The 144,179-nt window shown below is 32.0% G+C and overlaps 10 protein-coding genes across 20 annotated transcripts in view; 5 read left to right on the top strand and 5 right to left on the bottom strand.

Moving 5' to 3' along the window:
- Nucleotides 1-5,497, top strand: part of LOC148300600 (fatty acid hydroxylase domain-containing protein 2-like) — a 22,217-nt gene extending 16,720 nt beyond the window's left edge. The window contains exons 6-7 of the mRNA XM_088274558.1: nucleotides 2,155-2,427; nucleotides 3,851-5,497. Of these exons, the coding sequence (XP_088130684.1) occupies nucleotides 2,155-2,427; nucleotides 3,851-4,001 (424 nt within the window). The 3' untranslated portion in view covers nucleotides 4,002-5,497. The remainder of the gene's footprint in view (nucleotides 1-2,154; nucleotides 2,428-3,850) is intronic.
- Nucleotides 5,498-24,450: 18,953 nt separating this feature from the next.
- On the top strand, nucleotides 24,451-51,121 carry LOC148300599 (putative phosphorylase b kinase regulatory subunit alpha). Of its 4 annotated transcripts, none has more exons than XM_088274556.1 (18): nucleotides 24,451-24,904; nucleotides 25,192-26,177; nucleotides 26,317-26,530; nucleotides 27,436-27,545; nucleotides 30,175-30,322; nucleotides 31,832-31,996; nucleotides 32,786-32,953; nucleotides 34,249-34,387; nucleotides 35,467-35,582; nucleotides 37,505-37,708; nucleotides 42,708-42,964; nucleotides 44,339-44,467; nucleotides 44,557-44,695; nucleotides 45,984-46,031; nucleotides 47,647-47,760; nucleotides 48,809-48,927; nucleotides 49,623-49,880; nucleotides 50,425-51,121. In XM_088274556.1, exons 1-18 carry the CDS (start codon nucleotides 24,646-24,648, stop codon nucleotides 50,650-50,652), a joined length of 3,801 nt encoding a protein of 1,266 aa, XP_088130682.1. In that variant the 5' UTR covers nucleotides 24,451-24,645; the 3' UTR covers nucleotides 50,653-51,121. The 4 variants fall into 4 exon arrangements, with proteins under 4 accessions (XP_088130682.1, XP_088130680.1, XP_088130683.1 ...); XM_088274554.1 differs by having other exon boundaries at nucleotides 37,505-37,771; XM_088274557.1 differs by lacking the exon at nucleotides 45,984-46,031.
- Nucleotides 51,122-55,075: 3,954 nt separating this feature from the next.
- On the bottom strand, nucleotides 55,076-57,768 carry LOC148300598 (large ribosomal subunit protein bL28m-like). 2 transcript variants are annotated; one of them, XM_088274573.1, is made up of 6 exons: nucleotides 57,741-57,768; nucleotides 57,627-57,655; nucleotides 57,268-57,535; nucleotides 56,382-56,701; nucleotides 55,369-55,544; nucleotides 55,076-55,210 (listed from the first exon to the last, which is right to left on the bottom strand). In XM_088274573.1, exons 2-6 carry the CDS (start codon nucleotides 57,645-57,647, stop codon nucleotides 55,156-55,158), a joined length of 840 nt encoding a protein of 279 aa, XP_088130699.1. In that variant the 5' UTR covers nucleotides 57,648-57,655; nucleotides 57,741-57,768; the 3' UTR covers nucleotides 55,076-55,155. The 2 variants fall into 2 exon arrangements, with proteins under 2 accessions (XP_088130699.1, XP_088130697.1); XM_088274571.1 differs by having other exon boundaries at nucleotides 57,627-57,744.
- A 629-nt stretch (nucleotides 57,769-58,397) lies between these two features.
- LOC148300597 (dolichyl-diphosphooligosaccharide--protein glycosyltransferase subunit TUSC3-like) lies at nucleotides 58,398-63,648 on the top strand. 2 transcript variants are annotated; one of them, XM_088274568.1, is made up of 6 exons: nucleotides 58,398-58,590; nucleotides 58,694-58,984; nucleotides 60,446-60,586; nucleotides 61,377-61,668; nucleotides 62,563-62,767; nucleotides 63,493-63,648. In XM_088274568.1, the coding sequence occupies exons 1-6, from the start codon at nucleotides 58,507-58,509 to the stop codon at nucleotides 63,506-63,508; spliced, it is 1,029 nt and encodes a 342-aa protein (XP_088130694.1). In that variant the 5' UTR covers nucleotides 58,398-58,506; the 3' UTR covers nucleotides 63,509-63,648. The 2 variants fall into 2 exon arrangements, with proteins under 2 accessions (XP_088130694.1, XP_088130695.1); XM_088274569.1 differs by lacking the exon at nucleotides 63,493-63,648 and having other exon boundaries at nucleotides 62,563-62,771.
- Nucleotides 63,649-63,993: 345 nt separating this feature from the next.
- LOC148300596 (polyprenal reductase-like) lies at nucleotides 63,994-72,053 on the bottom strand. Its single transcript, XM_088274570.1, has 4 exons — nucleotides 71,344-72,053; nucleotides 69,222-69,419; nucleotides 67,659-67,963; nucleotides 63,994-64,817 (listed from the first exon to the last, which is right to left on the bottom strand). The coding sequence occupies exons 1-4, from the start codon at nucleotides 71,657-71,659 to the stop codon at nucleotides 64,725-64,727; spliced, it is 912 nt and encodes a 303-aa protein (XP_088130696.1). The 5' UTR covers nucleotides 71,660-72,053; the 3' UTR covers nucleotides 63,994-64,724.
- Nucleotides 72,054-73,073: 1,020 nt separating this feature from the next.
- On the top strand, nucleotides 73,074-88,000 carry LOC148300595 (exocyst complex component 7-like). Its single transcript, XM_088274561.1, has 16 exons — nucleotides 73,074-73,242; nucleotides 74,311-74,476; nucleotides 77,123-77,241; nucleotides 77,704-77,778; nucleotides 77,993-78,110; nucleotides 79,481-79,713; nucleotides 80,303-80,367; nucleotides 80,869-80,969; nucleotides 82,070-82,257; nucleotides 83,168-83,347; nucleotides 83,438-83,576; nucleotides 85,083-85,199; nucleotides 85,282-85,391; nucleotides 85,802-85,908; nucleotides 86,573-86,672; nucleotides 87,617-88,000. The coding sequence occupies exons 1-16, from the start codon at nucleotides 73,204-73,206 to the stop codon at nucleotides 87,851-87,853; spliced, it is 2,094 nt and encodes a 697-aa protein (XP_088130687.1). The 5' UTR covers nucleotides 73,074-73,203; the 3' UTR covers nucleotides 87,854-88,000.
- Nucleotides 87,905-99,571, bottom strand: LOC148300594 (uncharacterized). 2 transcript variants are annotated; one of them, XM_088274559.1, is made up of 14 exons: nucleotides 99,382-99,571; nucleotides 98,786-98,975; nucleotides 96,889-97,059; nucleotides 96,022-96,279; nucleotides 95,490-95,601; nucleotides 94,971-95,126; nucleotides 93,022-93,184; nucleotides 92,479-92,636; nucleotides 91,864-92,064; nucleotides 91,573-91,694; nucleotides 89,446-89,590; nucleotides 88,815-89,040; nucleotides 88,331-88,509; nucleotides 87,905-88,071 (listed from the first exon to the last, which is right to left on the bottom strand). In XM_088274559.1, exons 1-14 carry the CDS (start codon nucleotides 99,405-99,407, stop codon nucleotides 87,998-88,000), a joined length of 2,181 nt encoding a protein of 726 aa, XP_088130685.1. In that variant the 5' UTR covers nucleotides 99,408-99,571; the 3' UTR covers nucleotides 87,905-87,997. The 2 variants fall into 2 exon arrangements, with proteins under 2 accessions (XP_088130685.1, XP_088130686.1); XM_088274560.1 differs by lacking the exons at nucleotides 87,905-88,071; nucleotides 88,331-88,509 and adding an exon at nucleotides 89,274-89,334 and having other exon boundaries at nucleotides 88,901-89,040.
- Nucleotides 99,572-100,289: 718 nt separating this feature from the next.
- On the top strand, nucleotides 100,290-108,340 carry LOC148300593 (programmed cell death protein 6-like). Of its 4 annotated transcripts, none has more exons than XM_088274565.1 (5): nucleotides 100,290-100,382; nucleotides 100,468-100,540; nucleotides 100,884-100,990; nucleotides 103,081-103,349; nucleotides 107,443-108,340. In XM_088274565.1, exons 2-5 carry the CDS (start codon nucleotides 100,482-100,484, stop codon nucleotides 107,542-107,544), a joined length of 537 nt encoding a protein of 178 aa, XP_088130691.1. In that variant the 5' UTR covers nucleotides 100,290-100,382; nucleotides 100,468-100,481; the 3' UTR covers nucleotides 107,545-108,340. The 4 variants fall into 4 exon arrangements, with proteins under 4 accessions (XP_088130691.1, XP_088130692.1, XP_088130688.1 ...); XM_088274566.1 differs by having other exon boundaries at nucleotides 100,450-100,540; XM_088274562.1 differs by lacking the exon at nucleotides 107,443-108,340 and adding an exon at nucleotides 105,240-105,479 and having other exon boundaries at nucleotides 100,297-100,382.
- A 150-nt stretch (nucleotides 108,341-108,490) lies between these two features.
- LOC148300592 (phosphoglycolate phosphatase-like) lies at nucleotides 108,491-111,903 on the bottom strand. Of its 2 annotated transcripts, XM_088274552.1 has the most exons (7): nucleotides 111,747-111,897; nucleotides 111,272-111,366; nucleotides 111,085-111,184; nucleotides 110,439-110,599; nucleotides 110,213-110,350; nucleotides 109,784-110,133; nucleotides 108,491-109,332 (listed from the first exon to the last, which is right to left on the bottom strand). In XM_088274552.1, exons 2-7 carry the CDS (start codon nucleotides 111,320-111,322, stop codon nucleotides 109,146-109,148), a joined length of 987 nt encoding a protein of 328 aa, XP_088130678.1. In that variant the 5' UTR covers nucleotides 111,323-111,366; nucleotides 111,747-111,897; the 3' UTR covers nucleotides 108,491-109,145. The 2 variants fall into 2 exon arrangements, with proteins under 2 accessions (XP_088130678.1, XP_088130679.1); XM_088274553.1 differs by lacking the exon at nucleotides 111,272-111,366 and having other exon boundaries at nucleotides 111,747-111,903.
- Nucleotides 111,904-112,424: 521 nt separating this feature from the next.
- On the bottom strand, nucleotides 112,425-136,029 carry LOC148300591 (gamma-aminobutyric acid receptor alpha-like). The gene is made up of 9 exons (XM_088274567.1): nucleotides 135,867-136,029; nucleotides 130,560-130,627; nucleotides 125,871-126,094; nucleotides 117,066-117,148; nucleotides 116,809-116,979; nucleotides 115,318-115,604; nucleotides 114,066-114,311; nucleotides 113,208-113,337; nucleotides 112,425-112,789 (listed from the first exon to the last, which is right to left on the bottom strand). Exons 1-9 carry the CDS (start codon nucleotides 136,027-136,029, stop codon nucleotides 112,596-112,598), a joined length of 1,566 nt encoding a protein of 521 aa, XP_088130693.1. The 3' UTR covers nucleotides 112,425-112,595.
- Between the last annotated feature and the right edge of the window lie 8,150 nt (nucleotides 136,030-144,179).

Here is a 144,179-nt window from a genome sequence, read left to right as displayed (position 1 = left end):
ACCAATCCACTCTATCAAAAGCCTTCTCTAAGTCTATAAAGGTCGTGTATGTTATAAGATTCACATCCAGTCGTCTTTCCAGTATCTGTCTCAGTGCCAAAATTGCCTCTCGTGTTCCCACTCCACTTCTAAAACCAAACTGATCCTCTCCAAGCTGTTCCTCCACTTTCTTTTTCAACCTGCCCTTTATAGTGTTCAGGAGCACTTTGGATGCGTGGGATAGAAGTGTTATGGTTCTATAGTTGTTGCAGTCTGCTGCATTTCCCTTTTTAGGTATTGTTATAGACTTACTCTTTACGAAGTCGTTGGGCAATTTTCCCTTTTCATAGCACTCACTTATGATGTTATATAGTGCTGTCTTCGTCCGTTCGTCTACATTCTTTAAAACCTCAGCAGGTATATCATCTATCCCAGTTGCTTTTCTATCCGTTAAGGCCTTCACTGCAAAATCGAATTCAGCCCTTGTCAAGGGTGGTCCTTTGCAATCGGGATCTACTTCTTCTTCTGGTTCCAAATAAATCCTTTCGTCTTCGATATCATTTCCACAGTACAGATCTTCTAGATATTCCTTCCATCGCTCAGCTACCTTTTCATTTTCAAATAATAGGTTTCCGTTTTTGTCTTTAACTATATTGCTCTTTGTTTTAGGTGTATATTCTAGGCTTTTAACTCTGTTATATGCTTTATCGATATTATTTTTGTGTAATAGGCTTTCGATTTCTTTACAGTTTTCACGTAACCATTCATTTTTTGCATTGCGACATTGGTCTGTAATTTGATTTTTGATCCGTTTGTATTTGACATAATCTTTACTCCTTAGTTTGTTTCTTTCCTTGATTAATTCTAGTATTTGTTGATTCATCCATGGTTTCCTGGGTTCTAGGACGTTTTTCCCAATACTTTCGTCACATGCTGCATTGATGTTTTTTTTTCATTGTCTCCCAAGAAGTTGGTTCTGTCTCATTATTAATCTTTACTAGAGTTGATTGGAAGTCTTTTACTAATTTTATATCTTTTAATTTTTCCAAACACCAGTGCTTTTTCTTGGCCATGATTATTTTCTTAAATCTAATATTGCATACCGCTTTGACTAGAGTGTGATCACTATCTATTTGATTTCCAGGGTATGAGTGACTAGATCGTATTTGATTTCTATATTTTTTCTTTACTAGAATGTAATCAATTTGATATCTCCTCGTGTCTCCGGGGGCCTTCCACGTGTACCTCCTTCTCTCGGGGACTTCGTACATTGTGTTGGTGACGATCATCTCAGACTGCTTGCAAAATTCTATCATTTTTTCTCCTCTTTCATTCATATTTCCTAAACCAAACTTTCCGATACATTCTTGATCAGTTGTTTGACTTCCGACTGAGGCGTTGAAGTCTCCCATAATAATCACATTTGATTTGTTTTCGGTAAGTCTCAGCAGCTCCTCAAGTTGTTCGTACATGGTGTCAATTTCTTCTTCGTTGCAGCTTGATGTTGGAAAATACACTTGTATGACGTACATGTCTGTGGGCTGGGCTTGTAGCTTTATCATAATGATTCTTTCATTTACGTGAAAAGTGTTAAGGACGCTGTTCTTCCATCCACCTTTCAAAATGATTGCTACACCTTTGCTGCCTCTTTTTTCACATCCACTATGAATTATTCTCAAGTCGTCTTTGACATAATCGCCATTTCCCGCCCATCTTGTTTCAGAGATACCTAGGATATCTAATTTTGCTTGTGTCATTTGTTGTGAGATTTCTTCGATTTTGCTCGGTTGTAGCATGGTTCTAACATTCCAAGTACCAATGTTGAATTTGTTGTCACAAGGGTTTCGCTGGTTGACGACCTGAGAAGCCTTGTTCCTTCTCCTGCCGGATCTTGGGGTCCGAGGTCCATGATCAGTAAGTCTTAAGTTGTTGATCGACATTTATGGCTAACCAGGGTTAGGGAATCCTGAAGATCTTTAATGCAGTGGTATCCCTCTGGCCTTCTGCATCCTCAAGCCGTTGACCACACTGTTTGGTTCATCCGCTCTTTCAAGGCAGTTTCCCACCTTGGGGACAAGAGATTGCCCCACTCTACTTAGCTCATCCGCCCCAAAGGCCGTTGAAGATGCATCATTTGTTTGAATTTTTATAAATATTAAAATCTTTTTCTTCTAGGCTCCTTCACCATAAATTCTTCTACAAACACATTCACAAGAAGCATCACGAATGGACCGCACCAATAGCTGTGATTGCCGAATACTGTCACCCGATAGAGCATGCAGTCTCCAACATACTTCCCTTGGTTGCCGGAATCTACATCACCCAGTGCCATGTCACCACGGCTTGGCTGTGGTTTTCTATGGTTATAGTGGGAACCCTTAACGATCACTCCGGATACCATTTGCCATTCCTGCAGAGCCCCGAATTCCACGACTTCCACCATTTGAAGTGAGTATCCTATTTTAAATTTTTAGCAAAAAATTCATGAAAAAAGCAAAGCAGCCGTGTTCATGGTCCAATACACGATACATTACAATTTATTTTTTGACACCTCATCAAAAATGAAGAAGAATATGGATGTCTCGACATTTACGGGGCTGACAACCCTCATAGGCTGGTTTGAGTGATCACTTCACATACGTGTAACATTCACCATTTCTACCCATTATTGACAACCACACTACTCAAATTCTTGGAAGTTCTATATATATGAACCAATTTTAAAACATTATTCTTGAATCACTAGAACTTAACTAGAGATATCTATTGGTGAGATGTAAAGTGATAACTTAAACTAGCCTATGACGGTCGTCAGCCCCGTAAATGCCCAGACTTCCATGTTCTTCTTCATCTTTGATGAGATGTCAAAAAATAATATGAAAATAACTCCTGTAATTGGAGATAATCCAGATTTTGTGAACAAGTATTTGGACACACTCAAAATGTTGTAAATACATTACAATAATAACTCTAGTATGTTTACTGCATACCTCAGTGTGATAGTTATCTTTTTATTTACTTATTGATAACATATGACTTTATCCATGGAAAAATAACATGTAACATAAGCAAGTCAGATAAAACATGAAAATCAGATAATATAAAGCCATATTGTTTATTCTTATTATATCCTTACTTTTTTCCTTTTTAGGACTTTTTTTTACACCTAGCCTAATGTTATTTAAGCTAATATTTTTGTATTAATTTTTTTTTTATGATTTGAAGTTTTGATAGATAACATTTGTGCTAGCACACTTGTCTCAAAATACACTGAAAAAATAGTTACTACTACGGTAAAAGCTTGTTTAATTGAAATAGAGGACCAGCTTTATAATTTGAAAAAAATACTATTTTTTCATATGGGCCATATCTACTGATGCACGACAATGTTTTCATAGTATTTGACAAAAAGCAGCACCTGTAATCGGCATTGTTAACCTTTCCAGGAATATGGTCGTATATATACGACCAATACAAAACATGATTTATATCAAAATTGCCAATGATGCGATAAATCATGTTTACTGGTGTAAATTTTTTTATTTATTATTAAAGTCGATTCTATAAGCAACATATTCAAGAAAATATGTTGCTCATAGCATCGACTATGATATAAATTATAAAAAGAAAAAAAATATTTAAAAAAAACTCGCTCCTCGACAGGTTAAGAAATGTTCCATGTATTTTTACTTTTTTATTATAAAAAGGTAAATTTATTAAAATTTTTGGAAGAATTTGCATCAAATTTTCTTGTGTTTTTTTTTTTAAATTGGACTGGAATTTCAAAATACTTTTAAAACTATGGCAAAATTTAAACTATTTTTGAATTGATAAGCTTTTAGTGTACCAATATTCTCTTTAATTTTTTTAGGTTCACTCAGTGCTACGGGACTCTCGGATTCCTAGACAGGCTACACAGTACGGATGATTTATTCCGCAGATCTAAAGCCTCTAATAGAAACATCCGGTTAGTTGGATTAACCTCGGCCAGGGAAATCTTCCCAGATGAAGAAAAATCATAAATTCGTGGAGACATAACACATAATGCTAATGTTGTTTTAACTATAAAAACATAATTATAAAGGTACAATATCAACAAAGGCTGGAAACTATAAAAATATTAGAGACTAATTTGCCTTATTATATGCCACACAATGAAATTTGGTTGAGTATAACATTATTTTTCTTGTAACCTCATCTGCAACTAGCGGCGAATAAGGCACAGCATCGCATCGACGCAGTGTAACCTTGTCTGGAACAAAGAACCACCGCATTACATGAAATAAAAAATCCCTGTATATATAATTTTAAAACGGGTTAAAGACAATATCATATTATTTGGTGGCAATGATTTTTATGTGTAAGTGCTATAACATATTGGAAATGGTATTGTTAAGTTATTTTGAATAGGGAAATTGGAAATAATACACATTATTTCTTAAATGAAAAACAAATTGCACTTTTACATATTATTCAAAAATAAATAATTTAAGAAATTATTGGTATAAAATTTTTTTTTCATGTCGTAGGTTTGCAATCCCTAGTAAAAAAAATGTATGTTTTTATGATAATTTTACTATGCCGCCATGGTTTCTTGTCGGGTAAATGAAAAAATATAAACAAATGTTATGAGTGATAGTCATTTGAGTGTTGATTGTGATACTAGTTATAGGTATATTGTATGAAACATGACAGGTTATTTGATATGCTCTATTCCATCCAAAAGCTAGAATAGTGTGAACCTCAGAGTAAACAATAAACCCTTAATCAAAGTGATCAGTCCAATGGTTCAAATACCAGTGAAGGGTGATTGACGGAAATATCAATGCGCTTAAAATTTTTGTAGATTTCACGGGTAAATGTGTTAATCTATTATATTTCTAAAATATTAGCTGAATTAAACGAAAATTTAGCTTCTGTTTATACATTATTGTTTTTGAAATAAAAATTAAAGTGAAAATCATAACTATATTGATTGCGAATATAGGACTTATTATTTGTGATTTTGCAGAGAGAATTGGTCAATTATTATGCTTTTTCCCCATATTACTATGTTTTTTATTTGCAATTATTATATTACATACAAATTTATGTATATTTTTCTAGGCCGAGCTAGCCCATTATCAAAAATTACAATTAAATTGTGGTAGAGTTAGCCAGAACCTAAAAACTCAATTAGTGAGTCTACCCATGGGACCACAACCCGATTCTTGTGATAGATAATTTTGTTTTGTTACTTCTTATCTAGTCTTGGTTATTGACTACTAAAATTCTCACAAATTGTTGGGATTGGGTGGAGTGAGCAGGGATCGATTTTTTTTTACATTCCTTCCAGTTTTTGGATGGTTTAGTGTATGAATATGTACCATTTTTTCCAAATCAACTTATGTATGAGGGCAACTGTAGAACAGTTATATAATAAGTAGTCCAAACCAAAAAGGGTTAATATAATAAGCAATATTATTTAATCAAACTTCATATTTGTATATTTTATTTTTGATAAAATAAATGTTTTAAATAAACTAAATTATACTATTTATTTCATTAAACCCATGAATTTTACAACTGTATATTTTAAGTTAAAAGGGGTAGGTTTTTTATAACACAAAATGGTTGTTACTTGTTAAACGTTAGGTGGATAACTTACTCAATTTTTAATATGGGGTGTGATTATCGTTCAGTTCAGTCCAAATCCGTAGATGGAAGCATCTGTAGCTTCCGAAACTAGTCGTTAAAATACCATATAACACTTAAGTGGTAAAAATCAAATGTTTTATTTATAATTTAATCATGTCTTACCATAAAGTTAATGCCGAAATAATAAATAACAAAACAACAATTTATTAAGTTTCTAGCACAGATAAAATACAGTAAGACCTTGGTAAATACTGTTTCCATATTAAGTGGAAGTGTTGGGATTTCCCAAATTCGCACCCATATTAGTTTTCTCCAAAATGATTTATGCGCATGATTTTGTTGCTTCAAAACTCACATGTAGTCTCGCAGCTCATTTTATATCATTAAAATATGAATAAAGAGATATATATTTATATATATATATATATATATATATATATATATATATATATATATATATATATATATATATATATATATATATATATATATATATATATATATATATACGTCCGCCTCCGTAGTGTAATGGTCAGCACGCTCGGCTACCGTTCTGGAGGTCCCGGGTTCGATTCCCAAGGGGGGTAAAATAAATATAAGTGATTTTTTCACTGTAATATTTACACAATATCACCATGGACTGGTACCTGAAGCGGAGGGCTGATCACCTTTCCTTCATGTGTAAACGATCAAGATAACACTGCGTTAATATGACACAGTGCCCTATGCACCATTGGGGTGCGGATAAGGGTTTTATTATTATTATTATTATTATTATTATTATATATATATATATATATATATATATATATATATATATATATATATATATATATATATATATATATATATATCGTATTCGTACAGGAAAAAGTGACCAACTAATAACTAACGTAAAATGTTCAGGAGGACTATTTAAGTCACTTTTGCTTGGCAAGAAAATAAACATCGATGCAGTTAGTCATTTTCAACAAGTGAATATATTGTACTTCCAAGTTTGAAATCACTTTGGGGTTTTTACAGGACAATATTGAGCTATTAAGATATCAAATAGTCAATAATCACGTTTTTGTAAAAAATGCACTTGAGTCACTTTCTCCTGTATGACTACGATACATTTGTTTTAAGATTACCTCATTTGATGTAGTTTCGTTAAGCGCTGGAACCTGCCGATACATATCTCCAACACGGAGTCTTACTGTATCGAAGGATTCCTTTTTTTCTATAATTGGGTACCTACCTAAAACACATTGACTCAGAGTCAACGACACTAACCACAGGACCACAACCCGATTCATTTCAATAAAACATGCTTAGTAATAAGATAAGTATATCAGGAAATATTGTCTTCTAGGCTTCTTTATCACAGATACTTCTACAAGCACATTCACAAGAAGCATCATGAATGGACTGCTCTACTAGCGGTGATTGCTGAATACTCTCACCCGATACAGCATGCAGTCTCCAATATACTTTCCTTGGTTGTCGGAATCTTCTTCACTCATGTGCCATATCACCACGGCTTGGCTGTAGTTTTCTCTGGTAATTGTGGGATATATGAAGACCACTCCGGATACCACTTGTCATTCCCGCAGAATCCCGAATTCCATGACTTCCACCATTCGAAGTGATAATCCTATTTTAAATTTATATAAAAATTTTGTTTGTGTGTTTGTTTAAGTTTACTTGATACTGTACATTTCACTCACTGCACAAAAATATTTATTCTGGCATCTCTACTCATATGTGACATGTGTTTTGTTTTATTTTTGAGTGATGGTATGTAACGGAGTCAAAACTTGATCAAATAAAACCAAACTGTTTATTCTTTATTCTAATGGTATATTCAAGTTCGTAAATGCACCTTATCAGTATTGGGGATAAATTATTTATACATACGTAATTATTATTGTCATTGTGGAAACAATTTCGACTACTATCGTAATATATTTTTCAATGCTGAAATATTGTATTTAAATAAAATAATTACAAATAAAACAAGGTTTTCAATAAAAAATATATATTTATATATACATATATGAACTTTTGATACTATGTAGTCTAAATAGGTACTTAAAATTCAATATTTTGTTCTCCTGAATATAGTTCAACATCTGTATAGTATATATTTAAAAAATATATTTATATAATTAATTTAATATTGCGTTATTTAAAATTAACAAATTACATATTGCTTGTCAACATAAATATAACAGAAACTATAAGAAAGAATATTTAACATAGCTTTATAATAGGACACCTAATTAGGTGACTATTAGGTAATTATGAATTCATACATATCATTTGTAAATAAATACATTGAGTATTTTAACAAACAAAGGAATAAAAGCAAACACAAGTGAAATTATACAAATTTATTACATTTATCATTTCATATTTTACAAAATTTTCTCCACATTTTAAAGTCTTAAGACTATATCGATAATACACTTCAGTAAAACATCATTTTGGCACAAAAATATATAAAACAAGAAGAGAGAAAATCAATCAATTGAAAAAATATATTGAAATAATCAATAAAAAATACTTCATATTTTTAATTGATACATTGTATAAAATATCTAGTAATAGTGTTCTTAAAAAAAGTAATACGAAACTTCAATAATATTTATTACATTGCATAAATCATTGAATAAAGAAATGGGTATTAAATTGTGAAGAGAAATGCCATAAACAACACAAAACCAGAATCTATGGCAGTTTTATAATTTTTGTGGTAATTTTATTTAAAAAAAATCTCAATCACAAAATGTAATATAGTTTTATGGAAAATAAAATATGACGGTACTTGATTAGGGTTGCCAGATTTTCTCCGGACCCCATTATGATATTTTCACGAAAAAACTCCAGCGAGATTTTCCTCTGCATAATATTGAATTACTTATGAATTTTCAGTAATGAAAATAAATTCAAGGGGAAATGGTCAAAAGGAGGGGAACAACTCACACTTTGTGTGAAAACTAAAATTATTTTTTTTAATTACATATCATCGGGATATCACTGTCAAGACAGTGACGAAAATCTACTTTCTAAATCCACATGTACATATGAAGGAGAGTGGACGAGTTAAACATTTTATTTTATCTTCTTTCCTTTCAATTCAACACATATAATTAATAATTGTCTTATAAATTTATAGTATTTTTCAATCAGAGTATCTCATTTTTCAAGTAATTGGTCATTAACAATTCAATATCCTACAAATGGCAATAATATTGACACAAATCAGTAACATTCACATAACAGCCATTTTTTGTCCATGATAGGTTGATATTGTATTTTTAACACTTCTAAAAATATTTCACAAAATATCCGATCACAGATTAATAAGATTAACCATAATAGCACCCAATATATTTATACCATAATCTACTATTCATGGTAATGGGTAATAAGGAATATAACACTTGGAATAAAAATATATTTTTATTATTACTTTAATATAACATTTTAACACATTGTTGTCGGGCAGATCTGCATGCTAATTAATTTAGTGCGGGCGTTTTTTACATATTTTTTAACAATTATAAATTTCTGCATAAATTTTCATATCCCACCCCTAGATCAAAAGAGTATCAACTCAAAAAAACTGTTTTTTCAGGAGAGATGAAAAACGTATAGTGATGTCGCCTTATGTAATAGAAGTTTCCTGTTTTCTTTTATGAATAGACCATGCATTTTAAAGAATATTTACATTTAAACATTTCATTCGCACTAACTAACTAACCATCACACCGCTTCCCCGAAGGGGTAGGCAGAGAGAATCGAACTCTTTTATTCACGAAAAGGAACATATAGTGCTATATTTTGAAGAATATTTAAGATATTGACAAATCGGATAAATTGATATATGCGTCTTCGTTTATAGAATCCGAATAAGTGGTAAATTTTAAAAAATCATAAATTTTGAGTTGATACAGTTTTGATTTAGGTGTGCGACATCTTTGAAAATATTTCATATTTTGCGATGAAACTTTCTGTGTACTATTCACCATACCACGTTTTGTTAGATACATGTATTGTTGTTAAAAAAATTATTCATAAAGTACAAAAAAATATTCAGCTCTCACAGTTTATCAAATTTAAAAATAACTATTAATTTCATATCCATATAAGCACCAGCACTGTAAAAGAATAATTTAAAATGCAGGATGACCTACATCACACTAAAATAACTAAATAACCAATAAAGCAATTTAGCTTCAAATGTTGTTGAAATTTGACTTCCCCTATTGAGCTTCAATATAGTATCATAAATATGATACTATGTTGACAGTCTGGTACCTGACTGTGAATAGTGTAGAGTGTTTGCATTTAAAGTTATCACATGAATCATTAGTTCAAACCCAGGACATAAACAGGACAACAAACGCAATCAACCGACAGGACGATTCTGAAAAAAACCTATTCATACGTGACCCGCTTCCTACGCCCAATGAAGAAAAAACATTTTTTTATGTGTCCCGACAACAATGTGTTAAGATAATATCTGAATTTTGGAAGACGTTGGAATATATTGTCAAGTATTTTTGCTTAAAAAATGTAGCAATCTGGCGCAATTGCAAAACAAAACTAATTAAATGTATTCTATTTTATCATCTGCTTATGCGATTGGCAAATTATTGTTATCAAAATTACAAGTGATCACAATAAATGAAGTCCACTACAGTACGAAGTAGCATAATTAAGGCAGTCGGAATGTGAGCATTCAAGTACAATTATAAATCCAAATTTAGCAAATATTTCTACATACTAGATGAGATAAAATCTAATAGACTTGTAAAGGACACTTATTCTGTTTATTTTTAACGCTATAATTGCTCATTATCAGGCACAGAATTTTTTGATCCACCAAAAGTTAATAATAAACAAACATAAAAAGTGATAAAACTTGCATTCTTTCAAAAACTTCAAAGGATATATAACATATGAAAAGCACAAAGCCTATTTTCAGTGTTCTCTTGATTATATTATAAATGAGTATGGTGGTGTTCAAATAGTCAAATTTTCAGGAAAAATGCTATCAACATCCGTCCAAAGCCATAACAAATAAGGTTTACGGGAATTGGCGATTCCCATTAACAACGCGTAATATAGAATCGATAGATATATTATTTATAGTATAAAAATATTTGTATAGTATAAATGCCACAAGTTTACGTTTTATTCATATCACATCTTAAAAAAATAGTCTATGCATCAAAAATTATTTACGTCATGATTAACAATAGGTTATATTATAATACAGTTGAACCTCGGGTTACTAAGCATCAGGTTATTACAAATTGTAAATAAGAATGCTGATTTTTTACCATTTGAGATATATTCATTTTAACGACTTGTTTCGGAAGCTACAGATGCTTCTATCTTCGGGTCTTAATATACACTTCTATGTCAGTTTATATTCAGAAACGAAGATGGAAGCATCTATAGCTTCCGAAACAAGTCGTTAATGAATATAACTCAAGTGGTAAAAAACAAGTGTTCTCAGTTATAATTTCATCATGTCTTACCACAAAGTGAATGCCGAAACGATAAATAAAATAGGTTATTACAATCTGAGTTACATACAAAAATCCCAATGATAAATGTGGTCTCTGAACAGGATTTACAAACACAGGTTACTAACAAAATTGACTTATAATCTTCTAACCCTCATCCGCACCCAATGGTGCATAGTGAACTGCATCGCATTGACAGTGTTATTTTGATGAAGGCAAGGTGATCAATCCTGCACTTCAGAAACCTGTCCAGGGTAGTATTAAATAAATATTAGAGTGTAAAATCACCAAAAAAAATTCACCCCCCTCCGGGAATCGAACCTCTGAACCACTAAACACGCTAACCATTACACCACGGAGTCAGACAAAAATATAATATAATACTAGTATAATATTGATTCAGCATTGACTTTGCAGAATAACAAGGTTATCACTACATAACCTTGACTAACTTTGACGATATCAATTCAATAACATCCTTGTGTCAACTCCTCATTTATAAAAAATATATAATTGGGAATATAATAGTGTAAGATTATTACTACATGTAGGTTACTTTTAAATCCATGTTTCTGAATCAGCTACCAAAAATTTATTCGCAATATTTTGAGTGTGTCCAGATACTTGTTAAAAAATCTGGGTTTTCACCACATAAGGAGTTATATAAAAAAAAATTACATCTCAATATAAATTAAAAATATGTCTGTCTATATAAGTCTTGATATTTACAGGGTTTATGACCTATCATTCTGGTTAAGTGATCACTTTACACAAGTGCAACAAAATTTCCTCGTGAAACAAGTGGACATAGAGTTTGCTTTGTGTTTATTTATTTTGTTTTATTTATATTTAATTTTCTTTCCATTATTTTGTATAGAAATTCAATTCAAGTACAAGAAGTACTGTTAATCATTAATGATGATTAATTTTACATTGATTCTTATGAAGATTATTTTTTCGGGATATGGAAAACTCAGTCTTGCAAAAAAAGGTTCACAACCCGAGGATCGATTGTATTAATTTGAAAGAAGGCTATCAGACAATTGTCCAAGACAACACATGAATCAAATCAGACCATATATCGAAGACAAAAAGATGAGTGATTCATTTAAAATGATGACAGTGGTTCTTAACCTGGGTTCCATCGAACCCCAGGGGTTTGGTGAGTCAGTCTCCTGGGTTCGACGGAGGTCAAAACACACACCTGACTTATTGTACAATATTGTGAAAAATAATATGACATACGATATATTAATTTATCCAATAAATTTAGTATATTACTTGAAAGGAATATATCAATCTAGCACTACAAATTAAACAAGAGCTCAAACGCTAAAACAATGCACCTACTATCCATCGTACATTTTTTTACTGGGATGTGACTTCAAATAAGTCATGTACTAGATCTATTGTCATAACGTGTTGTCATTGCGAAATGTGATTTACGAAATCGGGGAATCACATACACAGAATAGAGAAGTGATAATTTCCTGGCAACTCTGCTGCCCAATAGGCGAATTGTAACTGTCGTATATAAATATATATATATATATATATATATATATCTATGTTTTTAATTTTTTTTAAATCGTATTTTATATCTCCAAATTAAAGGTTTAGTGAATATGAAACTGGTGGGGTTCGGTACCTCCAACTTGGTTAAGAACCACTGAAATATGACAAATTATAGTCAATAGGAAGACAATCAAACTTTTTAAAGTGAGTTCCATCAATCATTTACTATTTTCTCCTCACAATAAACTACTGACAAAACTAGTACAGTGAAACTTCTATCTATCAGAATAATTGTTTTCCCGGATGTGTCGTTTATATCCCAAATTCATTTCATACAAAATAGATTACATCGATCGTTTTTCTATCACCATTTCATCACATTCATTGTTTGAATTACGCTGCATATTTGATATATTTTGGCTGGTTTTTTTTTTTACATTCTTCTAAATTTTTTCAATTTTGTTACATCCGATAACAGTATTTCAACATTTGGCATAGAAACTATCGAAAGTTTGGTGAAAAAAAGGTTGTCGGATACAGCAGGAGAGGTCAATATTGATGAAGAGGAGACGCTTCCTGTACCTTCATTTTCGGAAGCGTGCACACTCTTTGAAAGATTGAAAACTTTATTCTATGCCCATTCAATAACTAAATAATTAGGATAGCCAAAAATATACTGTTGACTTACGGAAATAAAACAGTAAAAAAAGAAATGTCGATCACAGAGTATTTAGAATGCGATAAACTTTAATATTTTTTTGGTTCTGTTCAGCGTTAATTTTTTTCTTTAATAAATACATTTATTTACATCTAACACTCGTATTCTTAGAATTTAAACCTTTCAATGGTAATGTAGATTGGGAGGACGGTATCTTTACTTAATAGTATCTCCTTGTATATTAACTTCTTAATCCCACATTCATAATTTATTTCAAAAGGTCCCTTTAAAAACAATAGATAGAGGTTTCACTGTACAGTTATTCCAAAAAAACAAGACTTCTAACTTGCCCATTCACAGCACAGCTACACCTTTCAGTAATAATTATAAAAATAACAATTTTGGATAATCTATAAGCACTATTTTAGTGAAACACTACGTCAAGGGCAAGTAGCTTAGTGTCAAGTTATACCTACACTTTGGATGCGGTTATCGGGTTACGGATTGGTGTCATTAGATAGCAAGCAAGTAATAATGAGAGAGAAGATACTATTGACATATTTCAATAAAACTTCTATGAAAGCTTTAAAAAGGTACCGTATTAGCTCTAACAAAAAAAATCTGTAAAATGAGGTTTATCAATCTTCGCTTATGTGTTGTTTGTCCAACAGACAATTTAGAAAGAAAAAAATATTTTAAGCATTCTCTCTCTAAGTCCAATAGCAATAGCAGTGCGTCATATTATCAGAGCAGTTTTATCTTGATTTTTATTACATGAAGTCAAGGTGATCAGTCCTGCGCTTAAAATACCAATCCAGGGTAATAATAAGTGAAATATTACTTTTATTTATTTTAACCCCGCTGGGAATCAATCCCGGGAACCTATACATAGGGAGTCATAAGCGCTAACATTAAGAACTCATTAAATTAATAAAAGTAAAACTTAAATGTTTTCTTTCTCAAACCGAATATATACTGTTAATTAACTCGGTTTATAAGCAAGTATTTAAGGCTTAAAACATGTTTAAAAAAATAAAACAAGCCTCAAGAAAAAGGATTTGGTAATTTTTAAATAGTCTATTGGACAAACGAGCACTCCGGCAATGAAATATATCGCTCACTCCTTTCAAGAACGTCATAAATAAAAAAACTTGATTTTTCAGGAGAATGTTTTTAAAGTTTAAAAATATAACAAAATATATTAAAAATAAATATCAAGCCACTTATTGATCTTTTTACTGTGCAACAGACCTTTTTAGGTAAAACCTGAAAGTTTTTCATCCATTTGAAAAATATTTAGTATATTTAAAAAAATAATTAAACAATACCTTTTCCTCAAAATGCAAAAACAACATTTTCTGCCCTGTAGCAGGTAATTATTAAGTTTAAAATATGCCTCTTTTGCTGGGATATAGTACATTTACTGGGCATTCCGAAAACATACACAACTGAAAATTGACGGTTTTTGATTAATGACGTTCTTGAAAGGAGTGAGCGATATATGAATTGTTTTGTCTACAGCTAAATGTTGTTATGCTTTAACTTAAGATAGATTAGTCATTGTACATGCCATCGATGAGAAAATCCATTCTTCTGTAGTGCCGGTTCTGCCACGCTTCTCTTCCTCGGCGAAACAGTCGATATCCTATCAACCCGAGAGTCGGCAAGGCAAAGATCGGAATGACTATCGGTATAATGTATCCCGGGTGACCTTTACTCTCCTCGTTGCTTTGAAACGATTGAGGGGCGATATTATCAGTGGTAGAACTACTATGCAACATTTCCTTAGAAGTAGACATTGACGGGTATGCATCAGCCATACCAATTGTAATTGTAGGCTTTTTAGGAGGCGGTATTACAGTGGTTGTAGTAGTGGTCGTGGAGGGAGTCTTAGTAGTAGTGGTAGTAGTAGAAGCAGTAGTGGTAGAACTTGTCGCAGAAACAACTATTTTCGGAACTTCAGAAGTGACTAAAACACTAGAATTACCGACAGCAGGTTTAATAGACACATTAGTAACATTACTGAAAATTGTAGTATTCTGAAAACCTATTTTTTCTGGAATATCTTCCATCGAAACACCCTTCCTCCCGTGAACAGAGGAATTGGCCACTTTCCCACTTTCGATAGGTTGTAAAGATGCGAGAGAAGGCCTCAGTTCCCCATTTGTTTCTATTTTGGGAGTGACGCTAGTAGAATTATTAATTTCAGTAAATTTAACTGGACTACTTTGGCCTTCTACGTACAAACCAGGAACACCTTCACTTCCACGGTCATATGAAAAATTACTTTCGTCTTTTGTGACATTACTCTTGAAAGTTACACCGTTGTTTGGCGAAGAAATTACGTCAATTGGGTTCTTTGAATTATTTGCACCTTCGTTTACGAATGTGACATTTGCACTTTTCACGCACGCAACACTAACAATTAAAGTTATTAAAAATACTTTTAAACGTAACATTTTGAAGTATTGAATAAAACACTTATTTTATATTAATAGTAATTGTTAATTTATAACATTCCTCATTCTAGTATCTTACAAGTGGAATTCTATCTAACACCGACAAACTTGCCAATGATGCAAAAAAGCGAGAAAAGTTATTGAAAAAGTTACGAACAAGAAACTATTTTACCTCTTTTAGTGCCATCTAGTGGAGAACAACAAAACCATTTTGATATTTATTTTGACACTTGACAACGTTCATAAAGCATTGACAAGAATAAGGCTACCAACACACGGGCGTCTTATGTTTTCGATTTTTTTAATTCCGAATATGGGGAATTTTCCTATCTCTCGGGTAGAATATCGAATAGTTGTACTTTCCACATAAAAGAATTCTCTTTTTTATACTTATAAATAATGACATCCATATTTTTATTCCGAAAATCAGCTTATCAATAAAACAGATAATAACGTTATTTCGCTCGCTCAAATCTCTCGTCTCGGAATATTTTCCATGGATCACATCGACAGCAAAAAATGTTTTCTCTTATTGGCTCTGAAACACCAACAACTTTTTTCAAGATCAAATGTTTTTCACCTTGAAGGTAGGCTAAATATCTTTTGCCCTTTTTATTTTTTTTTGTATTTTCTGAAGCCAATTTTTTTCAATATTACATTTAGATCGGACAGCGTTTTTTTCACTTGCCGGCTCGATTTTGGATGTACATATTTGATGAATTTAAATATTCAAGTAAGTTATTTCCTATGCTCTATAAAAGTTTTGGTGATTAGTTTTCGACTTTAGTTACAAGTCCAGGGTGGTAGTAAATATATTTTTATACGTGCATGAGTGAAAAATCACTTTCATTTCTTTTGACCCCCCCCCTCGGGAATCTGGGTTCACGGGTATGGTAGCAAAAACCAGAAGCGGACAAAAATATGAAAAGTCATTACATTAATGAAATATTGAATTTAAGTATTTTGTATATTAAATGAATTCATAGAACAGTTGAATTATTACATAAATGAATGCATGAGTCGAATAACTTTATATTTGGACATTATTTGAAAAATAAAACACATTTCACATTTAGGTACTGTATTATATTTTTAAATGCGTAAAATATAAACATTTCAAAACAAATATCTACCTTAATAAATAACAAACAATTATGATGTTTGATGATACGTATAATTTATTTTTTAATAGTTTACTTTTTAATACAGAATATTGATACAGTTATTATTACAAAATCAGCGAGCTCGAACCGTTCAAACTATGTAGGTACATATCGCTCACTCCTTTCAAGAATGTCATAAATCAAAAAACTTGATTTTCCAGGAGAACGTTTTTAAAGTTTAAAAATATAATACAATGTATTAAAAATAAATATCAAGCCACTTATTGAACTTTTTACCGTGCAACAGATCTTTTTAGGTAAAACCTGAATGTTTTTTCTCCATTTGAAAAATATTTAGTATGTTTAGAAAATAAATAAACAATACCTTTTCTTCAAAATGCAAAAACAACACTTTCTGCCCTGTAGCGGGTAAATATTAAGATAAAAATAAGCCTCTTTTGCTGGGATATAGTACATTTTCTGGGCATTCCGAAAACATGCACAACTGAAAATTGTCGATTTTTTATTTATGACGTTCTTGAAAGGAGTGAGCGATATATTATAAGTACGAGTCCATGCCAGTCACCTGCCAAATAATTAGAGTAAACAGATTGTATTAGTGGAAAGACGTCAAATTTCAAATCAAACTAAATTTTTCGTCTACAATGTACTTAAGTAAAAACAAATAATAATAGAATATTCTAAATTACTATTTGGAAAGTAATTTTTTTAAATGTTAAAAATATAAGGAACGGAGGACATCTGTGCTAAATTAAAACAAACAACAAAAAAAAACAAAGTAATGTTCACGAAAGAGAGATGTATGGTATACATTATATTTTAAGCATAAACTAAATTCTTGTCTATGCTACACCTTTACCCAGAAATTATATGTTTGTATACCGCTCTCTGCACGATTTTTTTAAATCTTCGTACGATACAACACCTGCATTCTCCTTTAAAAGCTCCACATAACTCCTTGGGTTTCTCCTTCCTATATTCCATCATATCCTTCTTTCATTTTCCCTTTTATCGTAGGGATATCGCTGTGATATGTTGTATCATCATCTTCTCTCATCTGTTTTATTTTATTGCTTCTAATGAGGTTTTTTCATTCACTCTCAACAAATAAGTGTGAAACTTTTTCTCTCTTCTCTTAAATACGTCGACGCAATCGAACTATGCATCCTGTTGATTTTGTAAGATTTTGGTATTACGCTGGTAAAAAAATTTACTCAAGCACTCTTTCTTTCCACAACGTATCAGAAGATATCCTGCCAGAAAAAGGGCCAATATTACAAGGCTAAACACTGGAATCCCTATCAGAATTGATGGAATTGTGTTTCTAAGCTGACTCCAAGTATCTCCATCATCTTCATCGTCAATAGATCCCAGAGTTGCAATAAAATAATTAAATTCTGTATTTGATTCCATTCCTGGACCAAAACTAGTATTTTATTTATTTCAGAGAATTTAATTGAAAAACTGTGACCACATCAGAAAAAACAAAAGTTTCATGATGTGAATAATATTGATTATCTACGTTTTGTGATTAATAAGCGCTATATTTTCCGTATTTGTACACGTAAAACTGACTATCAATGAAAATACTAATATAATATTCAAACAACACATTTATGTCAACAGTTACAAATGTAGTTTGAAAAATTGGAATCTTGTTATGCGGATACTGACAACTGTGGACTTTTAGCTAATCAATTCAGAATATATAAGAAGACTATAAGGAAAAAGTTGCGAAAAATAAAAACCGGTCGTAAGTTGCAGGACCGGCGGAGATAGGGCGTTTGTCCACCATACGGGATTTCACCGTTCGGCAGCCCGGTTTTGAAAAATGAAAACGACTACGACAGTTTAGCGTGATCGAATTTACGCACAACGTGTTCACGCATCGATCAAGAGCTCCGATCCGAAGAAAGGTGGACAAAAGCACAAGCCAATCCAAGCCAATCGTCATTTTAAAACGATAACTGACATGCCGGACGGTAAAATTACACGGAATTCCGGGTAGTGGACAAGCGCCCATAAGCTCACTGGTACTGGCACTTAGGCAAGAGAAAGGAGATTATGTTGGTATTTACATATTTACAAAATGTTATATCCCCGCCCGTTTTCAGTAAGTGGCACCGCCTCTGGAATATAAGCGCACCTGACATTGGGGACTAAAGCATTTTACTTATATACTCTGTATGAGTATATTAGGTGTGTAAAATAAACCATTTTTTTAAAAAACAAGTTACTAAAGGGCTACAGTACAAAATTCAACACATTCAAAACAGTATGAGGGAGCGATAATATATATATGAACATATTATGTGAGTATAGTTAAAATAACGTAACCGTTTTAGAGCATATTTTTTCTTGTATGTATGCTACAATTGCTGAAGTCATTTTTGTAAAAATTGTCATTTTTATTAGGCGTGTAAAAAATCAACAACCTTTTTCTCAAATATTGACCGATTTTAGTATTTCTTTCTGGTATTGGAGGAGAATATATAAAGCTACTCAAATAAAACAACAATCAATTTTGTAATAAGCATACCTTATATATATATATTTATAAATAAATGCAATTCGAGAAAAGACATATAAATTCACAAGAAAGTGTCAAGATAGTGTGAAATTGGTTCGTCCTGGGAGTTTTCACTATCGATGCGCTTCCTCCGATTGTTCTATGTCTTTGTCACTACCACTATTTTGAGCATAATAGACATTTTCGTGCGATGTTTGACACACCACAGTTGGACGAATCCGACGTTGTAAGACAGAAAATAAAAGGTTTTTTACAGAAAAATGTATTTCAAAAAATTCAAAAAATTTGTTTTTATTTGTGAATTTTATTGACAAATTGGAATTAAAACATTTACCGCCAAAATACACTGGCGACATCGACGGCCACGCCTTTGAATAAGTACACTGGAGTTGATATATCTTTAATGCAATACTTTATTGAATACAATACACTATTTTCTTATTAAATGCTTCAATTACTAGAAACTCAGTCTGTGTAGTCAATTATGCATCCTGTCGGCTATATGTGTTGACGGCGCCGGCGTCGCGTCGAAAACAAAATCTGCTCAAGCACGCTTCCTTTCCACGTCGCATCAGTCGATATCCTGCTAGAAAAAGAGACGTCAATCCAAATACTGGAACCACTATAGTTATGTATCGGTGGCTCTTAGATGTTTCATCTTCAATTACTTCAATGGGCCGTAAAGTAGTGAGGAAAGGATCCATTCCTAGATCGACCCCAGTTTCATTATTGATTTCGGCGAATTTGAATGATATATTTTGGCCTTCATACAAACTAGAAGCAATTTTTCTTTCATGATACGAATAATTATTGTTTTCGTCTTTTGTGACATTATTCTTGAAAATAACACTGCCGTTTATCAATGGTAAATTTTCTGTATTTACGCACCACATAAAACCGAATGTTGATAAAAATACTATTATAATATTCCTCATATTGCGAAATTCAAGTAACATGTACCAAACGGTACAGATTATAATATCACCTTTATGGAGTAAACCAACACTGATCTCTATATAGATTGATGTTGACTTTGCTCAACATCAATCTATATAGAGATCTAACTAACTAATTTATATAAACAAAAACCGCCGACTCCCCCTTTTTCCAAGACTAGAAATGACGTTCACTCCAAGCCGAATGTGACGTAGCTCCTTGTTAAGAGGTACTTAGCTCCCGGCTGGGCGTGACTTCGCCGCGGCCGGAAGTCGAATCCACCCACCGCAGTCGAAATTTATTGTAAAACATAATTATAACATCAGTACAAAAAAGGTATTTTATAACCAACATTTGTTCATTTCATTGTAAACAAAAACAGAAAGGTCACGGCTACAACTGTCACAAAAATATATCGCTCTAATTGATACTGCAATGGGTAGGTATCTTTGATTTTTTCTCAATGATAATAATAATAGTTTGATAATAATTTTCAACCATTTTGTTAACAATTATTTTTGATAACGTTTAATAACAATTATTGTCTTTTTCTATAAATGTTGTCTATTGTTTTCAAACAGGTTATCTCGGTTTTTCGTACACTTTTTGATGTTAAATCGCTGTGAATGCCAGGACTAAACGTTAAGAGATCTTGTAAGATTATGATAAAGACAACATGAGGAAAAAAACTGAGAAAAACCGGTCAATAGGAATGCAAATAACATGAATTCACAGAACTTATTTGGTCAAGATATTTAAGATCGTCAGGCATTAAGGTAGAGATGAAAAATATAACAAAAGTAACGATTGAAGTATAAAAGTAAAAGCAATATTTTGTTTTTTTTTTAATAATCGAAATATTTCGGCATTCTGATTGTTTCAGCGCGATGAGCGTTTCATTCGATTCAATTGGTTCTGAAATTAAGAAAAATTAGTTCAAGATCTATGGCTACAAAAAGAAGGTTTTGAGTAATCGATACATTACATTTTTTTATCATTTTTTAAATTATTATTATTATTTATTAATTTTATTATTTAAAAAAAGGTCATTTCGGTAATATAAAAAAAAATACGAAAAAATAATAAAAAATAGTTCTTTTAAAAGAAGAGAGGAGTTATCTAAAAACTTTTTTAAAATATTGTCAAAATGTGACTTTTACCTATTTAAAAATGGTAATATGAGGGTTACGAGATGTAAGGTTGAAATAGGGAAAATTAAAAAGATTAAGAAAAGTTGTTTAAGGTGGTATAGACATCGCTCACTCCTTTCAAGAACGTCATAAATCAAAAATCGTCAATTTTGAGTTGTGCATGTTTTCGGAATGCCCAGAAAATGTACTATATCCCAGCAAAAGAGGCATATTTTTAACTTAATATTTACCCGCTACAGGGCAGAAAGTGTTCTTTTTGCATTTTGAAGAAAAGGTATTCTTTAATTATTTTTTTGAACATACTAAATATTTTTCAAATAGAGAAAAAAACCTTCAGGTTTTACCTAAAAAGATCTGTTGCACGGTGTATGGTATAATACATATATTATATTTTGAAACATTAAAAACGTTCTCCTGAAAAATTAAGTTTTTTGATTTATGACGTTCTTGAAAGGAGTGAGCGACATGTGAAGCGAATGGGTAACGAGAGAATGACCATGAAAGTACATTTGGCAAATGTGAACAGGAGAACAGAACGAGGACGGCCAAAATAGACTAAAATATGTACGACTAGATCAATCAAAACCTAAAAGTTGGTAGTGTGAAAAGTCTACGTAATGGGAGGGCATGTATGACTAAATATATAGACGTAAAGGAAGCTAGGAGTGTATGTCAGGACAGAAGAATGTGACGTTCCATCCTCTCTGCCTACTCCTGCAGAGAAAAGGCGTGATGTAGTAGTAGTTGGGTACTTCTATATAAATGGAAAATTATTAACCTGACCGCTTTCAAGTATTTGACATACCTGATCTATTTTTATTTTTTATTTAAAAAGGAATAACCCGCAAAGCCTCTATTAGAGGCTTGTCTGCAGGTAGGATAGTAAGGATAGGGAAAGTAAATGTTAAAAAAAAAAACATTTCAAACACCCAGACCAATTGAAAATAAATCTTTCTTGAATTTATTTTGCACCTGGCAGGAATTGAACCCGTGACGCCAGATTCGCAGCCGAGCGTCTACCCAACTACGCCACGGCGCCTGTCGTACCGAGTTTATCTCGGTCTTCCTCTGCTCCCTTTTCCAACTAAATTCACCTCATTAATTTGTTTTACCGTTCATTCCTGACCCATTCGTTCCACATGTCCAAACCATTCCAACAAACATTTCTTAATTTTATCGATAATACTTATCTCAGCTTTGCATTCCTTCTTTATTTTACCATTCGAACATATCATTTTAGCTGCCTGACATATATAAAATAAAACCCATTCGAGGATCCAAAACAAATGATCTGAGAAGGTACTTTATGGAAAGATATAGTGATTAGTTATGTAGTGATTAGTCATATTTTCTTATTTTGTTTTTACCTTATGTTTTTTTTATATTTTCTCATTTGTTATATTTTCTCATTGCTTTATATTTTATCACTTGTTTATTTTAAATATACTTCTTACCTTATGTTTTTCTCATTTATTTCTTTTAAATAAGCTTCTCATGCCTATTTATTATACCTGTTTATTGTTTTTATATTTTGTCATGTATAAGTATTAGTTTTGGTTGTTTAAAAAATACATTTTTGTTACTTTATTATTTGTGTTCCAGTCTTGTTAGAAATAGAAATTACTCATCGGGAATATTATATGTATAAATGACTTATGTATGTAATATGTTTTGAAATAAATAATAAATAAATTAAAAAAAAAAAAAATATCTGTCATACATCGTTGTGACGCATATTCGTCTGAGAGATAGCATTTCGACTGCATTCAATCTACTTTCATACTTCTTTTGCCAACTCCATGCTTCACTTCCACACGTTAGGGTTGGAACTAGGACTCCGTTGCGCTCTGCCAGTTTAGCTTTCGGGATAGGTTTTTCAGTGTTTTTCAGTGCACCATTCACTATGTTCCCAGCATTCACTCTCCTTTCTATATATTCATCAATCTTTCCATCCCTAAAAAACATATTCATGTCATAAACATGCCAACATTCATTAGTACATCATTTTCCTTGTACATATCATGTACTTTTGTCATCAACTCAGGTATTCTCTGCTATCGGCAAGACAAATATCATCGTCAGCATATTAAAGCATAAATTAATATTAAATACAAAAACAAACTTTCATATGTTCAGTTTGTTTTCCTTTTTTATTGTGAATATGTCAAATCCAATACACTCATACCTCGCTTTACGGCCTAGATACGTTCTACGAAACTTGGCCGCAAAGCGAAAAGCCGTATAAGGAATCAATTATTCTAATACAAATTCAATGGGATCGGTTCCAAATTTGTTAAATATTTCAAAAACCAACAATATTCTATAAACAAAAATGAAATAACTTCATGTTACATAAAATATGTATATGTATACATACATCACCTTTCCTTCATGTGTAAACGATCAAGATAACACTGCGTTTATATGACGCAGTGCCCTATGCACCATTGGGGTGCGTATAAGGGTTTTATTATTATTATTATTATACATACATACTGAAGAGGATGAAGAAATGGTAACCTGCAGATCACTGTCATCATTTTTCGCTGGAAGGCTGGCCCTGGCTTAAAAAAAAACTGTCCAACGTTGTTTGTCTTGCCTTCTTGTTTATTTCGTTCTTAATTGGCAACATGTAGATATATCGAAATAAAAAAAAATGCCGTTATAGCGAAACATTTAAGGCCGTAAATAGAAAACGTGCCTTACTCGAAGAGGCCCGTTATAGCGAAATGCCGTATAAAGAGGGGCCGTATAGCGAGGTATGGGTGTATATTTCCCGAGTAAAAATCGTAAAATACCGAGTTCCGAATCCGAAAGCATTCGTGTGCTAGTAGATTCAAATGTTGCCCTCATTTAGATATTGACTAGTACTTACCTACGCAATCAAAATATTTTTCCACTTTGACATTCAAATGACTTTTTGCATTTTTTTATTCTACTGTCAATCTGGTACAATCTCTCGGGGAAGAGAAAACACTGAAAACAGCTAAAGGAAGTCCACCGAAATGTATTTATAGAAAGGCGTTACAAGTTAGAACTGCGCTACTCGTATGGGGTTTGGATTGTTCATAATGTCTGAATAACATTCTGGAGAAATAACATAGTTTGTGAACCAGTGACACAAAAAAACAAAAATGAGGAGTCGCAGCAATTCTGGCGTAAGGCTGGATTATTATCAAAGAGTGGTACATAAGCTGATTATGAACCATCAACAACCAGTAACTGGATTATTTCCCGCGAGTCCCGAAAATGAACACGCGTGGATACGAGACAATGTTTATTGTATATTGGCAGTTTGGGGGTTATCAATGGCCTACAAGAAAATAGCTGATCAAGATGAGGATCGAGCGAAAACATACGAACTGGAACAAAGTTGCGTTAAGTTAATGCGAGGTTAGAAATTTGTTTATTTTTATACCATTAATTATCTTAACACTCATTACATTTTGGAAAAGAAAAAAAGTAAATAAATGTATTGATTTTTAATGTGTAAATAAATAATAAGTTGTTTAACGTGCTTTGAGACATTTCCATTATGTTTTTTTTTTGACAATTTTATCCCACCAAATATACCAAAAAAATATTACTTGAACTTTGATTCTGAATTTTGCCAAAGGAAGTACTTGAGAATAAGTTGTAATGTGTATTTAAAAAATATATATATTGGTACTTTTTTTTAGGATTATTAATGGCAATGATGCAACAGAAAAATAAAGTTGAGAGTTTCAAGATAACACAAAATCCACTGGATGCTTTGCATGCCAAATATTCCTCAGTAAATGGAAGGACAGTTGTCGGAGACAAAGAGTGGGGCCATTTGCAAATTGACGCCATATCACTATATTTGCTAGTATTAGCGCAGATGACAGCATCCGGCTTGCAAATTATATTTTCTCTGGACGAAGTTTCATTTGTTCAGAATCTTGTGTTTTATATTGAATCTGCGTATTGCATTCCGGATTATGGGGTGTGGGAAAGAGGTGATAAAACTAATCACGGACTGCCGGAATTGAACGCCAGTTCGATCGGAATGGCCAAAGCCGCCTTGGAAGCGATGAACGAACTGGATCTGTTCGGAGCCCGGGGAGGACCTTCCAGCGTTATTCATGTTCTGGCAGACGAAGCCCAGAAATGTCAAGCCGTCCTTCAATCCATGTTACCGAGAGAGTCTAACAGTAAAGAGCTCGATTCCGGTTTACTGGCGATAATAAGCTTCCCCGCATTCGCTGTAGATGATCCTCAATTGATCGCCAAAACCAGAGAGGCCATAATTACAAAGTTACGAGGGAAATACGGTTGCAAGCGGTTTTTAAGGGATGGTCACAAAACCCCGCGAGAAGACCCTAACAGGCTATACTACGAACCTTGGGAATTGAGGATGTTCGAAAACATCGAGTGCGATTGGCCTTTATTCTTTTGCTACTTGATTTTGGACTTCTGCTTCCAAGGGGATAAGGAATCCATTCGGGAATATTCCGAAAAATTAGACGAAGTCATGATCAAATCAGAAGATGGCATGAGACTCGTTCCCGAGTTGTACGCAGTACCTTTGAGTAAAATCGAAGGTGAATATAAAGATCCGGGAAGTCAAGAAAGAATACCTCTTGGAAGATGTCCATTTCTGTGGGGACAATCTCTCTTTATTCTAGGGAAGTTACTGCAAGAGGTAATACATATATTTATGTTAGATTAATAAATACATATTTCATTGATTCGGCAGTCACTTACTAGTAACTGTTCAATTGACACCAAATATTTAGATCCGAGGAATTTGAAGGTTATGTGAACATGACTATTTCTTATAGGGTTTCTTGGCTGCTGGAGAGTTGGATCCCTTGAATAGACGTCTGTGCTCAGAGAAGAAGCCCGATGTTGTGGTTCAAGTGGTGATTTTGGCAGAAGATGACGAAATAAGGGATAAATTGCTGGAACATGATCTGGTAGTACAAACTGTAGCTGAAGTTGCTCCTATTGAAGTGCAACCTGCTAGAGTTTTGAGTCATCTCTACACATATTTAGGTACCATATTAAAGTATTTGAATAGTTTTATCATTTATTATTCAATGTTTTTCATTTTTTTTAATGCATTGAAAATTATAAAAATGGCGCAATTATTACAATGATTTAAAAACACAAATTTTTAAGACAAAATATGTGATTACCAAAGGTACTTACCATTATTGGTACCACATCTGTTCCTTATGTTGTGGTATTTTATGACAGTTTCGATGAATTCTAATTTCATTTGTGTCGGGTTGTGGTCCCGTGGTTAGTGTCGCAGACTCTTGAGTCAGAGTTTCTCGGTTCAAACCCAGTCTACCACAATTTGATACCTATCTCTAATAATGAGCCGCTTAGGCTCACAGAAATAGTATGAAATTGAAGTATTTTTGTAAATAATAAAAACACAAATATTTCTCTTTTCTTTATATAAAAAAATAAAAAAACTCGTTACAGGTTAACAATATTTATTTATATTAGCTTTTCAGTAATCAAATATATGTAAAACAATGTATTGGAAATTAGCAAGCTTAAGCTTCACAATTTCCAGCATATATTAGCTTGGAAATCTAAGAGCTAACCTCAAGTAATATGTAAAAAATATATGGCAAGACTCATAGGTTCAAGATAATGATTTCATTTAAATATAAAAGAGGGTGGACAACATAGATAAACAATCATCTTCTGTATTCTAATAACTTCTATTGATTTGTATACAGACAGTTTACATATTGTGTGCAACCAGGTTTCCAAAGAATACACTTCAATGTTGCCCCCTCATCATACACTCGTGTCCATGAAATTTGTCATTGCAACTTAATTTTTTGCAGGACTCCATTATTTTTATTAACTTACATAGTCAATTTATGTAATCATAATTAAGATTATTTGTTATATTTAAAAATGTGCATTCTCATTCGCAGGAAGGAATAAGAAATTGGGACTCTCAGGAAGAAAGTCCAGAGATGTTGGTATTTTAAGTACCAGTAAATTGTACTCTCTTAACGATAGAATTTTCGCCTTCACTCCTCAGGTACGTTAGAAAGGAATAATCATATCTAAGTTATTTTTAATCTAATTAAAATACACCACGGTCTCAATTAGCACTACATAAAAATATAAACTCAGAATGTGATGTGTCCTTGTATATTTCAATTGGGTTTGTTGAGATTATATAAATATAAAATTGCTATAACTGAGGATATTACTGAGTATAAAGAACAATTTAGAGAAGAAGCAGGTAATAAGCAATAAGTGGAAGTATTTTTGATAATATACTAAGTTAAAAAAGTTGTAAAACCTGTAATGTTCATGTAATATGGCCATTGTGATTGTAAAACGCACCTCATAAAATTGTATGAAAAAATATGATTCAGCTGTGGCAACCCTGATGCAGATGGAGACTACAGTGTGCACGATTTTTTTTTTAAATCTTCCTTTTACAATTTCTGACTTATAATGGTTTTTACTGAATTTACAAAATTAAATTTTGTAGCTTCCTTACTCCTTTCGCCGATAATTTATATTTTTTTCATTTCTTTTTTATAAATATTTATTAGGGTAATCTCAACGCTGGAAAGCGAAAAGGGTAATACAATTTTTATGTATAATTTAAAAAAATACTTTTGATATTTATATGATAGTTATATGAAGTTGGCAGCCTCGGCTAGTGTGTCTATATCTCATACTTTCTACAGATAAGCATCCCAATGTTTTAAAACTGATTGATCATAGTTGAGTGGAGAACTAAGCTTGGCAAAGTTATTCCAGTCTAAAACTAATCAAAATTTATGTATTGTCGAGTTTTTAAATCATTAAAATGGCGATAATTCCCATTTCGCTTTCCACAGTTGTTACGCTTGTGTTGTATTTCTGTGGTGCAAGGCAGATGACTTTTTTTTTCATGTATAGTTTTCGGACATGACCCGTTTCTACATTGCATCCGACTACGAACTGATGATAGATATCTTAAAGGCCGAAATAAATTTTCTTAAATCATCCTGGCAAAATGTATTAGGAAGACCACTTGTTGTTTTGTCTCTGAAGCAATTGCATCTAGGTATCTTTAATTTTCTTCAAGTGTTGCTATTGGGGTTTAACTAGTGTTTGGAATCCGATATGTTACTTTCTTCCCTCATCATGGTTGGTATTAGCTGTTGTCTGTGATGTTTCGGTTGTGGTTTATACTGTGGATGATGGGTTTGTTGCTTCATAGGAATAGTGTTTTGCGAATTAGTTACATCCTGTCTACTCGAGTAACAAGCATGATGGCCCGGTGCTTAAATTGTAATTAGAGTTTCACCAGCGTGAGGAGCTCGACGGTATGAGGCAATGTATGGGGATAGGTAATTTTACTACGTCAAGTGTCAGGTTGTGGTCCCGTGGTTAGTGTCGCGGACTCTCGAGTCAGAGTTTCTCAGTTCGAACCCACTCTACCACAATTTGATACCTATTTCTAATAATGAGACGCTTAGGCTCACAGAAATAGTATGAAATTGAAATATTTAAGTAAATAATAAAAACTCAAATATTTCTTTTTTTAATTAATGTTTTACTTAGTAAATACCACTTTTTCTTAAAATCTACTGTGACACGTGTTTCGATGCATTCCGCATCATTTTCAAACACCGAACAGAATGCATCGAAACACGTGTCACAGTAGATTTTAAGAAATAGTGGTATTTACTAAGTAAAACATTAATTAAAAATGGATAGATTTTACTACAAAGTGACTGCCGAATCAATCAATGCAATCAAATATTTCTCTTTAAAAATAAAAATAAAAACCAATCCTTTACCATTTTCTTATGCTCTTACTAAGAAAACTTAAATTAAACTTCAAGTGCTTGTAGTTTAATTTAAGTTTTCCAGAGACCAATGTAAACAGTAAACAAACATAGAATTTGTGTAGTTACTGTTTTACTATGTATCACGGTAATATGAAAATTCATTTAAATAAATATATCATGCCTTATATTTGAAATTTACAATCTGTTATGGATTTCCCTAGATTATATTAGTTTTACAGATTTATATACATATTCTTGTAACCCTTATCTGCACCCAATGGTGCTAAGAGCACTGCATGTGGTGTTGTCTTGATATTTAATTGTGTAAAGGAAATCAGTCAAGCAATTCAGGTGGCAGTCCAGGGTGATATAAAATAAGTATTAAAGTAAAAAATCACATATATTTATTGACCTACCTGGGGACTGATCCCAGGACTTTCAGTGTGAAAGGCAAATGCGCTAATTATTACACTAAATAGCCAGAGTTATACATATATGGATTTAAAAAGATGATTGCACCAATGATAAAGCATTTTAGATGTCACACATGACTACATCTTCACTGTTTCGTATGTACTCTACCCACTACTTTGCCTCATAAGATTCCCAATCCTGGTGGGACTCTATGGTTATAAATTCCACGCTCATACTCTCATATATTGTGAACCTAGTGAAGAAAAGTCAAGTGTACATGTAGTTATGACTGTTTTTCCATGACCATCCCGTTGACTGCCCAACCACATCCGCGGATGTATTATTTCCCCTTGTAGTGCCAGAGTACCCGTTAGCTGGATGTCACACTATGTAGTGTAATTGATTCATATATTTATGTGACGTGTGTTGTTTGTTTGTTCCTTAAAATGGCTTGTGCAGAATTTTGATTACGAAGAGTACTACACTTCGCGCGATGCTGCACTTCTCGCCAGCAATTTTACCACCAATCTCGCATTCCTGGGAATGAGTTGGAAACAAATGCTGGGCCGTCCTACCATAACTCTGTTGGCTACACACTATCTTCTAGGTAAACTTTTTTAATTCAGCCTGTATTTTATCCATAAATATTTACTATTAGGTGAGTATTTTTTACAGTACCTTTTATTATAAGTGCGTGCTTTACTCCGTGATTAGTGATGCCATTGTGAATTCACTAGCAAAAGATTGTACATCAAAAGTCACAAGGAATATGCATATGTTCTGTTGTCTCTCATGTGCTTTATCCTGTGCGATGATGTGAACATCACTAATTGCAGGTTAAAAATGTTTCAATATGCAGGTTAAAAATCAATGCGCAGCAAATATAAAAACTTATTAAAATTAGTAATGTTTTCATTATAAAACATAAAAATAATGTTTTACTGTAATAATACTTTATGATTTGTTAGATTCCATTTTTGTGAATAAACTCCTCAAGGGCAATGTACAAAAAGAACTTGGATCTGATTCTAGTTCTCAAAAATTAAACTACTTATAATACACTCAATATTCTAACAAATTAACAAGTTATACAATGTTGAACTCCGATTAGGAAATGTTACAAAATCTGCAAAAATTTATGTTTGCTGTATATAATATTACATGTATAAAACATGTAGGTATATCGCATCAATACTTGGCAATAACTTGCTAGTGAACACTGGAATATGAACAAAAATAAATGGGTTTTTTGAATCCATAAAATTTTTCCCACAAATTTAACATTATTCTTATCATACTCGCTTATTTGGACTTATTTTTGCACAATATTGTTATATTACAAACATAAACTGCACGTATTGTTGCTTATTTAGATACTATATTTTCTTTTGATCTGTTTTTCATTTTCATCAACACGATTTTAGTTTATATAAAACCATTATAGTATCTTTTTTTTATTCATTTAATATATTTACATTTTTATTTATAACATAATACATTTGAATCATTTATACATATGGAGAACTTTTATATTTCGTTTCGCTGTGCCTCTCCATAAAAGAGACTGTGCTCTTGTGCTTGGAGAGGGACTTACACTCGTGGTTTAATGTTATATAATAAAAGATATAATAGTCTTTTTTGTAAATTTTTCTTTTTTCTTTTTGTAAAGTATTTTTATTTCATCTATGTTTTTTTTATTTCTTTAGGGAGTTTGTTGAAATGTTTGATTGCCAAATATTTGAAGTTTTGCTGAAATTGCTTGGTGTTGCATTTTGGAGTAGAAAAATCGTTTGAGAATCTCGATGAAAAATTTTTTGTTAAATTTAAATAGTTGTCACCCTTTAGTATTTGAAAAATTGTTTTTTTTTTTATAAATGGATTCTATATTTGGGACTTGAAATTTTTTAAATAATAATTTTGTTTGATATATGTTTTTTTTATTTTTTAAATAACTTTAATTATGGTTTTCTATACTATTTTCACTGAATTCAGTATCTATTGTCAGCATTCACCACTATTTATATATGTACATTATATGGTTTATTTTTTATTCTTATATGTATGACTAGAAAAATTAGAATGATTTTACTGTTGTTTTATTAAATGTATTTCACAGATCAAGGAAAAATTCCCGTTGCAATGATAACAACAATGAAAAAGTTGAAATCTGGTTATATTAATGGAACTCGAGTGACATTGGGCAATTTGGGAGATTTTCTAAGCACATCAGCCATCACAAATTTAAGCTTTCTGGGAAGTCAGGAAGATGGCTACCCAGACAGTGAGTATTTAAGTTTTTGTATTTTATAATACTGCGTAGAAACGGCGTGATGGTAGTAGTAGTCGTAGTAAAACCTCCATATAACGGACTAATTTGGAGAAGGGGGTGTCCGATAAAGCAAAAAGTCTTTTATATAAAAATCGGTTTAAAATAAATAAAAAAAAATTGTTTTTGAAACATATGAACACTCTATTCAGATAAAAACAAAGAGTGTCTTTGGAGACTCGTGAAGTGATATTGCCGTTTCATATTGACGTGCTTGATTTCGGTTATCCTGCTTTGAAAAAGGAATCAAATTTTGTTCGCACTTTTGAAGTTTGCTATTTTTTTTATAATCAACTTTCTTAAATTACAAAAATGTGTATAATATAGTTTTATATATATATATATATATATATATATATATATATAGTTTATATATATATATATATATATATATATATATATATATATATATATATATATATATAGTTTTATATATATATATATATATATATATATATATATACATATATATATACATATGTATAGACGTATGACATGATTATCATGGCCGCTAAGAATTTTTTACATGTGGCTACACTTGTAATGCAACGACACGACAATATTAACAAAAGGTTTTAAGTTTTTTTTCATTTGACCTATTTTTTTGTCTGTTTTATCTGAAGTTCGTTGAATAGAGATCTGTTATATTGAGGTTTTACTGTATTTATTCAAACGCAGCATATTTCAATAAATATATATGTAGGTATCGGTGGGTTCGTTGTAAATATTAATTTTCTATTTCAGAACTGAATACGCAGGTCCAGAAATATTTGGAAGAACATCTGTTGAAAGCATTCAGTCATAAGTGGAGTCTGCTCACTCAGCCTCGGGGCAGACGAAATGTCCGAACTCTGCGGAGAAAGATGTCCGTCAAGGGTGCAATCAAGAAAACACGATCTATCAATGTTGATTGTAAGTTCCTGTGTTGTAAATATGTTGTTTGTGCATTATTTTTCTTTTCATTTTGCCTGATCAGTATGCACAATACACAATAATACATTGCTTGAATTTGGGACAGCAGAAACATTTTCTGTTCCCTTATACCAGCATAGGCCACTATAATATCGACAGTGTGTTAATTCAAAGAAGCATAGACTGATAGTCCTCTGCTCCGGAGTCTTGAATCTATGAGTGGAATATCTTCAGTTGTTCACAGATTAAGTGTGTAAGGAGAGCTCAGAGTAAAGAACATTAATGCTGTATAAGAAAAAATGGAAATTTACTAACAAAGATCTTACGTCATAGAAAATCAAATATGTTTTTATCATTTGATGATGAACTGGAGATGAACTAAGCAAGTTACTCACCTTTGAGTAAATACATATAAGTTGGTCAAAAATCAATTCTTCATTTTGCTCAGAGAATACATTAATTTAGGCCAGTACGATTTTGAGGGATGGAAAGTCTTTAAGATCGAAGCGCCATCTGTTGGGTTTTCTGTGTATGTAGTATGTAACGGAAACTTTTATAGATGTATGTGACATCCTTTCCAATTATATCACTTGCAAAATCACCTGAAAAAATCATTATTTTTTTTTTATTTTTATATTTCCAATCTTTTTTAACATAACTGTGTTTAATTGTGAATGGTTCTTGATACATAAATAAATATTTCAATCGATGTAGTGCCCTATGCACCATTGGGTGCAGATAAGGGTTAAAAGAAGAAAACGAAAGAGATGTGTAAGGTGATAACTTAAACCAAGCAACGACAATTCTCCTGGTTTAAGTGTCCTATAATTGTCAACCTCGGTTGTTTGGTGGTGACCATGTTTGTCTACTATGCTGGAGGTCCCGGGTTTGATTCCCACGGTATCAAAATAAATATCAGTAATTACAACTCTCTTATTCATTAAATCTTTCTTGAATTTATTTAGCAATTGGTGAGAATCGAACCCTTGACGCTAGTTCCGCAGTCGAGCTTCTACCCAGCTACGCCTCGGCGCCTGTCTTTTTGCACACAACTTGTGATCTAATTAGTTGAATATTATTATAATTTATATTTGAAGCACTAACTTTGTGATTTTCCATTTTATAATTAAAATGTAACTTTGTTTTAAAATCACTATAAATATTTAATTATAACTTAATTATAATGTCTACCGGTTAGCTTCGAAACCGGTAGACATTATAATTAAGTCATAATTAAATATTTATTGTGATTTTAAAACAAAGTTACATTTTAATTATTGAATATTATTGTTTAGCCGATACGTTGGGCATGGAGGGGGAGTTTATAGGCCCGCCGCGAGAGAGAAAGGCTTCGTGGCTAGATGTGGACACCGTGGGCCGGGATGGACGCAGTCCTTCTCCCTCCGATGACTGGAGAAAGAGACCCATTGACAGGTTGACAATCCATTCATTTTTAATCTCGAAATGATTGCAAAAAAATATGAATTTCTCAAAACAGTATTTTACATATCGCTCACTCCTTTCAAGAACGTCATAAATCAAAAAACTTGATTTTTCAGGAGAACGTTTTTAAAGTTTAAAAATATAACAATGTATTAAAAATAAATATCAAGCCACTTATTGAACTTTTTACTGTTCAATACATCTTTTTTAATTAAACCTGAAGGTTTTTGTTCCATTTGAAAAATATTTAGTATTTTTAAAAAAATAATACCTTTTTATTCAAAATGCAAAAACAACATTTTCTGCCCTGTAGCGGGTAAATATTAAGTAAAAAATATGCCTCTTTTGGTGGGATATAGTACATTTTCTGGGCATTCCGAAAACATGCACAACTGAAAATTGATGATTTTTTATTTATGACGTTCTTGAAAGGAGTGAGCGATATGTCCGTAGTCAGTTAGAATTTGCATCTCCCATCTGGAACCCCCAATACAAAAAAAATATATTAATCGAATAGAATCTTTACAATCAAAATTTATTTCATATTGTAATTTTAGACGGATGGCTCCAAGCAATGATTTTATGAATTTACCTTAGCTCGTTACACGCAGGAACAATGCTGACCTTATTTTTCTGTATAAAATTTTAAATAATTATGTAGATTGCCCAGAGCTTTTATCACTCATCAATTTTAGAGTCCCGGGAGCTCAGACCAGAAACAGAAACTTATTTAAAATCCCTAAAATGCACACCCAAGTCCTAACAAAATTCATTTTTAAATCGAGCCTGCGATATGTGCAATGAAATGCTTAATGAAATAGACATCAATAATGTTTCTTTTAATATGTTTAAAAGAAATATTACTGATGTCTATTTGACCAGTTCATAAAGAAATGTTCTATATAGTTATACTTTTATGACAGTTTATTTTTAGATTACTTAGGTGGAAACCTATAATTGGAATTGTTATTTTTTTGTATTTTATCATATTACATTATTTTTGTCGAAATATTCTGTTGGTTTTCCAATAAAAATAAAATTTATTCAATGCATGGTAATTAACTCTTCAGGGGAACATCTACAACTAATTTGGGCCAGTCGCCATCCCCAAGGCAAGAGGCACCGACGATTCATGTAGAAAAAGCTAAATCTGAATCTCCAGTTAAGGAAGATAATTCTGTTAAAGGTAACCTAGAAAATAATTAAATTTATCGACCCTCACCCGGAAAATATCCATAACTCTTATTGGTCGAATGTCGAATCTCATTCATCATCGATTTTTTCCTTGTAGGTTCCATATTGAATGTCATTCAACATTTTTTCATCATTAGTATTTTTAAGTTAAATGCAAGCTCGCATTTTTTTCACCAGTTTCTATTACAACACTATGTATGTGAAATAGATTTATATTATCCACTGACACTTTGTGATGGAATTGCATTTTTAATACATTATTAGATTAAAACCAATATTTTTAGCTTTTCCACTTTATTTTTATTTGACCAGCGACCGGGTTTCGTCGTTACCGACATCATCAGACTGGACATCATCACCAGTCTGATGATGTCGGTAACGACGAAACCCGGTCGCTGGTCAAATAAAAATAAAGTGGAAAAGCTAAAAATATTGGTTTTAATCTAATAATATATTAACACTATGTGAAGTAGAGGACAAATGGGTTTTAACCGATTGGCACGTCTTATTGTCTACCTGGATTTTTTTGGGACATATTTTTGGGGATGTGAAAGGGTTAAAGAATGCTTTGATTTTAGCATTTTTTTTTCAAATTACCAATTTTTTTTTCAAATGTACCCATGATCTGGATAAAATCACACACTTTGGAGTGATCCAAGGATTTTTCTATGACTATGTGAATGTTTATTTTATGCAGATTTACTAAAACAAAATGATATTTACTTGAATGCATTCAAACAAGGTGCATTCACTGAATGTATGTCTATGTGACTTACTTTACTTTAAATTTTTTTGCCCATAGATATTTCATAATGAAATCGGGTGTAAGCTATTGATTTGACAGTGTAAACAATAGAAACAACTGCATGAAAATTCAACAAACATTTGTTGAATTTTATTGTCTTCAGCCATACAGTTACAGTTATTATTATTTTTTTATTTAATATTTTATGACATTGCAAACTAATACATTGTGCTATGGTTAAATATGACATGAGATTAGGGATCTGGTCAGCGGTCGATGTTGGCTTAATTTTTTCAAAAAGGAATAACCCGCAAAGCGTCTATATTAGATGTTTGTCTGCAGATAGAATAGTAAGGATAGGGAAGGTAAATGTGAAAAATACATCACAAACACCCAGGCCAATTAAAAATAAATCTTTCTTGAATTCATTTTGCACTTGGCGGGAATCGAACCCGTGACGCCAGTTTCGCAGTCGAGCGTCTACCCAACTACGTCATAGGGCCTGCCTAGTTTTGGTAATGGAATTTAGACCACATAATATACTTGAGAGCCCTTGAGATAGTATTTTACGAAAATGGCGCTGTATAAGCTATCCAAAACTGTTTTAATCATGCTTAGTTTTGACATCGATCCCAGTTGGAGTAAGCACATCTTAAGTCTATGCAAGTAGCAAGGCTAGTGCAAGTAGCAAGTAGCAAAGATAGTATTTATTGATTAGGCGTTTCATTTGTAGAACTCCATTTTAATTTATGTATTAATTTGAAATGAAACACAGATTTTTTTGAGTCTACTAAGTCCGTAGACTTAAAACCAATAATAACATTTTGTTATTATTGTTTTTAAGTAAAATTAATATGTATTAATTAATTGATAAAGAAGCTGTTTGCTTTGAAACAGGTTGACATTATAAGTAAGTTATAATGAGATAACTTATGTAAATATTGATTATATAAATATTTTTATCAGAAAAAAACATTCAATATTTTATGTTACTGTGGTTGAAGCTTTATAATACAAACCAAATACATGCAGGATTTGAATGCAATTATGCAATTAATTGAAGTTGACATAAGAAACATCAGGGGTCAGATGTAGAGCTATATTTTGATATAATAACGGCCTTTGAGCAGATCTCTTCCAAGGGTTTACTAAATGATACATTCCCTCAGTGCTGGCGAGCATTCCCTCTCGGATGACCAGCTCCCGCCACCGCTGCAACTCGGACAGCGCGGGCGGCAGCGGTGGTAGTTCTCAGTACGCGGAGCAGGAGGTGGCCGAGCTCCTCGCCATGCTGCGCGAGGGAGACTCCCTCGAAGAGCAGGGCGACATCCTGCAGTACCTGGTGGACACCCACGGGCTGGACTTCAACACGGGTACACAGTCCGTAATTAACACTAACCGGATGCATGTTGAGTGTATGGAAGACGGACCCGAATGTAAGTTAATCTTTTTAATTTTATGTGTCGTCCCTTTGGTTAAGGACACCCATCTGTAAGAGTTCCTGAGGGATGCCACACTGTAAAGGTTTGTCCTCACCTAAGTAAGGTTTTTTTTCACTGTAATATATATTCAATATTACCTTGGACTGGTACCTGAAGCGGAGGGCTGATCACCTTTCCTTCAAGTGTAAACGATCAAGATAACACTACGTTTATTTGAAGCAGTGCCCTATGCACCATCGAGGTGCGGAGGTTTTTTTTTAAGTAAGGTTTTACATAAAAACTGCATAATGCATAAAATTGAGTTATTGATGCTATTTGTCTTAAAAATGTAATAAACCTATTCAAAGCATTTTTAATATAAGCAAACCCAAATCACAAAAAATATGCTATTATAGTTTCAAAGTACGTATGTAGATGTCTCACAGACACACAGGGAATTTATGGGAAGGTAATATGAAAGTCTTTGGCATTTAGACTTGGGCTCATGGCTCGTCATTGACTGGCCTAAGTGATCAATTTACACACTTGTGTAATGAATGCGACATTCTATGCAATAGATGGCGCCTCTAACTTGCATGTGGATGGGCGCTTGGTTATTTAAGAAAAATTGAGACTTTCGAAAATCAAGCATAGATGTTAAAACACGTGCAAAATGGTGAATATTTCTTGGCAACAATTTCTTGGGGGAATTAATCTAGATTTGCATAAAGATTTGCACACATATTTAAAATTTTGAAATTTCTTTCATTTTACAAAAATAATATATTTACAAAGCTTTCTTTTATTTAATTTATAAAAACATTACATCTGATTTTTGTAACAAAACACAATACGTGCTTTATATCTGTCAAAAATAACAAGGCAAGATGTTTTGTCTAACAAAGTGAAAACATATTTATTTTAAAAAACACAATGATAAAAGAAAAGATGCCTAGGTGTTGAAACACGGGCATCACATTACCTACTTTAATTTCTTTATCAACAAAAATGACAAAATTTTACTAAAACCAGAAGCACATTCAAATATATATTTATTACATAACAAAATTCTTTGCTACAAAATTATGTTTTTAGAGGAGCAAAATATTTTTTTTTACAATTTCTATACTGTTTATTACAGATTGTAATAAAATTGTTTATATTAAATTTATATTTGAAATAGTTTTGAACACAGGATGTTTTTTTTTCTTCTTCATTTTATCCAAAAACAATTCACTGTTGGTTCTTTTTGTAAAAAAACAACAACAAAAAACATGCATTTACTACAGTTTGGCATCCCTCATTTTACAAATGACATATCGCTCACTCCTTTCAAGAACGTCATAAATCAAAAAACTTGATTTTTCAGGAGAACGTTTTTAATGTTTAAAAATATAATACAATGTATTAATAAATATCAAGTGACTTATTGAACTTTTTACTGTGCAAAAGATCTTATTATGTATAACCTGAAGGTTTTTTCTCCATTTGAAAAATATTTAGTATATTTATAAAAATAATTAAACAATATCTTTTCTTCAAAATGCAAAAACAACACTTTCTGGCCTGTAGCGGGTAAATATTAAGTTTAAAATATGCAGCTTTTGCTGGGATATATGTAGTACATTTTCTGGACATTCCGAAAACATGCACAACTGAAAATTGACAATTTTTGATTTATGACGTTCTTGAAAGGAGTGAGCGAAATCTAATGTAAAAGTATCCCAATAAATGAGTTTAAACAAATATTTTCTTGTAAGTAAGGTTTTCTGAATAAAGTGTCAGATAACATAATTTGATTTACTTGCTTTAAATAAATTGTTTTTTCATTTAAACAATTGATAATATTTTTCACACTAAATTAACATTATTTTTATTTATTTATTTCTAAACATGCTCCAAATAGTTTTCAGGTTTTTACCATAAAGTTTTAAGAATACTTTTACATTAAATATGTATAAATAATGTGTTTATTTTTATTTTATTGTGTTGCTATTGCTCATATCACTGGTTTGGGAAGCAAGAGGTTTTGGGTCTTTTTTAACATTTGTATTTTTTTAAATTCATGAATTGGCTAGACAAGTGTTACACTTTCATTTAGTATCATTAACTTACAACAGCTAAACAAATATGACATATTTGTCTCACTTTATATTTAAAGATAATCTAGATAATATTCTAGTTTAAAAAATCATTATTTTAACCCTTAATAACTAAACATTCATCTGGCAGACTACGCAATTAAAAACATGTAACATCAAAAGTATTTATTAAAAATAGGAACCGGTTACATGGCACTTAAGTTTGGTTTATTAGGAATTAATGTAAGAGACATTAAACAATAAATTACTATTCCGCACAGCTACTACATATCGCTCACTCCTTTCAAGAACGTCATAAATAAAAAAACTAGATTTTTCAAGAGAACATTTTTAAAGTTTAAAAATATAATACAATGTATTAAAAATAAATATCAAGCCACTCATGGAACTTTTTACTCTGTAATAGATCATTTTAGGTAAAACCTGAAGGTCATTTCTCCATAAGAAAAATATTAAGTATATTTAAAAATATATTAAACAATACCTTTTCTTCAAAATGCAAAAACAACACTTTCTGCCCTGTAGCGGGTAAATATTAAGTTAAAAATATGCCGCTTTGCTGGGATATAGTACATTTTCTGGGTATTCCGAAAACATGCCCAACTGAAAATTGACGATTTTTGATTTATGACATTCTTGAAAGGAGTGAGCGATATGTCAATATTGTGCGATCCACAAATGACATTGTATCCACAAATATAGTTTAGTTACTAGGGTTAAACATATTCACTAATGGAATATAATAAGTCTGATAATCAATTCGTATTTCCAATTTGGAGTATTTTTCAATATCCGATTGCTTGTTTAACCTTAATTTACTCAATGATACAATTTTTACATCTTTGTAGCGTTATTGCAACATTGTCGGTAAAAGCAGTCAGGCATTATCCGAAATAATACGAAGTCATGGTGTTTACTTTATGGCTTATCGCTTTGGTATTGTGTGGTTAATAACTATTGATTAACTATGAAATATGATCGCAGGAGTAAATGAAGGTTAAACAAAAAATAATTCATGCTTCCCTGGCAGAATATGACTGCTTTTTTGGTCTAAATTAATGAATTGAATTTCTTGTTTGGAAAAATAGTGTTATTATGAAAAATCATTTTAAGTATGAAGCAATAAAATGTTTAGATTTTCAAATATTCTTGTCTCCTGTAATACTTTTTTTTTATTATTATTTCAATGTTTATATTTTGTCTCTCTGGACTGTGCAATTATCATCTGGAACTTCAATATGTATTGGCATACTGTTTAATTTTTATAGTTATACATATACTAAAGTAATCTGTATCATTGCCAATACCCAAGTTTTTCCACATAAATACATGCTCAATTATTTAATTATTTAATTTATATATTTTATTAATATATATTTTTGCAATATAATGCAATAGAAACATATTCATTTTGATTTCTTTATAGTTTTGCATTTCTATGAGACTCTTCAAATGACTGTTTGTTGTTTAAATACATTTGAACAAATAATATGTCCCGGAAAAATATAACTTTGGCATAGTAAGGGTAACATTTATTTTGTTACAGTAGATTTTGGAGAAATTCAAGAAGGCTCCTTTTCCGGATCATATTTATATTTATAAGAGTAAATTTACTAAAACAAAATTAGATTCACGTAACTGGCGTAGAGATATATTTTTTTGAAAAAGTGTATGTTTGTCCTGTGAAATTTACCAACATTAAAATAAAATTGCCAAAATTTTAACTTATCTTAATGTCTCATTGAAATGTATCCTAAATTTTTTAAATACGTTTTTTACGGCATGTGTTTTGGATTCGCTTCTGAAGAGGGCTAGCCGTTTTAATATTTGTTATTCAATGAGTGGTTTAGCGCCTAGCAGAAATTTAAAAAGCTTCATGTTCCTAAACATTTTTAATAATTAATTTGATTAAATCCAATGGGTTTAACATTTTCACTGTTGCTTTATTCTCAAACTAATTTGAAAATTTAATTAAGTATTTTTTTATTGCTTACTTTTTGATTGCTACAAGATTTTCGTAGATCAAAATGTTTACATAGAAAATTAAATGTATTTTGAAATTAAAGTATTTTGGGAATAATTGGAAGCACTTTCTTTATTTTTAAAGTTGGCATTCACCATGTGGTATATGTAGTATCTATTCGTTTAAAAATTTAAAGTTAACTTGGTAACTACCAATAATTATTATACAGTGGAACCTCTCATAACGAACATAATTCGTTCTAGAATCTTACTTGTTAAGCGAAACATTTTTTGTTTTGACTGGCGTGGAAGTGAATGTTGTGAAAAAGGGACTTGCCCTTTCTCTGTAACTCGTTATGCGAAATGTCGCTCGTTAAGGGAGTAACTATTTCCCTTTTTTTGTTGTTATGCGTATTACTATTTTGAGAGGTGCTCGTTATGAGAGGTTCCATTGTACTTTATTGTAATATGTGTTTCTATGCATTTAATAATATTATCAAATACTGTATTTGATAATCGGCTGTCCAAACTCAAAACACAATAAGGGACATTTTGTTGTTTTGCATTTTTGGACTAAGTAGATTCTATTTAGTCAAAAATGCAAAAAAAAACGTACTACAAAAAAAATGTCCCTTACTGTGTTTTAAGTTTGGACAGCCGTAATGATATTGAGTACTTCGAATCTTATGTTATAATATTGTTTAAGAATTATTGATATTTATCTACTTTTTTTTAACTTTAAACAAAAACTACTAGTTTTATTACCAATAAACTGATATAATAATTGTATTATGCATAATAATATGCACACTTCACCGAAAAACCATGATGGGTACTTTCATACTTATTTTTTAAACTATGCCTGTTTTTTTGAATGGTTATTTTAGGTATGTTAGAGATGGGCAGGGTTGTGACGGTAAAGGACCTGCTCAAAGGTTTATACGAGAAGGCTTGCCAACACAAGCTGTGGGGGCTGGTGCGCCACACCGCCGGCATGTTGGGCAAGAGGGTGGAGGATCTAGCCAAGGCCGTGACGGACCTCCTGGTCAGGCAGAAACAGATCACTGTGGGGATGCCACCCTCTAACGAACACACTATAACGGCCCCACTGCCAGAAAATGAACTGAGACAGCTTATTCATTTGGTGAGATGTTCTTGCATTTTATCATTTATGTAGCAAAGTAATATTACTCCAGATATTTGATTGCCTGTTTTTACACCTCGTTCAACTGATATTGGGGGCACTAAATGAAGCTATGGCAGGCGGATGGCAGATTTTTTTTATGTATGCTATTACGGGCTGCCGTACTGGAGGTCCCGGGTTCGATTCCCAGGGGGGGGTGAAATAAACAAAAGTGATTTTTTCACTCTAATATTTATTCAATATTACCCTGGACTGTTTCCTGAAGCGGAAGGCTGATCACTTTCCCTTCATGTGTTAACAGTCAAGATAACACTGCGTTTATATGATGCAGGGCCCTATGCACCATCAGGTGCAAATAAGGGTTTTGAAAAAAAAAAAAAATAATAATGATCATTATTATTATGGATGTTAATAAACTTCATCCACCTCCATGGTGTAAAGTTCAGCGTGTTTAGCTACCGTGCTAGAGGTCCCGGGTTCATTTCCCAGGTAGGAGGGTGAAAATAAATATTAGTGATTTTACACTCTAATATTTATTTTATATTACCCTGTACAGGTCCCTGAAGTACAGGAGTGATCACCTTGCCTTCGTGTTAGTAATGATTAAGATAACACTGCGTCTATGTGATGCAGTATCCTATGCACCATTGGGTGCGGATAAGAGTTAGAGAAAAAAATGTACCTAACATAACACTCCCTTTTGCTCTATTCTTTATGTATATTTATTCCCCTTATTTGTTTTTTGTTGTTGTTGATAATTTTAATAAAAATTTGGGGAAAAGCTTTCTGCAAAAATGAAGTATCGCTGGATCTATATACTGCTGGATTGTATCGTCGGTCAAAAAACGTCACCAGAAAATTAAGCATCATTAAAAACTTTTTTCTTTCAAAATTTTTAGTTACCTTTATTTCTTAATCCCTCTGAAATTTTGGAATTTTAGTAAAGGTTTGAAAAAAAAAGATCGATTGTTAGTTTCTGGGTGCTAGTTGAGTTTTGTGACAGTATGAGTATGGTTAAATGCTTTGATTTGTTTAAGTCAATTGATGTGTATTTCTTGCAAGAGAGCTATTATGGAAATTTCCCCTCTTAACAGAGCAAAGCATAAGGACCGATGTCAGATGACATCATAATTGTAGTCCAGCAATCGCAGATGCTGTCAAATTACAGGCCTGCCAACCTACTTCATTTACCCTAATCATTCAAACTGACACTATTTGAGCTCTAGTTTTAGGCATTAAATGAATCATTCAAATTTGTTTATTTAACTGTCCACTGTCAGAATGCGGTGTGCAAATTTCACTGAAGCGTTGTGACTGAGTAAGTAACATTATGATGTCTAATTAACAATTTTAACTGTGATCATTATATTCTAGGCTTATGGAGATGATGAGAGTACAGCCATGTTGACACAAGAACTGTTAATGTATCTCGCTATGTTCATTCGTACTGAACCGCAACTCTTTCTGGAAATGTTGAGGCTCCGTGTTGGATTAATTATACAGGTATCTTTAATTTCCACCATCTTATATTGAACACGTTACGTATTAAAATTGTTATTCTATGTTAATATTTTTCTAATTTTTTTTCAAAGGTAATGGCCACAGAACTGTCTAGAACTTTATCCTGCGACGGTGAAGAAGCTTCTGAACATCTTCTTAATTTGTCTCCATTTGAAATGAAGAATCTGTTGCATCACATTCTCAGTGGAAAGGAGTTTGCCATCAACAGCGGTTAGTATCCGCATAATGTTTTTTAGTTCGGCTTCATTTAATTTATGTTTCTCATTTTATTTAAATATATCATTTAATGTGTATAGGAGGGTTGCCTACAATTTTTAAAATTTCTTTCTAAAATTATATGCATTTTTTTATAAATATAATTATACACATTTTTATTTAATCTTTTTTGTAAATTATCACACTTAAATATACCAAACGGATATTTCTGTCACAAATATCCACTCAGAAACAGTTTTATATTGTGAATTTACAAATATGACATACGTCGCCATCTTGATTTTTCTTTGTTGCACCCTGTTTTAACGATGGATCTTGTTTTAATTTTAAAATTAAAAGAATACATTTCTTTATATACATGATCAAAATTTTATTGAATTTAAAATTTATAGTGGTCTTATATACAGGATGTTAATTAAAGTATAACAAATCTATATTTATAGCTATACATTAATTAACCTATACTTTTCACCTTTTAATTTTAAAAATTTCGAGAGTTGGGAAGAAAAATATTCACATTTGTCCCCAGTTTTCTATTTCGACAAAATCATTAAATTATATTTTAATACCTCAATAGTATGAAGACTCCATCGTATCAGCCTAATTTTTTAGAATTACTCTTACTATCAATAGCCCAGTCGGTGTGTCTACTTTAAAAATAGCTGAAATCGCATTAATAAAAAATGGAAAATTTTATTCTGTCATCATTAACGAGGGTCATTGGTAGCCTAAATCTATATTTTCGGGACTCCTAACTCTATTTTTTAGCCGCCATCTTGGATGGTATACTAAACCACAAAGGAATTTGAATTTCCTACAACTTTTTTTAGTATATTTTTAACTTAGACCTAGAGAAGGGAATGAAAATAATCCAAGTTAATATTTAATATTTTTATCCCTTTTTCTTTAAGATTATGTTAGTGTACTGTGAAAGTCAATATTTTCATTGATGCTTCTTTTCATACCAAACTTGTTTGTGATACCATTACATATATGTTCAATACATTATACATATCTTGAAAACTTTTTTTTTAAATTGGTCCCTCCGAATACACTTAAATGTTCAAAATATGATTTATAATGCTTTTATCCTCTATTATTTCCTTTATTATTTTTACATATAAAACATTATATTTCTAACTTTTCTATGAGCCTAATATGTATAATTATTGCAATGTATTTCAGAATGTTATCGATTTAAGCCGCACATTTTATTTTATTTTATTTCATCATTTTTCCTCCCTGGGTATTTTTTAAATGCTTTTTGACCACTTTATTACAGCGAAATCATTCACGCATATAGTAAATGATAAGACCAAGAAAGGACAAGGCAAGTTGAGAAAATATAAGAGTGTATTATGTAAATAATTTTTCATTTGCATGAATCTAAACTTCCGCTCTTTTGTCCAACTTTTTCTCCAATTTGGTATATTTTTGCACCTGAATTTTGTAAATATTTCTTCTTCACATTGCTTATAGTTGACAAGTTTTAATTGTATAATATGTATGTATTTTTAGTTGTTAATTTGTTTACTGAACCACAAACTACAATTATTTTAGTAACATGTTTTCCCAAACCACAAAAATTTCAATTAATCTCAACCCCATCAATACCAATTTTAGTTTATATGTTTTCCCAAAGAACATTTTTGTTTCTAAACAGAGTATAATATAACCTACAAATGTTGATACAAATTTTAAAGTATAAAAATTATAAATTTGCTAGGAACGTTAAAAAATTAACAAAATGTTAGTTATACAACCACTCATTGAGATTTTAGTCTATCAGTTTCAAGGAATACTATACACAACTATAAAAGCACTATTTGTACACTTATATGTTCTCAAAATCATCATCACATCCGTTATTAGTATGCTGGTCTTTGATCTGACTAATAAAGCATGTGATGAGTATTTTGTGCAGATGAAAGTGTGAATAGTGCTATGTTGTTTCTTGCATCCTGGTATATTGATCGAGTGGTTACATACTTATAAATAATTTGTTGAAATATCTGACGACAAAGTTAATGCTTTGAATATTTTATATAAATATAAGACTCACTTTTTCCCCTCTCTTTTAATTATTTTTATTTAGACACAAAGTAAGTAACGTGTTTATCAAGTTTTTACCTCTTATGTATATTTGAAGAAGGTATGAAAGTACTTTTAGTGTGTGATGTATTTTTGTATATAGTTTTTAAACATATCTCCTCTCCCATTCAACCTTTTTTTTTCTCTGCATAATTTAGATTCTGCATTATTTTAAACATATTTTTTTCATTCACAGTAGTTACTGTCAAGAGTTACATAAAACAAAACATTGCATTCTTAAACTCTTATTCTCAACAAATTTTCTTGCTTTTTTCAAACTACGGTCATGGCTGCTATGTCAATTTGCATTGTGGATAATATTATTTAAGTGATACCAATGCATAGTATCCTAACATTACGTTTAGTATTACTTATAGCTGTATTTTTTCTCCATACATCTATCAAAAGTTTCACCTGTTTAACGAAAGTCCAAAGCAGTTTTGTATTACAAAGAGGTCCATGAATATGGAAGAAGCAACGATTGTTTGCAAAAACAAAATGGTGGGCCATTCTATCCTATTTGCTTACCGCTGTGGGAAAGCGGTGTGATGGTTATTTAGTTAATTTTTTTTCAAATGTAGCATTGGATGGCATTTGATGAGAATAAAGGCTATTTTGAGATTAAAAATGAGTTATTGGTTTTATAGAACACATCCAATAATGGAAGAAGAATATGTACATATATTTTTATGCTTAATGTATTTTTTTTTGTAAATATGTATTATACAAGTCTTTAACTGTCTCATGTCACTTTCAAATATTTGCATGACACTATGATGCATTCCGTTCCATAAACTATGAGTTTCTGGAATGTTTTAATTATTTTTGTTTTAAAAAATTGATGTATTTTTTAGTTGGCCGTGGAAATATGTCTGTCATAAGTCAAAAATCTGGCCGTGTCAGTAAGAAATCTCAAATTGGACTTGTGCTCGGTGAAGACGGAGCAATGGTTGGAAATATGGAGGAAGGTAAGCAGGAAATGACAAATATATAGTTTTATTTTGAAACAAATGTCAAATTTTTTATTTCCCTTGAGATAATTTTTTCAACTCACTCAAAATCTATTTGTTGATGAATGACGAATAGTCGAAAGTTATGGTTTTTGAAAGAGATGGAAGCATTACAAAAGCAGGTGAATTTATTTATCTGGTAAGAATATTTCGAGGGATAGAAATGTTAAAAAAAAGAAAAAGAATGGTAAATGCCAGGAACAGAGAAAACAGAGGACTAAAATTTATGCTAGGAAACAAAATCTTATCAGTGGAAGCTTGAGTTATTCCACGTTTTGATGAATACCGTGTTGGTTTGATCAAACGCGTAATTAACTATTATTGTCACATGCTTTTGGAAAAAAAAACTATTTAACATTTTTTTTCTTCTGCTTGGTGAAGGCTTTATGGCCTGTTTTTAAAAGGGTTTAGCCTCCAATTTAATTTATTTTATTTAATTATGGATTTATGTATTGAATCCTTGAATTATATTTTCATTTACCATCTAAATGTATATGAAGTTTACTTCATATACATTCTAATTGATATTAGTAATGTCAGTAAATAACCACTCACCGACTACTTCTGTCTACCGGTTTCGAGACCTACCCGTCTCTTCGTCAGGACATACACTACAATTTAACAATCATGCGAACAACACTACACCACACCCACTTAGTACTATTCACATACACTATCACTACACATGCAAAACATGCAGAGCGAGTTTTGCATGTGCATGTTTTGCATGTGTAGTGATAGTGTATGTGAATAGTACTAAGTGGGTGTGGTGTAGTGTTGTTCGCATGATTGTTAAATTGTAGTGTATGTCCTGACGAAGAGACGGGTACGTCTCGAAACCGGTAGACAGAAGTAGTCGGTGAGTGGTTATTTACTAACATTACTAATATCAATTAAAATGTTTGACCACAAAGTAAATGCTTTGAATATAAATCATATACATTCTTTCGTATGGTCTAAAAATCGGCAAAATAGAATCCTTGTTTTAAAGCCTTTCATTTTTTAGCAAATGGCATTGTAGAACCAGATAGACAAGGACAATGGCTGAGGAGACGTAGGCTCGACGGAGCGCTGAATAGAGTGCCCAGAGATTTCTATCCAAGAGTTTGGAGCGTTTTGGAAAAGGTAAATATTATTCTTTTTTAATAAGCTTCCACTCATTTAAGAGTGATTTTGAATTAATTTTGTAAATTTAAAATTAACACTCTGTTGGGCGGTTTTTTCATCAATTCCTACTCTAATTACCATACTAAGTAGGGTTGAATACTAATCACAAGTAACTGCAAATCCAATTTCGATATGCGCAATGTTTTTTGGCGTCTCTCGCGCTACCAAAAGTAAGCAAATAGAACACTTATAAGCGTCTCCCACTCTACCAACAGTATGTCAAAGACGCTTTTAAGCATTTCCCGCAAACATTGTGTTAATATGATGTCCCAAGAAATCGATGATATTCAGATAATGTGTACATAAATATAAATAGGAAAATGCCTGCTGTATTTCACATCGAAACTAAATCTATTGTCATTTCCATTGCAATTTTTTTTTTAAATTTTTTTTTAAATGATTCCCATAGTGCTTAGGCCTAAAATACGCATTGTTTAACACTGTTCCGATCATTCATCATTCACTTTGTGTATTACCACTTAAAAACACTACTTCATGAATACCAGCTTTGGAATAACCATTCCATATTGTATATGAAAAGCATTGTTATCTTTGTGGTACATTCATCGATGAATGATAAAGAGAGTGTTATATGTATTACCATAATGTTAAAAATGCTTTTAATATACAAAATATTTGCATTTTTTATTTAGTGTCAGGGTCTGGCAATCGAGGGTAAGGTGCTCCCGCAGAACCTCACGCAGGAGATGACCTCGGGAGAGCTGAAGTTCGCGCTGGCCGTAGAGACGGTACTGAACTCCATTCCGCAGCCCGAGTACCGGCAGCTGGTGGTGGAGGCGCTCATGGTGCTCACGCTGGTGGCCGAGTACAACGTGGCGCCCAATCTCGGCGGGATCATCGCCGTCGAGCATCTGGTCCACAAGGCCAATCAGATCTTCTTGGATGACCAGGTCTGTTCTTTAACCCTTTGACTACCAAAATCCGATATATCGGCTTTCGGTACTCTAGCTAGATACATTTTGGACAGTATGTTAGAGATTCCTCCAGGGTTGTGCAAAATTTTTCGATTCGTATTATGTTTTTCTTTTCAAGTTATAAATCGATATTTAGAATAATTTTTAAAGAAATAACCCGCAAAGCCTCTATTTTTAGAAGCTTGTCTGCTGGCAGATTAGTTATGATAGGGAAGGTAAATTACAAAATACATCACAAACGACTTGACACATTGAAAATAAATATTTCTTGAATTTATTTTGCAATTGGCGGGAATCGAACCCGCGATGCCAGTTTTGCAGTTGGGCGTCTACCCAACTACGCCACGGCACCTAAATGATTAATACTTGAAGAGAAACGGGAAACACAAAGTACAATTTTACAGAGTAAAAGCAGCTTATTATCAAAAATTGGTATCAAATTGTGGTACAGTGCGTTAATTTTTTTTGTATCAAGATAATGGAGGTTCTACTTTATTTCATTGTTTATAATTTTTCACAGATAAAGTGTAACGGAGATGCCACATTATGCTGTGCCAAGCCGACCAATCAGAGAGAAGCCTCTGCGACAGGTGGCCTACTTTGCGGGGGGGCGGCCTACGTGTGTCAGCACTTTTACGACAGCGCTCCGAGTGGCAGCTATGGGACCATGACGTACATCACGAGGGCCGTGGCGTCTTTATTGGACTTCCTTCCCAAAGCCGGAGAACTAGATTGTTCAATAAGTTAATTGCTCAATAACAAATATCCTTCGAGTGCCACCATTTCCCTAAATAAAATAAACAGTTTAGATCCAATTTTTTCGTATGCCTTATTTAAGGCAATGCATGGAATTCTTCATCTGACCCTTAGCCATACCTAATGGCGCATAGGGCAATGCGTTTAATTGAAGTAGTGTTATCTTGATTGTTAGTTGCATAAAAACAAGGTGATCAGTCCTGCACTTTAAGTACCAGTCCAGGGTATGTATAACTCTTTTCCAATTGACGAGTTTCATTATACAACCGCCCAATTTGTCAATTTGCATGATCACCTTCGAACCCTGTCCTCGGTTGATGTGTATTATAAAGCTTCAACCGCAAGTTTTTTTTTCAAATAAATATCTTTTTACTGAAAATTGTACTCAATTTTAATCTTTTTAATTTTAATATTTGTTACAACTTTATTATTATAAGCATACAAATATTTCTTTATACATACTTAGAAAAAAATACTAGGTATTTATATAGATCAGTCTTCCACATGCGTTTATTTCAGAATGCATTTTTCAAAAGTTATTATTTTTTCCAAGCATGCACTCTGTTTATGTATGCTTATACATAAGCTTTACTTAGGCCTGTGATATTGGCTTATATTTATTGATGAATGCAGGACTAACTCAAACCATAGGACTAAGTTCAACATCGCATAGTTTCATCAATTAACAGTAAACCAACCATCTCGCACAGGACTAACATGAGATGATGTCATCGTATTGTATGGTTAAATTAATGTTGAGAATCAATTTATCTTTTTTATAAGCAGAGATGTTTATTAATTTTAAGTAGAAATCGTTTTTATCAGTGTGAATTAACAAGTTCAACTCATGGGGAATTTATCACTAATTATTTGTCTGTATATTTTGTATAGAGGCTACCTTATTCTTGTTGGGAGCCAGTACCCATCAAGGCTTCTATTGTGACTCACACATTTATATTTGCTGGTAGATGTATCAAAGGTTATACTTTTCGTCACGCGATGCTATTTTTCACTATGCGTAACACCCGTTTAACATGTCTGTCGGTGACGCACATTGTTTACAGAAATTTTGAATCGTGGTCCATACCCTGAGTTGAACGTATTATTATTAAAAAGTGACCATTTTAGTGTATTTACTAATTGTTTATTAACTATGCCTAATACCGTTTCTCTGAAGTGGTAGACAAAAAATACACTACATATCTTAGCGCACATTATTTGCGTGGTATATTATGTTATGCCCATTCAACTTTAGAATTTTGTTACAAAATGTTTTTTTTTCTTCATTATGATCCATTTAGCAATATTCTAAATAGAAAATTTCACTATTTAGAAAGGGCGATTTGCAGTCCAAACAGACGTAAACCTTTACTTCACAGTACAAACTAAGGAGATGTTATGATATACATATGTTCTGAACACGCTATCTTCGTAAAATACACTCACTACACAACAGTGAAATTTAACGTTAATGACTGCTTAAAAAAAAGGTATTGTACATACAATACAAATACAATACACTACAAAAAACAGATACATATCTGTTTTTTTCTACATAGTTTGACATTGCCTTTGCAAGGGAAAGAGCTGTCACAAAAATAAATATATTCAGTAGAATCATAAATCATGTTTTGTTTTATATTAATAATAATAGATTACATAATTCTACAAATCAAACCCAATAAATAAATAAAAATATTTGGTATAATGACTATAACACATTGTGATGGAACATGTATTGAAATTTTATTTCATACAGTACCAAAATTTCACACAAATCTTGAACATTGAAAATAAATGTATCTACATACGGATCTGACTGGTTTTACTCTGCAAAATTGAAAACTACTCGTCCAAATTCAATTATAAACCGGTATTGAGTTTACATACTTCATGCACTACTCTGGGAGGGTTATAAATGTATTCCTTACACAATATAATAATTTCGCTGAGTATGCAAATTTTGCTTGTAGCTGGTATTGGCAGCTATCACGTAGAATGGTTTGAAATGAATAGATATACATATTAGACACTACACTTGTAATAAATTTATCAACCATTGAATGTTTGTCATCAATGAAATTATATTAAAATATAAAATAATACTAAAACTTTAGTACATTCTTGTTTACTATATTGTCAGCTTAACTATCAAACTGTGAATCTATATTTGTTTTTTTTTTTCAAGTGTAAAACAAGTATTTTGTATACTATTGCCAGCACATTCTTTCTTCTTTTTTTTTAGCTAAAAATTAGTCTAAACACTCTAAGATAGCTAAGCTGGCAGGCGGTGTTGTTTATTGTAATACATATCGTCGTAAATAACATTCTGCACCCTAGTATGAGTCATTAGGCTGGTTTTTATATATGTAATTTATTTGTTTTGATTTTAATGTTTAAGATTTCCTATAAACTTTTACCCTCGATTATAAAGCAAAAATAATAATTATGTGCCATCAAAACATTTTTGGTGTTTGTAAAAAATGTATACTAAATGGAAAAGTGTTATATTTGTTGCTTTTAAATTTTTCTATGATTTACCACTGTTATGATTGGGTAGGAATTCCCATACTTTATACAATACGCATATAAATAAATAAAATAAAATATAATTAAGTATTTTACTTGTTTTAGTTTTGTGATTTTAGAAAAAAGGGAATTGGTTTGTTCTTTATTCCTATGTTTCCTTGACTGGAAAACTTGACAAAAACAGCTTTGCCAAAGTTATGGAATATTTTATGCCATAGTTATTTCGATATTCTCTTGACAGTTTGTTAACCAAATATATTATATGAATATAAAAATATTATTGGAACAATTATTTTATTTACATTCCCTTCTCTAACCCCTATCCGCATCCAAAAATGGTGCATAGGCCACTTCATCAGATCGATCAGTGTCAACATGACTGCCGGTTACATGAAAGCAAGATCAGTCTTACGCTCCAAATTTTTGGACCTAGGGTCAAGAAATATATATTGAGGGATACATATCGCTCACTCCTTTCAAGAACGTCATAAATCAAAAATCGTCAATTTTCAGTTGTGTATGTTTTCGGAATGCCCAGAAAACATACTATATGTAATATATATATATTATATATAGTATGTTTTCTGGGCATTCCGGCATTTATATAAAAGAGGTATATTTTTAACTTAATATTTACCGGCTACAGGACAGAAAGAGTTGTTTTTGCATTTTGAAGAAAAGGTATTGTTTAATTATTTTTTTAAATATACTAAACATTTTTCAAATGGAGAAAAAACCTTTAGGTTTTTACCTAAAAAGATCTGTCGCACAGTAAAAAGTTCAATAAGTGGCTTGATATTTATTTTTAAACATTGTATTACATTTATAAACTTTAAAAACATTCTCCTGAAAAATCAAGTTTTTTGATTTATGACATTCTTGAAAGCAGTGAGCGATATGTAACTAGTGAAGAAGTTTAGAGTAGCGAACCACGACCCTCCACCCTCTCTCAGCCGAAGAGGGTGGAATGCCACACTTACTGTACTGACATACATCCCCTCTGGTTACATAGACTTTTGATAATATCACATTTCAGGTTCTGATTGACTTAGTAGAGCCGTCTTCGTTCTATTCTATCATTTACATTTTCCAAATATACTCTCTTAGTCATTCTCTCATCATCCATTCGCCCCAAATGTTAAAACCATCTCAAAGAACCTTTCTTTATCTAATCACTGCTAAATATGAAAGGAAATGAAGGATAAGTAGTAGTTTCTAATAATAAAGGGAAAAAAGTATAGCAGCAATGCCTAGGACAATTGGGGTTACATACCCTTCCCTTTAGAGTTTAAAAGAAAATAATAATAAAATAAACAAATGTAGCAATATCCAGGCTACATATATATTTCGGAGTCACTATTAGCTGGCAAATATGAAAAAAATTCTGTAATAAAATCTATAAAAATTGTTACACAAAAGAGGATTAATAATGGTAAGTTTTGATAATTCATATAGTGTCTTTATTAACCACTTAACAGTTGAATTTTGGTGAGAAAATTTGTCAGTGCAGGAATCATCACCAAACAACTCGAAACAGCACTACCTCGAACACTGCTCGGGTTAGTCAATAAAAACAAATACATTAATATATTTGGCTCGGGCAAATCAATACCACCAAGTTGGAATACGATTTGCCCGAGCAGCACTCGGACTCATCAATGCAACACCAACTCCCTGCCCGAGTCACGTGAGGGATAAACTGGCATCTGGTTAAGGGTGAATCACTGTGGTTAAAGTATGGCAAAAAAGTGGTTTGGTGAAAAAATGTGTAAAGGTCGCGTGAAGATTTTTTTCCATTAATAGTTTGAATATGCCTGTGTGTTTATATTAAAATATTGTATTTTTTTACAGAAATAACAACAACAACAAAAAGATAAATACACATATTACCTATCAGTTCAAATATTATATTTCAAATAGTACAATACAGTGTATGATTTAAAATATTTTTGATGACTAAAATATTTCAAGTTTCATGCTTCTTGCTAAAAATATTCATTTTAGAGACCCAGGAGCTATTTCTGAAAAAATAAAGAAGAATTTTAAGAATTACATAAAACATCACCAGAAACATTTTTTACATAAATATTTTTTCTTGTAATTTTCATGTATTTGTTTAAAATCAGAATTAAGAAATGTAAAGCTACTGATGAATTTACTAAAAAGATTGCAGACTTACGATGAAACTTGGTCCTGCGCCTCCGCAATTCCAGCGGCTTTCAGTTGCTCTATTAGTTGAGATCGATATTTATGTTTCAAGGGAATTGATTTATATTCAGAATGTTTCTGAATGGATAATTTCTTGATTGCCTGTTCCCAAGTCAGGCCATACCAATCGATATCTTCCGATGTATACTAAGGATAAAAATAAAACGCTCTAAATGGTGCATAGCGCACTGCATCACATGGATGCAGTGATGATTGTAGTAACTCAAATAAAAGCAAGGTAAGGTAATACATATACAGTATTTAGAGTATTTAACCCTTTAAGAATGAACACAACCGGTAACAGTACATGCTTTTGTCAAACTCAATTCCCCACCCATTAATTTATATTAACATATGGTTTTCATTGATACATTTTGGTCTCTGGATATTTTCTAGAGTTAACATATCCCTCACTCCTTTCAACGTCATATATAAAAAAAACTTGATTTTTCAGGAGATCGTTTTTAAAGTTTAAAAATATAATGCAATGTTTTAAAAATAAATATCAAGCCACTTATTGAACTGTTTACTGTGCAACAGATCTTTTTAAGTAAAACTTGAATTTTTTTCTACATTTGAAAAATATATAGTATTTTTTAAAAAATTATTAAACAATACCTTTTCTTCAAAATGCTAAAACAACACTTTCTGCCCTGTAGCTGGTAAATATTAAGTTAAAAATATGCCGCTTTTGCTGGGATATAGTACATTTTCTGGGCATTCCAAAAACATGTAAAACTAAAAATTGACAATTTTTTATTTATGATGTTGTTGAAAGTGAGCGATATGCCATGGTGAAGAAAATTAGAAATGTCTATTGAATTTATTATATTTCATTTTTAAAACATATACCTTGAAACTATATTAAGAGTCGTTAAGAGTGCTGAGAATGGATAGATATTAGTACAGCCAGTTAGCATTAAATTGTCTATGATTACGTTAACCAATGGAGGGTCAAGTAATAATAAGGTATGCACTACTCACCGAAGAAAGGTAAGTTTTATATTGATCATAGATATCTTTCTGTTTCTCTGGTCTGTCACTATACGCTGGACAGTTTTCTTCTAAGGCTTTAAGCATCTTTCTTTTCAGATTTAAAGCCAGCAGAGATTGTAGATCGCAAGCGGGCGTCTTTAGTATGTAATGGTCGAAACCATAATTGTCCATAATAAGTTGCAGAGTCCGGTCAGTGATAACAACCGATAGGTAAACATCCAGGATATCTGAACGGATCACTGACCTCTTGAGAACTGGGACCCAGAAATGAGGAACTCTTCGTTTGTTATGCTTCTTCTTAACAAAACCTGTAAAATTTCAAAATGTTAAGGTTGTTTATAACAAACATACAATTCTTAATTCTTTCATCAATTCAGTGTGGTTTGTGTGAATATGTTATACCCAGGGTTGAAGTCGTAAATTTCACAAAATATACCCTTTGTGGGATATTGTAAATCTTATATTTACACCCATATTTCTTCAATATATAAGCACTCAAATGGTGAATAAGGATCACATAGGATTGGAGCAGTGTTAACTTGAAGGTTTAATATCGACTCTAGTATACTTTGCCAAAAGCTCAGCCCATCGACATACCAAAGATGACGCCAGTATATTTCGGTGGTTGAGGTGGGAGTTTGTGTCGCAGGGCGCATGATTCTTAAATTCCGTTTCATCAATAACATTCACAAATGTAACTAATTTTTAGTGAAAAATAGAAATACATTTTTGTAAAAACCTGTTTTTTTCGCCCTGATAATGTCGGATACGTCTAATAGTGATTTGGAAACCTAGCACCAACATGTCAGCATGTACAGTAAGCCCCATATCGGAATAGAGAAATATGCACAAATATAAAAAAATACATAATGACCTTGTACGATAGCTTCTCCACCCCAAATTCCATCGTTCGATTCTTTGGGAAACTTGAGTGGTATTGGAACATTTTGAATTGGGTTTATTATCCCAGTTACTGGGTCTTTTTTCCACCGCCCCTCTTCAGGAATATAGTGGACAGCAGCTGGTTTCATTATCTTCCATTCTTGCCAAAACTTTTTATAACCTTCGGGTAACTGAGCTCCAACTCCGCAATCGAAACGAGTTTTTTTTTTAAATACACCTAGAAACCTATGCGCTGCTCCCTAAAATAAAATGTAACGTTAATAAAAGATAATAAAAATATAAGTTATAAATTTAATTCAAGTAAATGGCAAGAATTTTTAAAATGAATACCTGAGTACCAGCGGAAGCCATTTATTTTCCTAAAACACAGAAACACAACAGGAATTACGAATAATCTGACGCAATTATTTTATTTTATATTTTTCAGATAACCTCAAAACTTACAGTCAATTTTATTTCTTGTTTTATTTCCTTTATCTATGAAAAATCCATAGAACTTTATAAAACTTTGGTTTTAGGTACCTACTGTTAAACGGGAAAAAGATTCCAGAAATGCCGATTCAAAAGTATAATGTGTTTGATAATTTATAAACACTGCGTGCTGTTGTTTCATAACAAAAATATAACTCGGAGTTTAGTAAACTAAATATGTGCAACATTTTGAAAAAATCGGCGAATATGTGAATGCCGCTCGTCGACTTACTTTTTACGCCGTGCACATAACATTGCGAATCAAACAACTCCTGACTCCTTAAATTCTAATTTATGTTTTTACAATGCACAAAAGTACTTCAAATACTTTTTCTGTGAGCCTATGTGGCTCATTATTAGAAATAGGTATGAAATTGTCTCAGAGTGGGTTTGAACAGAGAAACTCTGACTCAAGAGTTTACGACACTAACCACGAGACCACAACCTGACGATTATGACGTCAGATCTGAAGGATCCAGTATTTCTCGCTAGAGTATCGAAAGCCGATATATCCGATTTTATTAACTAAAGGGTTAACTTCCATATGGAATTCCAGCCCATTCCAGCCTTGGTCTATCGTACCCTACAGCAGCATATAATAAAAATCATAATCTTTGGTAATAATACTCTATGGTCGCCGGCCGTCACGTCACGTCACGTCAAGTTTAGTATGCGTGGAATGACATTCTTCTGATTTTTTAAATTAAAAATATTCCTTCAGATTTCATACGGTTTCAAAATGTTACCCAAAGTACTAATATTATTTTTAGTATTTATTGCTTTATCTTACCATGAAGCCCATGCTCAAGTTAAGCCGAAAGCTGTAAGTCTTCACACTTCAACACTAGAATTGAATATTTTATTTATTATTGTCAATATTCTCTTGTTAAGTATCTTAAAACAATGTTTTTTATATATTTTTGTAGTCTTCATCAGTGGAAGTTAAAGTGCAGCAACTTACTGAGATGGCCAATAAGAAATCGATACTGAGGTTTAATGGGAATAAATTTCGAGAATATGTCAAGTCGCCTCCCCGAAATTATTCAGTGATCGTTATCTTCACCGCCATGGCTCCGAGCAGGCAATGCGCGATCTGCAGAAATGTACATGATGAGTTTAGCGTCGTGGCCAATTCCTTCCGTTACTCTCAAGCCTTTTCCAACCAACTATTCTTTGTGATGGTTGATTTTGATGAAGGCTCCGACGTCTTCCAATTGGTTAGTATGTAGTTTAACCGCCCTATCAATATGAACGTACCTAGTACGTTCGCTATATTATCGCCCTAACGCAATGAGCCGTATCCCGTACGTTCAGGTAAAAAAAAAAGTATAATCGCAACCACAGAAACGTTTGTGATACATCAAATTGTTTCTACTTGCCCTACGCTACGAATACTTCATACGGCACACTAAGCATTTTGAGGTCAATATCACTGGCTACCTATTTTTGCTATGCTTGGAGATTATGTTGATTAATATATTACATTCAATACACAATATATTTGTAAAGATATTCAATAGAATATTATTACAAAAGAATCCGGCGACATCTTAAAATAGGGACTGACCGGAGTCACGAGTTACGTTACGTTACAATGCGAGCATTCGTATAGTCAGTACAGCGCTCCGAGTGCTCCATCCGAAGTCGGATGATCGCAGCGAATGTTATGTAATGACGAAATGCTCCGGTCAGTCCCCACCTTTTGAGACTTGCAAAGGGTTATAAATAGGTATATTGTTTAAAAATTTATCTGATACATTGTAAATAAGTATTGTTATTGAAAAATCTTATGAAAAAATCCGACGATTTTCACCTACTTTTTGGATAGTAACCCAAATATAGGGTGGTTAAACGAATATATTTGTGCTTTATCTTTATCAGATATTATGTTGGTAGATAAATACATACTTACCTTAATCTCTGCGGTCCTCGCATGCGGATTCTGTGAGACCCTTAGACAATTCTGTCTGGTTATTGGTCAAGATTCTAACACTAAAAGACAGGACAGCAATTTAAATTAAATTTGTTCTCCTTATTACTGACACTACACTTATGAATAGTTTTATATAATAATATTAATGTACTTTGGGCCAGAATAAAAAAAATAACAGTTGTTACCCTTATGTAGATTTGATTGATTTTTTTGATTTGGAAAATTATACTTATCTGCTAAGAATAATTATTGAATTATTCTGTTTTAAAAATGCAATGCAGTCACCTCTGGCTTCATTAAAATTACATTTATTATTTTTTAAAAAATGGAATAGCTCGCTTAACTTGTAGGTTTAAAAGCTTGTCTGCAGGTACGATAGTAAGGTAAATGTGAAAAATACATCACAGAACCCAGACAAATTGAAAATAAATATTTTCAAATTAATTTTGCAACTGTGGGAATCGAACCTCCGACGCCAGTTTCGCAGTTGAGCCTCTACCCATTAGAAGTCTTCAATATTTAAATATGAAGTTTTTAAATTTATTTATTTCTGTCATCAATTTAAACCAAAAAAAAAAAGTAAAATACTGAAAAATTTCTTTTAATTAAAATTTTTAATCACTCCTTTTGCTGTACAATATTTTTTTTATATAAGCTTTCATTAGTAGTTTTTACAAATTTTCGTTCCAAATTTACCAAATTTTCCTTTGTATCTCTTCTAAACTATTATGTTGATATTTTTAAGCTGAGATTAAACACCGCTCCAGTGATTATGCACTTCCCTGCTAAAGGGAAGTCCAAGCCAGGAGACACGATGGATTTCCAGAGAGTGGGAATATCTTCTGAAGCAATTGCCAAGTGGATCCAGGAGCGTACTGACATCCAGGTACCTGCTTAGATTAAATCAATTTACGTAAGATGGGTGTAACATGTAATGTGACTGTACTAAACGTTCATAGGATCGATGGCTTCGGAGAGATATTGGAATAATTAAAATTAATATTTTTTAATATTAGTGTATTTTTAGCAAGCAAAACGTTGAAACTCGCGAGCGCTGCTTGGGTTAGTGTAATACGACACGCCGTCTGTGAACACTGCTCGTTCAAAAGCATTAAGTGTGTAACTGAGTAGTCCACTTGCAAACCACGTTACATTAAAAAATTAAGTTTTTTAGCCAATGGCGCAAATCTATAGAAAATTAAAAATATTAACGTCCATATTTAACAAAATCTGCCAAAACTCGTTAAGTTAGAAATAAAATGGAATAGAAAAATCAATTCTCAAAACTCGCTATGCTGATCGACAGTTCACTTTCCAAAATCTCTCAAAAAACTCAAATCGCAGAAGATTTAATTTTCTACCGATTGCCGCCATTGGCTAAAAAACATAATTTTTTAAACATAATGTGGTTTGCAAGTGGACTGCTCAACCAAGGATAGTATTTGATGGAGATAATGCAATTTGAGAGTCAGGTGTCTTAAATTTTTATATACCGCTTCTTATTAAACATTCTTATTTCCACGTTATATTACAATAGTAAAAAAATATATACATTAAAATGTAACTTTGTTTTAAAATCACTATAAATTTATAGTGATTTTAAAAGAAAGTTACATTTTAATTATAAAATAGAAATTAACAAAGTTAGTGCTTCAAAAATGTCTGTATTCTCTTAGATCCGGGTGTTCAGACCTCCAAACTATTCGGGCACGGTAGCCGTGGCCATGCTGGTGGTCCTGTGCGGAGGGTTCCTGTACCTGCGCCGGAACAACTTGGACTTCCTGTACAACAAGCAGATTTGGGCCGTCGGAGCGCTCTTTTTCTGCTTCACCATGATCTCCGGGCAGATGTGGAACCAGATCAGAGCTCCTCCATTTGTCCACACTGGCCAGAACGGCGCCGTCTCATACATCCACGGATCCTCACAGGGGCAGTTTGTCCTAGAGACTTATATAATCATGGGGCTCAGTATCCTTTTTAAATAAATTTAAAGCCTTTAACGAGTAAGAACTAAAACTTTACCAGGAGTATATTATGAATTAGCTAATGAAATAGCGCTTCTTGCCGTAGGCAGAGAAGACCTGCAGGTGCTGGTGACTGTGGAAGAGACGAAGAACGTTTGCAAAAACAGAGAGGAGTGACGTTCTATTCTCTCTGTCTAAGCTGCGTGACGGATTTTGATGATATATTTTCCTAAATATTGGCTAATAATTTTTTTGTATAAAAACTATTATTTTTTGACGTCTCATCCAAGATGAAGAAGAATATGGAAGCCTGGGCATTTACGAGGCTGACGACCATCATAGGCTGGTTTATGTGATCACTTTACACACGTGTAACATTCACCAATTCTACCCATTATTGACAACCACACTATTCAAATTTAGAAATTTAGAAAACTTGTTCTTGAATCACTAGAACTTCACTAGAGACATCTATTGGTGAGATGTAAAGAAGCTTTTTATTCAGACTTCCATATTCTTCTTCATCTTTGATGAGATGTCAAAAAATAATATAAAAATAACTCCTGTAATTGGAGATAATTCAGATTTTGTGAATATGTATTTGGACACACTCAAAATGTTGTAAAAAATGTAAATGGCGGAACCTAATTTCTTAATATTTTCAAATTATTGTTGCTCACCTCAACAAGCTTCAATCTGTACCTGTGTCTTCTTTAACGATAATTATTTACACGAATATTTCAATTTCATACTATTTCTGTGAGCCTAAGCGGCTCATTATTAGAAATAGGTATCAAATTGTGGTAGAGTGGGTTCGAACCGAGAAACTCCTAAGAGTCTGCGACACTAACCATGAGACCATAACCCGACACATTCTATTCCTTACATACAAAATCAGATGCGGCAGTGGTTGTGGGCATGATATTGCTAGCTGAATCTGGGGGAGGATTCAAGGTGGACTCCAACAAGGAGCAGAAGAACCAACAGAACGGAGACAGTCGCAAGAAGCGCTTGATGGCTATCATCGGGTTGGTGTTCATGTGCATCTTCTTCTCTCTCCTTCTCTCGGTCTTCAGGGCCAAGGCTCAAGGTTATCCATACAGGTAATTTTACAGTCACTCTTTCTTTGTGGTCAGACTAGCATCTTCTTTCAGAAAAAAGTGATAGATGCTTCATCATAAGTTGAGACACATGATATTGATATATCGTGGGTATACTGGCAAAAAACTCTAAAGGTGGAGACTGACCGAGCATTTGGTCATAACATAACGTCGTAACTGTTACGACGTTATGTTATGACGAAATGCTCCGGTCATGTTACATTACTTGCGGCGAGCATCACCGAGCATCCAAAACTATGGATGGAGCGCTCGGTTCGGTGTACTGACTGCCTGAATGCTCGCATCGTAACGTGTTACATTACGACGAAATGCTCCGGTCAGTCTCCATCTTTAAATCCCTGTTATTTAAAGCTTTTAGCCTGAATTAAATACCCGCTATTTAACTTAAAGTTGAATTTAATTTTTAAACACACATATATGACATTTGAAACTACTTAGTGTATTTTACCAGTTTATCGAACGTTGAAAACTTTATAATATGCATCATTAAGTCAAAATTGTATTTTTTGACGTTTTTTCAGATGATTTTTTTTGCCAGTGCACCCACGATATCATCCGTAAGGTGATTAATCCGGTGTCTGATGGAGTAAATAATATTTTTTTTAAAAATTAATTTAGTTCCATATGCATTGGGTTAAAATAGTAACTTTTTTACTGTTATAATGTAAATTTAAAAAAAAAATAATTTGAACTAAATTTTTTTTCAGTTTCCTGTTCAAGTGATGGAGTTATTTATGAAAATATGTACATAAGTATGATACATACACAAATTATTATATTTTATTTAGTCAATGAATTATTTTATAAAACACTGAATGGGTTTTTGTGTGCACAATGCGGTATGAATAAATTTTTTATGTTGACTTCTCATATTAATTTTCTCCAACACTACCCATAAACTGAAAGGTAATTAAAATAACAAATTGTTTTTATTACAATCAACTCAGGTAACTTTGAATACAAACGAAAATATTTCATTTGGCAATTTGTCATTTTTGTTACTTCAATCATTTACGTTACGTTTTTATTTTTCCAATGTATTTTATATAAAATGCATTGCTAGATAAAAGCAAAATTTAAGAGTTTTTTTCCTGTTTTTAAATCACATTTTTTAATAATTTTTTCATATATGCCATATGACATAACTTTTGTAGCAAAAATAAATCCAGTTTCAAAATGAATACAAAAAAGATTTAAAGAAACCCAGATTAAGTGTGTGTATTTTTATTAATAAAATTCTAAAATATCAACAATAACCATTTATAAAAATATAAAAATGTAGAATTTTTTTACCTAAATACCTTATAATTGAAAATAAGTTTGCATGAATATTAAATAACCAGCTTGTAATTTATGTGTAAAAATAAATTATTAGTCTTATCATAGAAGATTTCCTGAGCAAGCTTGCTAGGTAGGTACATAAGTAAGATTGCAGTAAATTTTTTATCTCAGACAAATCAACGTCAATTCTTGACCGTTGACTTTTAAAAACTCTTGATTTATTTTGACCTTAAAGCTAATGGAAATATTGAGTTGTTGGTCTTGTTGAGGTTAAATTTCTATAGTTAGCATTGCCAACTTGATAGCTTAGATCAGAAGTGAGGAAACCTGCGGTCTGTATATAAAAATTCAGTTTTCGTATGTTTGTATCTACAAAACTTAAAAAATAGTCAATGTATTGATTTGATTTTTTTTTATAAAAACGGCCTTATGTTGAATCAGATAAATGAATTTGGCCATTAGAAATGAAAAGGTTCCTTACCCCCCTGGTTTAGACTATATTTGATGATGAAACATCCGAGTTGAATTTTTTTACCTAAAAACAATTATTAACAAAAAAAATTAACACCTTTTTACTCGAGGTTCAGTAGTGTCATAAAAGGTTTTTTTTTTTTACTCATAATACTCTTAACACTTGATGCGTTATACAATTTTTATCTTATAATATGAAAGGAATCACGGCTTTCCTATTTTTTGGATAATTTGGGAAGGTCTCCTTGTACCACCAGTGAGAGAGTAATGCTGTTTCGACCTAGAAAAATAATTCACATATTGAAGTGATCAACTTAACACATTGACTGCCATGTCAGCAACTAGTGGCCAATACAAAACATTCCAATTGCGACCTTTAGCCACCGGTGGATGGCCTTATTTTGACTTGATATTTTTAGCTGTCAGACAGACACGCTGTATGAATTCATAAATTGCTAAAAAATTCATCAAATTCAGAGTGCACGCGGCCCTACACTTGCTCCGACAAGGTGGTTGACAAAGCGCCATCTTATATATTCATCCAATTGCGCCGTGTCTGTTACCCGTATCCGACACATGAAAAAATTTGGTGTTTTATATGTATAATTTTTTTTATCAAAACAAATACGACAATATATATGTTTTCATCTATCTTGCGAAATATAATAAAAACATAATCACAAAAAAACATTTTACGAAAATCTTATTGGGAGTCAACGTGTTAAGTAGGTACAAAATCTTACTAATAGGTGAAAATAAATTCTTAAAAATTCTAACCTATGGTATTTCAAAAGTTGTTAACATATAGATCCAGCTGCCATTTTCAATTTGAGATTTGAAAGCAGTTGTTAAGGTGCTCTAAACAACTTCTGAGAATTGAGGCAATATGGATACTTAATATATAATGGGCAGAGTGGTGAACATTACACAGTGTATAAAGTGATTACTTAAACCAGCCAATAGTTGGCTGTAGGCCCTGTGAGTGTTCAGACATCCATATTCCTTTTGTTTTAATTGACAATTCTTCTCTGTTGTGATATTTTATGAGTTATATGTATTGAGATATTAAATGTGATTTTTTTTTATTTTACCAAAAAAAATATACTATTTCGAAATTATATCGTAAGTTTGGTATTATAGAGAATTACCTTTATGGCGAATATCCGCATAGGGGGTATTTAAAACAAAATATTAAATTAGGTTTTGAATTTGAGTTCGGAACAAGTCAACTTTTGATCAAAACAAATATTTCATTTTTGATATACTGACATATTAATTATAATTACGTTAAATGTGATCTTGGAACAAGATGGAAACCCGGCAAAAAGGGTCCATAAAAATATCTATGAAAGAATTATCCTATGTTTCAATGTCGAAATTCATCACACATATCGCTCACTCCTTTCAAGAACGTCATAAATCAAAAATCGTCAATTTTCAGTTGTGCATGTTTTCGGAATGCTCAGAAAATGTACTATATCCCAGCAAAAGAGGCATATTTTTAACTTAATATTTACCCGCTACAGGGCAGAAAGTGTTGTTTTTGTATTTTGAAGAAAAGGTATTGTTAAATTATTATTTTAAATAAACTAAATATTTTTCAAATGGAGAAAAAACCTTCAGGTTTTACCTAAAAAGATCTGTTGCACAGTAAAAAGCTCAATCAGTGGCTTTATATTTATTTTTAATGCATTGTGTTATATTTTTAAACTTTAAAAACGTTCTCCTGAAAAATCAAGTTTTTTGATTTATGACGTTCTTGAAAGGAGTGAGCGATATGTATATATCAGCAATTTTATTCTTTAAATAAATGTCGCTTTCGTAAACGCAGCATTACTTTTTCTTGCTGGAGACGTCTATATGAACAAATGTTGAAATTGTATTGTAATTATATTCAAGAAAAATTAAAAGTAATATAAAGAAACAATAATTATTCAAAACAATATAGCTATCAGATAGTAACAGCGAAATGTATATAGATTTTAGACTTTGTAATGAAATTGATGTAAATCCGATGTTTCCAATACCGAATACATACACAGAAACAACTGGTATTTTTTTATTATTATCAAGTATTAAATCGAAAACTTTTATTCTCTATTATTATTTATTATCATCTTGGTGCAAAGTTCACTCTTTTTATCTCTGTCCCCAGAATAAAAGAAAAAGTTGTATATTTAAGATTAAATTGAATTTAAAATTAAATCTTTAGTAAATAACTAAAAATCCTATCCTACAAATTCGAGAAAGTATTGTAAATCATAAATTGGAAAAGATGAATTTTGTCAAAATTGGGTGTGCGAAGGCAATTAAATTAGGTCACCAGTTTAAAAAATTGGGAACAATTAGACTGCCTGTGGAATTGTTTTATCATTATATAATATATTATACGATATGCATATATCTATTGTAAAATTATTATTATTTATTATGGATGCAGATATCTCATTGCGTACAGATTGCGTTTGAATGTAATAAAAAGGAATTATTTTATAAATAACTTCATCTTCAAACCCTCATCCGCACCTGATGATGCATAGGGCACTGCGTCATATAAACGCTGTGTCATCTTAATCGTTAATACATGAAGGAAAAGTTATCACCCCTCCGCTCCAGGGTAACATTGAATAAATATTAGAGTGAAAAAATCACTTATTTTTGACATCTCAACACAGATGAAGAAGAATGTGGGCATTTACAAAGCTTACGACCGTCATAGGCTGGTTTAAGTGATCGCTTTACAAATGTATAATATTTAATTGAACCCCCCCTCCTGGGAATTGAACCCTGGACCTCCAGTACGGTAACCGAGCGTGCTGACTATTACAGAGGCGGAATAAAATATTAAATAACAGAACTATAAAACAGTTCCTTCAGCATTTTAAATTTCAATTGGAATTTGAACCAACTTTCACTTGACATGTTTTGAAAACGTTACAAGTGCATTTTACAAATTAAAAAAAAAGTATAGCAAAAAACAAATAGAAAATACATGCAAAATCATGCAGACAAAAAAATGCAGTCAACTTCTACTGCATCAAGCTGCTGTCTATTTTGCACTTTAGTTCAAAAAATTGCTTTTAAAATTAGTCTTATTTGTAAAGAAATACTGTTTACTTACTTGATTGCTCAATACCCATAACACCACACAGATCCAAGATGAATTCATTCCCAGGAGTGGCATGAGGACAATATAAATAATCATTTCACACAGCTGGTGAGGGCAGGAAATGTATTCAAACCAGCCTCCATTGGGGATGAAGTGTTTTTCGGTAACCACCTTCTTAGATTTTTTATCTTTTCGTAAATTTGCTAGAATCAAATTACTCCTAAATTGATTCAACCACACGATACTAAATATTATCGCACAAGGAATGGCTGTCACAATCGTTGACTGGTCCAAGATAGTAAATTGTCTGATGTTTTCTGCAATAAAAAAATAATTAAATAGTGGAACACCAGATTCATAAAAATAATTAAATAAGTTAAATCTGTGTTTTATTGAACTAAAAGTAGACTCATTATGTACAGAAATCGCTCACTCCTTTCAACGACATTTATCAAAAATCGTCAATTTTTAGTTATGCATGTTTTCGTAATGCCTAGAAAATGTACTATATCCCAGCAAAAGCGGCATATTTTTAACTTAACATTTACCCGCTACAGGGCAGAAAGTGTTGTTTTCGCATTTTGATGAAAATGTATTGTTTAATTATTTTTTTGAATATCCTAAATATTTTTCAAATGGAGAAAAAACATTCAGGTTTAACCTAAAAAGATCTGTTGCACAGTAAAAACTTCAGGCTTGATATTTATTTTGAATACACTTTGTTATATTTTTAAACTTTAAAAATGATCTTTTGAAAAATCAAGTTTTTTGATATTTGACATTACTGAAAGGAGTGAGCGAAATATCCATTACTAGCAGCAAAAAATAATATATAATAAAATACTTTACTGAATAACTAATTATCAAGGAGAGATTAGAAATGTGAAAATATATGTGTTTAATTTTTTTTTTCAAACAATGTATGAAAATTACGAATTTAGATTTTCAAGTTTTTTTTTGAGTATTTCTTTGCAATTTTTTTTTAATACCTAATTTTGTACCTAGAAGAAGGCTTCTAAAGGAGTGGGGGAAATTTTGGTAAAAGGGTTGTTATTAAGTAATCATAAAAATATTGAGAAATATATTAGTTTTCATGGTATTCCATGATGTTTTTAACCAGTTCCCAGTTTTAGTGTGAGTCGGGCAAGGAGTTTGAGCCCGAGTGCTGCTTGAAAAAATCGTATTCTGACTTCTCGGTATTGATTTTAGGCAAATATATTTTTGAAATTGTTTTTATTGATTAACCCAAGAGGTGTTCGGGCAGTCTTGTTTCGACATGTTGGTGATGATTTCTTGCACCAGAATTTAAAATTCGACTGTTTAAACATTGTTGATGGGCTGTATTTTCATCATCACCAACCCTAATTAGGGTCGTATATCTAATCACAAGTGACTGCAAACTCAATTCCAAGCTGTACTATGTTTTTTGGCATCTCGCGCTCTACCAAAAGCAAATAGAAGGCATATAAGTGTCTTCCGTTCTCTATCAACAGTATGTGAAAGACGCTTTTAAGCGTTTGCCGCAAACACAATGAGTTGAGTGGCCTCAATTTTCTAATTTAAAAAAAATCTTACCTTGTTTACTTGAGAAGCCGGGAGCATGGCCGAATATAGCAATGAGACATCCAAAATAATGAATGTGTCCAATAAGATAAATCAAAATGTTAATTTTACTAGTTTTGGCAAATACTTGGACGAAGAATGTTTCGTAAAATCTTCTGTAGCATTGTATTGTTAGCAAACACACAGCTATGAAAGTTTTTCCTGGAGTAGCTATAAAAATAATAAGTTTTGATGAAAATTATTCATTAATGGAAATTTCACTATACATTTTTTTTTAATAAAAAAAATAAACTACAATGTACGTGGTCGCCATTATTTTTATAAGGAACATATTATGGTACTTATTTTCAAGCTATAAATAAAACTATATCAACTTAATATGTCAATTAAGTTACTTTCATTACTGTATAATACAGCTACGGACACGAAAACCACCGCACTTACCTGTTACCGCAACCCTTGACTTTGCTGAACTGCTCTAATAAGAAATTATTTTTCCATAAATGTTTCTTTTTTATGTCGCATACGGATATTATCGGTTATCTTTTTACAAAATTTAAAGTTTTAAATATCACACCAGTCTTGTTTTACTGGCGTTAACGTAAACATCACATAAAAATCATGGGAAGATATAAGCAAAATAGTGCCGCGATCAAATGGAATATTATCACACTGTGGAAGGAAAATATTTCAAAACATGAATTTTCTCGTTGAGTTGGTTGCTTTAAATATACTAATAATTTTTTTTCAAGAAAATGAATCTGTAGACCGGAAAAAGGAAGCGGTGGAAGTCGCGTGACTTCTTCTAGAGAGGACCGTATGAAAAAAAAAATGGTTATGGAAAATCGTTTTTTAACGACACCCAAAATACGCAAGGTGCAATTTGCTAGCACTGCAACATTTTCTGTGAAAACCGTGGCCAGAAGACTGTTAGAATTTTGTTTTCACGCGCGGAGTCCGGCGAAAAAACAATTCTTAATGGAGAAAATGTTTTTACGCTTGGTTAAATTGGACAAAAGAACAAAAAAAATGCACCTTGGAGAATTGATAGAAGGTGAAGAAGACCTTGACCCAGATGGAAGAAAGCTATTGCGCCGAAAATCTGGGGAAAGATTTCTTCCCAAGTGCATCTCTCGAAGTGTCAAGCATTCACCCTACGTCATGATATGAGGGTGTATGACAGCTCACGGTTTGGGTCCGTTGCACTTCGTGGAGGGTACAACGAATGCCATCCAATACAAATCAGACTTAGAAAACCACGTCATTCCAGCAATTCAGGACATTAGTCAACATACTGCCGATCCTATATATTCCAAGACAATTATGCACCTTACCTTTGTAGGGCCCGTACTGTGGGTAAACATTTGTTTTTTTTTCAATTATATTTACTTTTGTGATGTATAATTTATTGTTTTTCTTATAAATAACTGAATTCAAGAATTTTACCGAAGTTAAATCGCTTATTTACCCCGGGAACAGTCCTGATCTGAACCTAATAGAAAATTAATGGGCCATAATGAACCAAAAACTTACAAAAAAAAGGCAAATGATATCCACGAAAAAAAATGTTGATTTGAGTTTGAAACAACGAAATGTTTTCAACAATTTTAAATTCACTGTACGCTTCCATAAATAAAAGCATTTTAATGATTATTAAAAATAAGGGTGTAGTGAAAAAATATTATACTATTTATAACCTAATAAACTTGTTTTATTTAAAATTGTCTATCTTTAAAATAAAGAAATATTAACCTTTTAACAAAATATAAACAATTGAAAGATTATATGTTTCAACAATAATTTTAAAGACACTATCCCAAATCAACCGTTACGCAGCCGAGGGTCAGGTAATCTGCTACCAGAAATAGAAAATTGATTTTTATTTACAACTCAGAAGAATAAAATCTTATTTATATAGGAAAGTAAAGAATATTCATCAGAAATATCAATTAATTGAAAAATAATGATTTTTACATAAAGTTTTTTAAATTTAACAAAGGGGGTTTCTGGTCCAAGCAAAATTTAACAAATAATTAATAAGAGTTTTACACAAGCATAATATTCAATCAATTCTTAAATGGGTATGACTGATGAAAATCTGACGAGACTAAAGAAATAAAAACTCCATACTTACAAGTAATATTTCTGTCTGAGCCGCACCAAAAATCTAAGAAATTAATTAACCATGGAGGCGCATAGAATGTATAGAAATATACGTGCACAACTGTATAAAAAGCTACAGAGAAAAGGACAACAGCCACAAGGTAGAAGTGCTTGAAATAAGATTTTGGAACTTCAAATGAGTTTGAAGCACTCTGCGCGAACTTTCCATATCGGAAAATGTTCACAATAAATTTAGGCAAAAATCGTTCAAAAAAGTTTATTAACATGCCAACAAACAACATAGCAAATGCGTTATGTAGAAACACGACGTTAATTAAGGGCAACATTTTAAAATTTGAATGAAATGTTTTTCAAAAAATAACTGTTAAATCTTAAGAAGACACGCGGCACAGTCTTGAATGACGAGAAATCTAGGCAAATAGAGGTCTTGAGATTGACACTTTTTTTACAGGAGATAATTTTTATAAAAACCAAACACGTAAATTATATTTTTTTTATACTTTTAATATTAGAGCGTATAAACATTCTGAAACTTTCCTGCGTTATTTGAAAATCAGACTATTGATATTATAATTTGATAAATAAATCGCTCCGTAGTAATTACTGTAAACTTGATTCGAAAAATGCGTAACATCACAAAAACCGGGAAACCTAAATCCCTAAATGAATACCAAAGGAAAAATAAATTTGGTTAAATATTTCATTAGTTGTTGCCATAACGGATCGTAACTAAATTTACACAACAGCACGAAGTAATGAGTAGAGTCAAAATGTATAAGGTTATTTTAAAGATTCAGATAAATAAATAACAATTTCGTTTTGTAAATCGACCTAGAGAATTTTTTTGGACAACAAAAAACTGCTGTCAAGTTGGCAGAAGGCGTTCTAAAATTACGTTGGAACACCGAGCTGGGTTTTTAAAAGTCATTCGTATCTACTAAAATAAATAAGCAGATGGCATATTTGCTTAGTTGAAATTGAGTTTTTAGTGATAAAACTGTATTGATAACGATAAAATATTTATATAAAGGGATTAACAAATGTACCCACCTATCTTTCTTCTTTTCTTTATATTATTTTGAGAAGGGTACAAGGAAAATTCACTGTAATCAAGTGAACTTTTTATAAATGATTTATTTATGACTTCTCTACGTTTTTATCTTTATTTGTATAGAGCACTCCATTGAAGGAATGCAGTGCTATCTTAATATTAAATTAAATTAAGATTATCTATCATCAATCTTAGGTTCTCCCTCTCTCTGGTCTCAATTATGTGGATAAGTTTGCAGCAACAGATTACATCTCCTTCGCCATTCTGGTCTATTTTCCGAAACCCTCTTCAGCTCCTCATACGTCGAGATTAAGTTCTATGGAAACAAATAACAGCGAGAATGTTTTCATGTAAGACCTTATAATGGTACATGCGTGAAGTATTTACAACATTTTGGAGATGAGCAGGATAAAACATAGTAAGATAAATAAGTATAACAAACAAAATATTAAGTATGCCAAAATATTTACATTTATGGGGATATGGATGATAAGTCATGGGTAGAAAGGCAATATTACACAGTGAATTCAATGATAATTTCAACAAAATTAGCCCATGCCAGGTTTTTTCATCTTATTCAGAAATCAATTATATATTCATTGTAAAATTCTCTTCAGGAATCCTACTTGACTCCATTGCTCTGATCATCGTTAGTTAGTCTTTGCATCGTTCCGAACGCAGTCTAAAGACTAGAACTGTCAAATCGATGTGTCAAATCATTTCTAACGTCAGAAACGGAATATTTTAGTGTAATAATTTATGAGTGGAAAACGTTGGATATATTAGTTTTAAGCATAATTGATTATAATTAATATTAAAATGGAAAAGAAATTTGAGATCGAATCCAAATTGGAAAAGGTAAACAGTATTTGCATATAAATATTTTTTGTTACATATACATTCACTGGGTGGATATGTTTTCTCATCGCACGAATTGACTAAATACTCGGCAACTTTCCGTATTTAACTGGGAGTTCATTGCAAAATAATGTTTGGGATATGAAAAAAAAAACTTACCATTACCCTCATCATATTTTTGCTAACTAACTACCCATCATGCCGCTTCCAAACTGAGAAGGGCCATTAATAAAATGGAAACACACTTCTTCTTCATTATCTTGGTGTAGGCTTTGTGGCCTGTTATTAAGAGGGATTAGCCCTGCGATATCGATTCCCCGCCGTTGATCCATCTCTTTGGTGGTCTGCCCGGGAGTCATCTAATACATACTTTACCACTTTATCTTTGCAAACATTCTTCGCCCACTCATTCATGCATCTCCTCATACACACCCTTCTATTATCGACCTGACTGCCAAGTATTTGACCTACTTAACCATGCCAAGTGTTCCTCGTTTTTCCTCTGCTCCTATTTCCAACTACATTCACCTCATGAATTTGTTTTACCATTCATTCCTCACTCATTCGTTCCACATCGCTAACTCCTTTCAAGAACGTCATAAATCAAAAATCGACAATTTTCATTTGTGCATGTTTTCAGAATGCCCAGAAAATGTACTATATCGCAGCGAAAGAGGCATATTTTGAACTTAATATTTACCCGCTACAGGGCAGAAAGTGTTGTTTTTGCATTTTGAAGAAATGGTATTATTTAATTATTTTTTTAAACATACTTAATATTTTTCAAATGGAGAAAAAACCTTCAGGTTTTACCTAAAAAGATCTGTTGCACAGTAAATAGTTCAATAAGTGGCGAGTAATTTATTTTTAATACATTGTATTATATTTTTAAACTTTAAAAACAGTCTCCTAAAAAATCAAGTTTTTTGATTTATGACGTTCTTGAAAGGAGTAGCGACGTGTCCAAACCATCTCAACACAATTTTATTAATTTGATCAATAATTTAACAAAAAATAAATTCTATTTTTGATCATGTGCATTATTGATTAATCAACAATTTGTTACAGGAAATGTCAAACCTGAATCTGCTTAAAGAAAGAGTGAATAAAAGTTCTCAGCTTACCGGGTCTATCGTTGGGATTCTGGATTCTTTTGAACACAGATTAGCAAAACTCGAGCAAACCATTCTTCCCGTTTACAACGACACGGCACATTTACAGCGCAAACAGCAAAGTATCCTTTTAAATGAATTCATCCAGCTTATTAACCTTTCCCTTATGGCGCTAAAAACTTTCGCGTGCAAAAGTGATATGTATTTTATACACTATATGAAAATGTTAATAAAAACTGAAAAATGTGAATATTCCTAAATGTTGCTTTTATATATGCATAGTTGAAGTTAAAATGTAACAATTTGAAATGTTAGCTCTGGTAAGTATCTGAAAACATTGCAAGTAGACATTGAGCACTGAGCAATTGAGAAAAGAAAAACATTGCAAGTAGACGTCATAGCTGGCTTAGCGACACAACCTCCGCGCAGGACGACTTACATGCTACTGAAAGGAGATGGGCAGGAGATGGGTATAAAAGCACAGCATGCATGGACACACTGGGAAACGTTTGTGTATTGGTGATTCTATCCCCGATCTTCCACAAATTATTTATTTCCGTCGCTGCAAATGAATAACTATTATTTGTTACTACTAATTGTACTGGAACACTGATGATGAGGAAGACAGAAACGCGCAAATGGAAAGAATTATTTATTTATCGAAAATTAGAAAGTTATAAGGGTGAGAAGAACAAAGCGACACCAATAAACAAAGAGTGAGCGCGACGTTTCTATATTTGAATTTTAATCTTATTTGAGCACACAAATATTGATCCTCCACCCCTTATATACGATTTCAAAGGAGTTGCTTGTGGTGGGAACAATATTGTAAACATTTAAAAGTTAATGAACTGCTTCACTTTGTTCTTCAGGAATACATATGCCTTACATAATCTTAATTTCTCTACATGAATATTATATTATCAAAATATATCATCAAAAAATACAAAAAATTTTATGGCACATGCATAAATACATAATGTTTTCAATATTCTTAAAGATAAGACAATGTCTATTCATAGCCTAGGCCAAGTTATGTTATCAATACATTGAAATTAAGTGGAATATAAAATAAACCTTTGAATAAACTAATTTGGAAGAAACAATATACGTAATTATATTACGGAGGAATACAAAAATTCTGAGCTCCTATCTATTATATTTTGTATCAATATTCTCATTATTAAAGTTGAATTGTAGTAAATATATATAAATCACCGGCAATGAAAGGTTAACCCCTTACCGCATACTGGCTCATATATGATCCAAAATAATCTTTCGCCATAAAAAACAACAAAATAATAAAATATTTCTTGTTTCCGGCAATAATACTTAAGTTTTATCTATGATCTGCATTACTAGTTGTCAAACTTCTTGCTAGATGTATCTGATTGTACTAGATGTGCGTTCGACTGTTTCCAACTGTCGGTTTATGATTTTCTGCACAAACGTGATATTCAAAAATGTTTTTTTTTAAAGTTTTTTGTTTGTAAAGCGCTATAAAAATTATATTACACTGGTGTAATATTATTTTCATCGGCTAAGTAATAAAATGATCACTTTTATATAAAATTATGGATAATATTGTGTAAAATGTTTTTGGTCCATATATGGTCCATCATGCAGCTAGTCAAAAAAAATTGCACATACGGTCAAATAAGTTATATAATGCCAATAACCAAGTTAAGTGTATTTTTATCGATTTTAATTATTTTTTTAAATATGGATGCTCGTAATTTCTACAACACTACAAAATATGCAAGAGAAATACCAAAGAACGGTTTTAACAGCGAGGATGATGTGTCAGATAATGAGGATTACCCCCAAATGAGTACTCCCAAAAATGTAATTATTCTTGAAAGCGATGAGAGCAGTTCTGATGAAGAAAACGAAGTCCAAGAAGCTCCTTTAACTTCTGCTACCAAGAAGTTTGTGTGGGGAAGTCGAAATATGTGTAAATCACCAGATGATATTGCATTTTTGGAAGATCTAGAGTTTCCAAATGACTTTGACGATATAGATTCTCCTTTTCAATTTTTTAAAAATTTTTTTGAAGATGACATCTTGGAATGATAGTTTTGGAATCACGGTTGTACTCGACAAACCAAAGACCAGACATTTCAATCGTATTGTCGAAAAATGATATAGAACAATTCATTGGAATATGATGATGTCTATAGTACAGTTACCCTCTATACTTCATTATTAGAATCCTGATCTAGGTAACCCATTAATTTCTGAAACCATGACGTGCAATAGGTGGGAGGAAATCAAAAAAATGTCTGCATTTTGCCGACAACTCTGTAATGGCAACTCCAGATTCTCCAGATTTTGACCCTCTTTACTTTCGTAAAGAGGGTCAAAATCTCCCAATCAGCCAAATTTTTTAGGCTGATTCTTTCTTTGTCATCTGCAAAAAATGCAAAATAAACTTATGTCTGAATAAAGACAGAAATTGCTATACAAATTTCAATGAAGAATAGCGGTTTTCGATTCCAAGCCATGTCATGTACTCCAGTATTTTTTTTACTACAACTGCATGGCGTGCCAGATATGGACCAAAATATTTTTTTGTATTTTATATAAGTAAAAATATTTTTTTTGAAAAATAAAAAAATACGTGTCTATTTTTTTCATAATTTACACATCATATATTTTTTTTACTAGTTTTAAAAAAATCATGCAGTAAGGGGTTAATATTGAATTGTGAAATCACTTTGAGCAATTTGATATGCTATTGTTTTTCCTTAACTCTGAGTAATGAACAGATCTTGAAAGAACTTTACAGTCTTTGGATCATGTAATAAGTTATTATTTCGTGGCCCACGACGTTTCAGACATTGTGAATGCAGGTCCGTCAGGTGAAAACCTCAACACATTTCTTCAAGTAAGTCTTTTCTATATTATTATTTTTTAAATATGTATGTTAGTAATGAAGGAATGCAAGGCTGAGATAAGCATGATTGATAAAATTAAGAAAGGTGTGTTGAGATAGTTTGGCCATGTGAACGGAATGTGTGAAGAAAAAACAGTAAAACAAATTTAAGAGATGAATGTAGTTGAAAATAGAAGCAAAAAAAGACTGAGACAAATTTGGCATGATCAAGTTATTAAAATACTTGAAAGTGGCCAGGTCAGGAGTCAGAATAATTGGCAAGTATATTATGATAGAACAAAGGAAAGGGAAAGAAAAGGAAGATGTCTATCTATATTCCAGCAGTGGAAGATAGAGGGCTCATAAAGAAGATGAATGTGGAAGAGGCGAAGATTTTTCACAAAACCAGATTGGTGGAGCATCTATTCTCTTGTTTTGATTGAAAAAAAATCTCAATGTCTTTCTTTATTACAGACTATGAATAAGCTCTCCGAGGCACAAGTATATTTCAATAAAAATAACCCTCAAAGTGTTGAATTAGAAAATGTCGTAAGTAACAAGTTTTATTTTATTATTAATAGTTTAGAAATCACGAATATATTACAGTATAAATTTGTGCCAAATGTGAATGACCATTTCCCACAATTTTGTATAATTTTTTTACATATTATTTACTGAAGTATGTATTACTTGTTTCTTTAAATTTGTCAAAAATCTATCTATGAACATTATGTGTTTTTAAATCAATTTTGTTTTTTGACAGAATACCCTGTACTTTACTGGTGCTGGTAAACTGGAGAGTGAATTGAAAGACCTTTTAATGAAGCACAGTAAACCTCTACTGCCAATTATCCTGCTGGATCTTATTGCATTAGAAGAAGGTAAAGTATATTCTTATTAGTGATGTTTATGACAGCAGAGGATATTAAGGACATGTCGCTCACTCCTTTCAAGAATGTCACAAATCAAAAAACTTGATTTTTCACGAGAACGTATTTAAAGTTTAAAAATATAACACAATGTATTAAAAATAAATATCAAGCCACTTATTTAACTTTTTACTGTGCAACAGATCTTTTAAGCTAAAACCTGAAGGTTTTTGTCTCCATTTCAAAAATATTTAGTATATTTAAAAAAATAATAAACAATACCTTTTCTTCAAAATGCAATAACATCTGCCCTGTAGCAGGTAAATATTAAGTTAAACATATGCCTCTTTTGCTGGGATATAGTACATTTTCTGGGCATTCCAAAATCATGCACAACTGAAAATTGACAATTTTTGATTTCTGAGGTTCTTGAAAGGAGTGAGCGATGTGACATGCTACGAGTTGGAATCTGCGGAATGATTTGTCAGTGGACAGAGTTCCAGACGCCAGGTTGCAAGGTCACCACTGTCCCATGCATTGGACGCACTTAATAAAATAGTTGTCAAGTTCTGCTGTGAGTGAGTTTTTTGACACAGAAGTAGAGTGAGATAGTTCGATGTGCAACAAGGCTAGATGTTTGACCACATTTAAAAAAATTAAGAAAAATCATTAATTACTCTTGTGACAAATAATTTATATTTTAAACATTAAAATTAAAACATTTTGAGTGTGTCTAAATACTTGTTTATAATCCTGATTTGTGAACAAGTATCTGGACACACTCAAAATGTTGTAAATAAATTATCTGGTCAAATTATAAGCTTAAATAATAAAAATGAAAATTATATTTTCCGGCGTTCTCATGTGTGTGATTATAATCCAGGATTCGGATCTCACATACTAATATAAGAGTTTCTGCTCAATAAAAAGCTTCTTTTCATCTCACCAATAGATGTCTCTAGTGAAGTTCTAGTGATTCAACAATGTTTCGAAAGAAACTTCCATAAAAAAATATAGTAAATCAGTACACAACACAAATAAACAATATATGGGAAAAAAAGAAAAACAATTAAATTTCTGAAACAAAGGGAATGACCTGAGCTGGATTCGGGCAAATCACTGTGTCAGCAAAATACCTACCCGAGTTGTATTTGAGCAAATCACAACTTAAATAAAATAAATAAAAAAATATACAGCTTAGTAGACCCAAAAAATTAGTGTTTGATTTTAATACATATTTGAAATATAAATTATGGAGCTCTACAAATTAAACGCCAAATCAATAAACAAATAATTTATACTATAATATAAGAATAACAATAGCTTCTGTCTCATATGAATAAAAATCTAAACACTTTGTTGTTTTTTTTTTCTTTCCAAAGATTCCAGTGTAGAAAGTGCTCCGCCAAGTTTGGGAATGCCGATAGCGGCATTGGAAGACCTACGGGCCATGTGTCAGTGGCTCAACAATGCTGGAAGGAATTCTTATACCTCACTGATTGGTTCTGTGAGGAGTGGCGTGGTGTACAAGTCCCTCACGGCACTCAAGGAGCACCAGCGAACCAACAGTTTGGGAAGCATGCAGCGCTCTTACCTGACTCACTCACCAATGCCTGTTAGTACAAACCTTTTGTTTTATACATATCTCAACGCAGATATATTTGAAGAGGCGTTAACAAGGCTTACTACCTATCATTCCATACCTTATTTCAAGGTATTTTACATTTAAAATGATGCAAATTGTGCTATATTACAAAATATAGTTTTGTATTTTAAGTGTATTGCTGTGTAAAACACTGAACTGTTTATTTACAAGTTATATTAGATACGTTCCACGCAGTACTGTGTTAAAAAATGTACCAAAAAAAGCATGCTAAAATAATGATAAAATTGGTAGATAGGTTTCCTTTCATAAAAATCAATTCAGGATATCAAAAATAAAATTCATTATTGCTTATTCTATCTTAATTTTATAAAAAAAAACAAACAAAAGTAGCATATATAATTCACCTAGTCACCCTCCTCATATCTCTTTGCGCATAGTACTGAGTAGTTAGTATGTGCAAGGGATATAGGAAATTCCAAATTACTGTTATGTACACATTATCAAATGAATGCTTGACTTTTTTTTGTACCATACTATTTTACCGTGTGAGTCCAGTATGTTCAAATTTCAAAACATTAATATGGCAATTTTCTTTCAGAGAACAAAATTAATACATCGTACTGAAAGTACCGCCAGGAAGACTTCAAGCCGTATACATAAAGCGTAAGTTGGAGAAAATTATTTACATGTGAAATTAATTCCTCTAGAGAAATGGTGGAACAGTGGTTTCTGTAGATACATAAATACACATATCGCTCACTCCTTTCAACAACGTCATATATAAAAAAAACTTGATTTTCAGGAGATCGTTCTTAAAGTTTAAAAATATAGTAAAATGTATTAAAAATAAATATCAAGCCTCTCATTGAACTTTTTACTGTGCAACAGATCTTTTAAGGTAAAACCTGAATGTTTTTTCTCCATTTGAAAAATATTAAGTATATTAAAAAAAATATCTTTTCTTCAAAATGCATAAACAACGTTTTCTGCCCTGTAGCAGGTAAATATTAAGTTAAAATATGCCGCTTTCGCTAGGATATAGTACATTTTCTGGGCATTCCGAAAACATGCACAGCTGAAAATTTATAATTTTTTATATATAAGTGAGCTATATAATTTAATAAGTATTTTGGTGAATAATTTACTAAAATTATATATTTTAAGGTTGGAAAAGCGCGCAAACAAAATGTTTTTGAAAGCATCCCAAACTCTGGAACATTCCACAGGACTTACGCTGGGACCGAGAAGGAGTACATCACACATGGGTATTTAAAATATACCCTCATTTATTTGTATTACGGAATATTAAAGAAATAATTATGTGATTAATATTTTAAATATTTATAGCATTCAGTTTGTAATTAGTAATTTATATTTTTATCAAAATGTTAGGTTGTCTTGTCTTCCGGTTTTGAGACATCTCTCCATCAGGACAATCACTACACCAGTATGCAAACAAAACTACACATCACTACCATAAGGGCGTTTGTGCACTACACGGAATTACACGGAATTTTACCGTCCAGCACGTCAGTTAGCGATTTATAACGATGATTGGCTTGTGCTTTTGTCCATCTTTCTTCGGATCGGTGCTCTTGATCGGTGCCTGAACACATTGCGCGTAAATTTACGTAATCACGCTAAATTGTCATAATCGCTTTCATTTTTCAAAACCGGACTGCTGGACAGTAAAATTCCACCTAGTACACAAACGCCCTAACACTGTTCATACTCAAAATATTAATCACATGTGTTTTTAGTCGACTAAGGATTGCAGAACAACATGCACTAAAAGATAAGTGCTACGCAAGGTCTAACACCTCGGCCTTTAGTGCATATTGTTCTGCAATCCTTAGGGCACATTTGTCATTGGGTCGATCAAAAACGCATGTGATTAATATTTTGTGTAGTGAATGAAAATTGTAGTATTGTTTGCATGTTGGTGTAGTGACTGTCCCGATGAAGAGACGGGTACGTCTTAAAACCGGTTCACTAAAATCTCGGTGAGTGGTTATATACTTACATTGCTCATATTATTATAAAAAAAGTAAATAATCATGTATTGATTATAATATTAAATAATAATAAAACCCTTATCTGCACCCCAATGGTGCATAGGGCACTGCGTAATACAAACGCAGTGTAATCTTGATCGTTACACATGAAGGAAAGGTGATCAGCCCTCCGCTTCAGGTACCAGTCCAGGGTAATATTGAATAAATAGTACAGTGAAAAAATCACTAATATTTATTTTACCCCCCCCTAGGAATTGAACCCGGGACCTCCAGAACGGTAGCCGAGCGTGCTGACCATTACACTACGGAGATGTATTGATTAAGTTTTCAAAATGTTTTAAACATTGCAGAAGGTGATGATTGGACCGGAGGAGCAGAACAAGATATGGAGCAATATTTGGAGCTTGTAATGGGATTACACCGCCTCATGAAAGCAGAACAGATGCTTTTGGTTGGCTTGGTACCCCTAGCTCAGCAACACACTGTTTTCGAAAGCATTGTAAGGGATGCTTTGGACCTTGTTGTACAAGATGGAGAGGTAATATTTAAGTATTTTTTTTATTTTTCATCAAAATATTTCCAATATCCCCGTTATCCTGTCCGGGAGTGAGTTTCTACAGACAAAACTGTGTCCCAGGAGCGAGTTTATCTTCCCTATTTTTTATCATTGTCAATGCTATAAGCCAGGGGTTCCCAATCTTTTTCAGCCCGCGGCGCACTTACAAGTTTAGTATTTGTCACGGCGCCCTACTTTAGTAAGCTATTTGGAAAATACAATGTGACTATATATATGTATATACATATATTATAGTCGAAAGAAATAGGTAGGTACCTACAATAATAGTAGTCGAGTAAAAAGATGCTAGCTCTCAAAAAAGAAATTGTTGCGTTATAGGTACCCGAGAATATTTGTGGTTTCGGATAATGATAGAGGATCGACTCACGGCGCCCCTTTTTACTTTATACGGCGCACCAGGGAGTCGCGGCGCACACTTTGGGAACCCCTGCTATAAGCAACATATTTTCTTTTATATATTAAATGTTAAAATCAAATACTGATTTTTCGAGGTTACTAAGTTGTATTTTATTGTCAAAAAACACATAAAAATAAATTTTGTGACAATTGTTTTGCCTAGTTATGGAATTTCCAAATGAATGTTTGAAAATGCCACAACTGACAATGAAATGACATTCATTTGAAAATGCCATAGATAGCCGAAACAATTGTCAAAAAAAATATTTTTTACGTGTTTTTTAACAATAAAATACAACTTAGTAAACTCAAAAAAATCAGTATTTATTTTAACATCAAATATACAAATTAAAATGAAGTTATACAAATTAAACCCCAAAATCTATAAATAACTTGATTTAATCATAAGTTATTATGCAGTTCTTGTTACATCACATGTATTTCTAGAAAAATTTAATTATGTTAACAATTTCAGAATATTGCAACTAGAGCGAAGAAATGTATGAGTCGTCACGATTTCGGATCGGTTCTGATAGTTTTTCCCATTTTGAAGCAGTTACTAGCCCTCAAACCAGAATTTGAACGCACCGTGGAACACTGTGATATCAATGTTAAATCCAAGTTCACCTCCATCTTGACAACGCTACATACTACCGTAAGAAATCATCACATTGCTACAATATGTGTATTTGTAACCCAAACTTATATTATTAGCTGTTATATATTTTATTATCATTGATTTCAGGGAGTCAAAGCTCTTGAAGACTTTATTGACGGAGTGAAATCAGATAACGGTGTGTTACCAGTTGATGGAACCGTTCATGAATTAACTACAAATGTTCTCGTTTTTCTAGACCAACTTTTGGATTATGCGGACACTATTGGTTTGTAATAATAATAAATTTGTATAATTTATATGGCGCCATTTTTGTAAATTACTACCTCAAGGGCGTTACCTAATGTTGTATATTTACTAAACTAATACTTGTATTTAAATGAGTGAAGACTTTAAAAAAAATACTTGTCTTCTTCTCCGTCTTATTCCTCATTGCTGAGGGTTGTGACCCTTGCAGAAGCAATGACTCTTCTCCAGTTATCCCTTGACTGCGCTACACGTAGCTGAGGTGCCTGCTGCTGCCTTAATTTGATCGGTCCATCGTGTGGGGATCTTCCTCTCCCTCTCTTTCCCTCCAGGCTACCGATCACAACTAGTCGTTCCAGGCTATCCTCGTTGCCGCGCGCAATGTGTCCAAAGAACTGGTACAGATATTGGCCATTTGACTACCATGCTGGAGGTCCCGAGATTCCAATTCCAATTCCGAGGTCCAACCAATTCCCAGAAGGGTGACAATAAATATAAATGTTATTTTCACTCTCATATTTATTTAATATTAATCTGGATTGGTATCTGAAGCGTCACCTTGCCTTCATACAGTGAACAATCAACTAAACATTGTATCAGTTTGATGCAGTGCCCTATGCAGCAGTAGTAATTAGTGCAAGTAGGTTATTTAGAAACCCATGTTTTTGAGTTAGCCCCTAAAAATATTAACTTATTTTCTGGTCAATTGTGTGTCTAATATATATATCATTAGACACACAATTGACCAGAAAACGCAATGAAATCATCAAGAATTTTTTACATTTTTTTTATATTATAAAAATACTAAAACTGTTCATTTCCCAACAAAGGTTATTTAAGAGTTACTTTGTTTTAACACGTTTAGTAACACATTTAGTAATAACACGTAAGTAATATAATATTATAAGTGCTATAGGTATATCGAAGGTAGGATAGGATGCCTTTTGCATTTGGAAACATGTTAGTTTAAACATATATGTTAATTTGAGTTGAGGTGTCTGCTTAGATTAGTTGGATAATGCGCCCGACTGACAATCAGAGAATCCTAAAGAGAATAGTTGCTAGTTTTTGTGTAAAACTGCTTGAATAAAATTGAATTTATGATAAAAACAACAAATATAAAGCCTTTTCTACTTTTATTTTATTTGACCAGTGACTGGGGTTCATTACCAATATTATCAGACTGGGGTTTCTTGGTAACGACAAAATGCAGTTACTGTCAAATAAAACAATACTGTAAAAAGCTACATAACTGCTGTTTTATCATATAAAATGCAGCTCCATTAAAAAATTAATTTATAGTAAAAACAACAAATATAAAGCCTTTTCTACTTTAATTTAATTTGACCAGTGACTGGGGTTCATTACCAATATTATCAGACTGGGGTTTATCGAAAACGACAAAACGCGGTTACTGGTCAAATAAAATAACAGTGTAAAAAGCTACATAACTGTTGTTTTATCATATACAATGCAGCTCCATCAAAAAAATGTCAGCACAAAACTTAAATGAATTAAAATGTTTCAGGTGGTGTATTATCTCAAGAACTGGTTTACGGAAATTCTTTAGCTTTATTACCATGTTATACACAAATTGCTTCGAATAAAGAAGCAAAAGCTAGAGCGTTGCTAGCTATTTATGTTCGTAAGTACAGCAAACATAAAGATGCTTATTCATTTGATTTTTATATGTATTATATATTAAAATGAATGTTGAACTTTTTCAGGAAAGGTGTTGGTACAATTAAACTTAACACTGCGAAGCAAAAGTGAACAGTACAGCGATTCAGCAATTCGAGCGCTATTCCGTCTCAATAATAACCACTATTTACTTATGGTATGTACCACATATTTTTCAATGTTTTATAAAGGTTTACGGATGTAAAATGTTTCTCTTTAAGAATTTAAGGCCAATAGAAAAGATTTTTAATTTGAATATTATATATCAAATAGATTAATATGTATAAACAAAACTTTTTTTCTTCGTATTTTCTACACCTTCTAAAAAAATGTTTTGAGGGTGTTCCTCGTATTATGGACCAGGGCTGCTTCTTTCAGTGACTGAGATGATGAATAGTGAGAAGTATCACCCAATTCTACTGGAAAAGATACTACCAGAGATACAAAAACGAAGGTCAAATAATGGCAATGGAATATTTCAGCAGGATTTAAATCCCCCTGCCAAGGATTTTGACAATATTGTATATGAAATATATTTTTCAAATAATCATAATTATTAAATTTTAGGGACTACAACGGTCGCAGTTATTAGAAGTATTAACTCTGTCAGAGCCGAACTGTGAACAGAATTATCGAGAAATGATTCAAGAACATAAAACCAGCTATTTGCAAAGGTATATACTGTAATATATTATATAAATTTCTGGATTTGATTCCTGTTACGGGTTACACTGCCGAATTAAAAAAATTGATGCCATTTTGCCATTCCAGAAACTTCTGATCTATGTCTATTTGCCGAGTATCAATGAAAAACTTTGAGTTATTTTAACATATCTGTCGCCTAATTTCAAAATCTACCAGATCCACGTAAGTCGATTTTACAAAAAATGCAAAATTCTCCCGGTAACATTTATGTTTTAAAGATTTGTCTTTTTATGAAATAGAGAATTTTCCCTTTTTTCAGTATTTAAAAAAAAACTCGAGACACAAACCGGTAATGACATCATCTTAATTTTTGACCTATCCCCGCTCTTTGATAAGCCGATATGGGTCAGAAGGCAAGTTTCATGAATATAGCGGAATTTGAAATACAACGCTGTTTTTAAGTATTTTTTAGCAGTGTTTTCAAGTATATAAATATTTTAAACAATAAAACCCACAATTGGCATTCCGATAGAGTATTTATTTTTAAATCTTACAAAATTGGATCTGCCGGATTTTGAAAGAAGGCGACACATATATTTTACTAGGTTAAGTTCACTATTGGATTCTCAAATTAGGATTTTTATTTTAATAGTTTTCGTATTATCATCCTTATATGGTTTTATGTATTTTTAGTTGGAATAAGCTGTTATCTTACATAACTGTGGGAGATGAAGAGATATCTTCAGGCAAACTAAAGGACAAAGATCGCGCTGCAATAAAAGAGAAATTTTCTGTGAGTTGTTTGAAAAATTTATTTTAGCTCATTTATTTTCATAGCCACTAGCTTAAGTGTATTGAAAATGTGTCTAAGCTAACATAGTAGAATATTTTATTGAGACTATCGTTACTGTCGCAAATTTGACATGATCTTGAAATATACTATAATGTAGAGATTGTCATAACTAAATTTTATTTTATAATCTTTAGAAAAGTCCGCCTTCGTGGATTTAATGGTTTAACACATTTAGCTAGTGCACAGGTCCTCGATTTGACTCTTAGAAGGATTCAAATCTGTCAGGTTGTGATCCTGTGGTTAGTGACGTGGATTCCAAGAGTTTCTGGGTATGAACCCACTGAACCACAAGTTGATACCTATTTTTAATAATGAACCACTCATGAAAATAGCATGAAATTAAAATATGTATATATGTATGTAATAAAAACACAAATATTTCCCTTTAAATGAGTACTTGTTTCACTCTAAGGGCGATTGTCCACTACCCAGAATTTGACCATTCGGTAGTCCAGTTTTAAAAATGAAAGTGACTACAACAGTTTAGCGTGATTGAATTTACGCGCAATGTGTTCACGCACCGATCAAGAGCACCGATCCGAAAAAAGATGGACAAAAGCACAAAGTAATCCAAGCCAATCGTCGTTTTAAACTGACGTGCCGGATGGTAAAATTCTGTGTAATTCCATGTAGTGGACAAACGCCCTAACTATGATTCAATTTTATCCTGGACTGGTGCCTGAGACTGATCACCTCGCCTTTATGAGATTAATGACCAAGTCGAATACTGTATTGATTTGATACAGTATCCTATGCACCATTGGGTACAGCGAAGGCCCAGAAGAGGTTCCGTCAATAAATAAAATACCAATTTCAGTTCTAAATCTTGTAATGTTTTCATAATATTCTTTAATGAAGTATTAACATATTTTTCTGTATTTCAGGCATTCAATAAAGAGATGGATGAATGCGCAAAGGTTCAGAGAAGCTATTCGATTCCTGATTTGGAGTTGAGGGAATCCTTGAAGAGGGATAATAAAGAAATATTATTACCAAAATATAATTTATTTTACGAAACTTACGCCAACGTACCTTTCTCCAAAAATCCAGAGAAATATTTAAAATATAACTCTACACAAATTGCTGCACTGCTCGACAGGTTCTTTGATGTGGCTGCATAAACCCTTTTATATATATAAATATCATATAAATAACACAATATCACAAAAATACATAGTATGTGTGTATGTATTATTTTTTTCAAATGCATACATAACTGCACCTTATTGTAAATCGTAAATTTACTGTAATAAAATATTTTAATATTATTCTTCCGTTTTTTTTGCCGCTCGTTTCCTTTTCTTTTTCTTCTTCTTTTTCATTTTTTTCTGTGCGGTTTCTGAAAGCAAACAAAATATATGCATAGTATAATACTCTTATGGGAGGGATACAAGAATTCTGAGCCCGCATCTATTTTATTTTATTGATATTCTCGTTATTACAGTCGAATTGTAGTGAATATAAATCACCGGGAAGGAGAGATTAAAGATGCGGAGAAAGGCTGAAAGTGGTAGTAGCTAAATTGAAAATAATATTCCATCTCAATCGTAGAAATTACCAGAGTTATTCAATATCATAATAAAAATTGAATCATTTACCTGCAACTTTTAATAGTTTAACGGGTTCTGGCGAGAATGTGCATGGCAGTACACCATGATGCATCAAGTTGGGGGTGACTACAGATGGGTCTATGGGAACCCATGGGGCAGTCTGATTTAATTGGACGTCTGATGGGTTTATGTCAAAATATTTTTTTAAATCCAAACCATTAGTACAACTGAAAAAATATATTCTTTACTTATGCAACTATTATAGCTTATTACCCTTATCCGCACCCAATGGTGCATAGGGCACTGCATCGAATTGACGCAGTGTTATCTTGATCATTACTTGCATAAAGCAGTCCAGGGTAATATTAAATAAATAATACAGTGTAAAATCACTAATATATATTTTCACCCCTCTTGGGAATCGAAGCCGGGACCTCCAGCACGGTAGCTAAACACGCTGACCATTACACCACGGAGGCGGACTATTCAATAGGAAAATTATGACAAATTAAATATAAAGAAAAGTTTATACCTCTCGGGTATATTTTGGTAGAGTACAGCGAAGGCTCCGTGCTTGTCTGTATGGCTTAGTAAATATTTCCCAGCATGAATTTTAGACAAACATGAGAAAACATTAAAAAAGCAACCAAGAGCCATTTTGGATTTCCAGACCACTTGTTTTGCTGCTTCTGCAGCAAATGAATGCAATGTAAACTCATCAATCATTGCTATTTCACTGCTGTGTTTTGAAACTTTCACTGAAATTAAACAAACCGGGTAATTAAAAAAAAACAGTTAAAAATTTGAAATTCAGTTGACGATGGTGATAATTTTTGAACAAATTTAGTTTAACAAGTTATAAAATGTTGCAATGACGAATAGCAAATGCAAGATCACATGATATGATTGGAGTTCGATGTGGTGCTCCATGCACCACTTGTGTGATAACCACACCACATAAGAGGTGGAAAAAAGGAATCAAACTCGGTACCTCCAGTCGCTTCCGGTAGCCAAACACGCTTGCTGCTATGCTACGGAGATGGACAGTGAACCTTAAGGGAAGTGATAATTGATAAGGAGAGTTATCGGGCAATTCACTGATAGAACATGTTTTATAGGTAATATTACTCCTACACGAGTTTCTTATTGGGAATCTAGTTTACCTCTGATTAACTTAGAATCCGGGATAAAATGTAAGGAAGTCCATTGCGAGGCTGCTTCAGAAGGAGTGATACACTCGCTGCCATACTCGGATTGGAGTTCTACTTTTGGTTCCAGAACTATCTTCTGAAAGGCCTCATCTTTTTTCTGAACAAAAAAAATATTTACTGAATAAAAAAGATTTTTGTTGGTATCTCAACCTAGGTTAAGATTATATTAGCACATATATATACAGTTGCCTTCTTGGCTAACCGGGGTTTGCTTAGCGTGGAAGCAGATTAACCTCAACACTTGAGTCATTGAAAAGATATTTTATAAAAACAAAAATATTTCACAATAGTACTTGTTGAAACACTTGTCGAAGGCCGAACACATTTTGTTCACTCTTTTCAACAATGTTATACACATATCAAAAAAACTTGATTTTTCAGGAGATCGTTTTTAAAGTTTAAAAATGTAATGAAATGTATTGAAAATAAATATCAAGCCACTTATTGAAATTTTTACTGTGCAACAGATCTTTTTAGGTAAAACCTGAATGTTTTTTCTCCAATTGAAAAATATTCAGTATATTTAAAAAACATGAAACAATACCTTTTCTTCAAAATGCAAAAACAACACTTTCTGCCCTGTAGCGGGTAAATATTAAGTTAAAAATATGTCGCTTTTGCTGTGATATAGTACATTTTCTGGGCATTCCGAAAACATGCACAACTGAACATTGTCAATTTTGATTTATGACGTTATTGAAAGGAGAGCGATTTGTGCAGTGACAGTGACAGTGATCTGCAGTGACAAAATAACAGTATCTAACTTATACATCATATTTATAGCTTAAATTATTTGTAAAATACCTTGACAACTTTTTATTTATTTCTTAGTCGTCATAATATTTGTGATAAAAATTCATCAGCCTTATCAGTGCGATTCATCCGACAAAAGATCCGTTGTTTCGGTATTACAGTACGGATTCACTAATGCAGATTTTCTAAATGATCTGATCTTACCCACTTCTAATCCAAACAATACTTTGTGGCATCATACTTTAAAAAAATCTTTTATAAGTGCAAAATATCCATTTTTAGGTTAGTTGTCTCTAGCCGTGTCACGTTGTCGTCACATGCATCTTACTAAACAAGTTAATATACATACATGCATATAGCGCAGTTTTCAATTCCTCTTTGCTTGCATTTTGTTTTCCCACTAACCGGGTAATTGATTAAACGGAATGTTTTTTTACCATCTATCCTGAAAAATCAGGAGTGCTCAAATATCCACATTAATACATTGTTTTCGGGCGATTTTTTCATCAACCCAACTATAATTTATATACTAATTAGGGTCGTACACAAGTAACCACAAACCCAATTCCGATCTGTACAATGTTTTTTGGCGTCTCTCGCACTCTACTAAAAGTAAGCAAATAGAACGCTTACAAGTGTCTCCCACTCTCTACCAACAGTATGCAAAAGACACTTTTAAGCGTTTCCCGCAAACAATGTGTAAAAAAAATCTTCGATAGCCAGAAAATTGCCAATTTTTTGAGTTATTGAGTTTTTATTGTGGTGTATATCGCAACCGGTGTTGCCATATGCCAAACCAAAAAATCTGAATCAAACAGTCTACAAATCTGTATAGAATCAATAACCTAAAATATAAAACTTATTTTTATACACATTTTAACTAATTTTAGAAATCAAATCCTTTTCTATTTTTAGTTTGTAGCATGGATCATTGTACATAGTTGTTTTGATAGTAATAATCCTTCCAACGTTTCAGTACTTATTATCAAATGTTAATCATGCTTGAATCTATACTATACATATTTTCATTCTTCTGTTTTATCATATACTATGTCCAATTCCAAAAATCTGTATAAAACTAAAAGTACTACCTAAGAGTAAAATCTGTCATCTGTAACGGTAGCCTAAATTCTGTATCAATACAGATAAATCTGTATTTATGGCAACACTGATCGCAACGCAATACCACTGTGACAAGGGTACATAAACAGTTTAGTTTGCAAAGACTCACTTGTCAAAAGGTTGAAAATAAATAAATGGCAGAGCTACGCAGACATTTTTGTACAACACACAATTCAGGATATAATTATTTATCTTAGTACTTACATGGTATGCGTCAGCTTTGCTACAAACGATAAAATTTATGTCTTTGATAGCTGATTTGCTAAGTTCGCTTTCTTGCTCAGATTGGCCTATTTTCCACAGCGAATAGGTAAACTCATTGTCATCTAAAAAATAATCATTAATAAACTTGAATTGAATGACAAAAATATAATAATACAGCGCTACTTCCCGGGCTAGATGATAAGAAAAGCTAAATATTTTTGAGGCTAGCCTGCAAGCAAGAAAGAAAGGCCGGGGAACGAAGGTAAGAAAAATACATCACAACACCCTTACCGATTGGTGCAGCATCGGACTTGTCACATGAGGACTGCAATATTTCAGAAATAATTTTGGTATTTTTTTCGTTCGCTTCCAATGCATGTAGCTTTTTTCCACATGTGCACGTGTCGGATGCGGAAGGTGAACAGTTATTTTTCATTTTAATAGTCTCCAGTTTTTTTGGTGATTTTCGTGCCATACCTCTTGTAGTAACACCTTAAAAAATATTTTATAAAAATGTACATATTTACTATTCAAGTGTGCGGGTTATTTATTTATAATAAAATAAAATGGGACAGGATTAAAATATATTCATTGACGAGAAACATAAGATCATGCTGAAACTAATCGACACAATCAAACTCATATAACATTTTAACAAAGAAACCTTTAGTACTACCCAGTCAGTTTGCTTCCATTGTCTACAAAGACAGTAAATAACTATAAACCGTGTATCAAAGCATGGTTAATAAAGGTTGTTAGCAAGGAAACATATTGTGATCAGGCACATCATCCATGATTACATGACACTTAACAAGTACCTAAGAATTAATTATCAATTCCCGTGAGGACACATTAACATAATATTGACCTGTAAATACATGACATTAATAAATAAACAGTCTTTACCTCTCGTGTTGTTTAGATGTAGTTCATCATCTCCATCTATAACCAGATTATCTTCATCAGAACTCAATTTGTCATTGTCTTCCATTTCAGGAGCAGTGGGATATTTAAAGTTTTTAGCGATTGTCAAACAGCTGTTACAATATTCAACTGTCTCATTTCTGTAAAAATTTCATTACAATGATTGAACGTTACGGTATTAAAAATGAGTTTTAAGAGAGAAGTGCACTTTCACAGTGAAGAGCCCTTGAGGTAGTATTTTACGAAAATGGCGGTATACGAACTATCCAAAATTAGTAATAATAGATGATGGCGAATTCATGCTATACAATACGTAGCATACACAACAATACACATAAGCAGCTAAGATCTCTGACGTACAAGTTCACAATACTAACCGCTGAACCACAACTTGACTCTCATCTGTATAAGTGCCGTAACACTCCATTATGCATTGTTAGTAACAACATTACTGGAGTTTTATTTCAGTATGAGAAAAAGCAGGCATTTAAGATAAAAATTAATTCACAATGATCACTTCCTTACATATTATCAATGTTGTCACATTTTTCCTCTCTCTTCTTCAGCAGATATCTTTGAAGGAGCAATTTAAAACACCAATTGACCTTATCACGATTAGACAATTTGTGTGGTGGTAGGGCGTGGTCAATGTAAGCAACTGTGTGCGTTAATAATTTCCCATTTGCATCTGAAGAAAAAACCTTTTATTAAAAATTATTACAAAATAGAAATAATAAAAAATAAACATAAAACAGAGAAAACAATGCACCATTTATGTTTATGTATTAAATTTTGTTTAATTAAATGAGGACTCAAACAGCATATCAGAGTGGCTTAAAATTAACAAACTTAAACTTAACGTAGCAAAACTAAATACATGGAATTAGGAAGAAAGCCAAACCCAAGGATACATGTATATATAGATGATGAAACTATAGAAAAAGTTAAAGAAATGTTAAATGAAAAGTTAAATGTAATATTGGATTCAAAATTAACTTTAAATGCAAATTTTGAACACGTTTAAAATATTTTTTTTTTCTTAGTAGATTAAGGAATAAGTTAGATAAAAATACTGCAGAACTCATTTATAAAACGATCATTATTCCACATATATATTACTGGTCAACAATATTATTTTTGCCAAATTTATGAAATTTAAATAAATTGGATATTATACAAAATAAAGCGATGAGAATGGTGATCAAGAAAAATAGATAAAATAATATAGAAAAAATGAGAGAAGAACTAAACTGGTTATCTATAAAAAAGAGACTAAAATGACATATGTATGCTGATATTTATTTATAAATTTTTAAACAATAAATTACCCAAATTTTTTAAGGATAAAAAAGTGTTAAACAAAAATTTTCATGAACATATTACTAGAAATAAGACTGCCATTGTTGAAAAAATCGAGTAACAAAATTGTTTAATGTATGTATAAGGGTTTGAAAATGTATGATGAGATGCCTGAATGTATGAAGAATGAGAAGAGTATTTAAAAAGAAATGTTTTGTTTACTGTAAAAAGATGTAAATATATATACTTGTATGATGTTAATTAAGTGTAAATAATAGTTTATATTAGTGTAATATAAGCTAATTAAAGAAATAAAAAAATACTTTCTTTCAAGAAACGCTTAAAAGCGTTATTCACATACTGTTAGAGAGCGGGAGACGCTTATAAGCATTCTATTTCCTTACTTTTGGTAGAGGGCGAGGTGCCAAAAACCACAGTAAAGATCGGAATTGGGTTTGCAAAAAATTGTGATCATATAAACACAGTGATTTCTTGACCGTTAGCACATGAAGAAAAAGTGATCAGCTCTCTGCTTAAGGTACCAGTCCAGGGTAATGTTGGAAAATATTAGAGTGAAAAAATCATTTATATTTATTCGACCCCCCCTGGGAATCATACCCGGGACCTCTAGTATGATAGCCGAGTGTGCTGACCATTACACTACGGAGAAAAACAATTTTTTTACAACATTTTGAGTGTGTCCAAATACTTGTTAACAAATCTGAATTATCTCCAATTATAAGAGTATTTTTCATATTATTTTTTGACATCTCATCAAAGATAAATAAGAATATGGAAGTCTGGGCATTTACGGGGTGACGACCGTCATAGGCTGGTTTAAGTGATCACTTTACACACGTGATTAACATTCTAGTGATTCAAGAACAAAGTTTCAAAATTGGTTCATTTATATAGAACTTCCAAGAATTTGAGTAGTGTGGTTGTCAATAATGGGTAGAATTGGTGAATGGTATTTTTTTTACACTAACAATAAATAATACTATAATTGTATTCAAAGCTAGTCCTCCATAGTAAGGTATACAAATGTTTATTCTGTGAACAATGTGTGTTTAAACTGTTATGTAATGTAATTTCATATAAAGTGCAGCAAGCGGACGTGTGTAGCATGGCCGTGACAGGTGTGAACAATCGGCTAAGTGAGGGTTTGCTCTAACCTCTAATATTGTATTCCTTCACTGTAACTGGAAGATTCCACGACCGAGAGTACGGTGGGACATTGTTGGCCAGGTGCTTGAGACTACTCAAGGATATAACAATGCTCGCTGTAGTTTGTAACGCATATTTCTCACAGTCCTTTTCAGTTGTTACGTCTGTAAATATAGAGAAAAATTAAATATGTACATATATCGTTGTATCTCTTCATTCCCATCTGGATAACTTCTTCATTTATACTAAGATATTAATAAAAAGAAAAATAATCTCTTAGACAAGTACTTATGACTCGCAAATTGCTTAAAATTGATTTTTCTCAAATTGACACTTCTGTCAATCTCAGAAGTGTCAATTCTGTCAGAAAGGACTGAATATTGTACCTGCTCCAAATATGTTTTTTTTTTTTGTAAAAAAGTTACAATGCACATATTTCATTTTTGAATACATGGTTAGTTAGTTTTTTGGTTAGATATTTTTGCTCAGATGGGCATTTAGTTAAAAGGACCCAAAAAAAAGATTACCTATTTTTGAGAAGGTCAGTGAAGGATTTTTTGACAATATTGTTTCATATGTTGACGCTAAAAATATTGGCGACTTCAAATGAGGTATAAATATATCAGGGTCTGTTAACGTCTGAAAAAAAAAGAAATTTTAATATCATCACATGACCGACAGATTGAGATGGACCTGCAACGACGAAATATGTCAAGTACTAGTCAAGATAATTTTTTTTCCTGAATTACGGCTAAGAATGGTAATCATGCCTGGTTTCAGTTAGGGTTAGCTTGTAGGGCATCTTCCTGCATCTGGGACAGTCTTGTTTATAGGCTTAACCAAATCACACCATATGGATGATGTAGAGATGTAGAGGTGTAACTGACTGTTCATTTTTGCAAAAATGCTTCAAAATTACCACATCAAAGGACAGTTACTAAAATTCTTTCTTGATGAGTTGATAATGAGAAACAAGGAAAAATAAACTTTTTTTTCTTGGTTTAAAAAAAAGGATTACCAAAGGGGTTGAGTACCAAATTATTAGATTTATCTATTTACCTCATTCTGCAGCCTCTTTACTTCCACAACTTCTACAGGGTTTTTATCATTCATATAAACAATGGGAATCATTGTTATCATCTGGTAATATGGTGGATACTTGTTGATATCAGAGATCCTCTTTCTCCATACCTCCTCTATGAACTTTTCCTGCCCTTCTATCATGTTTACCGCTCTAACACATAACTTGGTTTTCCACAGCCCGGAAAGATGTTCCGTAAAAAGCTTTCGTTCTTCTTTTATACTAGGGAGGAGTGCCTTAAAGGTAAAAAACATGGTTTCACAAATATATAATTGAATCCAAATAAATAGGAATATTTGTTTGTTCATCTTAAAGTTAAATCTTCTAAAGTTATTCACTTAATTGCTTTGAACTTTTGACATGCTGCATTTAAATACGGGCGAGTTTTTATTTATATCAATAAAAATGTAACAAATGTAAAAAATTGCTTTCATTAAAAATATTTTTTTACCAGAATGGCAGTGCCATCTGTTGAACGTAACAGCAACGCAGGCAAAACTAAACTGGTTCATGGCGAACAGCATGCTTCTTGACAGAAGCTGTCATCTAGCATTTTCAATGTTTTCAATGTTTGTGTTGTGATTTTGGTTTACAAGCATTGTGGAATCATACTGATTAGAATTGTGCGATATCTATTTTTTTCCGTTTAACCAGACCGAGCCTCAGCAACGCATAGCTGAGTACAGCTAGGTACAAATAAAATATGTCTCTTTATTGAAATACTTGTAATTGTTTTTGACAGTTTGACAATGTCCTAGAAACACGTATTGGTAAAAAATTGTGGTAAGCAAAACTTTGCAACATTTTTCAAAGGCTAAATTATAAATAGGCTTTAAATAACTTACAACATAGAGTTTCATTTCATCTTCAGTGATATTTACTTGTGGCATGGAAATACAGCTCTTGTTGAAGGATCTCAGAACTTTTATGCAGGCATTATGTTCTTGCGGAGTGAGGGAAGATTTTTTGGGGTAGAAGGGAAGAGCCTGTTTTCCCGGCACACAAGTCTCATTTTTCTGCAAATTAAAAACATTTCAAAACATTATATTTTTACTTGCCAATATTTCTTTTGTTAACCTTCCCTTCCGGTGATATGTATTTATTACAACTCAACTTTTAAATGAGAATATCAATATAAAATATAATAGATACGTCTCAAAACTTTCATATTGCTCTATAATATTTTTTATTTTTTTTTATTTTATTGAAAGGAAGAACAACAGTTACAATATATGATACATCAGAATACAAAAAATAAAATCATGAGTACCAATTACAGTTCTTCACAACTATGCATAAGAGAAGTCTATAATATATAGGAAGAGACATGAGACAAGGATGGGATAAAGAGAAAAGGAGATGGCAGTGATAGGAAAAGAAGAAAAGGAAAGGACAGGGAATAGAATTACCTTTTTGGGTTTATAAGATTTCGAACAATTTAGCTTTAAGTTTTGAAAGATTGGAGTAGAACAATATAATTATGTATTACATAAAAGTATTATTATATAGTCCGCCTCCGTAGTGTAATGGTCAGCACGCTCGGCTACCGTTCTCAAGGTCCCGGGTTCGATTCCCAGGGGGGGTCAAATAAATATAAGTGTTTTTTTTCACTCTTATATTTATTCAATATTACCCTGGACTGGTACCTGAAGCGGAGGGCTGATCACCTTTCCTTCATGTGTTAACGATCAAGATAACGCTGCGTTTATATGATGCAGTACCCTATGCACCATTGGGGTGCGGATAAGGGTTTAAAAAAAAAGAAAAATTATATTATAAAGTTATTCGTTTGCAGCGACGGAAATAAATAATTTGTGAAAAAATCGGGGATAAAATCACCAATACACAAACGTGTCTCAGAGTGTGCCACGCTTTGCGTATACGCGCATTTCGTCGCGTGTTCACTGCGCCATTAGTGCGCAGGTTGTCTTACACGGCAGTCGTGTCGCTACGCTAGCTATTGGGGCTACTCTCGATGTATTTTTTTACATTTTCAGATACTTACCAGAGCTAACATTAAAAAATTGTTACATTTCAACTGCAACTTTGGTCAATAAAAGCAACATTTAGGAATATTCACATTTTTCCTGTTTTTAAACCGCATTTTCAAATGGTGTGCAAAATACATATTACCGGTGCACGCAGAAGTTTTTAGCACCGTAAGGGAAAGGTTAAAGTCATTCTGTATTATATGGGTTTAAGGTATTTAAAATTTTGCAATATTAAATGTTACTGCCAATCAATGCCAGTAGAACTCGAGATTCAACCCTAACAAGACCAAACTAACTAACCATCATGCCACTTCTCCTCAGGGGTAGGCAGAGAGAATAGAATGCCACATTAATGTCTGCACACAATCTTCACCTCTTCCACATTCATACATCTTCTCACACATACATTCCGATTATTCAGACTCTTGACCTGACCACTTTCAAGTATTTGAAATACTTGATCATACCAACTTTTCTTCGGTCTTCCTCTGCTTCTATTACCAACCACATTTGCCTCATAAATTTGTTTGACGAATGTGAGGCAAAGCGTTGTATGATAGATGTTTGAATGGTGATATGAGGAAAGAATGGAAGGCTGAGATAAGCATAATAGATGAAATTAAGAAAGGTGTGTTGAGATGGTTTGAGCATGTGAATCGAATGAGTGAAGATATGATACTAATATTTTTAGCCTAAAATATTACTTATTTTTCATACAATTACAAGATAAAATTAAATTTTATTCTCTTACCTTTTGAATTTGTTTCAGTTTCATGGATTTTATAAGTGAATTATCGACTTTAGTTTTTTTTTTGGTTGGTTCTCCATGATCCGGGATAAAAGGGTTCCTAAAAACTCCATTTAAAATACGAAAGGTAGATGATTGTTGAAAAGCTTTAGGATCTTTGATGAAATTGCGTCCATCTGGAATGTTGTACATCCTATGCAAAAAGTAAAATAAAATATTAGTACAGGTTTTCGTAACTTCGTAACCCGAGAGTTCCACTAAAGAATTAAGGAACTTCAAATAATTTCATCTATAATTATGGAATTTAATATATTTGGTGAAACATTATTTGAGTACAAGTATGTCTACCCCACGTCATTAAAAAAAATAAGAGGAATAGGTTGAAAAATAATTTCCGTTCAAAATAATTCGGGAAGAGCTGTATTATTTGAAATAAATAGTAAAAACCGATGATGAGTGATACCTACTCTGTGACACTTATATTATAACTTATGTTATAAAATAGGGGAATAATGTTTAGAATTTGGAAGCAACAGTAAAATTTACGTAAAACATGGTTATAAACAGAAGTACCAGGTATGTAAATTATATTTTCTTACCAGTCAATACTATCAATTTCTTCCATTTCGATATTTTTAAATTAAAATGTATCATTGGAATTAAATGCTAGAATTGAAATAACCGTTATATTTAATATTATAAATGCAAAAATTATTTAAAAAAATAAATACATCAGTGATTCCATATTTGAAATAGGCTACATATGAATTTTTGACATTACCGATAGGAGATAATCATAGATTATTTTAAAAGAAGCACTGTGCAAAGCAGAGACAACTTTACTAACATTTTGGAATTAGGTAGGTACACGAGAGGCACGTACGATAATTTATACATAGAACCCTTCTCATCCACCCTCAGCTAGTCCTTTATACCTAAATATCCAATTGTGCTCGAACCAAACTTGTAGAATGACAAGGAAATTTTTCTTAGAATTATTAATTAATTATTTTTACCAAATATTTTTATGTTTATATTACGTGCAGTGCAGTCAAAGAATAATTGAAGAAGATTCATTGCTTCCATGAGGGTAACAACCCTCAGTTACAAAAAATATGACGGAGAGAAGAAATATTATGGTATTGCTCTTTTAAAAAATAACAGAAAATGTTATAGTTTATTACAAAGTTTTTAATATGAAGAATGATACTTACAGTAATTTTTTAATTCAGAGATTGTTTATTTTACGGAAAATTCATATTTTTTAATAATCTGACTTTTTTGCCTTCTGACCATATCCTCAGTCCTAAATGAGAGGGATTAGAGTATTTAAATGTACCGTTTTTTGTCTATTTAAAAAATCCCTTTGTTTGTAATTTTCTTTAGAATAAAAAAAATGTCGATACTGATATTGCGCCCCTCAGGAATTTTATAATTTGTTGAAGCGTAGGTATAACATATTTCTAACCATAACTTTGATCTACATCAATATATATCTGTTATCTGTGCTTTTCATGTCAAAAAGACGTCAGGGGAACACGTTGGTCTTTCTAGATTTTATTTTCTGAATTAGTTATTTGGGAGTGGCAACAAGTGTCAGGTATGTAAATGATTTTTTTTGTAATTGAACTGGTATTTTTAAGAAAACTTATTTAAAACATGTGTAGCATTCTGTTTTGTTGCAGGACTGAATTGCAATATGTCTCAATTTACTTCGCCAATGCCAAGTCGCGAGTTTCTGTGGGACGTCTTTCAAAGGTAACGTTTTGTAAACATCTATTTTAAATGTTTTGCCTTTATTATTAATTTATCATTTATGATATATTGGAAGAATATTATTGTCAAAACAATCGTTGAATTTTAATATTTGATACGTAAGACGAGAGTTTCTAGTTTCTTTACATTGGTACAATCATATTTGTTCAGTTAGAGGAAAAATAATGAATCATTTAATTGTTGTTTAGTTGCAATGACTTGTATGATTAAAAGTAAATAAATTTAGTATCTTGACAAATTCCTAGATATGGACACTATCATTTATAACTGATATTTGTTTGGTTTGTAAATGCTACATTTAAATTCTTTGTTATTAATATTTTAGAGTTGATAAAGACCGGAGTGGCCATATATCGGCTGATGAACTACAAACTGCATTATCAAATGGAACATGGAATCCCTTTAATCCTGAAACTGTGAGACTGATGATAGGTAAGTAATTTGGTATTGATCAAACAAACAAACAAATCAATGCCATTATAGCCATATGTACTGAGTTGTTTTATTTAAGAAAAATGAGACAGAGTTAGTCATATTATTTTTTGACATCATCAAAGATGAAGAAGAATATGGAAGTCTGGGCATTTACGGGGCGTGACGACAATTTGACACGACTAGAGACAACTAACATAAAAATGGAAATTTTGCACTTATAAAAGATTTTTTTAAACAACATTTTGAGTGTGTCCAAATACTTGTTCACAAAATCTGGATTATATCCAAATAAAGGAGTTATTTTCATATTATTTTTTGACATCTCATCAAAGATGAAGAAGAATATAGAAGTCTGGGCATTTACGGGGCTGATGACCGTCATAGGCTGGTTTTAGTGATCACTTTACACATGTGTGACATTCACCAATTCTATCCATTATTGACAACCGTACTACTCAAATTCTTGGAAGTTCTATATATATGAACCAATTTTGAAACATTGTTCTTGAATCACTAGAACTTCACTAGAGACATATTGGTGAGATGAAAAGAAGCTTTTTATTGAGCAGAAACTCTTTTATTAGTATGTGAGGTCTGAATCCTGGATTGTAATCACACACATGAGAAACGCCAGAAAATATCATTTTCATTTTTATCATTTAAGCTTATAATTTGGCCAGATATTTACAACATTTTGAGTGTGTCCAAATACTTGTTCACAAATCTGGATTATCTCCAATTAAAGGAGTATTTCTCATAATATTTTTTGACATCTCATCAAAGATGAAGAAGAATATGGAAGTCTGGGCATTTACGGGGCTGACAAACTGATTTATGAGTTAGTCATAGTTACTACATATGTAGCGATTAAAAAATTGTTGACCTTAAAACCAGTCAACACTATGATTTAGTTTTAATAATACGTATATTGATTTACAAAGCTATTTTGTTAGTTATAAAATGAAAAATTGCAAATTTACTGCTACATTTATTGACATTTTAAATGGATTCACAATGGTGTTTATTGCTGTCCTAATTTTTATTTTTATTTTTTTAATTACGTAACCTCCAAGTGACTCTGAAATCTAGCTACGGCTTATGCAACACCGCTTATCATGACCCTACTCAGGCTTCAACTTTTTAAGTTTCATAGCCTACGCCTACTCGTGAGTGGATTTACTCTGTATGTTTAAAGTTACTATAATTTCATGTAATTCATGAGTGAAAATTCTAAGCAAAAACACTCGCTGCTGTCATAATTTACCGATAGACACTAACTTATTTGAAATATTTTCATTGACGAAATTAAACAATTGTTTGTTCAATTAAAATTGATGAAATTCATGATTATATTTTGATTTATTAATTTGTGATTTTACTTTAAAACAAAACTGTATATCAAAAAGAAAACAAAAATGTACCGAAGATTGAGTCTATAAAGTATAACTGTTTATAAATATTATGAATTGATTATTGTTATTATTGACGATTTTAATATTATAATTGTAAATAAGTATGTATATATTTTTACAAAAAAATATTCTGATAGAAAATTCATGCAATTGTGGGTGGAACATGTTATTTATATATTTTTATGTGTTTATATATTTTTTCATTAATTAATTAGGGAGTCACTTTGTAGTAAAATCCATCCATTTTTAATTTAAGTTTTCATTCATCCATTCAAACCTTTATCCGCACCCCAATAGTGCATAGGGCACTGCATCATACAAACACAGTGTTATCTTGATCGTTAACACATGAAGGAAAGGTGATCAGCCCTCCACTTCAGGTACCAGTCCAGGGTAATATGGAATAAATGTTAGATGATAAAATCACTTGTATTTATTTAACCCCCCTGGGAATCGAACCCGGGACCTCCAGAACGGTAGCCGAGCATGCTGACCATTACACTACGGAGGCGGACAGTTTTACTTAAAGTAAAATATAAATATTTTTTTTGTTTTTGGCATGAGAGCTATATGCCACCCAGTACGGGGGTTATCATACATATCAACAAAAAGATAAAAATATAGGAAGTAAAATTGTATATATGTATGTAACCAAAGATATATATTAATTTCCAGGAATGTTTGACAAGCAGGGGCGGGGGACTGTGAGTTTCGAGGATTTTGGAGCTCTATGGAAATACGTCACAGACTGGCAGGGATGTTTTAGATCCTTCGACAGAGACAACTCTGGTAACATTGACAAGGAGGAACTGAAGAATGCGCTGATTGCCTTTGGATACAGACTTTCCGATAATATAATTTCCTTATTAGTGAGGAAATTTGATAGATACGGGAAAGGAACAATTCTTTTCGATGACTTCATTCAGTGCTGCATTATTCTTTATGTAAGTGTACTTTGTAATTATTTCATTTTGGTATTGCACATCATTCCACCCTGTTACCTTGATTTAGTTTGCTAGGCTTTGTATCAAATCTATTAATATAAAAGCAATATTCATATGAACATATTTTACGTGCTTGCCTTATATGCTTTTCATACTAAAATATCAGTAAAAGATCATCATTTAAACCAGGGGTTCCCAATCTTTTTCAGCCCGCGGCGCACTTACAAACTTAGTATTTTGTCATGGCGCCCTCCATTAGTAAGCTATTTGGAATAGATATAGTGACTATATATAGGGTCTTTCAATAAAGACTTTCAAACTTTCGCAGTTAATAGCGACCATATTGTTGATTCTACATCTTTGACGCACACTTTGTTTTATTAAAATTTAAAGATAGAAAGCATCTAATGAAAGATCCTGTATATGTTACAGTCGAAAGAAATAGGTACCTACAATAATAGTAGTTGGGTAGATAGGCACAAGAATTAAAACATCCACAATGTGAAATTGAGTTTTATTATATTTACAATTAAGAATTAAAACAGAGAACAACAAAAAAGAAAATATTTGTGGTTTCGGATAATGATAGAGGATCGACTCACGGCGCCCCTCTTTACTTTCTACGGCGCACCAGGGCGCTGCGGCGCACACTTTGGGAACCCCTGATGTAAACCATTATGGTCCTAATGCACCCCATTACTCAATCAATTTTCGAAATTACGTTTTTTGTAATGATCTTTGGACTGTGGTGATCATAAAAATGCTTTATAATTTATATTAGATATAGTATGATTTATGGTATTATTTTTTGGTAATAAATAATTGTCTCGCTATCTTTACGACGCTAACGGCAGAGTGGTCTAATTATCTAATTAACAATTCATGAAATTAATATTTTGCCTCAAATTATCTTGTAAATATAATGGTACAGCTTATTCTGATGGCACCTATTAGTTTTAAAGTCAATAACCAGCTCATAATATTTTTTTCTTCTTCTAACTTTCATCCGCACCCAATGCATAGGGCACTGCTTTGTAAAGAAACAGTGTTATCTTGATTGTTAAATACATCATGGCAAGGTGATCAGCCCTGCGCTTCAGGTACCAGTCTAGATAAGTGTTGGAATGAAAAATTACTCATATTTATTTTGAACCCAAATTGAAACTGAAATGTGAAACATCCATTACTTTTCTTTTTTTTTTAAATCTGTTAATTTATTTATAGCTCATTTTGTACAGTACAAGTATAATCTTTAACTTGTTTTTATTTTTTCAAATAAATTTCAATCTATGTTATCAATAGAGGGTTTTGACTTGACATTTTCAATAACAATTTTAGACCGTATATGAAATATAACAAACATTTGTTTTTTTGAAGCAATGAAGTTGCCACTGCTTTAATTTGGTATTGTGCCCCATGCACTCTGGATGCGTATACGAGTCCGAAGAAGGCAGACAAATATATATAAAGCTTGATGTCATAAAGAATGCATTTTTATAATATTTATTTGAATTTTTGTGAAGTCTTGCATCAAGTGTGTGTTATGCTTTGTTTATAACGCACTAACATCAACGCTGAACAGGAATATAAAAAAAGTTCTGTATTTTTTGTGTTTGCTCTGAAAAGTAACCAAATCAATCCATCTAATTTTGACATAAGCTCATTTGGGTTCTGTGAATTTTATTTTAGGTTTAAAAACTTTTTCAGAACTTAAAACCATGATTTAAGCACTAAGCGATGTCATGATTTATTTTGATTTGTCAGTTTTCACACTTTGCTTATGATTTAGATATATACAAATGAGATCTATATTCCTGGTCACGTTAAAGATAAATTTTGTTTTGTTTTTGTTTCAATTGTGTTAACAGCGTTCTTTTTTATTATTTTCAGACACTAACAACATCTTTCAGACAATATGACACAGATCAGGACGGTGTAATTACAATCCATTATGAACAATTTCTCGGAATGGTGTTCAGTCTTAAGATTTAAGAATGATGACAGCAACCATTTCATTTATTGTAATCTCTATCAGAAAATTGTTTAAAACAATACGATTAAATCCAGTGTTTAACACTAATAATAATAAAAATAATGAACTTTATTTAAGATTATTAAAAAAAAACCCACCTCAAGTAGCATTTTTATCTTTTATCTAAATATCTTCACTTGAACAGTTATTATTTTATATTAATATATTATTATAAACTTCTATTGTTAGTATTTTTATATTAGTTGTCTAATGGATAATATGCACCATTTCTTTTATCACAATTCTTAATAATAAACGTTAAATTTAAAAATAAAAATTACAATAAAAGCACCTTCAAATGATCACACATTTTAAACACATTTTTGGACTTGGTTATGTATTGTAAATAAAATTTATTACATAATTGGGTCATTTCTAATCTCATTTATCTATTTCTATTTTTTTAAAGATTCTCATTGTAAAAAATAATCATCTGTTTTACATTATTATAAGCAGTTTTTACTGTCAAAATAATTTTAAAAAACTGACTTATGTGGGGTTAAAGAATAACTAACGATGTTTGTAATCTTTCTCATACTGCCAATTTATGTGATCATTAAATATACAAATTAATTTTGATTGTGCCACTAGAAAACTAGATTATTTTCCTATATATATATGTATTCGAAATTTAACTGCCATAAAATTAAAGGTGATATGTTTATTTTTTTTTAATCAAATGCCTAAATTTTGGACAATCTTTAATTTTAAAAGATCATTTTGTATAATGCCATTTCTGTAAAATAACGGATGTGTTTTAGATAGTTAGATTGAGTTTAAAATAACAAGATAAAATGATGTTTTTGTCTCACACATCAATAGTAATCTAATCTCTTTGGATGAACTCTAATAGAAATAATAATGAGATAATGATTCTCTTTGTTATATCAAAATAAGTTTATGAACAAATTGAGTTCCAAAACATGATCTGATTAAATGTTATTTTTATTGAAATTGTGAATTGTTCTGCAATATAATTATAATGAGTGCTTTACTATACATACAAATGAATTTACTTTTTTTTATTGTATTTTTTCATTGTTGGGTTTATTAAACTAATAATAAAGTAAAAAAAGTGTCAACCCTACTTACATGTTGTGTTTCTCATATTTATTACTTTTACATTGCATTCCTTATCTTGTTGTTTATATTATTTAGAAATATACTTCTATAAAGCCATGATTGAAACACAATAAAATGCAGTGTCTTAAGGAAACAAAACTTACAGACTTATACAATTCATTGTGTGACACTTTTGAATTAAGAATAAACCTTTTCCCACCAAAATATGAACACAAGTTAAGTAAAAATAATTTTATAAAATAAATATATGCATGACCTGAAAAATAAAATACACTTTGCAGCGATCTAAGGGCATGTATTTTTTTGTTGAGATTATGCATTTATTCAAACCAAATAATTTTTGCTTAACTGGCTTTAACAATATTTGAATAGAAAGAGCCGATGAATGATGATAGAGGTACTTAATGAATCATTTTTATTAAATTAACACATTGTTTTTTTTTGTTTATTTCAATTTGACGTTACATTATTCAGTTTTCATTTATTGTTCGACTGTTGCACAAGATTCTCAGGCTCTGAGATTATAAATTTATTAATATATTTGTATAAAGGGGTTTGCTTGTATGTATATACATAATGATATAACTATAAATAACTGAAGCAGTATTAGTGAGATTTTTTCGCTTTTTAAATTAAAATTATATCGGGTATGCTTGGACAATAAATTTCTCATCCAAGTATATTATTCTGAATAGATTTTGATGCGTACAGCGTGTAGGTGTAACGGGAAAACAATGAGAGGAAATAATTTCACTAAATTATTGTGTTTGCAATAATACCTTTAAAGTATACCTTAAAGTATACTATTTGTATGTACAAACATCACAATTTGATGTCTGCAGCTAGGAAAGTGACCCGTGTAGTCATCTGAAATTAAATCTATGTTCAGGTGAATTTGTTTTAGGCACTCTCTGATTTTTTTTTTGATTTTCTACACAATGTTTGAAAGTATCTACTAAGTTAACAATATATTTTCAGGCATTGACCGAGTCCTTTCGCCGGTTCGATACAGATTTAGATGGAGTTATAACAATACACTATGAACAATTTTTATGGATGGTGTTTTCTTTGCAAGTATAACGGTGGCAGTAATATAATGTTATTAATTAATTTATCCTATAGGTTTTACAGTACACTAAGTTCTTTACATGCAAATTTTCAAAGTTCCAATTATTTTTATAAGGGTATTGGTATAATTGTACTAGAATTTCTAGTTATACAGTGCGTGTAAGATTAATTTGTGTCTCTGCTGTTTGTTGGTGAGCAGGCCTGCAGTTTTAGTAATGTCACTTGTGGTCTACTTTAGTAAATGTGTGTGCTCTTTGGTATAGCTACAATTTGTCCAATTACTCACTTGTTTGGACACATAACGTAAAAGATTTAAAAAAAATCAGATATGTAAAGGGATGCAATATCTTTTCCCAGCATATAATTGTATGAGTTTTATATCAATTATTACCATGTTTTTCATAGTGTCTTTAGGCTAATGCCCATCGTGGCATTTCCTAAATAAGTTAAGTAATGCACAATGCTAGATTTTTCTGTAAATGCTGGATGTCTAGGTTGACTTTCTTGTGAAATAAAGCCCATTTGTATGTAGAGGACTTATTGTATATATTTTTACAAATAATAAGTATCTCATTTTGATTTTAAATATTAATTGTATAATGTCTCATCAAATTTAAAATACTGTACACATTTTCTTCCAGTACTTGTAGCTTGATTTATATTACTTGAGAAAGCCAATTTATGTACCTTTAAAAATTTAAGAAATTCGATTTCTATTTACACATCTTATACTGGTATTCGTGTATCTATCTTTATTGATGTAACATTGTAAAATTATAGTATATATTAAAAATGTTTCTTAAGAAAATGTTAATTTATTTCAATACCTTTGTGTCTTCGTAAGTTGTACCTTTTTCCTTTATTAGTCAAGGCATTGGAGAGCGAGTAAATGCGCCTAAGGCAGAGAACCGGTTAAATAAAAATTTAATGGGAAGGATTTTTGAGTAAAAAAAACATGTTAATCAATATGTTTATTTTTTATAATTCAATCCACAATAATACATATTGTAAGGTTTTCTGTCATGGCAAAAACAAACAAAATATGATTTAAAAAACATAAAAAGAACAATCATAAAAGTGAAGCGAACCAGCTGTATCACATTGGCAACAACTGATAGTTGTAATTTAAAACAAAGATGATAGAATAACAATGATATTCGTGTGCAAACAATGTAAGTGAAGGATATTACTGCTATATCGGAAAGGAAATGTAGCAGGAATAGTAGGAAGGAAAACAAGAAAAGCAGCGAAGGCTAGGACAATAGGGGTTGTATGCTTGCACTCGTAGTTAGAAGCTTGTTTAAGCTATTGTGTATTGTATATTTACCATTGAGAAAAGGTTAAATTAGGTTAGGTTTAATACCACTTTTCATTATTTCCATTTAAAAAAAAATCTAATTCAAATTGAATTTTTTCAAAATATTGATGTTGGATACAAAAATATAAAAGGTTATTACTGTAACAGTAAATATTAAAATGCATATACATTATAAAATATATTAATTAGTGTGGTTTGTTTTTTTGATCGACCTAAATAAATAGAACCACTTTTTTATAAAATAAATAAAAACCAAACAAATTTGCACTAAAAATAATAGACATAGGAACTGAATTTATCCTTCAGTTAAAAGAGGCAGTAAATCTCCTATGGTGGCCGTGTAAACATCGGGAATAAGGTTCTTCTCCTCATCAGTGCCTTCCTTCTGCCAATATTTCACCTCATCTAATGTAGTGACACCAGTCAAGACCAACATGGTCTTGTATCCACACCTCGTTCCAAGAAGTATGTCAGTATTGCATCTATAAATAAAAGAAATGGAATTTCATTAACTAACATTATTGACAACAAAGAAAAATCATTAGTGGTACGTATTTACTATGTAAATTTAAAATTTCTATCTCACTTGTCTTATAGATTATAGATTCCCAAACTTTTTTAGTCGGGCACCTCCCTATCAACATTTTTTTATCAAAGGGGAAAATAAAATTGCCAGAATGTCCTCTCATACAATGAGGGAAGGAAAAAAAATATATTGCTTACTTCTCAGCACTTCTATCTGTCTTTACATGCCTCTTGTGCTATCTAAAAGACTTTTAGAGCGCCTACAAGTGGGCATTATTGCCAACTTTAAGTAAGTTTGCTCTAAACAAGGGTTCCACGATTCCCAGAGGAAGGCCTCTGGGAATCGTGGATAATGTGAGAAATTATCACATAGAAATAAATTGTTATCTAAAGAAAATTATAAATTACCTGTCGCCAATCATCATAGTCCTTCCTGGATCCACGTCAAATTTTTTGGCAATTGCTTCTGAAACATATTTATCTGGTTTGCCAATAATAAACGCTTTTCTTTCTGCGCAAGTTTCGATGGCGCGCACAAAACTGCCGGTGCCTGGAACCACCAATCCCGTTTTCATGGGGAACCTTTCGTCAGTATTGGTTCCGATGAAAATGCAATCCGGATTGTTCAGATACGAAGCGGCTTTCAACATTTTGGGGTAGCTAAAGTGTTCATCAAACCCGACAATTACGGCACCAACTTCCGGATCGAGGATGGTTTCCTTATTCACAAGTGACCCCAGGTTGGTCAGAACATCGGGCTATAAAATAAATAATATAATATTGACATAAATTTATGCAGTAAAATTATATTAAAAAAAAAAAATATGCGCTTTTTACCCCGGTTCCGAAATGTCTTATTCCAACATTATCTAATTCTCTTGTTATTCCTGCTGATCCGATTACATAAACTTTCTTTGTGAAGTTAAGATCTTTTAAATAATTGGCAGCTAAATATGCTGTGGAAACGATGTCATCCTAAAAGTTTAATTTTGATAGTAAAATGGAAAATACATTGGAAAATAACCTTTGAAAGTTATGAAATATTTTGTGCAGAATCTATTACCTTAGTGGCGATGAATCCCATCTTATTGGCTTTTGCGACGAAGTCATCCCTAATTTTTGTGGAATTATTTGTAATGAAGAAAACTCTTTTACCGAGTTCTCTAAATTTGTTGAATACTTTGGAGGCACCGGGTATTTCATCATTTTCTATCCACAAAACACCTAAAAATACATTTTGAAATTAAATATATTAAAAAATATGTGCTTTCTCTTCTCTTCCTTTTCCATTTAACCAAACTAAGCTACAGCAATGTGTGGCTGAGTACAGCTAGTAAAAATAAAAAGACATTATAAGAAGAGAAATATTTGTGTTTTTATTATTTACAAAAATAATTTTCATACTATTTCTGTGAGCCTAAGCGGCTCATTATTAGAAATAGGTATCAAATTATGGTAGAGTGGTTTCGAACCCAGAAACTCTGACTCAAGAGTCCCCGACATTAATCACGGGACCACAACCCGACATATATTTGAGATTCGGGGATCAAAATAATACAGTTGAAGAAAACAGTTCTACACAGTTGTTTATCATCTGAACAATTCTGGATTACTGAGATTATAATTTATATGTTTATATTGAAATATCTGGTGCAGAATATATAACATGAAATAGCGACAAGATATATTAAAAATAATTTTTAACTTACCATCGCAGTCAGTTAAAATTGTATCGATTGAATCAAAGTAGTTCTTAACTTCTTCCTTAGAAAGGGAAGCTAAGTTTGTTGCAGTTCTTTGAAACATTGTCTAGAAACACAATAAAAAAATATATACTTATTTGATAAAATTTGATATTTAATATTCATATACTAGTAAAAGCAAGTTGCAGCTAACCGTTCTCAATGAAAATCGGTGTACGAATTTTCCAATTTGAGTGATTAACATATCTTTTAATTTTTATGCCAGGGTGATATTATAAAGGTTAGTTTCTGTTGGAAAAAAATAAAGTAAATAAAAAAATAGATAAAAAGATTAGAAGATAAAAGCAATATCAAACGAAGGTTGAAGTTATCAATATCAAATGGTTACGAAATTTTTGGTTAAAATTATATAAAACAATAATAATCATGTTCACTTTTATTCGGATGTATGACTAACGGATTAACTAATAGTAGAAAATGAAAAAGAATAATAAACATACATAAATTTTCCAAAACAGAGATAAGTCATCATTCATAACTATTAATATTTACCGCAAATATCTACTATGATAGAAAATGCAAGTGAATTAAACCGAAAAATAGGTTAACTTTTGAATAAATCATTTAAAACTAAGATAAATCTATTAAAATATAATAAAACGACTTACGGTGAGAGTTAAATTCAAGAGTGATCGGCCGGTATAAGGAATATAATAATTGAGAATATTATTCACATTAAAAGTAAGTCATACTGTGACATTGACCTCAATTGACCTGTAGGAAAAGGGAACGTCGCTAAACGTCAATGAAAAAGCAAAGAAAACTAACGTATCGAAACAGCTGAGTGTCAACGAGCTGTCAAGTTTATGCTTGTTTATCGAATTGTTTTATTGTTTATGGTAAAATTAATTTGTCCACAGACACCCCTTTTTTATTCGAGTAGGGGTAATATTTTTGACGAAATAAATGATTTTATTATCAATGTTTTTACACCAATAAATAATAATCTATTTTGAAAACTTTTCGCTTTTTCTTAAATGGAAATACCAATTAAGATGTTTTTGAATTGTATTTTTTTTATTCAAGTCATATACAATACTATATCGACTTTGCTGATAATAAAATGGAATCTTATTGGAATGTATGGGAGGCAATAATAAATACACAAACAATAAATAAATATGTTTTATTAAATAATATCAGAATGTAAATAGTTGAAGGTTTAAATTCTTTAAAAATAATAAATTTAGGGTGCAATAAAAATAGTAAATCATTTCGAAAAATATTTTTATTCAAAAATATAATTTTCTAATAACATAAATTCTTCGAAATATTTATTTTATAATTTTAAAGGGACGTAGGGTATGCTCATGCAGATATTTTTTTTAACTAAATATTTTTTTATCTACTCGTACTTTAAATCATTTAATTCATTTGTCCTACAGCTTGGTTCTATTTTTCAAATTCCATAATATATGAAAGTATTTTTTTTACTTGGCATATAGCATATACTAGTTTTAGGATTTGTATGTAGATTTGATTCGTTCACTTCTAGAAAGGTAAGAATACCAATAAAACAAATTTATCGTTAAAAATAGTAGTGGAAATACGACTCTGGAGGCTCTATCGATTTTGGAAACAGAATTGTAGCGTGGAGTTCTCTTCTTTTTCTTTTTTGTATTCGCAAAACCTTGAAAAGACATACGATGACCTGGAAAAAAGAAAAGCAAAAGATAATGAATAGTATTCACGTATTTATTATACACTTTATTCCCTGTTTTTAGCAGTTTAATGATACTTGTTCATTCTTCATGTTATTATTTTGTTGTAGATATTGTTTATATATCGACATAGACATGTATTATTTTGAAATTAAAAAAAAACTACACGAATATTGACAAACATGCTAGTACGAGTATGGATATTCTACCTCGAGTTATTTTCTTTACAATGTTATTTTCTTTCCTGTCTATTCATTGTCCATTTCTTTTCCCAAAGTAATGAATACAATCCCAATTGGGTAACCGAAAAGTAACAGTTATTCATTATCCACATCTCTATTTGTTGGCAATGGTAGTTTTCGACAAGTTCTACTTGATTGTGGAAGGAAAACGTATATAATATTTAACCTGCGCTAGTTGCTGTGTTGCTTCCATATTCGGGAGGTGTCTGTCGACCCAAGCAAGGCAGGCCTGTCCAACTGAGAGACGATCTCCGGGAAGCTAGACTGGGAAGCGTGCAAGCTCGTAACGGAATCACCTGTAAACGCACGATTTATTCTAACTTTACTTAATTTTATAATGCAAATAAAAATATGTATTTTGAGTACCGTGTTCATGAATCGGGTGATCAAAATAAATAATATTTTTACTGTACCCAAATCTTTGTTTAAAACTGCTGTTGTCGATCAGCATAGAGTCTATTTAAGTACTAATTACAAATTTTAAGAAAAACAAAGAAGTTATTATTGCGGTAGGAATATGAAAATTTTAGTATTTACATTGCTTAGGAACTGTCATTGACTAGTTTAAGTGTTTAGTTTGTAATCTGTGTAACATTCACCATTCTTCCAACGATGAACAACCACATTCTTAACTTTAATTTTTTTTAAATAAAAATGCTTCAAGTGACAACACAGTTAACATTTTAATCTTCATCCGCGATATATTGTAGTTATATAGTTGAAATGTGTATTGGTGAAGTATGTATATACTTGAAGTGTGTATACAGTATATACAGTGATCAAAACTAGACTATGCCAGATCCTAAGCTCTGTGAATACCCAGGCTTCTATTTTCCTATTTTAATATATACATTTATATAGTATATCCATTCATTTTATTAATTTATGTATTTTTCATCACACATATAATGACAGTTTTCAATATTTGTTGCGATATCAATAAAATATATTTATCCTGAATTTTTGTAATTAATTACTTCAAAATACCAGAAGTAGTTTTATGTAAATATAGAAAATTCCCCACCTCTAAAAGAAAAACATCTTTCCCATTCTTCTTATCATTTCCGTTGCTTCCATCTGAAGGTCCTCCTACTGCGCTGTTTTTTCTGGAAGGACCTCTGGCTTCAGTCTGTGGTCTCTCGGAATGCATTCTGCATGTTGGTCTGCTGTTTTTGGGCTCGTCTTCATCACTGCTCGAGTCTGAACTCAGCTCAGCGCTGAAGTAACATTCCCCGGACCCATATTTGGTGAAGTAGTGAACGACTGCAAACTAAAAAAATGTATGTATGCATGTCTAAAGCATGTCAGACCTCGGCTCCTGATGCAAGTTTGCACTGCAACCCCTAGTGCATGTTGGTTCTCGGGTCGACCAAAATCGCATGTGGTAAACATTTTGTGTAGTTGTACGTGTGTAAATAGTGCTATGGCGGTGACGGGTGGTATTGTTTGCATGCTGTGGTAGTGATTATCCTAATGAAGTGACGGGTACGTCTCGAAACCGGTAGACATATAAATCTCGGTGAGTGGTTATATATTTATATTACTTACACTTTTGTAACAAATTTTAAAGTAAAAATGGCTGAAAACAAAGTAATTGCTTTAAATATTATTAATATTGAGAATAAAAAATGTAATTTTCAAGGATATTTTTTATTACATTTAAGAGTTTGAGTGAATGTGCTGTAATTATTTACAACGTGTAATACTTTTAAAAGTAAAGATTATCGTAAATAATGAATTTCAGGAACAAGTGCAAGAATTTTTAAATCTAGGAAGATGTTCTCAAGGGATGGAACAGTGAATGAAGATATTGAGAGAAGGGTGAACGCAGGGAATATGATTGTACAAATTGTATATGGTGCTTTGAACAGAGTTATTGCAAATAAAAATATGTATGTCTATCGATGCCAAACTGGCGGTTCACTTTGTGAGTCTGAACTAGGGATAGTTGGAAAGATTAAGAAAAGTTATTTAAAGTGCTATGGACATGTGGAGCGAATGAATAACGAGAGAATTATTAGAAAAATATATTTTGCGAATGTGAACGGGAGAACAGAACGAGGATGTCCGAAAAAGACTTGGCACGACCAGATCAATCAAAACCTAAAATCCGGTGATGTCAAAAGTCTACGTAATCGGAGGACATCTATGACTAGATGTATGGATGTGAGAGTGTGGCATAGCATCCTCTCTGTCTACCTCTGCGGAAAACAGCGTGATGGTAGAAGTAGTAGTAGATTTTAAATACAGTTTTGCGCGTAGAGTTAACTTCTCACCTGTATGATGGTAGCAAATATAAATCCAAAAGACAGGAACACAAAGAAGTCCAGGGCAGTCGGATAAGAGACTTTGGGAAGGTCGGTTCTCGCCTCTAGACCGAGGAAGGTCATCGTCAGGACTGTGGTGATCCCTAGAGACACTCGGTCCGCGGTGGCCTCTCGGTTCAGCCAGAAGGACACCCACGAGAGCACCACGAGCAGAATGCAAGGGCCATATACTTGGATCAAGAAATTGCCCATGTGACGTTGCAGGTGGAAACTCACCAGCAACATTGAATATTCACCTGAAACAAATGATTAATTAACAGGAAAATAGTGGGAATTGACTTCGCGATGCTGATTCACAATACGACTATCGAAAATGTAAAGAAATATGGTAATTAACCTGTCCAGGAGAGAGTTAAAAAAAATACCCATTATCTTTTATATCATAGTCGATGCTATAAGCAACATATTTTCTTGAATAAAAAAAAAACTTGTGTACCAATAAACATGATTTATCGCAACATTGGCAATTTTGACATAAATCATGTTTTAAACATGTTTTGATATAAATCACGCCATAAATCATGTTTTGTATTAGTCCTATATATATATACCAGTGCTCCGCAACTGGTGTGCCGTGGCACACTGGTGTGCCGCGAGCCTGATACAGGTGTGCCACGGTCAAATTAATGTATATAACATTTTATAATTATTCATTACGTATATACACAATGACAAAACAATTTTGTCAATTTTTTGCTATGTAGGAAAGAATAATTATTATAAAAAAGTAGTTTTGTCAATGGTCTATATTTTTTACCTGTATATTTTAGCTTTTGGTGTGCCGCGGAATTCTAGGAAGAATTTTGGTGTGTCGTAGGTGGGAAAAGGTTGCGGAGCACTGATATATACGACCATACTCCTGGAAAGGTTAATAGCCCAAGTAAGTACTCTAGCTCCCTTCTCTTTACACAAAATATAAAGGAATGCTTGAATACTTTGGTCATTTTATGAGGACGGATAAATACAAGGTAATACGTATTATATAACAATGCAAAGTCGAAGGTAAATGCAGCATAAGAAGAATATGTATATTTTGTCTTCAAAACTCGAGATACTGATTCCAATGTTGCACTAAGACGCTGTTTAGAGATACTTAAATGAATAAAAAATTGCCATGATGATCGTCAACACTCAGCGTGAAGTGGCACAAAAAGAAGATAAAGAATGGCAGAGGTGGGATAAGGATGGAACAGCCTGGTTATTTTATCATGACGGCAAATTGCTTCTTATCGGTTTTGATACCAAAAAAAATTGCCACATTTTTTTTTACCAATGGTAGATTTGAATATATTGATTGACATCTCAATAACTTGGTATTTTTTTGGATCCTGAACTAGTCAGTTTGGTAGTTCCTTCGATTATCTCATTTATCTATTTGGAGCAGTCTTAAACTATCTTCGAGGTTTTCAGTAGACTATTTTACTAGTAACTAGAACTTACTAATGTACGATGGATTAGATTCATCCTTGGTGTACGACTTGACCACGGTATCTGTGTGGTTAGCCGCAGGTGTAGCTATAAGATCGAACTGGGAGAGCTTCATATCCTCAGCTATGGCTACTTGGCGGTTTATATTCCATCTGTATATCACGTCTACTGATGTATATCCAACTGGAAAAAAATCTTAGCGATTATTTGTCGATCTATTTTAAGATGGCAAACATGATAACTACTGCACTATGAGGATAGGTACTTACAGGACCCAAATTTTAGCGGACATCGTTGAGTGTCCATGGGAAAATCTGCCAAATTCATTGGACAACCTGCCTTTATCGTTAATCTGTAAAAATAAAACACAGAGTAAACAAAATAAATATATGGTAGGTACAAAATATTTATATTCAAGCATTATCGATAAAATAAAGAAAGGTGTGTTGGGATGGTTTGGACATGTTAATCGAATGTGTGAAGAAATAACAGTAAAACAAATTTGTGAGCCAAATTTGGTTGGTAATAGAAGTAGAAAAAGACCGAGGAAATCATCATATATTTCAAATACTTGAAAGTGGTCAGGTCGGAATAATCGGTGCGTATGTATGAGGAGATGCATGAATGTGGAAGAGGCGAAGATTGTTTGCAAGGACAGAGTGGTGTGGCGTTCTATTATGCCTACCTACACCTACGGGAAGCGGCGTGATGGTTAGTAATTTTATATTTATTTTGTATTATATATTCTTCTAACGCTTCACCCCATGGTGCATAGGGCACTGCATCGTACAGAGGCGGTGTTATTTTGATCGTTAAATTCACGAAGGAAAGGTAATCAGCCTTTCAGGGTCATATTAAATAAATCCTAGACTGAAAAATCACCAGTGTTTATTTTGACCCTCTTGGGAATTGAACCCGGGACCTCCAGCATAGCCAACTACTATACTATGGAGGCGGACAAATGTATTATTCAAATAAAAAAATCTACACTAAGGTTACAGATATTATTGACCAAAAATCTGGATTTGCAACTTGATAAACGAAAATCTATTTTTTTTTGTATTTTGTCCTTGAATGTTTTTTTGCAGATACTTTGTGGCACATTTTATAAACTTATAAAATGAAACAATTTTTTTAACCACTTTTTTATTGGTACATTTTTTCTCCAATCGCCCACTAACCTAACTATGAATATTTCAATGTAGAATTAGTACATGTTAAACCCTGATGATGGCAAGGTTCTTGTAGAAGCCGGTTGGAAAAAAATGTAACAATAAAAAAGTGGTTAAAAACAAAGTTGTTTTATTTTATAAAGAAAATCTTAAATATTATTATGGGATGTTCTTGGTGCCGTCGATGGATCCAATATATGATTTGACATTTGCAGGTGAAAATAGAAAATCGTGCATATGTTTGCATTTATTCGAGTGAATACAAGTGTCGATAGAATATGCTTTCCTCGAGAAATATCCGTAGGTGGATTTCGTTAATACATTTCTATTGAAACAGATCTGCGATGTGGAATAAACGAACAAACAGTAAAAAAGTCCTTATGTGAAAAGAGCGGGAAAGAGATTGTAAAAAGGAAGAATTTCGACAGGGAAAAATTTAGAAAGGAAGAAAACAAAATTAAATAAAAAAACAGCTACTACCCCCTCTTCAACCTTCAACGTCCCAAGGACCCAACTCTAAAATTTAGAATTAGCCTCACATACGGTGTTTGAAAATGATGCGGAATGCATCGAAACACGTGTCACAGTAGATTTTAAGAAATAGTGGTATTTACTAAGTAAAATATTTATTTAATTTAAAGTTATACAGTTTTTACAATATGTTCAGTGTGTCCAAATCTTTGCTCACAAATTCAGGGTTGTACTCCAATTAGGAGTTACTTATATCAAGAATTTTATTATTTAAAATAAAACATTTGTATTTGACCACCATTTAGTGTTGTAATACAAGTATTTTATTTAAAATATTCAACATATAATTCCACAACATTAATGTCGAGTCAATAAATATTATAAGATTTTTATTGATATCTCAACATATCGCTCACTCCTTTCAAGAACGTCATAAATAAAAAAACTTGATTTTTCAGGATAACGTTTTTAAGGTTTAAAAATAAACACAATATATTAAAAATAAATATCAAGCCACTTATTGAACTTTTTTACTGAGCAACAGATCTTTTTAGGTAAAACTTGAAGGTTTTTTCTCCACTTGAAAAATATTTAGTATATTTTGTCCGCCTCCGTAGTGTAACGGTCAGCACGCTCGGCTACCGTTCTGGAGGTCCCGGGTTCGATTCCCAAGGGGGGTAAAATAAATATAAGTGATTGTTTCACTGTCATATTTATTCAATATTACCCTGGACTGGTACCTGAAGCGGAGGGCTGATCACCTTTCCTTCATGTGTAAACGATCAAGATAACACTGCGTTTATATGACGCAGTGCCCTATGCACCATTGGGGTGCGGTTAAGGGTTTTATTATTATTATATATTTCAAAAAATAATTCAACAATACCTTTTCTTCAAAATGCAAAAACAACATTTTCTGTCCTGTAGCGGGTAAATATAAAGTTAAAAATATGCCTCTTTTGCTGATATATAGTACATTTTTTGGGCATTCCGAAAACATGCACAACTGAAAATTGACGATTTTTGATTTATGACGTTCTTGAAAGGAGTGAGCGATATATGAAAATAAAAATAACACATTCTACTTGTCTTACATATTTCGTGTATTGGTAAGCATATAAATTTATTCAAATAAATTCAGGTGACTTAATATTAAATAACCATTTATTTTCCATTAAACTTTTTACCTCAAATAAATACAAATTATTTTGAAAATAGATAAAAATATCATACAAGTTGTTATGATAGGTTTTCAAAAATATATTAACAAAACAAATAATGATAATGTTCATAATATTTTTGACATCTCAACATAGATGAAGAAGAATATGGAGGTTTGGGCATTTAGAGGGATTAAAACATGTCATAGGCTGGTTTAAGTGATCACTTTATAATTTTGTATCATTCACCAATTCTACCCATGATTGACCAACCACAATACTCAAATTCTTGGAACTTCTAAGTATATTGTTCAAATTCGAAATAAAGTGCTTGAATTCACTAAAATTTTACTAGAGACATCTCTATGGTGAGATGAGAGAAGCTTTTTATTAAACATAAACTTTTTTATTTGTATGTGAACATATAAGACTCACCCTTACCTAGACTCCATACCAAGGAATATTTTTTAAATTTAAATTTTAATTTTAATTTACTTTGTTTAATTTACTTTGTTTATAAAAGAATATAATAATTGTAAAACGAACTTCTTTATAAGAGTGGTAGAAACGTTATATAAGAAATGTTTTGTATATTTACCAACTATTTTGTATTATTTAAAAATGTATTTTGTAAAAAAAAAATAATAAAAAAATGTGATGTCCAAATCCTAAATTATATTCATATTAAAAATCTACTTCTAAACCAATCCAACCTGCCAAAAAAAACTCCTAATTAGGGATAATCCAGATTTGTGAACTAGTATTTGAACACACTGAAAATGTTATTCGCAACATTTTTATTTATTTCATCCAATCCACGAATAAACAAGACGCATCCGGCCTAAAAAATGCTGAATTTATTTTCCGTCGCTCGGTAACAACTCCCGCCGTAAATGGCTGACAATTTGACAAGTTTGTTCTGCGAGACGCTTGTGAAATCCGCCATTGGCGGAAATAACTTGATATGCTCCTGAAAACCGGCGACGCCAATTTAAAGTTTATTTTAGACGAATATTGGAAAGGCACTCTATCAGACGAATATCGAAGAGCCAGGCTAACAGGATTCTCAGTGGTATTCAAATTACCAGCTATGACGGGTAATTAATAAATCAGGCCTGTAAATACCCAGACTTCTATTTTCTTTCATTAATTGATGCGGAACTTCGGCAGTCACTTTGTGGTAAAATCTATTAATTTTTAATTAATGTTTTACTTAGTAAATACCACTATTTCTTAAAATCTACTGTGACACGTGTTTCTATGCATTCCGCATCATTTTCAAACGCCGTTTTTGAAAATGATGCGGAAAATTAATGTTTTACTTAGTAAATACCACTATTTCTTAAAATCTACTGTGACACGCGTTTCGATGAATTCCGCATCATTTTCAAACACCTTGTTTGAAAATGATGCGGAATGAATCGAAACACGTGTCACTGTAGATTTGAAGAAATAGTGGTATTTACTAAGTGAATCATGAAGTAAAAATTCTGAATTCTTCTTCGAAATTGAAGAAGAATATAGAATTTTTAATTAATGTAAAAAGTAAAGTAAACATTTGAAAATGATGCGGAATGCATCGATATTCGTGTCACAATAGATTTCAAGAAATAGTGGTATTTACCAAGTAAAACTTTAATGAAAAATGTACTGATGTTACCACAAAGTGACTGCCGAATAAATTTATGAAATTTAAAATAAAAGTTGCCCCATTAATAATTCGTACTTTTTGCGACGGACTTTAAAACAGTACTAAAACGTTTTATCAATATAATTATCAGTCCTCCATTATAATCGAGAGTTCAAAAAGTCACAATTCCCGGCAGGTTTACAAACTGATGAGTGCCATTTTATCTCGTCTCAAAAGTAAGTTTGAGAAAAATCATTATGGCAGCATTTTCTGAAGAAGGGGTAGGTACCCAAGGTTGTCGTTAAGAGGTGTTTTATCAGATATTTCAATCTCACAAAGAGACCTTTAGATTTCGACTTATCAGGATATTTTTTTATGGTAATATAATATGTAAAATAAATAAGTTATTTACTTTATAATTCTGGTGAAAACTCTTGTAACAGCAGGTGTATAGCAACACGCGTGTATTCGAATGCAACGTTGTGTCAAATTTCATAGCAATCGGAAACTAAAGGAGATTTAAAATTTTTAACAAACGTATATTTACACTTTTAAAACGAATGAGTAAGAAATCGTTGTATGACAGAATTAAAAATATTAAATGAATAAGTATTTAATATAATTTATATTTGAAGCACTAGCTGTGTGATTTTTCATTTAAAAATTAAAACGTAACTTTGTTTTAAAATCACTATAAATATTTTATTATAACTTAATTACAATGTCTACCGGTTTCGAAGATAACCGTTTCTTTATCAAGACTGATTAATACTAATACTGATTAATACGTATTAATCAGTCTTGATAAAGAAGCGGTTAGCTTCGAAACCGGTAGACATTATAGTTAAGTTATAATAAAATATTTATAGTGATTTTAAAACAATGTTACATTTTAATTATAAGTATTTAATAAATATATTTAAAAAAATAATGATTCTCGCACTTATTCTTACACTTTCTTTTTACAGACATTCATTATGTATGTAAAAGTAGATATACATATTGAGAGAAGAGTGAATGCAGGGGACATAATAGATGGTGCTTTGAATAGGTGATAGCAAATAAAAAGATATCCATGGAAGCTAAACTGGCAGCTCATGACGAAGTGCTAGTACCGACACTGTTGTATGGAAGAGAAACATGGAATTGGCAAAAGAAGGATGAAATCAGAGTGGACGCCGTTGAAATGCATTCCCCTGAAAAATGTGTGGAAAATCGGTGTATGACAGAATTAATAATGAAGATATTAGAAAGGAACGTATAAGTTAACTAGAGATGGTTTAAGATAAGTTATTTAAAGTGGTATGCACATGTGGATCGAATGGATAAAGAGAGAATGAATAAGAAAGTATATTTGGCAAGGTAAATGGGAAAAGAGAACGAGAACGCCCAAAAAATACTTGGCACAATCAGATCAATCAGCATCTATGACTAAGATGTATAGATGTGAAGGAAGCTAAGAGTGTATGTCAGGATGGACGAGTGTGGCGTTCCATCCTCTCTGTCTACCCCTGCGGGAAAATAACGTGATGGTAGTAGTAGTAAAATGCTTTTTGATACGATAAAGTATTTCGTCTTGACCGTTTAAGATTTTAAATACAGTTTTGAGAGTCGAGTTAACTTCTCATCTGTATGATGGTAGCAAATATAAATTGCGGAGTTCTATCCATTCTTTCTACGCCTGCAGTAAACGGCGTTATTGTAGAAGAAGTAGTAGCTGGTAAATTTTGACGCATATTTGAATTACAATAAAGAAATGTCTCGCTGGGCATTAAGAAGGCTTTGCCTCATTTACATTTTGACGCCGGTCGATCTGAAGAGGTCCAAACGATCCCGACATTTCTCTCCTCCCTTCAATATGCCTATCTGCATTTTAGATTTAAACTTTTGTGCCCACGGATTACTTTATCGCCGTTAACAATTGTTTTCGGGCAATCTGAAGAACAATTAAGAACCACAAACTGTAAAATAATTGGACATTGTCCAAATTCTAGACCAGTCAGTACATTGGCATTGTTAGTTTCTCGTTACATCATACTGCCACGTTCCTTACTTTCTTGAATGCTTAATATCAATCGAAATAATCAATAGCATCGTTGAATCGCCAATATTTTAATAATTTTGGTTATTTTATAAAGTCTTTATAAAATTAATTAACTTTGTTTTCACCACTTTTTTATTAATACAATTCAACCTACCGGTTTCAACAATACATTGTCATCATCAGGGTTTATTTTAAATCAAAAACATTAAAATACTCTCACCAAAAACTTCCACACACTCCATTTTTTGGAAGTTTTTGGTGAGAGTATTTTAATGTTTTTGATTTGAAATAAACCCTGATGATGACAATGTATTGTTGAAACCGGTAGGTTGAATTGTATTCTAAGAAAGTGGTGAAAACAAAGTTAATTACTTTTATAAAGATACTGTAAAATGTGCCACAAAGTATCTGCGGAAAACATTCAAGAAAAAATATTTTATAAAGCTCCATTTTCGTATAATACTACCAAATTTTTATATTTGGAATAATAACATACATACATATGGAATTGTTCCCAACTGCTGAATATGATAAATCTACGTGTCCCCAATAGATACAGGATAAAATACGCCTTTTATAGTGATCTACTACAATTTATACTGCAATATACTGCAATATTTTCTATAAACTATAAAGTACACATCCCTAAAGGGCGCTTCAATGTGATTTAATTGGAGAAAGGAGATTGTGGAAATGATTTAGCAAACAGATGCGTTTTTAGTGCCAATGAAATAAATAATGTTTTTCATGTATCTGTTCATTATTAAAATAATTAAATAAAAAAGTAATGTCATTGGATCACCTAGGGCAGATAAAAGTCAAAGCTCAGTATTCGATAAGTCGCAACATAATTTTCTCTAAACCAAAGTAACATTTAACGTTGTTCAAAGGCAATGAGTTATTTTTTTTCAAATATTTATATTTATTTAAAAAAACCGGAAAAGTATCCAATATACATTAATTAAAAAAATGCGGACGTGGAAAAATCTCTTCGGCAGTTGGCCGGAGTATGAGTTTTGTCTTATTTATTGATTTGGCGTTTTAATTTGTAGAACTCCATTTTAATTTATGAATTAATTTTTAAATCAAACACTGAGTTTTTGAGTCCACTTAGTTGTATTTTATTAAATACACATAAAAATTCATATTGTGACAGTTGTTTCGCCTAGTTATGGCATTTTCAAACGAATGTGAAGACTAAATGGACTGACGGTCCTTATGTAGCTGTAATACAATTCTAGGTACTTCTGAGTTCTGTCTTTGCGAATATGACCTTAAATACAATAGCTTTTTTAACAATAGTGAAAAATATTTTTGCTATTCACATGGAAATTTATTTATTTCAAATTAAACCTATTTTAATATTTTACAAGATTCTAATAAATAAAGGTAAATTGACACCGTTATACATAAAAACATATTTTATGAGCTCTTTCCTTATTATTTGCCTTTATGATGCTGTATTATTGCTGTTTCCTTTGACAACGGCTCAAGTTTTCAGAAGAATCTCGTTTCGCTTCTTTCCTCAAGTGTCTGTCTATAGATATCCGTTCCCTGACTTTTAACTCGTATTTAAAGCTACAGAGCGTTTCATTTAAAAAAATATAAATTATTTTTTTAATTCTGCTGCTTAGATGCCTTGAATTATTTGAGGACTATCCTTTAATTAACGACTACATATTTCATATAAAAAACATATTTTTGTGAGTTAGGTTAGGTTAGAAATGGGAATTATATTTTTATATTAGGTATGTGTTTTTTTTTAATTCTTAATTATTCCTCAACCATTATTAATTATTTGAAGTAATTTGAATCGATGTCATGTTATTTAGAATCAACTTATATTAACATATTTTATGCTGTTGATAATTTACTGTTTATATTTTTTTCTTCTTAAAGGTTTTTACAGTTAAAGTTATAATATTATTGGGTTATGCATGTACATGTATATTGTATATTTATATTAAATTTGTATTCGTTTTATTTTCCCAAAATTTAGAATGAGTCCAAATACTTGTTCACAAATCTGGATTATCTCCAATTATAGGATAAAAGTTATTTTTAGATCATTTTTTAAATGTTTTTCGCAGATAATTTGTGGCAAATTAAATTAATTAATAGAAGGGTAATTTACTATGAGTATTTCAATGTTTTAGAATTTATTACATAAACCCTGATGATGACAAGGTTCTTGTCGAAACCGGTTGGATAAAGTGTACCAATAAAAAGTGGTTAAAACAAAGTTGTTTTATTTTAAAAGTTTATTTTTAGATCGTTCAGTTTTCTTTTATTTCAAAGATTTTTCCATATTTAGAAGGTCAATTACCAAAACTTGTTTTAAATAAAAATCTCATCTTCTTTTCGATAAAAATATAGAAGAATGAAAGAGTTATTCAATGAAGAGTGTATAATATTAATTAAAAAAAGAGTATATTTTATTACGTGTGATGGAAGGTAACGAAGCAAAAAAAGAAAGACGTAATTAATTTTTGGGAAGTAAAGGAAAAAGGACCACTGATGACAAACAAAAGGGATAATGAAAGGAAAAAAAGTGATACGAGATTTATAAATTAAAATAGCAATTATCGCAGGCATACCTGGAAGAATATAGGACTCGTCCATCCTGGTAGAGCCTGACGAACTTGTTGGGGGTTGTGATGGTGTGCAGATAGCTCTGCTTACCATTGTAGAAGTAGGTGTCTGGCTTCCATATCTTCTTCAACATGGAGATGCTCAGCGCCAGAGTCTCCTTGGCTTCAGCGTGGAAGGCGAGTCGCCGGTCTATCCACGACTGACGGAAGTAACAATCCATGGAGTATGTCTAGAATTGAATTTGGTTGGTAATAGAAGCAGAGAAAGACCGAGGGAAAACTTACAATAAAATTAAATATTGTCATGTAAATGTTTGAAAAATAAGTAATATTTTAGGCCAAAAAAGTTTTGAATTGTTGGGTAATATATCCAAAATAAAACACGGGTTTTGTTGGATTGAATTCTACATTGTGTTCGATAATGTCCTAAGAAGACGAAACGCGTCACGTATTAAAATATACATAAATAAATGTAGAATTTAATCCAACATAAACCGTGTTTTATTTTGGATATATTACCCAACAATTCAATATGGAATTCTACCAACTGTCTGCAGTTACAATAAACAAAAAATATTACTATCCTAAATTCACTCATTCGATTCACATGCCCAAACCATTTCAACACACCTTTCTTAATTTTATAGATAAAGCTTATATTGGCCTTGCATTCTTTCCTTATATCACTATTCGAACATCTATCATACGACGTTTTGTCGCACTTTCGTCAAACAAATTAATGTGGTTTATGTGGTTGAAAATAGGAGCAGAGAAAGACTAAAGGAAAAATTGGCATTTTCGAGTATTTTAAAAACTTGAAAGTGGTCAGGTCAGGAGTCGACATGATCGGCGGGTATGTATGAGGAGATGCATGAATGTGGAAGAAGCGAAGATTGTTTCCAAAGATAGATTAGTGTGGCGTTCTATTCTCTCTGCCTTCTCCTGCGGGGGAGCAGGATTCTTTACAGAGATGTTAAAATGATTTTATTATTTTTTTGTAACAGCTTATTATTATAATTACCCAATTTATATTGGTTTCAATATCTCATTTTTCTTTTTCAGATTTCTCCCAACAACCTCGTACATACATACATGTATGTACGAGGAAATAAATATCCTGTATAGAGAAGGTGGAATGGAGTTCTCGGATTAGAATTTCAGCTGTTTGATGTCAAACGGAAAATCCACCTTGGATCGTAGAATATATTTTTAACCTTATTAATTTTATTGGGTTATTTGAGTGTCGGAATTGGATACACGTGTTGGTGTACAAATAAATATTTATTCTGTATAAATAAATATATCGTATAAAATATATTGGAAGAAATAGACATATGTTTTTATTGACTTTAAAAAAACTCATTTTGAAGAGAATAAAATAATTTTATTAATTGATTTGGCTATTCATTGTAATATTAATCCATTTTTCATATAGATTTCCCTTGGTAAATACCACTTTTTCCTAAAATTGATTATGATGCGGGTTTGTTTTTGTCCGCCTCCGTAGTGTAATGGTCAGCACACTCGGCTACCGTTCTGGAGGTCCCGGGTTCGATTCCCAAGGGGGGTAAAATAAATATAAGTGATTTTTTCACTGTCATATTTATTCAATATTACCCTGGACTGGTACCTGAAGCGGAGGGCTGATCACCTTTCCTCCATGTGTAAACGATCAAGATAACACTGCGTTTATTTGACGCAGTGCCCTATGCACCATTGGGGTGCGGATAAGGGTTTTATTATTATTATTATTATTATTGTTTTTTTTAAGATTTTTTTTGTAGGAATACCATAACCCGCAAAGCCTCTACTTTTAGACGCTTTTCTGCAGGTAGGATAGTGAGAATAGGATAGGTAAATATGAAAAATACATCACAAATACCTAGATCAATTGAAAATAAATAATTCTTGAATTTTTTTGCACTTGGCGGGAATCGAACCCGCGACGTCAATTTCGCAATCGAGCGTAAACCCAACTACGCCACTATTTTTACGTTGTATTTCGCATCATTTTCAAATGCCTTAATATGGTGTTTATAAATGATAGCGTATGCATAAAAACACGTGTCAAAATAGATTTCAAGAAATAGTGGTATTTATCAAGTGAAGTTTAAAATAAAAATACATACGAATATTCAACTACTTTTTTGTGTGTTAAATTTTATTACCGTAATTTTGAAAAGTATTACTTTGAACTCGTATAATATATGAATTTTACACATGTGATATTTGATTCCATTTAAAACTCTTTGTCACACTGTAACTTTGTTTGAAAATGATGTTGATTTCTCCGAAACACGTGTCATAATAGATTTGAAGAAATAGTGGTATTTACCAAGTAAAACTTAAATATTTTTTTTTTAGATATTTCCACAAAGTGACTAAAATATTTAATAGTTTATTATCACATCAAGATTTTGATTTGGAGAAATTTATGTAAAACGTAGTTATTTCTAGGATTATGATTACTGTTGCTTTTTCAATAAATTTTAATTCACATTTCCACAAAGATGAAGAAGAATATGTAAGTCTGGACATTTACACATTTAACAAACTGTCAAAGGCTGGATTATCAATTTATATACGTGGAAATAACGTACACCAAATGAAATTTAATTTCAACAGAAATTTTAAATAAAATATAAGAAAATATTATCGACTTAATGCTTTGATGTAATTTCTTCCAATCAACCCATATTATTTTCTTGGAGTGTGTTAGTATTGGTACATACATGCGTGTGTGTATTATAATTATTAATTACTCAAGTCGCAGCTACACATCATATTATATACATATATGTCATTACTCGGTTCATGAATTGTGTGTTTGGTAAAGTAAACAGCTGAATCTGAGACATGTGATTAGAATTCCTTGGAACATTGTCTCCATTTAACTAACTACTTATCAAAATACACACATGTTGTAATTTCACTTTCCAATCGAGACCAATTCCCCTATAATTAAAACAAAATTACATATCGAGGTATCAAATTGTCAAGTGCTTGTCACATATTTGTTTATACCTACTATACGATACGTTATGTACTATGGACATTTGAGAATATTATAAATATATATATATATATATATATATATATATATATATATATATATATATATATATATATATATATATATATATATATATATATATATATATATATATATATATATATATATATATATATATATATATATATATATATATATATATATATATATATATATATATATATATATATATATATATATATATATATATATATATATATATATATATATATATATATATATATATATATATATATATATATATATATATATATATATATATATATATATATATATATATATATATATATATATATATATATATATATATATATATATAAATATATATAGTCTGTGTCTGTGTCTATGTTGAGGTGTGAAAAAAAGTATATTGGAAACTTATTATACTATGTGTTAAGATTGTGTCCTAAGACTTATTATGCTACGTCCGCCTCCGTGGTGTAATGGTCAGCGTGTTTAGCTACCGTGCTGGAGGTCCCGGGTTCGATTCCCAGGGGGGGAGGTGAAAATAAATATTAGTGATTTAACACTGTAATATTTATTTAATATTACCCAGGACTGGTTCCTGAAGCGCAAGAGTGATCACCTTGCCTTCATGTAAGTAATGATCAAGATAACACTGCGTCAATTTGACGCAGTGCCCTATGCACCATTAGGTGCGGATAAGGGTTATATGATATATGATAAGATTGTGTTCATTATTTGTATCACTTCTGACCTTTATATGCACTCAATGGTGCATAGGGCAAATTCATATTTATTTTGACACCCCCTGAGAATCGAACCCGCGATCCGATGTGCTTTGCTGTGACTCACTCAGTCTGGTTATTACAGAGGAAAGCAAACTTTTCTAATGAGTTGAATTTCACAATTATTTAAAATATTAAAAATCTTTGTCACAACAGTACATATCAAGAATCACGCTGTCTCCGTTACCAATGTTTAATTTTTGCAGCGTGAGGTTCTGTTACATTTAATAGAGGTGATGATAGCATCGAAAAATATACAAAAAAGCTGTTTAAAAAAATATGTTTATATGAATAATTTCAAAATTTTGAGTAAACCAACAACAGAATTTTTATTTTTATAGATAATTCTTAAAACGCTATAAAAACAAATAAAATTTAATATTTTCTGTATAAAAAATACAGACAAAGGGGAGTTATAATCACACTCTTTACAATAACCCTATCTTATTTATTTTTTATTGTTTTATTTCTTAAGTAAGCTTATATTACAACTAATATAAACTTTTATATATGGTACACTTACTTTACTACATCTAATAATAATCTTTAACTTCTTTCAGACTCTTTTCATTCTTCATACATTCAGGCATCTCATAATTCATTTTTAAACCCTTATACATTAAACAATTTTGCGACTCTATTATTTTTTTTAAATGGCAGTCTTACTTTATCCTTATTTCTAGTAATATATTCATGACAATTAAAAAAAATTATCCATAAAATATTTTGGTAATTTATCGTTAAAAAATTTATGTATAAAAATCAGCATATTAAATTTTAATCTCTTTTTTAAAGATAACCAGTTTGATTCTTCTCTAATTTTTTCTACATTATTATATTTTAAGTTGTGTTGATTAAATTCTGAGTACTTACCATATCCACTTCTGATATTGGTCCCATGCTTCTGACCATAATGTCAACTTCGATTATTGCTGGTGGACCTAAAATAACAAATATTTATAATTTATTAGCTAAATATTATAGTTATGTTTGGCGGCCATGCCATGCTGTGGCTCAGTGTAGTCAAATCGAAATGAAAGAAAATACACAATAAAGCATACGTTTCTAATAATTTTTATTTCGCAATACTTTCGAAGAGTTTTTAATCTTGAAAATATATAAAACAACAATGCAATCGAAAACATTGAAAATTGTAAATCGCAGCAGTGTCAAGGAGCACCCTGTCCACCATAAATAATTTCAAGTTCCGTAGAACGGGGCTACTTGAACTTTGATGTGTTACTTGAGCTCAGTACAAAAATAAATCTGTATTTGGTCTACAATAATGAACGTAAGTAAGTAATAAGTAGCCCCGTTCTACGGTATTGCATTTAGTAGACAGCCTTATCCGCCTCTGCAGTGTAATGATCAGCACGCTTGGCTACCGTACTGGAGATCTTGATTCAATTCCACTGGGGGGGGGTCAAATAAATAGAAGTGATTTTTTCACTCCAATATTATTCAATATTACACTGGACTGGTAGTTGAAGCGAAGGGCTGATTATCTTTCATTCATATGTTAACGATCAAGATAAAACTGCGTTTATATGATGCAGTGCTCTATGCATCATCGGGTGCGGATAAGGGTTTGAAGAAGACAAGAAGACCTTTTGACGAGGAGAGCCAATTCTAACAGCCATTAGTGGCAATAAGTGGGGACAGTGCCAGGAAGGAAGAAGAAAAAAGTATAAGGGTATTCTAGCGTATACTTGCAGGATATTACATAAATATGGCGACTGCCTTTTAGTTATTCTTTTTTATATCCGGATACCTCAGAAATTCGGTGTGGAGGAACAAACATATAAGAATAGAAAGTAAAATGAACATATACAAAACATGTGTTTGACCAATAGCCACTTATGGGATCGAGGCAAGAGCAGATACTTCCAGAACAGAATCTCGACTTCGAACCTCCGAGATGAAGACTCTCCGATCCATAACCGGAAACACATTGCGAGACCGAGTAAGAAATACCGACATCCGGAGCATGTGTAAGACGGAGGATATCGTGAGGTGAGGACGACAACGAAGGCGAAGCTGGAATGAACATATAAACAGAATGTCAGAAGACAGATTTCCACGTATCGCCCTTCAAGGTAACCCTGATGGACGCAGACCCCCAGGCAGACCTTCGAAAAGATGGAAAGACAGCTGGGAGTCAACATCCCAAGAGCGACATGCGGAGGCGCAAACAGATCCCTAGGATCTACAAATAGAAGAAGAAGAAGCCTTTTAGCTCGATAGTTGTCATTATTGATAATCAAATTCTTTTCTCGCAAGCATAAACACGGTCTAGGGAGAGAGATGAAAGTATGTCGTGTAGTGGCGAACTAAGTCAGTGTTCCCTCGGGACTATCGCTTCCAGGATTGGTAAACAACCGATCGGGAATCATGACGGAGGAATACAGCGTCTGGAATAATACGTAGCTCTAGTGCACTTAGTTGTACGTGTATCCGCGCCTAGAGACGTCGGACTGATTGAAGTGTTGTTCTATAATCCGACCATTTTCTAATCAGCAAGTAAGAAAATCAACTAGAAATGAAAGTAAAAGAGATACTAGATGAAATGAAATAATAATCTCAACGATTAACTATACGTATACCATTATACCATTATACGTACGTAGGTAATTTAAAAAAATAAACTTCCGGAAAAATTTAAATCTATAAAAAATTATTAACCTTTAAAATTAAAATAAAATAAAAAAAAACAAATAAGACTCACCCCTACCTAGACTCCATGCCAAGGAATATTTATTTTAATTTTTAATTTTAATTTACGTTGTTTAATTTACTTTGTTAATAAAAAAATATAATTATTGTAAAACGAACTCCCTCTCTAAACACAAGTATCTACTTTATTAGAGAGGTAGAAATGTTATATTTGAAATGTATTGCATATCTACTAACTATTTTGTATTATTTAAATATGTATTTTGTAAAAAAAAAAAATTAATAAAAAACTATTATTACAACTAATTCGTATCTCTAAAATGATAAAGCTTAACGTATTTTTTTAAACCACGTTTTTTTATTATTAAATATTTTTTTAATTTTAATTTGTTTTTTAATAAAAGTAAGAACTGACACTATTGATGAAACATTATCGATAAAATTAAGAAAGGTGTGTTGAGATGGTTTGGACATGTGGAACGTATGAGTGAGGAAAGAACGGTTAAACAAATTTATCAGGCGAATGCAGTTGGAAAAAGAAGCAGAGGAAGACTGAGGAAAACTTGACACAATCAGGTATGTGAAATACTTGAAAGCGGCCGGGTCAGGAGTCGTAATAATCGTCAGGTATATATGAGGAGAGGCATGACTGTAGAAGAGGCGAAGAATGTTTGCAAAGACAGAGTGGCGTAGCGTTCAATTCTCTCTGCCTACCCCTGCGGGGAAGCGGCGTGATGGATAGTTAGTTTGTTAAAATTGACACTGGTAGATTCATCCTTTCACTGGATGACTGACAAATAAAAAAATACTAATTAATAAAATAATTAAACATAAAAATTAATGATTGTTTTTATATCACTTCCAACTTAATCTATTTATTATAAAATTGACTACTTTTCATTTATTAATTACAAACAGTGATAATTACTAAACTACGTTTCCATATTTTTTTATTTCATTTTATTTTTTTTTACAAAAATACATTTTTGAAATACAAAATAGGTAAATATACAGAACATCTTATATACATATAACGTTTCTACCTCTCTAATAAAGTAGATATTTGTGTTTAGAGAGGGAGTTCGTTTCACATTTATTTTTTTTTTTTTTTTTATAAACTAAATAAATTAAAACAAAGTAAATTAAAATTTAAAATAAAAAATTAACAAGGTAAATTAAAAATTAAAAATAAACATTCTTTGGTATGGAGTCTAGGAAGGGGCGAGTCTTAAATATTTTTTAATTTTAGTTTTAAAAGTTTGATAATTTTTTATAGATTTTAAGTTTTCCGGAAGTTTATTAAAGTTTTTTTTACCTTTGTACGTATAATGGTTTAACGCTGCTGTTGTTTTACATCTGTGCAAAATTAAATTATTAGAATATCTAGAGTTACTTGAATTTTGCACTTCAATTGTTTTTTCTTTAAAAGTTTGTAAGATAGCGGCTTTATTAAAAATTTCTTCAATAGTTGGTATATTAAGTTCTTCGAATACTAGTTTTGATGGGTAAGTTCTGGGCTTTTTAAGAATTATTTTTGCAATCTTTTTTTGAATAATAGAGAGTGATTTTAAGTTTGTCTTATAAGCTCCTCCCCAGCCTATAATTCCATACTGCAGAATTGATTGTACTAAAGCATAATAGACTGTTTTTATAAGTTTTAGAGATAAAATATTTCTTAGTCTAATGAATACATAAATGAGTTTCCTAATTCTTTTGACCATAGTGGCTATTTGTACTTTCCACTTCAAATTACTATAAATTATAATGCCTAGGTACTTAATATTATTCGCTTTTTTAATTGTCGAGCATAATTGGAGGCAAGAATGATTAATATTGTCATTTTGATTATGGATTGTGATATTGAAATTTACTGGGAGGTCAAATTGGTTAATGGAAAAGGGTAGAAAAAAAGTTTTTTCACTGTTTAGTGTTATTATATGGTATTGTATGTATTGGTGCAGAAATTGAGTATATTATAAAAAACTTGTAATCAGATAGAAGCGGTTAGTATCGAATACTAGAAAAATCGTATTTCGCACACAATTTGTTGGCAACATTTCCAAGAGCAGTCACTTTGCAATATTTGCGGTGCATTTGTCGTGTTTGTTTTGTGAAGACACGATACGTTCCCGGGGGATCTCAAATGTATAAGAGCAGGAAATGTACTGGCAGATCCGTTTAGAGAGATTCTAATGAGAATCGAAATGGGATCTTTCAAATACCACTTCGGTTTCTCGGCAAAATATAAAGTATAGATTTATGTTATATGAGAAGAAGATTAGAATCTAGAAGAAGGGAATGTCGTCTGACTTGGGGGATGGAAATTTATTAATAAATACGAAAATTGTAAAAATGTGTTAAACATTTTGTATAGTTTTAAGTGTGTAAATGGTGCTATGGTGGTGAAGGGTGGTATTGTTTGCATCCTGTGGTAGTGATTGTCCTGACGAAGAGACGGGTACGTCTAAAAACCGGTAGACATAAAAATCTCGGTGAGTGACTTTATACTAATATTATCAACATTTTTGTAAAAAAATAAATAAGTACGAAAATTGTGATTTAGTAAGTCATATATTTTATACGTGGATATAGGAGGATGACAGAGAGAAGAGAAGGCCTCTTCCACATTCATACATCTTCTCATTCATACACGCTGAGTATTTTGACTCTTGACCTGACCACTTTTAAGTACCTTTTTAAATTCTTGATAGTGCCAAGTTTTACTCGATCTTCCTCTACCTTTATTTGTTTAACTATCCTTTTTTACTCATTAGAATCACATGCCCAAAATATCTCACCGTATCTTTCTTAGTTTCATCGCTGATGCTTATCTCAGCCTTGCATTCTTTCTTTTTATCACCATTCGAACATGTCACTCACTCCTTTCAAGAACGTCATAAATAAAATAAAACTGAATTTTTCAGGAGAACGTTTTTAAAGTTTAAAAATATAACACAATACATTAAAAATAAATATCAAGCCACTTACTGAACTTTTTATTTTGCAACAGATTTTTTTAGGTAAAACCTGAAGGTTTTTATCCATTTGAAAAATATTTTGTATATTTAAAAAAATAATTAAACAATACCTTTTCTTCAAAATGCAAAAACAACATTTTCTGCCCTGTAGTGGGTAAATATTTATTTAAAAATAAGCCTCTTTTGCTGGGATAAAGTACATTTTCTGGGCATTCCGGAAACACGCACAACTGGAAATTGACGATTTTTGATTTATGACGTTCTTGAAAGGAGTGAGTGATGTATTATACAACGTTTTGCCACACATTCGTCCAAGAGAACGCATTTCGACTGCATTCAGTCTACTTACATCCTTCTTTTGCCAACTCCATGCTGTACTTCCATACATTAGAGTCGGAACCAGGACTCCGTTGTATACTGCACGTTTAGCTTTATCCAGTAAATGTACGTACTTAGCTTTATCCAGTAAATGTACGTACTTAGCTTTATCCAGTACGTACTTAAAAGAAGAAGAAACATTATAACTTACCTCCAAAGTCTGGTCTAACGCTGTTATCATATCCTCTCAGTAGCCCATCGAGCAGTTCTGATATATTCTTATGGTCGTTCATCTGAAGAGACGTCACGGCGGAAAGCAGAGCTGCGGTGGTAAGGAGTGTCGCTGCGCACTCCCAGCGTCCTGCGCCACGCATGTTAGGAGCCAGCGAATCAGATGGTTCCAAGAGTCATAAGTTTGAGAATCTGTGGAAAAACAAATACTTCAAAAATTGTCACTAAACCGTTTTGACGAAAAATAGAGTGACTTAGATGGATATAATTTTATGTTCAAAACACCAGTTATATAGAAAAATGATTTGTCATTAATTGGTCTTTTTTAAAAATATCTTCCTGCCTGTTTCTTATTTCTAATTCATTTTTTGTTTTTGGATTTTAACAATCTGTTGAGGTGTAGTATAAAAAATGCATGTAATTTCTGCTAAAATATTGCTGAAACGGCACTTTGGATTACATACCCAAACGAGTGCAAGCTGTAAAAACTTAATCATTAAAAAATTAAAAATAGAAAGTGTGAGACTAAGAAAAAACTTGGCATGATCAAGATGTGGTTAGAAATAGTGAGAGTGAAATCATTTTTAGAAAAAAAAAACTAAAAACACATTTGTTCTCTAAATCAGTTCCACCATCTTCTTTTCCCCAATTCATTCACAGTGAAGCGCCCTTGAGGTAGTATTTTACGAAAATGGCGATAAATAAATTATCCAAATTTATTATTATTTTTATAATAATATCAATATATTTATGGCGTCTTAACTTGAGACGACAACTCAAAGGTTTTTGTAAGTATTTTTTAATAAAACTATACAATCTGTTTCACTTTGCGGAAAATTTCTGATAGAACTTCTCTCAGTCGCCAACGCTAACCTATTTAACTGAAAACACGTCAACAAGTTTCTCTAGTTTAATTTCTTTGCAATCGTCGACTTCAAAAAGTTCAGGATTAACCATCTTTTTGCCAACTTCCACGAGATTTACAGCGTTCAGGGCTTGAAGGGGTGCTTGATAGAATACTAGGTGGTTTCATTATCCCAAGTTTTGTATAACTTCCAAATCCAATCTACTTCACGCTGAATCTATTTTATGTGTACAAAAGGACTGTAAAGGTTTTTAATGAAAAAAAATTGAACAACTAAAAGTATTTTTATGTAAATAATAATAATGAATACTTTATTTTTTTAATGAATAATGTATATGTGGTAACTTTCTTATCACCAGGTCGTTTCTTCGTATAGAAAATATAATACCACACCACTTTGTATTTGAAAGCAGTCTTCGCCTCTTCCACATTCATACATCTCTTCATATATACCCGTCGATTACTTTGACTCCTGGCCCGACGTCAAGTATTTGAATAAAAATAATAGTAATAAATTCGGATAAAGATATTTAATTTGCTGCCAAAGATATTTTATTTGCTGCCCGAAACCATAAAGAATTCCAGTAGTGATCATGTCTTTAAGAACTGTGCCCGTCGATGGTTGCTTCTCGTTGGAAGGGACAAGGTAGAAAGTGAATTAATTAAAGTCCAGGTGTATTTTTTTTTGTAAAACCTTTATACTGTAAATTGTTATTGTATCTATTGTATGTAATGTAATGTATAATCTAATAATTAAAAATGAAAACAATTTTTTTTTATAAATGTGTAAGAATTTCGGCTAACACAGGCCATGCCTAAAGAGCCGTAATACTTGTAGTTTAAAAAATGTATGTATCTATGAAATAAATAAAAAAAAATTAAAAAGCGCCATTTTCGTAAAATACTACCTCAAGGGCGCTTCGCTGTGAATGATTTGGGGGAAAAAAGATGGTTGAATTGATTTAGCAAACAAATGTGTGTTTAGTTTTTTTCTAAATATCATCTCACTCTCACTATTTCATACTTATTTATATACGAGTTTATCATCTTTTATCAATTTTGTTCATTTGGTATTTTAATGGCAGATGATTTATTCCACTGGTGTAAAAGTTTAGAGAACGAAAATAACAATCTTATTATATGTATTATTATATTATAATGCATGGGTCGGCAACCTGCGGCCCGCGGGCCGCATGCGGCCCGCGAGACATCTTGGTGCGGCCCGCGAGATTCTCGCCGCAACGCACATGACGGACGATATTATACACAATCGAGTGAAAGGAAGCGAGAAAGGGAGCGAAGGGATAGTGAAGTTGGAGCGAAGGGGGAGCGGGGGGAAAGAGAAGGAAGGCAAGAACGCCACACGCACCTCGCATCATTCCGCTGTCGACCGCCAGTTTGGTAGTACATATATTTGTGAACAAACTTTTTCAATTCTGAATTATCGAAAAAACAAACACTGTTCTAGGTTATCGAATTCACATTTAAACGCAATACTACGCGTCTCTACTTCAAAAATGCAAGCTGATATTAAAAAAACTTGCAAGTCAAATGCAATCACAAAAATCTCATTGATTTTAGCAAATACAATAAATGTCGTTAAAATATACACTTAGCGTTTTATTTTTAAAACTAAAATATTTGTACATAAATATTGTATGTATACCTACTGCAAGTGCGGCCCGCACTGATCCCCATGAAAAACATTTGACCCTTTTACAACAAAAGGTTGCCGACCCATGTTATAATGTATTAATTGATTTTTTAAAGGCATTTGATGTTAGTTGACTCATTTTTAATTTTTATTATTATTTTAATGATTTTCCTTAGATTTAGGTTTTTGTATTAACAATTCTTAGTGAAACTGCATTTCATATTATAAAAAACAACCATTTAATTTTTCCATACATATTTTATTTGACCAGTGAGTGGGTATTGTCGTTACTGACATTTTATCATTCGTTACCGACTTAGTCGCTTCGCCGATACCGACATTTTACCAATCATTACCATGTTGATCATGTCGGTAACGACGAAATCTGGTCACTTGTCAAATAAAACGTACGTGGAAAAAAACTGTATAGTTGTTATTGTCCGCCTCCGTAGTGTAATGGTCAGCATGCTCGGCTACCGTTCTGGAGGTCCCGGGTTCGATTCCCAGGGGGTTTAATAAATATAAGTGATTTTTTCACTCTAATATTTATTCAATATTATACTGGACTGGTACCTGAAGTGGAGGGCTGATCACCTTTCCTTCATGTGAAATCGATCGAGATAACACTGCGTTTATATGAAGCAGTGCCCTATGCACCATTGGGGTGCGGTAAGGGATTTATTTATTATTAGTTGTTATTTTATTAACTGATTTCGCTTATCAAAGTTTGTTTTATCTGCACTAAGGGTTGATTGTATAGTAATGTTGACATAATTATGCACTAGGATAGGTTTATTGTCGGCTGCCATGCAAGTAGAGTTGAGTAATGCGTTTATTTGCATTCAAGATTTCAAACAATGTCGCCTGTAATCCAGTTTCTGCGAGCGGGAAAAGATTCAAACCTTGTTAAATCCCCCTATTGTTAACAGTTGCAATGTAAGACGGTGTTAAATGCGACACAAGAGTCCTTTAAACAGGATTATCTCGCAGGGAACTTAAACATTCGGATTTTTATTTTTTCTTAAAAGCGAAATAATATATCAAAGTATGTATTTAAATCTTGGTTCCATATTTATTAACAAAACTATAAATGTCACCATATCAATAACTTCCAACAAAATTAATCATTTGCAATCAATTGCCATTTTTACGCGACTAACGTATTAAGTGATGAAAATTTTATGGATAGTTGCCAAGGGGCATAAGAGCCAAAAATAATTAGGACACCTAATATTTTGATCTACTTTTTTTAGTAAAAAGGTGAAGTAAAAAGTTTTTAGTACAAAGGTAAATGAATTGTATAAAAATTCATCACGTTTTAATGTTATTTTTATTTTAAAAAGAGAAATATTTGTGTTTTTATAATTTACACAAATATTTCGATTTCATACTATTTCTGTGAGCCTAAGCGGCCCATTTTTAGAAATAGGTATCAAATTTTGGTAGAGTGGTTCGAACCGAGAAACTCTGCGCCACACTAACCACGGGACCACAACCCGACACAAACATTCATACACACAACTTTTATAATATATTAGAATGGGTAACTTGATTCAGTTAGTTTAAGGTGGGATAATCAACAGCCCGCAACATAATTTTATTCAAACCCTGGTAACAATTAACGTAATTGAATTTTTCGTTTAAAATGCAGTTTTTGTATTGAAAAAATAAATTTTTCTTCAAAATAAATACTACTCGTATATCGTTTGGAAAAGAAAAGTATTATATCAATAAACTATCTGTATAAATAAAAAAATCATGTGGTATTACGTGTGACAAGTGTTTTTACCTGTGACAATTAAAAAAATTTCAAACAGCTCGTGGCAGTGCCATCTGTTGGACGTAACAGCTAAACACGCAATACTAAACATTACACAAAACGGACAGCGTGCTTCTCGACATGCTGTCACTTAGCATTTTCAATGTTTTGATTGGAATGATGTTTGATTAAAAAAAAATTCATTGATCAAAAAATTTGTGATTTTTCACTCACTATTATTTAGCATTTACCTGAACACGTTTTCTTTAAGGGTTACAAAAAAGTGGTTTGTGCACAAAGAACAAAGACTTATTATTTATTATAGAGTATTATTTCCTGGTTATGAGTACACATGTAACCAAGTTTGTGTAATGTGCCTGTCTAGAACGCCTCCTGTGAGTCTCGCAGTGCTAATTCGCTGTTGGGGGGGACGGGGACGTAGTACGTAGACGGTATAATTCGATCAGGGGTATACGACGTATTTGCGCGCACTGCAGAACGTACAACTTTCGAGACGACTTCACTCACTCACTAGTTGACGTAGCATAACTTTCCAATTCACCGAATTGATCGACTTAGGGCCAATTGATTGGTTGGAAGATATTTTATTATTGATTATCCTCTTTGCAAGGTGTTAGTATATATTTAAGTATATAAATAATATTGAAGCGTTCGGTGACTTCGCTGAGTAACTAAAAGAATCAAGTTTGGTTCTTTGAGTTTTTTTTCAAAGAGATATTTTAGTTTTTAATTAATGTTTTACTTAGTAAATAAGACTATTTCTTAAAACTACTGTGACACGTGTTTCCATGCATTCTGCATCATTTTGCAAACACCGTATGTGAAGCTAAATTTTAGAGTTGGGTCCTTGGGACGTTGAAAGAATTGAAGGCCTCCCCGCTATTGTCTATGTTCCCACTGATAAGAAATAATAAAAAAAAAAGGAAAAAAAAGGAAAAAAAGAAACAACAACCTTCAACGTCCCAAGGGCCCAACTCTAAAATTTGGAATTAGCTTCACATACGGTGTTTGATAATGATGCGGAATGCATCGAAACACGTGTCACAGTAGATTTTAAGAAATAGTGGTATTTACTAAGTAAAACATTAAAGAAAAATGGATAGATTTTACCACAAAGTGACTGCCGAATCCATTTATGAGATATTTTGGGTTTCATTTATTGATTTTTGTAGTCACTTTGTGGTACGTACTAATATCATTGAATCGATTTAATGAGTAAGTAACATCTATATTACCAAGATTCAATGATACATTTTAATACGTACTAATACCATTTAAATGAAATTATTTGAATAAATAAATATTTATAAATATGAATACGTAAAATCTGTATGATAGATTTTTAATGTTATATTCTAAAACGTACCTACCATTAAAACGATTTAATGAGTATGAAACATCTGTATGATAGAATTTCAATGATATATTAAATTACGTGCTTATCCATTAAAATGATTTGAGTATGCGACATATGTATAATACAGTTTTAATGATAAACAATATTACGTCCTTATACCATTTTTAAATGCTTTAATGAGTATGTAACACCCGTAAAATAGAGTTTTCATGATATTTAATATTACATCCTTATATCATTAACAAGCTTTAATGAGTACCCTAGAACGGGGCTACTTGACTTTGATGTGTTACTTGAGCCCAGTACAAAAAACGATTTAAATCTGTATTTGGTCTACAATAATGAACGTATCGATATGATTCATTGTTTCCCTGACAGGTGACACTTATTGTCACGATACTTCGATCGATACCACGATCTAAATATTTTTTTGTACTGGGCTCAAGTAACACATCAAAGTTCAAGTAGCCCCGTTCTACGGTATCCAAAATTAGTATTGTAAAGTTTAAATGACACAAATAGGTACATGGTATTATAAAGTACATGATATAATGCATGTTTTATAGTATATTATGTATCATAATATAATATGCTTAAATATGTATCATAGTTTGATCTCGGGTTTTGGTTAGCTCGAGTAGATTATTCCAGTTGAGAGAGCTTATCCAATTTGGCGTTATTTTGCAAGCTTTGCGTCCATATTTCACAAAATGCGTTGATTTCCTTCTAGTAGGAACACTATTTGAATGATATGAATTATTTTTAATACATTTTATACTTGCATGACATATTTTGTCTAAAGTTATTTATAAATATGATGACGTTGGAAATCAACGTTCATATTTTTATTTTTAGTAATAAAAATAATATACGACACAATTAAATAATTTATTAAACAACAGTTCTGTATAGAATAAACTAATAACCATAGAGTTTTTTTTCCATATTTATTTTGTTCGACCTGTGACCGGGTTTTGTCGTTACCGATGTAATCAGACTGGTGATGATTAACCAGTCTGATGAAGACGTTAACGACGAAACCCGGTCACTGATCAAATAAAATAAATGTGGAAAAACTACATAAAAAAATTCAGAAATAAAATGTAAAATTACATATTCATACATTACTTTGTAGTAATTGCATTGCCGATAAATTTTATACTCCCTTTTGGAAAGGGTGTGATTCCGGAATGTACTAATGTAATATCTGGGGAATGGCAATTATACTCTCAGATATTATTTATGTGGTATCACTTTCATCTGATATCTGAATCGAACATTTTTTTATAAGTAACCAACTAACTAACCATCAAGCCGCTTTCGGCAGCGATAGGCAGAGAGAATAGAATCCCACCACATTCTGTCTTTGCAAACCTTCTTCGCCTCTTCTACTTTCATGGATCTTCTCATATTATACATACCAAATAAATACTTGCAACGCCCCTATTTTAATAGGATTGTCTGCAGGTAAGATAGTAATGAAGGGCATGTTAAGTGTGAAAAATATATCACAGACACCCAGACTAATTGAAAATAAATCTTTCTTGAATTCGTTTTGCAATTGGCGGGAATCGAACCCGCGACGCTTTAATATAATGATAACAGTGCCCAATGCACCATTGAGTGCGGATAAGAATTAAAGGAGGGTTATTTTTGGTTGTTTTTATAAATATTTTTTTTTAACCCTGTTCTCTTTATATTTCGAAATTATTTCCGAGAAGGGTGTTATCATCCTGCGATTTATAATCAGGCCCGGGATTGTATTTCCCGCGCATATGTGACGTCACACACAGCTTGTCCTTCCCTTAGTTTGAATATTCAAGGTTCAAAAGGAATGTAAAAAGGTGAAAAAAATATTAATATGAAAGTGTGGAACAAGCGCCCCGGATTATAAAATGGCACAAAGAGACGGGATGAAGACCACTTGCGGGTAAAGGGGAACGGTACGGGTATTATTAGAACAAAATTCGAGACCCTTACGAGACGGTACTTTAACCTTTAGCCACCCAGTGGTCCTTTACGGGACCGCGGATTTGCGTCGTCAAATGCCCACCGGTCCCATGTAGGACCGGTGATTGTGATGCATTTCGCAATTGGAATACACTGATTTATGACAATAGTTTTCAAAATATGAATATCAGCTTACGTAAATAATGCCTTTGAGATATCGGTCCGTCATTTAATCCAATATTTACTCATGATGCGTAATATTAGTGTTTATACCTGTATTACAAGGTTGATTCTTGGGAGATGCGTTGTGTTTTATTAGGCGGACCATAATATAACAAAGCTGCTTCTTTACAGCCGTAATAGAATAGTAAGGTCTGTGTTTAAATACAAAAAATATAAAATAGGTCTATACAATGACAAATGTCTTCATTTGTTTGGTAATATATCCAAAATTTAACATTGTTATTGGATTGAATTCTATTTTTATTTATAAATATATGATAATGTCTTAATAAAATGAAACGCGTCACATATTTTCATTTACATGTAAATAAAAGTAGAATTTAATCCGATAACCGTGTTTAATTTTGAATATATTACCCAACAATTCAAAATGGAGTTCTACCAACTGTCTGCAGTTACATACAATACATAAATGTTTTCAAATTTGTCACACGAGAATGAGTA

Source organism: Brachycentrus maculatus, unplaced genomic scaffold, assembly GCF_059751285.1.
Source record: "Brachycentrus maculatus isolate JH-2025_06_01 unplaced genomic scaffold, ASM5975128v1 h1tg000691l, whole genome shotgun sequence".
NCBI lineage: Eukaryota > Metazoa > Arthropoda > Insecta > Trichoptera > Brachycentridae > Brachycentrus > Brachycentrus maculatus.
This window is presented reverse-complemented; position numbering and strand designations above follow the sequence as displayed.

Excerpts from the sequence above, each read along its gene's own strand:
- LOC148300593 (XM_088274565.1), top strand. The coding sequence starts at position 100,482 with ATGTCTCAATTTACTTCGCCAATGCCAAGTCGCGAGTTTCTGTGGGAC. Across the intron at positions 100,541-100,883 it reads CTGTGGGACGTCTTTCAAAG|AGTTGATAAAGACCGGAGTG; the intron begins GTAACGTTTTGT and ends TTAATATTTTAG. Across the intron at positions 103,350-107,442 it reads AGTGCTGCATTATTCTTTAT|GCATTGACCGAGTCCTTTCG; the intron begins GTAAGTGTACTT and ends ATATATTTTCAG.
- LOC148300596 (XM_088274570.1), bottom strand. The coding sequence starts at position 71,659 with ATGTTGCCCTTAATTAACGTCGTGTTTCTACATAACGCATTTGCTATG. Across the intron at positions 69,420-71,343 it reads CTCAGACAGAAATATTACTT|CTACTCCAGGAAAAACTTTC; the intron begins GTAAGTATGGAG and ends TTATTTTTATAG. Across the intron at positions 67,964-69,221 it reads CGGCTTCTCAAGTAAACAAG|AAAACATCAGACAATTTACT; the intron begins GTAAGATTTTTT and ends TTTTTATTGCAG.
- LOC148300599 (XM_088274554.1), top strand. The coding sequence starts at position 24,646 with ATGAGGAGTCGCAGCAATTCTGGCGTAAGGCTGGATTATTATCAAAGA. Across the intron at positions 37,772-42,707 it reads TATGGAAGACGGACCCGAAT|GTATGTTAGAGATGGGCAGG; the intron begins GTAAGTTAATCT and ends TGGTTATTTTAG. Across the intron at positions 46,032-47,646 it reads TAAGACCAAGAAAGGACAAG|TTGGCCGTGGAAATATGTCT; the intron begins GCAAGTTGAGAA and ends TGTATTTTTTAG.
- LOC148300598 (XM_088274573.1), bottom strand. The coding sequence starts at position 57,647 with ATGGCTTCCGCTGGTACTCAG. Across the intron at positions 56,702-57,267 it reads TGGAGAAGCTATCGTACAAG|GTTTTGTTAAGAAGAAGCAT; the intron begins GTCATTATGTAT and ends GAAATTTTACAG. Across the intron at positions 55,545-56,381 it reads ATAAAACTTACCTTTCTTCG|TATACATCGGAAGATATCGA; the intron begins GTGAGTAGTGCA and ends TTTTATCCTTAG.
- LOC148300591 (XM_088274567.1), bottom strand. The coding sequence starts at position 136,029 with ATGCGTGGCGCAGGACGCTGGGAGTGCGCAGCGACACTCCTTACCACC. Across the intron at positions 130,628-135,866 it reads CGTTAGACCAGACTTTGGAG|GTCCACCAGCAATAATCGAA; the intron begins GTAAGTTATAAT and ends TTGTTATTTTAG. Across the intron at positions 126,095-130,559 it reads CAATATCAGAAGTGGATATG|ACATACTCCATGGATTGTTA; the intron begins GTAAGTACTCAG and ends ATTCAATTCTAG.
- LOC148300592 (XM_088274552.1), bottom strand. The coding sequence starts at position 111,322 with ATGTTAATCACTCAAATTGGAAAATTCGTACACCGATTTTCATTGAGA. Across the intron at positions 110,351-110,438 it reads TGGGATTCATCGCCACTAAG|GATGACATCGTTTCCACAGC; the intron begins GTAATAGATTCT and ends TTAAACTTTTAG. Across the intron at positions 110,134-110,212 it reads TAAGACATTTCGGAACCGGG|CCCGATGTTCTGACCAACCT; the intron begins GTAAAAAGCGCA and ends TTTATTTTATAG.
- LOC148300597 (XM_088274568.1), top strand. The coding sequence starts at position 58,507 with ATGTTACCCAAAGTACTAATATTATTTTTAGTATTTATTGCTTTATCT. Across the intron at positions 58,591-58,693 it reads CTCAAGTTAAGCCGAAAGCT|TCTTCATCAGTGGAAGTTAA; the intron begins GTAAGTCTTCAC and ends ATATTTTTGTAG. Across the intron at positions 58,985-60,445 it reads GCTCCGACGTCTTCCAATTG|CTGAGATTAAACACCGCTCC; the intron begins GTTAGTATGTAG and ends GATATTTTTAAG.
- LOC148300594 (XM_088274559.1), bottom strand. The coding sequence starts at position 99,407 with ATGGAAGAAATTGATAGTATTGACTG. Across the intron at positions 95,127-95,489 it reads ACTGACCTTCTCAAAAATAG|ACGTAACAACTGAAAAGGAC; the intron begins GTAATCTTTTTT and ends CTATATTTACAG. Across the intron at positions 92,065-92,478 it reads ACATCTAAACAACACGAGAG|GTGTTACTACAAGAGGTATG; the intron begins GTAAAGACTGTT and ends ATATTTTTTAAG.
- LOC148300595 (XM_088274561.1), top strand. The coding sequence starts at position 73,204 with ATGGAAAAGAAATTTGAGATCGAATCCAAATTGGAAAAG. Across the intron at positions 73,243-74,310 it reads TCGAATCCAAATTGGAAAAG|GAAATGTCAAACCTGAATCT; the intron begins GTAAACAGTATT and ends AATTTGTTACAG. Across the intron at positions 83,577-85,082 it reads GGATTATGCGGACACTATTG|GTGGTGTATTATCTCAAGAA; the intron begins GTTTGTAATAAT and ends AAAATGTTTCAG.